Source organism: Phoca vitulina, unplaced genomic scaffold, assembly GCF_004348235.1.
Source record: "Phoca vitulina isolate PV1807 unplaced genomic scaffold, GSC_HSeal_1.0 scaffold19, whole genome shotgun sequence".
In the NCBI taxonomy this organism is placed as follows: Eukaryota; Metazoa; Chordata; class Mammalia; order Carnivora; family Phocidae; genus Phoca; species Phoca vitulina.
The window spans coordinates 15,295,495-15,398,696 of record NW_022589722.1 but is presented as its reverse complement, the minus strand read 5'-3'; the positions used below and the strand labels follow the sequence as shown (position 1 = coordinate 15,398,696).

At 40.2% G+C, this 103,202-nt stretch overlaps 1 protein-coding gene across 2 annotated transcripts; it reads left to right on the top strand.

The window, feature by feature from the left end:
- Positions 1–27,045: 27,045 nt before the first annotated feature.
- Positions 27,046–100,780, top strand: GNPTAB (N-acetylglucosamine-1-phosphate transferase subunits alpha and beta). Of its 2 annotated transcripts, XM_032416236.1 has the most exons (21): positions 27,046–27,321; positions 52,523–52,608; positions 60,248–60,367; positions 61,312–61,353; positions 63,436–63,641; positions 69,540–69,604; positions 69,969–70,103; positions 78,319–78,480; positions 78,875–79,054; positions 79,267–79,437; positions 80,908–81,031; positions 82,127–82,330; positions 82,974–84,079; positions 86,204–86,403; positions 86,638–86,857; positions 87,497–87,610; positions 88,784–88,869; positions 89,126–89,224; positions 93,746–93,913; positions 97,034–97,124; positions 99,356–100,780. In XM_032416236.1, exons 1-21 carry the CDS (start codon positions 27,205–27,207, stop codon positions 99,431–99,433), a joined length of 3,774 nt encoding a protein of 1,257 aa, XP_032272127.1. In that variant the 5' UTR covers positions 27,046–27,204; the 3' UTR covers positions 99,434–100,780. The 2 variants fall into 2 exon arrangements, with proteins under 2 accessions (XP_032272127.1, XP_032272128.1); XM_032416237.1 differs by lacking the exon at positions 27,046–27,321 and having other exon boundaries at positions 52,549–52,608; positions 60,222–60,367; positions 99,356–99,491.
- Positions 100,781–103,202: the final 2,422 nt, after the last annotated feature.

Below are 103,202 nucleotides of genomic sequence, written 5' to 3'. Positions count from 1 at the left end.
TGCTGGGAACCATGACGTTAAGATGAGTAACGGTAACCTCGTACGTTTCAAATGCTGCAAAAAGGATTTGTGTTCTGGGGGCTCTTGTGAGTATGGTGATTTTGAGGATGGGTTATAGATTCTGAGCCCAGGGTATGTGTTGGAAGTCACTGGGTCATCAGTGACCAAAGCTGGGTTCATTTCAGTCACATAAACATTTCTTGGGTGCAAACCCTGCTAGGGGACAGGATACAAAGATTAAGTAGTACCATGGGGCCAGAAGACTGACATACCAAAATTAAATAAAATTATATGGAATATTAGATAGAAATTAAAAAAGTAAAAGAGTTGCAGGCAGGGGCCAGTGCTCAGGAAAAGGATCAAGGAAGTTTTCCTGACAGATGGTATTAGAGTTTTTGAAAGTAAATGATTGCTAACCAGGCAAAGAAAGGGGAGACTAGCATTCAGGCCGAGGAAAAAGCAGGAGAAAATGCAGACTTTGGAGTTGATTTGGTTTCTGGAACAAGAAAAAGCACTCGAGTGTAAGGCAGAGAATAGAGAGGTGGGCAAAGAGGCCATCCCACAGGAGCCCTGGTAACTATTTTTATTTCACTTTATATTTTTGCTTTTTGGTAGTGAGGAAATTATAGGAATATGGACAGATATGTATTTCAAATAGATCACATTGTGACTGTGGGGGGAGTGACCACCATACTGAACACAACAGAGGCTTTTAAAGAAATCAGAAGAGCTGTCATCCATGGTGGATCCACCTTACATCTGTACCTTGATTTCTGTGTTGGGAAAACCACTCTCTTCCCTGGTCTTCCTTCCCTTGCCCTATGCCCTCCTTGTTTTTTTCCTACTCTACTACTGATTCATCTGACTTAAAAAACCCTCCGAGGCAGAGAAATTATAACATCAAATGGAGCTCACCTGATCACCTTATCATTTTGTTGCTTATGTAATTCCCTTAAGCAACCCAATTGGCTAATAACTGTTAACACAAACACAGTAAGAGTTGTCTGACTATAATGGTAATAGGTGTTCCATTGTTTAAAATAAGTTTGTACACATGTATATATTTAAAATAGGCATATAACTATAGCCAACCATACATACTGCATATGGGGCCAAGCAGCGCCGAGAAGCGTCATGCTGCTTTCCCTTCTAAAAGCTTTCCATACCATAGATCATGTAACACCCTCTCCTTGGAATAGTAAAGTTTATGATGGCAAGAAATGCAAAAGTCCTGGAAGACAACCTTACTGGTGAAGGAAATCAGAATATGTCACTTCAAAATATGCCTCTTGGACATAGAATTATGTTGTGCTTCTCCCCTTGAATTAATTCCTGATTTTCTCTCCATCAAAGCCACACCGACTCAAAGTAAGGGTCTGGTTGGACTGCCCTTTTGAAGATGAAGGCATTCTTCCTTGGTGACCACCATTTATTTAAAGGCAGTATGCTTCCTGATCTAAATAAAGTTCATGCCAGCGCTTAGGTATCTTCTCCATCTTATGGCTGGGGAAATAAGGCTCAATGTCATGCAGCTAATGAATGAAGATGCAGAATTTGAATCCAGGTCTATGTGGCTCAAAAGCCTATAACCTTAACCATTGTGAGGAACTGTCTCACTCTTCGAAATCCAGAACTCCAGAATTTCAGAAGAACACTCCTTAAAATATATGCAGTTATCTTTTATTTTTATATACATGTTTATGAATACATTAGGATTTGAAAAATTTCAAAAACTTACACAGTATAATCTAACAATAAAACAATAGAGAAGCATCTATAATTCTCTGCCAACAAGTCAACTTTCTCAATTTCCTAATTTCCATTTGCTTCTTACTCATAGAAATATTGAAAATCAAATTGTAATTACAAATTTGTAGCTTTATTATTTTTTTAAAGATTTTTAAAATATATTTAAGAAAGAGAGAGAGCATGGGCAGGGGGAGGAGCAGAGGGACAAGCAGAGCTTGGGGCCCAACTCAGAGCTCTACCCCAGGACCCCGAAATCATGACCTGCAACAAAATCAAGAGTGAGACGCTTAACCCACTGAGCCACCCAGGCACCCTGCTTTATTATTTTTATGTATTAAATGTCTACTCCATGTTGTTATACTCTTTGAGTTACTGTTTTTCATTACTCTACATTCGTCCATTGAATTAATGAACTATAATTTACTTCACTGCCCCCAGTGCTAAACAGTTATGTTAATCCAGGTACTTCCCTATTTTAAGCAACATTCTACTAACATCTCAGTTGTTTCTGTGTTTTCTTTTTCCTTTAGGTAAATTTCCATGAGTGGGATTACTGTGCCAAAGGACAATATGAACATTTTAAAATCTGTAAACATCCTAAATTATTTGAAAGTATTGTATCAATTTCATTGCTTCTAATAACCTGAGTGTTTCAGTTTCATTATATATCACCTCTGTATTTTTTAAGATTTTCATTTATTTATTTATTTTTAAGTAATCTCTAGGCCCAATGTGGGGCTTCAACTCATGACCCTAAGATCAAGAGTTGCATGCTTTACCAACTGAGCCAGCCAGTCGCCCCTCTATGTATTTTTTTTAATTTTATTTTATTGTGTTATGTTAATCATCATACATTACATCATTAGTTTTTGATGTAGTGTTCCATGATTCATTGTTTGCATATAACACCCAGTGCTCCATTCAATATGTGCCCTCTTTAATACCCATCACCAGGCTCTATGTATTTTTAATGTTCTATAATAGCTGTGAAATACTCCTTGAGATTTTAGCATACTTCCTTTTAAAGTTATCAATCCCTTATTTCATTGTTGGGATAGAGACCACTAGCTACCCAGTGCAGCATCCATTTTTTTCTTTCCTCCTTAGTAATAAACCCTCACTTTGAAATGGACACATTTCGCCTCACACAAAGGGATTTGATTTCTCAGCTTCCCTTGCAGCCAGGGGTGGCCATGTGACTTAGTTCTGTCCTATGGCATGTAATAAGTGTTATGTGATATAAGAAGGTTGCTTAAAGGAAGCTGACTTGCAACATAATGGGACGGCTGGACTCCAGCTGCCATCTTGGAGTATGCAGTCATACTGCCGAGAGAAGCCCTCAGTGAAAACAGTGGAGCCAAAGATGGGTGCCATAGTCCCTGCTGACATTATGGAGCTGCTGAGGTATGACCCTGGATTGTCTAGTTCTGGGCTTCTTTTATGTGAAAGAGAAATAAACTTCCATCTTACTTAAACACTATTATTTGGGGAATTTTCTCTTACATGTAGCCACAGCTAATACTTCCTATATTGGTTATCACATCCTTTTTATGATGTCTCTCAATCTCAGGTACCCAGTTGTTTGATGGGCCATATTCCTAGAAAACGGAGTATAAATTCATTTTCTACATACCACCTTTGAAATACTATAATGAATCCTCTTGGAAATTACCCCATAATGTATCCCTTTGTAAGCCTGGATTTGCATATGCTAAATTTGCTTAAGAGGCTTGTTTATTTCTTCTACCAGGTAATGATAATTTACAAACTCAAACTGCAGTCTTTCTGTTTCCCTCTTAAAGTGTGCTTTTATCTTAAGGCACTATATTATGTTATCCTGGTTGAATATTAGATATATTTTTTTGAAAAGTTATTTTTAAGAATAATTTTAGAAATATTTTTAGAAATAATTTTAGGTCTTGAATGCTACTGGCTTTCTCCAGTGAGCATTCTGTTTATTTCTTGCCCCCACCAGGGACACTTGCTATTCAGCATTATCTGAACTCCATTTTAGGGCTTGAGTTTCTGTCCACCCAGATACCTTGAAGCCAGACTTGCGGTGTGTGTGAGGGCTGGTTGTTTCTTATTCACCCTTCCTTCAGCCCCATAGCCCTGGCCTCCAATACTCATTGTCCTGACCATAACCTATAAGGTAGTTGAAAGCTCTGCTCTGTGGCCTCTCCTGACTAACGAAAGTCCCTAAGCAAACACAATCCCAGAGCTGGGCTCACTCCTCTGGATTTCTATTCTTTTGGGGGATCTTGGCCCAAAAACCCATAATTTGGTTAAATCTTTGATGTTTTTAGGAAGATGTTTTTATACTTCCCCACATTTTTCATTTGTCTGAATTTCCTAGTCCATCATTATTTGAGGCAGAAGCTGGGGCACCACATTAAGGCCATTTACTGGGGCACCTGGGTGGCTCAGTCATTAAGCATCTGCCTTCAGCTCAGGTCATGATCCCAGGATTCTGGGATCCAGCCCTGCATTCGGCTCCCTGCTCGGCGGGGAGTCTGCTTCTTCCTCTCCCACTCCCTCTGCTTGTGTTTCCTCTCTTGCTGTCTCTCTCTCTCTGTCGAATAAATAAAATCTTAAAAAAAAAAAAAGGCCATTTATTTTACTAGGAATACACCGTATTTCTTGTAAAAGCAACTTTAAAAAAATTCACAGTTCAGCAGTTTGGTCACCTGTCATTACTCAGTTCTTTAATACTAGATCAAAGAATATAAAAATTAGCATTGCTAATTCCATTTCTTTCATCATGTCCTTACTTATTGTATATGTTTTTATCCACAGGCAGTGAAAACTTGAATTATTTCTCCATTCTAAAAGTTGCAGAATCCCCTCTCTTTGAATGTGGACTGAACTTAGGGATGTGCTTTTGAAGCCTAGAGTATGGAAGGGAAATAAAGTATCTCTACAGAGGAGATATCTGGCAGACACCACCTTAATCAGATGATTGAGGTTAATATCACCCTAATAAATTGATACTCCATATATTCATAAAATAAGATACAATAATAGGATATAATGAGAATGTACATCACCTGTGTGGTATTTCCCCCAAAACCCATACCTGCACTGTGGTTTAATCATAAGAAAACAAATTGAAGGCCAATCTATAAAATATCTGATTAGTAACTTCAAAGTGTCAAGGTTATGAAAAACAGTAAAAGATTGAAAAACTGTTGACAGATTAGAGAGGACAAAGGTGACATGATGACAAAATGTAATATGTAAAATTACAAAATTGCAATCCAATCTCAAATTGGATCCTGGAACAGAAAACCTCCATGGAACCTTAGTGGAAAAACTGGTGATGTCTGGACAAAGCCTGTAGCTTCGCTGATGCTAATGCGAGATGTTACCATCAGGGGCAACTGGGTCATGTATCTCCATTTCCGTGACATCTTTGCAAGTTTTCTATAAATCAAATTATTCCAAAATAAGTTTGCTTTTAAAGGTTACAGTAATTTAGGAGTGCCTGGGTGGCTCAGTCCGTTAAGCGTCTGCCTTCAGCTCAGGTCATGATCCCAGGGTCCTGGACTCGAGTCCCACATTGGGCTCCTTGCTCAGTGGGGAGCCTGCTTCTCCCTCTGCCTGCAGCTTCCCCTGCTTGTGCTCACTCGCTCTCTCTCTCTCTCTGACAAATAAATACATAAAATCTTTAAAAAAAATAAATGATACTGTTGAAACTAAACATACATTGTAGCAGAAATGATTAGATATTCACCTAGAATGAAGGTTCCTGCTTCTTTTTCTTGCTAGGAAGGAATTTCTCAGACAGGGACTTCATTTCCTCCTGGTGGGATCATACTAGTTCTTGCCAGGGGAAGATGTGAGTCACTCGCCAGTCTAGGTGGTGAAAAAGCCAGTATGCCTTCTCTACTTTCTCTCTTCCCCCATCAGCTGGCTGGATGCCAGTGCTCATGATGACCTTGGAAGCCACATGTTATGAATGGAGACCGTCAACCTAGGTTCCTGAACAACTTTGTGAAGCAATGCACTCCACCCACCCCACCCCCCCACACCACCATTAAGAAACACTCCTTTGGGTCTATATATAGATGAGAAACTGAAACCTTTATGATTTCTGGGTCTTTCTGCTCCAGCAACTCACATTATCTTAACTAGTATGTACATCTACTTCACTTGAGTCTCCTGCCTTCCCTAACTATCTTAACTAGGTTGACCTTACACAGTATTTCTAGATTCACAGGGAGAGTCGGGCTGAGGTTAACAAACATTGTTATGAACAAGAAACACATACAGGAGAACTCAAGTGAATAAAGATTATTGCAATTCAATTCATTTAGAATTAAAATAGTATATTTTTCAATGAATGGCAGGGTCACAGGGATCTTTCCACCCAAGTTGCATGTCACCCTCCTTCTTCCAAGAGTCCTTTGAAAAAGTCAAGTAAATTTATCTGCGTGAATGTGTGTTACCATAGCTCTGAAAAAAAAGGGCACACATACTAATGTGTACCGTCTCTTTTAAAACCATTGTATGTAAGTTCTCTCCTTTTTATGACCAGGAAGAAATTTAAAATGTGCTCTTGGGGGAGGGGTTAAGTGGAATCCCTTCCCTGTATTCCTGCTTCTGGCAAAGGGACATTGTCACCATGAGGATGTCATGATACAGGGTATTGGTCATTGTGTGAATGGCCCACTCTGTCTGTGTGTGTGTGTCTTTATTACGGCAGGAACCCCTGAGCTGTGAATGGATTTTGTGCTCTGTTCCCAGGTGTGGAAAGCAGTTAGCTCTCTGTATACAAAAGCAGTAAATTTCAACATGTTCTCAACACATTTTGAATAGGAACGAGATTACAAAGTGAGCCAGATTTTTCTGGTGCCTAAACTATACTCACTTGTACGTAATTATCCTTTAAAGATATATTGTTCATTTTCGGGCGCCTGGGTGGCTCAGTTGGTTAAGCGACTGCCTTCGGCTCAGGTCATGATCCTGGAGTCCCGGGATCGAGTCCCGCATCGGGCTCCCTGCTCAGCAGGGAGTCTGCTTCTCCCTCTGACCCTCCTCCCTCTCATGCTCTCTGTCTCTCATTCTCTCTCTCTCAAATAAATAAATAAAATCTTTAAAAATAAAAAAAATAAAAAAGATATATTGTTCATTTTCTTTTTAGATTGCTCATCTGGCAAACTTCCTTCAGGGTATTCTCCTAAAATGTACATTCCACAAGGACAGGACTTTTCACTGATATATTCCCAGGCTTGGAGCAGTGCTCGACACAGGTAGCTTCATAAATACCTGATGTATGTATTCACCTCAGCAATGACCTGCTTCTGGAAGTCTTCTGTAATTTTCCCAAGATCTGACCTCTCTGTCACTCTTGCGCATCCCAAAGCATCCTGGGCTACTTCTATTATATATTCTACTACATGTTCACAATGTTAACTTATCAGCCTACCCACTAGGCTCTAAACTCTTTATGAGCAGGAAATAAATCTCCTATACTTGTATCTCCAATGCCAAGCACTGGCACAAAATAAATGGCTAATAAATGTTTACTGAAAAAAATATGTAGGTAAATGCTTTCTCCTAGTTTAATAGTATTACCTGGAGAACCTGTTCTTTATACAATGGTACAGACCATCAGCATATTCGCATCTCTTAAGAGGCACTAATAATCCCGTATCACTGAGTACAGAAATCAAAGATGCAGCAAAGGTTTAGAAATTTTGGTTACTCGATGGGAGAGAAACCAGAGCCCTTCATGAAAGTGATACTAGTTAGTGAAGATAAACTGATCACGACAAGTTACTACACATTTGGGCAACAGTACCAGGTACTTGTTCAGTTTCATAATATTTTCTGGCAGATGTTTTCATCTCTACCAGAGATAAAGAAGAAAGAACACATCTGAGAAATTCGGGAATTTCCATTTTGACAATGAGAGTGAGAATTTCTTGTAAATTTTAAGAGGTTTTTTTCCCCTTCCCCTTATGATACTTTCTAAATTAACTTGCAAATATAGGAACTCATATGATTTGGTTTTCTCAGTTTAACTAATCTTAAATCTCTATTTGTGGCAACAGTCCTACGTAGGGGTTTATTATGAGGAGCAGTTCATACTTTAGTGACAATTATCTATGGAAAAACTGAGGTCTGATGCTCATGTTTACAATGATTTTATGAATTCATTTCTCTACACAGTAAAGATATTACAGAAGAATGCGGAAGGTTTTGTCAGCTGTTCTTCTCTTGAGAGTCTGGCATAAATTAGACAAGATTTGAAAAAGGCTAGAATAATGACAGAAAGAGCAGGACACCAGGCAATTATTTGCCTCTCCATTTAAAAAAAAAAAAAAGTAATTTTCTTGAAGGAGGCATTTTTTTTATAATTATTTTACTTACTTACTTAATACTTAATGTCTTACTGAAGAACCAACCATCCAGGATTTGAGCTTAATTCATTCAACAAACATTGATTGAAGATGTATGATTGTCAGATGTTGTGCTTTGGGATGAAGGATGAAGAGAACACTGCATGCCTGGAGTCTGAGTCACAGAGTTCAAATGAACTTGGTTTGCTTAGGGGATGAAAAGAGGTCCACTGGGACTGGAACACATGAAGATACGGCTGGGGAGATTGTGGTGATGACATTGTGAAGGGCTTTCCATCGATATGCTGAGGAGTTTGGACACAACCTGGAAGCAACTTTTGAGGAGAAGGTGAAAGCTCGTAAGTAGGGTGCTATCGTTATCAGATTTGTTTCCTCTGGTGAAAACTCCAGCAGGCTTTGGGTACATGGACCAGAGATAGCACTGGGGATTAATGACAGGTGGGTCTTTCTAAGAAATGCAAAAAACGAATGTAAGGCAGTAGATTGTGCATGGAGAAAAGCGAGTTGATGGACAATTGGATGAATGGAATAAGAGAGAAAAACTGAAGATGAGATGGAGTTGGTTTCCTGCTGGAGAGGCTCAGGGCATATTAATCATTAATTGAGTCAGGGAACACAAGGAGTACAGAGGATTATGAGTTCAGTTTTAGATATACAACAGTTTAATGAATAAGATGCTTGTAGGAGACCTAGGTGAAGACAACTGATAGGTAGTTGGAAACTGAGTTGGGAGGCATCAGTGGACAGGGGGTGGTACACCCCCAAAATATGTGAGATCATCAAGGGAGTATATGCTGCAGTGAAATCCAGCACAAGAAGAGCAGAAATTGGTTTGGGCAGATAATGATTGACAATCTCTATAGAAAAAAATTCACCACAGTGGTATAAATAAAAGTTGGACTACATTGGACTAAGGAGTAAAAGCAGTAGGTTCAGACTTCCATTCCAAGATGATAGGTTGAGAATTACACAAATACAGAATGGGGAGATGCTCATATTTATGGGTTAGGACAGAATCCTATCCAAGGGAGAATTTGAAGACTTCCTAGTACATTCATGAATCACTTAATTAGGCCAATTAATCTTCAGATTTACTCAGGTGAATTTTGTTCTTTAACAAGGGGGAAACCATGGTTTGCAGTGAAGAGCTAAACCAAATGCAAAGGGGTCCTGGCTTCTTGTTTTGAAAGGAGAAAACACCACTCAACAGAGTGCCCTCAGGCCTACTCAGAGCGGCTGCAGGGATGTAACACTAGTTGGCTTGGATGGAGCCAAATCCCCACCCTCTCCTCCCCTCCCCCCACACTTTCAGGAAGAGTGGAAGGTAATTGAGTGGTAACCTGCCTTGGGGTCACGGTGAGGAAGGAGGTAGAGGAGTTAGAAGTGACTTGGCAGCTTTGGCCACTGGTCTGACAGAGGTGATGCCCGAGTTCTCTAAGTTGGGGCCAAGGGGCCAAGTCAGGATTTGTGGATCACTGGGCCCCAATCTAGCCAGGAGTGCAGGCCAATAGTCTTAATTCTGCACATTCCAGCAGCAAATGTCCCTAGGGTCCCCAGTGACAGACATTTCTGGGACATCAGTACTAACTTGAGGAGGGTCCCTGAGGCCCACAACAGTTTCAAAGCCTACAGAGAGATCCCCTTTTGGATATAAGGACTCCTTCTTCCCGCCAAGAGGGTCCATGCGTGGCTTCTCCCGTGGAACCCAGACACCTTGAAAAGTAAGAGGAGGGAGGAGGATGAAATGGCTTTGATGTGGAGTTACAGGTTAGATTATTGAATATTTACCCAACAAGAGACAGTATTAAGCAACACACACTAAAATACCTTTACTTGGCAAATTTGACTCTGACGGCATCCCATCTTACTGTCTCCCTTCTCCCTCCAACCAAGTGGGGTGGAGCTTAGTGAGAATGTTTAGATTGATTAAAAAGGACCTACTATTATGGGCTATGGTATTGAAATTTTTAACCTCATAATTCTATGACCTTGATGCAAATTATCTCATTTAATCCTCACAACAGCCTTATAATACAGATTATTATACCTATTTTATAGATGAGAAAACAAGGCTTAGAAGTAGTAAGAGGGGACCAGTTATCAAATCTACACTGATTCATTCTAGAGACTGTTCTCTTAAGCAGATTTCTGTTTTCTCCCTACAAGTCAAATAGAATACTTAATGAAAGTTAAAAGTTTCAGTAATCAATTGATTAGTTGAGGTTATGTATACCACCCTAAACCTTTATATCTAGGAAATTCCAACCATCATTCATTCATACACCAAATATTTTTTGAGGGCTTACTTTGTGTCAATCCCTGTGCTTAATGCTAGATGTATACTAGTCAAGAAACTGCATTTGATAAAATTGGGGTGGTCACCCAATAGGAATTCAGGATCTCTTGCCCAGTTCTTGAGCCTGAGTCAGTTTTCAGACCTCATACTGGTTGACTGAAGAGGTGGCCAGGTCACCAGGCAGAGGAACCCTGAAACCCCAACATAAGAGTTTTCTGTAATGATTCTCCCAGTCCTTCCTCAAGGGGACATATGGCCATCTACCATGGTGGCTGAGTACTGGAGAAAGAAGAATTCTGAAAGGTACTCGATGGCTCTCAAATACAGGGGTTGAGTGGATACTGATATTTGGACACCTGAAGCATCACCATAGGGTGTTTTTCTCTGCATTTTAGGCTTCAATTTAATAATAGGTATGGGGGCGCCTGGGTGGCTCAGTCAGTTAAGCATCTGCCTTCAGCTCAGGTCACGATCCCAGGGTCCTGAGATCGAGCCTTGCATCGGGCTCCCTGCTCAGTGGGGAAGTCTGCCTCTCCCTCTCCATCTACCTCTCCCCCTGCTCATTCTCTCTCTCTCTCAAATAAATGAAATCTTAAGAAAAAAAAAAAACCCAGTCCAAAAAAAATAGGTTATGGCACACATTTAACATATATGACTTGCAAATATTTTTTCTTAGAATCTAGATTTCTTTGATGTTATATAATGTATAGTATGTCAAAATAAGGTTTTTATTGGTTTTAGATTTCCTTGAGGAGACCAACTTGGTGGCAAGTTGAGCCCAAAAGAAGATAATACTTCATAAGCATTATCCTTCATAAAGGAATAGCTGACACAATAACAAGAGTGGTTTGGGTGGTAGATGTGTGTAAAATGTCAAGATAACTAATTTTTATTTTTTTAAAAGATTTTATTTATTTATTTGACAGAGAGCATGAACACAAGCAGGGGGAGTGGCAGGCAGTGGGAGAAGGAGGAGCAGACTCCCCACAGAGCAGGGAGCCTAACGTGGGGCTCGATCCCAAGACTCTGGGATCATGACCTGAGCCGAAGGCAGACACTTAACCAACTGAGACACCCAGGTGCCCCTAACTAATTCTTTAAAGAAGAGCAATGAATACGCAGAGGAACATGCCATGTTTTTGCATGGGAATACTAAATGCCTTAGAGATGTCACAGTCAGCTTTGGAACTGCAGAACACCGAAAAAGAAGGAAAGAACTTAAAAGCAGCCAGGGAGAAAAAACAGATCACCTATAATTAACTACTGATTTCTCAACAGCAACAATGGAAACTAGATGAGTGTGGAATGATAGATCCAGAGTCTTCACAGAAAACTATCTTTTGAGAATGACGGCAAACTGAAGATGTTTCAGATAAACAAAAACTGAGAATGTTTATCACCAAGAGACTTTCTCACCAAGGCAACATCTAAAGACTATATTTTGGGAAGAATAATTATTACAGAAGAAAGATCTGAGATTCAAAAAAGAATGGAGAAGATGGAAATTGTATAATACGTATATAACTCAAAACAAAAGAAGTCTGTATAACTGGAAAAAAACATCATGTGCAGGAATTGGAAGATTCACTAGTATCAAGGTATAATTCTTTCCAAAAGGACCTAAGGATTTAACGTAATCTCAACCAAAATCCCAATGACCTTTTTTTTTTTGGTAGAAATCGACAAGTTGATAAAATTTATGGAAAATCAAAAGATCTAAATAGTCAAAACATTTTTTAAAAGAAAAAAATTAGAAGACTCAAATTATCAAATTTCAAGATGTTGTATAAAGTTACGGTAATTAAGAGAGTGTAGTATCAGTGTGAGGAAAGACATGAAGTTTGATGGAATAGAAGAGAGAATCCAGAAATAGACCCATAAATAAAGGTCAGTTGATTTTTTAAAAGGTGTCAATTCAATGGACAAAGCAAAGTCTTTTCTGCAAAATGTGCTGTAATGATATACCACAAAAAAAAAAAAAAAAAGAAGAAGAAGAAGAAAAAACTACTTGGCTTCACACCATATACAAAAATTAACTCAGAATTATCATAGACTTAAATATAAGAGCTAAAACTAAAAAAATTTCTAGAAGTCTAGATGAAAAATATTTATGATTTTGGAAGGGACCAATGGCTCTTAATCAGGGGTGATTTTGGTGCCAGGGAACACTTGGCAATGTTTGGATATATTTTTGGTAATTACAACTTTGGATGGGGAGTTGCTACTAACATCTAATGAATAGAGGTCAGGAATGTTGGTAAACATTGTACAATGCACAAGGCACCCCTCATACACAACAGAATAATCCATCACAAAATGTTAAGAATGCTGAGGTTGAGAAACCCCAGGGTAGGCAAAGGTTTCTTAAGATAGACACAAAAATATGAACCTTTTGGAAAAAAAATTGATAAATTGGGCTTTACCAAAACCTTTTCCTTTTTGTAAGACACTGTTAAGAAATGAAAAGATAAGCCATACACTAGAAGGTAATATTTGTAAAACACATATATGTGAACTGAAATGTTCACAAACTGATGAATGGAGAAACAAATTGCAGTACAACCACAGTTAAAGCCACTCAGCAATAAACATGGCATAACTACTGAGAGATGAAACAACATGAATGTACCTGAAAAGCACAAAAAGACAAAAAAGCTATTTACCATATGAGTCCATTTATATGACATCCTAGAAAAGGTAAAACTACAGGTACAAAAAAATAGATCAGTGATGTTCACAGGCTGGAGGTAAAAGCAGGAACTGACCTCAAAGGGCCATTGGAATATTCTCCACCATGATTGGGCTGACGCTTACACAAATGTATACTTTATCAAATTCATTGAACTTTTAAAAGAGTGAATTTCATTGTATGTAAATTATACTTCAATGGGCCTGACCAAAAAGAAAAAGAAAGAAAAGAAAGAAAAACACCCTTACCGTTGGCTTAATTCAAAAGCATAACATATCAAAGTCACAGGCTAACATTTAGTGATTGCAGGGAGTTTGGAAGTCTATGAAAGGCTACACTCATATATATTTTATGGTCTAGGTGTCAGAAGGGAGAGATTTGCTCCATCTCTACTGTTTTACAGAAGTACAAATTAAGGGGCGCCTGGGTGGCTCAGTCGTTAAGCATCTGCCTTCAGCTCAGGTCATGATTCCAGGGTCCTGAGATCGAGCCCCACATCGGGCTCCCTGCTCAGCGGGAAGCCTGCTTCTCCCTCTCCCACTCCCCCTGCTTGTGTTCCCTCTCTCACTGTGTCTCTGTCAAATAAATAAATAAAAATCTTAAAAAAAAAAAAAGAAGTACAAATTAAAACACCAATGAGGTTCCCACCTCAAGGCTTTCGCACCTGCTGCCTAAAATGGCCTTTCCCTAGATTTTCACGGGGCTGCCCCTCACTTTGTTCATATGTGTGCTTAAAAGTCACCTCCCCGCTGACCCTTCTTGATGATGCTAGCCCCCTAATGCCACCATTCTCTAGTTCCTTATTATGCTTTGTTTTTCTTCATCACATTTATCACCACCTAACATTATATCGTATATTAACCTGCCTATTTCTTTATTGCTTGCCTGCCCTTAGTGATTACATGCCCACAAGGGAAAGAATTAGGCCTTGATTGCTCCTGGATTGTCCTTGTGGCCTAGCATGGTGATTGGAACATTACAGGTTCTCAATGAGTATTTGTTAAATAAATAAATGAACAAATGAGAAATGATTTTATATAGTTTTCTTTGCATCAGATGTATAAAACTTCAAAAAAAGAGTGTTGTGAGAGGTGTAAGAAATCTGATACCTTCATATTCTGTTGGAGGAGTACTGATTGGTGTAGCATTTTTTGAGGGCAGTTAGCCAATATCTATTAAAATGTGCATACCTTTTGACACAGCAAGTCTACTTCTAGAAAGTTTTTGGCAGAAATATTTATACAGATGCACAAAAATTTAAGAACAAGGATATTCGCAGCATCATTGGATATAACAGTGAAAAATTATTTTGAAAGTAAGGGATTCATGAAATACATTTCATTAAATTAATTCTGTGGAATATTATGCACCTGTAAAAAAGAATAGGGTCGATCATATACTATCAACATGGTGATAACACAGAAGAGAGGTGGTGGTATTATGGTGTAGCCTGTGGACTCTGGGCTTATCCCCCAGATCGGCCGTTTCCTGGCTTTGTGATCCTGGGCAAGATACTTAATTTCTCTGTGTCTCATCTTACCATCTGCAAAGTGAAGATTATAATTGTTCTCACTTTACAGGGTTCAACTAGTTAATATATTTAAAATACTTAGAGCAATGTCAAGAATATAGTAGATACAACAGGGCGCCTGGGTGGCTCAGTTGGTTAAGCGACTGCCTTCGGCTCAGGTCATGATCCTGGAGTCCCTGGATCGAGTCCCGCAACGGGCTCCCTGCTCGGCAGGGAGTCTGCTTCTCCCTCTGACCCTCCCCCCTCTCATGTGCTCTCTCTGTCTCATTCTCTCTCTCTCAAATAAATAAATAAAATCTTTAAAAAAAAAAAAAAAGAATATAGTAGATACAACAAATACTAGATTTTATTGTTACAATAATAATTATTTTGTTGTTATAAAGTTGTCATATGTTGTTGTTATAGTATTGTTATACCACTTATTATTATTATGACTACGACTGTAGAAAGAGTTTCAAAATCTCTATTAGAGTAAGCTCCATGATTCAGGGACTGCATTTGTCCTGCTCATCACTGTAACCCCAGGACCTAGGAAAGTATATGGTACATAGTAAACCCTCAATGAAAAATGGTGACTTGTTGAGTGAAAGATGATAGATTTATAAAGCAAGCTGTAGATCAACATGTATAAGAGGTTTTTAAAAGACAATTTACTAATGTAACATAGTGTGTCAACCAAACTTCAATAAAAAAGATAAAAGGCAATTTAATGGTGAAGTGTTTAGGGATGATGTGTACTGATCTCTGCAACTTATTTTGAAGTACATTTAAAAAAAAGATGGATAGTTGAATGGTAACTGGCATAGATATTGGCCCATATTTGAATAGATATGTGGAAAAACAATGAAGGAAACATGTTAATAGGTGGTAGGTACATGAGTGTTTTACTGTACAATTCTTTCATCTTTTATGTTGAATGATAAAAGGCTGTGTGTGTGTTTATATTCAGTATGGAAGAGATCTTTAGGGTTTCTTTTTTAAAAAATTTTTTTATTGTTATGTTAATCACCATACATTACATCATTAGTTTTTGATGTAGTGTTCCATGATTCATTGTTTGTGCATAACACCCAGTGCTCCATGCAGAACGTGCCCTCTTTAATATCCATCACCAGGCTCACCCATCCCCCCACCCCCCTCCCCTCTAGAACCCTCAGTTTGTTTTTCGGAATCCATAGTCTCTCATGGTTCGTCTCCCCCTCTGATTTCCCCCCCTTCATTCTTCCCCTCCTGCTATCTTCTTCCTTTTTTTTTTTTTTCCTTAACATATATTGCATTATTTGTTTCAGAGGTACGAGATCTTTAGGGTTTCTAAGCAGGAATGCTACTGACATTCCAAGTGGAAAAATGTTTTATCTTGTGGGACCCTCCTAGGCATTCCAGAGTTGTTAACATCTGAGCACTCTGCCCCCAAGGGCCACAGAGCTTCCTAATCACTATGACAACCACAAACGTTTCACATATTTCCAAATGCCTAAATGTTGACAACCAGAATCCATATCATGATTATTTCTTTGCAGTTTCATTTAAGAGGGGGATGGAGTGAGAGGGACAAGCTAGGAAATATTATTTGTATTATAATTTTAATAAAATATGCTAAAACTTAAAAAAATCAATTAAATCTGCAAAAAATAATTGTCTGGAAGAATATGCATCACTTTGTTAACAGTGATTACCCCTTGGGAGTAGCAGCAGCACCTGGAAGGGAATGAAGTCTAACTTTTCACTATAAACACTTTTATTATTTTTACTTTTATAAGCATGAATTATTCTGGAACAATAAAATGTAAAGGTCAATTTGAAATAAGAAGAAAGCTAGTTGAAACATTTACTGAGAAAAACAACAGGAAGGGCTGTAAGAGATTTTGTCTTCTTTGGCCTATTCTATACTAAGAATATAACACTTTCATAAGAAAAATGAACTTTAGTTAAAACAAAAAGAATGTTAAAATTCATAGAAAAATGCATGAACATAAATATTTGTGAAGCAGACAGACACTCTTGGCTCTTAACCATATTTGTTAGAAATTATCTGTACAGGGCGCCTGGGTGGCTCAGCCGGTTAAGCCTCTGCCTTCAGCTCAGGCCAAGACCCTGGGATCAAGTCCCACATCAGGCTCCTTGCTCAGGGGGGAGCCTGCTTCTCCCTCTGCCTGCCCCTCCCCCTGCTTATGCTCTCTCTCTCTCTCTCTCTCTCTGACAAATAAATAAATAAAATCTTTAAAAAAAATAAAATTACTTCTTTAAAAAAAAGAAATTGTCTGTACGGACATTAAGTCATTGGTAATTTTTCACCAGAAAGATTATAGTTTGACTAATAGGTTATGTTCTTATCATACTCTTGTTATGATCATTGAAATCTCAGTGATGTGCTTGCTGGAATCGGGCCATTTTGGAAATTATCATTGTGGATGCTGCCACTTAGTGGTGAAATGTGTTGACTATTTGTTGTCAAAATCTGTAATTTGGACAAGGGATTTAGAAGTTTTAAGACCATGTCTGAACCATTCATTTATTCATTTTACAAACATCTGCTGAGTCAATAGAACACTGATAAGCACGGAGAGGATCTGAAGAAGTATCAAGAACAGATTCTGCCCTAAAAATGCTTATCATCTGTTCAAGACACAAATACATACTTGAGAATTTCAATAAAATCATGATGCAATATTGAGTGCCATAAAACCATAGAGTCTCACATTTATAGAGGATCTTAACAGTCATCTTGTTCAACCCAATGAGATGATTAATGCCAAATACGGGATAGAGAATTTATGAGCAGAAGAGATCATTGACTGAGGTTGTAGTGTTTTCTGAGGTTCCAGCCTGAGAGACCAGGAGAGTAATGGTACCCCTGACAGAGGCATAGAGGTTAAAGCAGGGAGATGATTTGGGAACTAAGACGATGACACCTGTTTCAGACTCTGAATGGGAAGGTACAATAAGACGCTATGTTGCCTAGTCTCCTTTTGCTCCCAGATTCATTCCCATACCCTTTGCTGACCCCACAGATAGCTTTACCCAGCCTCTCCTAACCTCTGGCTTCAACCAATGGGAGGCACCAGTATGAGACTGAACGGTGGAAACAGATTAAGTTTGGGGTATTTCTTTTCTGCCGCCTCACTGCCTGGCTGCATCCTGTCTCACAGTGGCTGCATTTCTGATCAGTCTACTACTACATCTCCTGTCAGACAGCCCCCCTTCCACAGCTCCAGCTCTCACAGATTCTGGTAACTCCATTTCCTTAAAGAATTGTTAAATATCTCATTTCTTTTTAGACATTTCCTTAAAGGTATAATTTGCCGTTGAATAAAATGTAAAAGGAGAAGAGAAGAGGGCGTAGTTCTAGTCTATGGACTAGACCATTTAGAGAGGGCAGGAGGAGGACTATTACCCAAAAAAGAGAGTTATCAAAGAAGAATCAGGAAAGTGTCTGGTCCTGAACACCAAAGTAAGACAACATTTCAAGAAGGGATTAATGGGGGCGCCTGGGTGGCTCAGTTGGTTAAGCATCTGACTCTTGGTTTCAGCTCAGGTCATGATCTCATGGGTCGTGGGATGGAGTCCTGCATCAGGCTCCGTGCTCAGTAGGGAGTCTGCTTGTAAGATTTTTTCACCCCTGCTCCTGCCCTCCCCCCCAATAAATAAATCTTAAAAAAAGAGAGAAGGGTTTAATGAAGATACTATCAAATACTGCAGTAGGGTCAAGGAGAAGACAAATTTAAAAACACTACTGGATCTGTAAGGACTTATTATCTCAGTGGTATTATATTATTTCAGAGGGCAGTTTTAATAAGAGTAAGAATAGAAACCAGGTTGTCAAAGGTTAAAGAGGGAACCCAATTTAAAAACAGGCAAAGGGAGGACATCTGACTGGCTCAGTCAGTAGAGCATGTGACTCTTGATCTGAGGTTCATGAGTTCAAACCCCACATTGGGCAGGAGAACTTACTTTAAAAAAATAAATAAAATAAAATAAAAATGGGCAAAGGGCTTAAATAGAAATTTTACCAAAGAGGGGTGCCTGGTTGGCTCAGTTGGCAGTGTGTGCAACTCTTGATCTTGGGGTCATGAGTTCGAGCCCCACAAGTTGGGCATGGAGCCTATGTAAAAAATAAAATTCGCCAAAGATGATATACAAATGGCTAATTAACAATGGGAAAAGATGCTAACATCATTGGTCATCAGGGAAATGCAAAGAAATGCGAATCAAAACTATACTGAGTGATTATAATTAAAATGACAAGACAGTGCCAAGTGTTGGAAAGGATGAGAAGAAACTGGAACGTTCCTGCTTTGCTGGTGGGAATATAAAATGGTACAGCCACTTTGGAAAATGGCTTGGCAGTTTCTTAAAAAGTTAACTACACTGACCATATGACGCAGTAATTTCATTCCTCCATATTACCCAAGAGAAATGAAAACATAGGTCCACTCAAAGACATGTATGTGATTGATTGTTCATAGCAGTATTACACATGATAGCCCCGAACTGAAAACCATTTACACGTCCATCAACCAGTGAATGGATAAACAAAATGTGGTAGGCATACAATGGACTACTACTACTCAGCAGTGAAAATGAATGAACCACTGATACATGCTACAACATGGATGAACCTCTAAACATCACGCTCAGTGATGGAAGTTAGACACAAAGACTAGATATCACAGATACTGTACGATTCCATTTCATTTTCTAGGAATGCCTAGAAAAGACAAATTCAGAGAGATAAAAAGCAGACTGGTGGCTGCCTAGGGCTGAAGGTGGGAATGAGAATTAACTGCAAACGGGTACTAGAAATGGAAATATTCTAAATTCCTTTTTTTTTTTAAAGATCTTATTTATTTATTTGACAGAGAGAGTGAGAGATCACAAGTAGGGGGGAGCAGCAGAGGGAGAGGAAGAAGCAGGCTCCCCGCTGAGCAGGGAGCCCGATTCAGGACTCAATCCAGGACCCTGGGATCATGACCTGAGCTGAAAGCGGATGCTTAACCCCCTGAGCCACCCAAGTGTCCCGGAAATATTCTAAATTCTAATTCTGCATTATGGTGTTGGTTGAATCACCCTACAAACTTACTAAAATCATTGTTGGACCTAAAATAGGTCAATTTTATGGTATGTAAATTATACATTGATCAATTTGGTTTCTTTAACAAGTTAAATAAGGAAGACGCAAGGAAATTGAGGAAAAAGAATTAAGGCAGTGAATGGAAAAAGAAACAAAAATATTATTCCATGATTTCTCAACAGACACGGAGGCTTTGACCATGACTTTTTGTTTGAGATAAATTTGCATGTTTCTAGCTTAACTAGAGGAAAATTCTCAAAATTAAGTAGCAGTGAATCTGCATAATGTGTAGTGAAAAGAAAGCTACAAGGATGATTTTACCTGTAGAATCTAGATCAATATAAAGTGAGATGGGAAACATGAGCAAAACTGTCCTACCTTATCTGGATTGCAATTGTAGTCCCATTGCTTTAAACATTTTATGTATTTATTTATTTTCAAGTAGGCTCCCCACCCAACATGGGGCTCCAAGTCATGACCCCAAGATCAAGAGTCGCATGTGCTACCAACTGAGCCAGCTAGGCATCCCTCATGCCATTGCTTTAAATTAAGAACTCAGGGGCACCTGGGTGGCTCAGTCAGTTAAGTGTCTGCCTTCGGCTCAGGTCATGATCCCAGAGTCCTGGGATCGAGTCCTGCATCAGGCTCACGTCCCCATTAGCTCATTAGCAAAAATAGGTACCCTTTGCTCTGCCTCTCTTCCCCCTGTCCCTCCCCAGAGTAAAACCTTCTGTGAATTCATCTGATCAGGATGATCTAAATCACATCTGGAACCCTGCTTTCAGGGATGTGCCAGGTATCAATTGTTGCTTCTCAGTTCTAAATTCACCCCTTATCACCAAACTCTGATGGACTCAGGCTTTCACCTTTTAAGTAATGAGGATGTCAGCCTTGGCCAGCAGAGGGCGTTAGAGAGATTTTTGCAGGAAGAAGAGGGCTCTTGCTTTTTCCTCCACCTGCGGCATGGTGGGTTAGCCTATGAATATGTGAGGACATCAGTGATGCTCTGCCCAGCACTGCACGCCCAGAGAGCACAGATACTGCCTAGGCCAAGGCTGGAGCCACGTTATCGTGGTTTTTCTGATATGGACACTGTGTCCAGGCCCGCACCCACAAAGGAGCCCCAACTCCCAATGTGCACCTGCATTCCATGCCAACATTTAATGTGATGCAATAAAATTAGTACTTAAAGGGAAGTTTATAGTTTTGAAACATTAATAAAAAACAAAGACTGAAAAAAATTGAGCTAAGTATTAAAGTTGAGAAACTATTTCAAGAGCAACAGAGCAAATTCAGAGAACAAGAGGAAAGGAAATTATAAAGATAAAGGCATAAATCAATAAAATAGAAAACCACAGAAGAATAGAGAGGATGAGCCAAAGAGTAAGTGAAAAAAATTAGGAAAAAATTGAGAAAATTCGAAGAAGTAATACATAAGATGAAACAAACAGAAAGTAAATCACGGTAAACACTAACAGATTTTAAAACCTAGATGATTTGAGTACGTTTCTGGAAATCTCCCATACCAAAATTATCCAGGTCCAAATAGTTTTCAAAGTGAGTTCTATCTCAAAATTTAGGTTTGTTCTCCCTAACATTCTAGTTTCCTTCGATTCAGTTCATCAAAACTTTAAGTTCTATGAGGGGCTTAAATTCACCACCCTGGCATCAAGAGTCATATGCTCTACTGACTGAGCCAGCCAGGCACACCCAATTCACCAAAACTTTAAGAGTTGCCAACTCTATGCTTGGTACTTTTATCAGTGCAAAATATATTGACTCACTTGATAAATTTTTATCACTTGGCTACTGTCAGCAAGGCACAATGCCATGGGTAGGGATATAGTTATAAACAAGGCAGGAAAGTCTCTTGTCTTTATGATGTCTATATTCCATGGATGAAACATACCAAAAAAAACCCACAAGTAAATATCAAATAAATAGAATAAAGCATGGTCACACATGTGAAAATTATATTTGTTTATATAAAGATGATGCATTTGAATTCAAAAAAATAAACAGTGGGCCATGTTATGTTTTGGCTCTTGAAATTCTATCAGAAACAATTAAATTTCTTAATAATTTTATTTTATTTTCTATTTTTCAAAAAATTAAAAACTGTCCTGGATTTCTCTTTTAGAATAAAGAAAGAAAGGGATGAGGTCACTTAAAACAGGTCTATGTTTTATGAACACACACCATATATCCTGAAAGGAGGAAGGGGACAAAAATCAAAATATGTTTCCTGGCAAGAAGCAAGTTTTTCAAGTCTGACGCTTAAAAGTAAAAGCATTTCACAATGTGAACATTTTATCTTTTTTACTTTGAATAAGGCAAGGACTTAGCTAAATACAGATTTATCAGGAGTTATTTTAACTTGGCTTAATCTGCTAGTTAAAGCTCTTTGTTTAGGTTCAATATTCTTATCAGCTCAAGGTAAGGCCTTCCAAGTACACATCTTTACATACAACCTGTATGTTTTGTAGGCCCAGGGTAAGAGGTTCCTCTCTGTGAATGACCATTTACTTTTACTGTTCATTTTTCATCAAGGCCAAGCCAAAGGAGACTCAAGCAAGGATAGTTGATCTTTTAGGGCTCAATATGTAAAAGCATTCTCCTTGTCTCTTGAATTTTGAACCAAATGAGAAAGCTGTGCAAGAATCAGACAGCTAGAAGGGCACCTGGGTGGCTCGGTCCGTCAGCTCAGGTCCTGATCCCAGCGTCCTGGGATTGAGCCCCACATTGGGCTCCCCGCTCAGTGGGGAGTCTGCTTCTTCCTCTCCCCCCCCGCCCCTCCCCTACTTGTGCGCACACAGGCACGCTCTCTCTCTCTCTCTTGCTCTCTCTCTTTCTTGCTCTCTCTCAAATAAATAAATTTTTTTTTTAAGATTTTATTTATTCATTTGCTAGAGAGAGAGAGCATGGGCGAGAGAGAGTGAGTGAGAGTACAAGCAGGGGGAGCTGCAGGCAGAGGGAGAAGCAGGCTTCCAGGCAAGCAGGGAGCCCGATGCGGAACTCGATCCCAGGACCCTGGGATCATGACCTGAGCTGAAGGCAGCCGCTTAACCGACTGAGCCACCCAGGAGTCCCAATAAATAAATTTTTAAAAAAGAATCAGACAGCTAGAGATCAAAGTGTTAGCTTTAGTACTTGATAAAGTTAATTGGACAATGTTGTTTTACCTCTGTGGACAAGTGGGCAGCCCATATTTCATCCCTGAATGAGACAGAGTTTCTAGGTCCTTCCTCAGGCCCTGGCACAGACACTCCCATGCCTGGCAGATAGTGGATCAGAACTCTTGTCTCTGGCAGATCAGTTCAATTCCGTTCAACCTCACCAGTCAGGTGCATTCCTCCTCTCCTGGGGTGAGGAGAAGGAAGGGAGACCAGGAGTATTAATAAAATGTTGGGGGGGGGGGAATGGTGTCTTGAAATGAAAGACAGTTATTGCAAACGTCTTGAGACATAAGCTCTCTGGTTTTATTCTATCAAATGGTACTGTTCAATCCCCCTTTTCTAAAAAAGGCGCTGAAGACACACCACAGTTTAATCTTTGTCTCAATTGAACAATTAGCATTTCTGACGATCTCTTGTAGCATTCTAACTGATTTTGATAAGATTCTGCGCATCCCAGGATTTATCCCTTAGAAGCAAGGCACTTACAAGAACACAGAGATGGGGGAGGAGAGAATAAATCTTGAGTAACCGATCTTGCCTTGGTTTTAATCTTAACAAAATCTAAACTATTAGTCAACAGTCTGACTGCTTAATTTGGGCATCTCATACTCAAGTACCAGGCAGGTAGTATCATTGAAGCAGCTAATATAACTAGGTAACTCAGGCTAATATCTTTATTTCTACACACACAAGACCTCCTCTCCCTTTTATTTTAATCATGTGGCTCTACCTTCTGTTTACCACGTTTGATAAAGATGTGTGTGCAAAGAAATCTTTCTCACCTGTAAAATAAATTATAGTGCAAGTGCTACAGTAAATGTCACGGACTCTGAGCCTCAGGGCTGGGGAAATGAAAGGGAGCCATGGACTGTGGTGAGCACATGCCCAAACAAAGGGGGCAGGCAGTCCCTACTTAGCCACAGCTGATCGCTGTCATGCAAAAATGTGGCCACAGCATGGCCAGATCTTCTCATTTATTCAAAATAAACTAGACATTAGGATTAGGATTTGTCTGTGAAATCTCACAACTTTAAAATATTTTTAAAAACTTGCTTGTGAAATAAAACTTATCCACACGCCATAGGTTGATCATGTGTGATGTGCTTAAATTACTCTTTCTTATGCCCTAGCAAAAGATTAGCTAGTTTTGTTTTTTTTTTTAATTCAGAGAGGGTTTTATGATGTTTGAAGTTTTCATCTTAATGTTCAAAAAAACTATTGGGTAAAGAACATATTGAAAAGAAAAAAGAGGGGCACCTGCTGGCTCAGTTTGTTAAGCCCTGACTCTTTGTTTCGGCTCTGGTCACCATCTCAGGGTCGTGAGATTGAGCCTCCTGTTGGCTACTAGCTCAGGGCAGAGTCTGCAGGAGAGTCTCTCCTTTTCCCTCCCCCACTCTGCTCTTGCCCACCACGTGTGGGTGCTCTCTTTCTCTAATAAATAAATACATAAAATCTTTGGGGGAAAAAAAAGGAAAAATACTTTTCTTGATTTTGTGATGGATCTTGTCATTAGAAAATTGGGAAAGTGCACCAGTGAAAAGAACACAGTGATGATTTATCTAGTATTTTTGGAATAAAGTGATCCATTTCTGTAAACTTCATAGTTTACAGAATTAAAATATTAAACCCCCAATTTTTTCCTATTATCAGTAATTGTTCCATTTTGGAAATATATTTAAAATATGTATTGCATGCCCACTATTCCTCTGGTGTTCCCAATCTGGAGAACCAGCAGTCAGCGGTCCCTACCACATCCAATCGATCCAACAATGTTACAGGACTTTTTCTCCATCAGTGCCCATGGTTCTTGGTGATGCCACTTCAAAGAATGAAGAGGTAGACCAAACAGAATAGTGGGCAGCAAAGTAAGGTTTATTGAGAGATAGTAAAGCGATACTACAAAGCTCCCGAGGAGGGAGGGGACCCGAGAGGGTTGCCACAGGAGTTTCGAAGTCTAGGGGTTTTTATGGGCTTGTTGGCGGGCTGTTTTCATCTGATTAACCCTCCCTGCGCCTGTCATCCAGTCAGGTTTTTGTCACTTATCTATCACATGGGAAAGGGTGGAGGGCTCCTTCCAGGGTGGTGTAAAATCCTTTTAAAGGTGGTTTCCTCTGAGGGCAGAGGGACCTCTTATCCCTGCCTGCCTGCTTTCCAAATACCCTTCATCACCAAGTCCTGGCAGTTTCATTTACTAAATATACCTGGGATTCTTTCCCTTGTCTTTGTTCTGACCCTCCTCCAAGCCACCAGTGCCCCTTGCCTGGACTCTCTGGTAGTTTCTGACCTAGGGTTGCCAGACTTGACAAATAAAAATACAGGATGCCCAGTTAATTTGAATTTCAGATAAACAACAAATAATTTTTTTAGTATAAGTCAATCCCAGATATTGGATGAGATATACTTACAGTTAAAAAATTATTCATTGTTAATCTGAAATCAAAGTTAACTAGGGGTTCTGTATTTTATCTGACAACTATACTGCCACTGGTCTCACTTCAACTCCGTGGGTCACCTCCAATACATTTTCCACACCATGGTTATGATTCTTAAAATTCTCACCTGATCATGTCACTTTTTGGTTTTTATTAAAATTTCTTGTTATCTTTAAGATTTAGTCTTTGTTTTTTTATTTTTAAATTTATTTTATTTTTTAAGATTTTATTTATTTATTTGCCAAAAAGAGAGAGAGAGAGCACACGCAAGCAGGGGGAGCTGCAGGCAGAGGGAGAAGCAGGCTCCCTGCTGAGGAAGGAGCCCGATGCAGGACTCGATCCCAGGACCCTAGGATCATTACCTGAGCTGAAGGCAGAGGCTTAACTGACTGAGCCATCCCAAGTCTTTGTTTTTTTAAATGATTTTATTTTTAAGTAATCTCTACACCCAACGTGGGGCTCAAACTCACAACCCTGAGATCAAGCATCGCATACTTTTCTGACAGCCAGCTGGGTGCCCCAAGTCCTTTGTTCTTAATATAGCCCTCAAGTCCCTGCCAACCTCTCCCGACCCCATCTCATTGCACCTCCACCCTCTCCACCTTTAGATTAGAGCCTTCAACATGCCAGTCCAGCCTGGAGTACACTTCCCTTCCCACCCTCCCATCTTTAGTCCTCAAGCCTTGGTGTCAGCACCTCCTCCAGGAAGCCTTCCTTGATCTTCTAGGCTAAGTTAACTCCCCTCACAATACTAACTTAATACCTGTTTGTTCTTCTAGAGTGTAAATCCCAGGAGTCTCTACTAGGTACCCTTAGGGCCTGGTAAAATGTCTAGCACAGAGTATTCATTGATAAATGATGAATAAACACTAAACATTTCTTGAACTTTTCTCAAAGATTGGGTTCACCACTATATCACCCATTATCCTACTGTACTGGGAGCTACTGGTGCCTCCATTACATGTCTCTGTTCTTGCCTCTACTTACATTATTGGCCCCAAAATGGTCATATTTTTTTAAGCAGTTTGACTTCTTTTTTAAAAAAATATTTTTTCTCTCTCATTTTTCTGTAATATTATCTGTTAAAGTCACTTCTTCCTTGGGAGAAGAACAGGAAATGGAACTCTTAATTTTTTCTTTCCCTGATCTGTCAGGGACTGAGAACTGAGACAACAAATTTTCTCAGAATTGTATTTATTAGATTTTGAGAGGACCGAGGGGTTTGCTTAAAAGCAAAACTCATGGATTTCAGTGGGTTCCTGGCAGTCTTTTTCCTTTCTTGTTTTTTTTTTTCTGGCTTTTTTAGGTTGCCAGATAAAAGATTTTGAGATAAATGAGATGCCACTGTGTATTTTTTTCCACTGTTCAGAAGCTGATAGTTTAAAATCATTTCATGGGACACCTGGGTGGCTCAGTTAGGCGTCATAACGCCGTCTGGGGCACAGCGACCTTGCATGGTCGGGTCCACTCTCCGTGCGTGCCCAACTCTGCGGATCCCAGAGTACCCGAGAGGCCCCCGCGCACGCGCGGATGGGAAGGGCGCTCGCCTACCCTCCGCTCCTCCCCCCCCCTCCGGCCGCCAGGTGGCGCTGGCTGCCCTGCAGCCACCGTCGCCGCCGACTCTCGCCGGGCCAGATCGGGGCGGCGCCGGCCGCCTCGCGGGCCGCGGGTCCGCCTCCGCCGCGCCGAGGGCGTGGGCTCCCGGCTCCCGGAAGCGGCGGCCGCGGCGCGGAGCCGAGCGGGCGTCGATCCCCCGGAGCAGCAATGCGTGGCGGCCGCCTCTTGTGACCTGAGCGCGGCGGCCGGGCAGGGGCCGCTGAACAGCGGCGCGCTGAGGCGGCGGCGGCCGTGGCTGCTCGGGGCGTGGCGTGGCGTGGCGCGGCGGCGGCGGCCTGATGCTGCTTAAGCTCTTACAGAGACAGACCTATACCTGCCTGTCCCACAGGTATGGGCTCTACGTCTGTTTCGTGGGCGTCGTGGTCACCATCGTCTCTGCCTTCCAATTCGGAGAGGTGAGTAGCGGCGCGGGTGCCCCGGCCCGGGCGCCTAGGACCGGCACGACCCCGCGGCGCCCCGAGCCCCTGCCCTCGCCGAGCCCCGCGGCGCTCCGAGCCCAGGCGTGCTTGCCTCTCGCCTCCCCATCCTCGCTGCAGGTCCGGGGACACGTCCCAGAGCCTGCCTTTCCCCCCGGAGGCTCCTAGAATTCAGATCTCCCCGAGCTCTGGTCTCACATCTGGAATCCAGATCGCGTCCTCCCGACGGTTTGAGGGTAGGCGCTGGTTCTGCGGGTTCCCTTTGCCTCCAGGTGCTTTCTTCGGGCTCCCCAAGTCATTTGATTTTCTCCCTCAGGCCTGTTTTCCTCCACGAAGCCCCCTCGCGGGACCCAGAGTCGGTGTCTTTTCCCATTCCTAAATTCTCCAAAATTCTCGTTCATTGCTCCTCCTATAGGTTTCCTCCTGTTGTCACCCTTCTAATCTTTTCGCTTTTGACAAAGGCACTTTGTCATCATAATCTCGTTTCTTTCCGGATGTCAAAACTTTCTCCAAGGGGTGTGTGTTTCTTTGTACGTGAATTTGCAGTGAGGACAAGGTACTGGCCCCAAATTTAAAGACTTACTTGTGAAAGGGATTTTTTTTTTTTTTTTGCACTTTTGCTCTGTTATTGGGGACAACACCAGTTATCCTGTAGAGGCTCTACTGGGAGATGTGCACACACGAATGTGAGAGATCTGTTGGCAGCTCCAGACATTCTTCCCTATCTCGAGATCAGCTGAGGCTAGGGCCCCTTCATCTGACCAGGAAGCCTTGTCTTGGACTCCAGCACCCAACCTCTTGGGAGCCGGTACAAGCCCTTGCGTCATGGGCTATGCTAATAATTTAGACTCTGGATCACACAAGTCCGGCTTTTCTTGATCTGCTCTTAGTTAATGTGCAATAAAGTAGTTTGGTTAGACTCTGTAAACTCTTTAGAGGGTCCACACCACAGGTTTGGGGAGGTGGAGACACCCAGGTTTAATAGATTTTTTGCCTCTCTGGGTAGTAGATTAAACATTTTCTTGAATGAAACAACCCTTTGGTTTAGGTTGGATAGTTATTATATTATTGACAGTCTAATATGGTATTCTTTATCATAAACAGGCTTGCAGAGACTGGGTAGGTCAGAACTGGAAGAGTACATGTATATGATTTTAGAGAACACATTTAAAAATAAGTATAGCAACTTGGAGAAAAGTTGTGTTTTCAAATTGTTAGACATCTGTTTCCTTGTTTTAATATTTCCCTTTTTTTTTTTTTTTTGGTAGGAGGTTGCAGAAGGTTTTAAAATTAAGAGAATGGTTTTTAGAAATGCCACAGTATACATTTGCTTAAAGTCTGTACCCATGCTGGATTGTAAGCTTCATAAGAGAGGGTGCTGTCTGTTTAACTACTGTAATCCTGACCCAAGCACTGTGCCAGATATTGCCAGCATAGGCCGTCTAAATATTTGTTTAATGAGTGAATGAATTATGTGGCTTGCTTTCCACTTTTAATAGTTCTTGTTTTAGAGGCAGATGAAAATAAGTCTTATACGTCAGGGTGAGAAAGTGCCCCAGACAAGTAAGTGTGGAATATGTACCTAATATTATACCGCTGCTATTCTTTGTTTCATGTACTGCAGTTTAATACAGTGAATAGATCTATGCACAGTTAAGTGTCTTGATAGAAGATTTTTTTGGCCCTGAGTAAATTTAAGTTAGCTGTGTCCTGACACCTCGGCAGTGTGAAGGTGACTGAAAGGTATCAGTTGCTAGAATTTTTCATTTTATATATTCCCATGCCTGGTTATTTATTTACCAAAAGAAAGACATTTGTTAGCTTTGAAATGGGCCACAAATCTTAGAGTTTGGAACAGACAAAAGAAATAATAGATGAAGAATGTCAACACATGGCATGGGAGGTGGAGACAGCTGGCTCAGTGCCACTAATATATTGCCTGTAGTACAATTTCTTTCTTTCTTTTTTCTTTTTCTTTTAAATAGGCTCCACTCCCAACATGGGGCTTGAACTGATGACCTGGAGATCTGAGAGTCGCACAGTCTGCTGACTGAGGCAGCCAGGCACCCCCGTAGTACAATTTCTGCAGCACAGTGGAAAAGAGGAGCCATGGGATTAGGCAGATCAGGGTTTGAATGCTGGTGCCAGTATTAATGATAATAGCTAATATATAGGGCTAACCAGATACTAGGCACTCTCTTAACTGCTTTACATATGTTAACTCTTTTATTTCATTTATTTTTTAATTTTTATTTAAAGATTTTTATTTATTTATTTGTCAGAGAGAGAGCGTGCACAAGCTGGGGGAGCTGCAGGCAGAGGGAGAAGCAGGCTCCCCACTGAGCGGGGAGCCCAACGCGGGACTTGATCCCAGGACGCTGGGATCATGACCTGAGCCGAAGGCAGACGCTTAACCAACTGAGCCACCCAGGCGTCCTATATTAACTCATTTAATCTTCATGACAGCACCCCTGCGAGATGGGCACTGTTATTATACCAGTTTTATATGTGATGAAACTGAAGCATTTGCACAGATCAATCCAGCTAGCTCATAGCAGAGCTGGGCTTTCAACCAGCACTGTGTGGTTCCAGAGCTGTACTACTCTTAAGCACATCTCTTCACGGTCTCTCAACACAGTCTGGTCTGTCCTTTGTATGATTTTGGAAAAGATACTTAATTTTTGAACTCCAGCTTCCTTATCTTTGAAATGGAGGTAAGAACAACTTCGTTGCAGGGTTGATAGGATTAAGTAAGACCTCTTCTACAAGGCACCATTCGAGGCTCCTGTCACATAACAGACTTTCATTAAATGGTAGTAGGTACTGCTACTGTATTATCATCAACTATTTTATGCCCTTAGTCCTTATTTTGAAATAAACCCTTCAAGTAGAATACTCCCATCATACAGTTAATGTTACCAACTTGTTAATAACTTCACTAATTGCAGTACATAAAAAGACTAAGAAGGTCCTTGTTAACTGTGAATTCATTAATAATTTTTCCCCCTCTCAGTATAAGTGGTATTGGCTGCTGCCTTTTCATAAGCCCTTTGTACACTCATCCAAATTTTGAGGAAGAAAAATATAATTGAGGGAGGGAAGTATTAACACATAGTATTTTTAAAAATTTCCCTTAAAGTTGAGCCAGGTAGTTTCTGGAGAACTCTTGGGAACTCTGATTGAACAAAAGCAGAGCTGGATCCAAACCACAGGGAGAGCCCTCAGGATGGGTACTAATAGCCACCCAAGTATACCGCGTTGGGGTGAGAGAAGCAGGTAGGAGCTTATCTAATGTAAACTAGTTGATTGGATAAATCCTGTGGCCTCTGGGAGCCTAAGTCCCCACATCTGCAAATCAGGGCACTAGATCACTATGCTCCTAAGATCATTTTTAGCTCAGAAACTTCTGACTTTAAATATTTGTCCTCTGTTGGTTGATATTTTGTAGACTTTAAAACATGTGTTTTTGGAGTAAAATTTTATTACTTCAGGGCTATCATTATTTAGTTGAGCATTTATATACAAATACACCATCCCTTATCTGAAAATTCTACTGAATTAACCTTATAATTAAACATCAGTATCTTTTACAGTGAAACATAGGAGTATTTTTATTCAGGAAAATAAATACTATAAATAGTTTCCAGTCAGTTGTAGGCCAAGTTTTGCCACCAAATGAGTTCAGGTGGTCAGGTTTTGTTGCCAAATAAGGTACAAAAAGGTCTTCAGTGTTGAGAACTTTCTGGATTTCAGGATTACGAATAGAGGATTGTAAATCACAGCTGGGTGTATATGAGTGTATCTGCATGTATGGAAACAAATAAGTACGCCAAAATTAACTTCCACAAGGAAGCAGATTTAGGTAGAATCTACTCATACTGGGTAGTAACTTTCCCCTGGCCTCCCTACTCCCTTTTGCTTGCCTGCCTTCTGCCATTTTGGATTAATTAGATGTTACTGTTCTGTGAAAAAGAAGGTTGAAAACTGGATCCAAAGTCATGCTCAGCCTTGGTGACCAGTTTCTCATCCTGGCTCAATTTGAAGAAAGAAATACATGGTAACTACCGTGTTTGTATTTGATTAGTTCACTCATTAAACATATATTTTGAGTGTGTTCTTTGTCGAAGGCAACAAATAGGAGGAGTCCAAGGGATCTGGCCTGAGAACTGGGAGACAGCCTCTGGCCTGGTTCTAGTTCCAGCGTAAACTGTGACCTTCCGTGCTTTCCATGCTGTGTTAGTATTCCCAGCTGCCTCCTGGTTTGGGGCAGCCACCCTTATCTGTTATCTTATCTCGTGTAGATTTCTTTCAGGGGTGAGGAAGGCTTTCATTAATTAAAAATAATGTTTTAAAAAGTCAAGATTTCTAAGACCTTCATTTTAGCTTTAATGTTCTGTGAATATACATTTATTGAGTGCTTCATATGAGAAAGCATGAACTATAATGTAATGTCATTTGCACTAGAGAGAAAATGCCAGTGGCCACACAGAGCCTTTTTAAATGGTCTCTTTCTTTTGTGGGGTTTGGGAAAGATACACAGCCCTACTAACTGTCAAAGCAGGGACCTTGTCTTAGTACCTGCTGTATTCTTAGCACCTAGGAAGTGCTTGGTACCCAGTTGGTGCCAAATAAATGCTTGATATGGATGGGTGAATGCATTAGTTAATTGGGTGATCTTAATAAACATCCCTTCAAGTTCATTTCCAAAAAAAAGTTAAAGATTTCTACCCTGAAGCAGACCCATCTCTAGCTACCTTTGATTTCTCAGACACCATTGGTCTGATTGTACTTTGTATGGTGAAAAAGGTGTTAGCAGATATACAAAGAATTACAGCTCATCTTTGGCCGTGTTTGTCTAGTTGAGGTGAGGCCATGCTCTAGATATGAGTAACAATACAAGGAAGTAAGTAATTGAATGGGTACACAGTAATTGCTTAGAAAGTCAGAGGAAAGGAAGAAAATTATGGGTTGAAACATCCTAGAGGAAGTTGAGATTTTTACAAGGAGGCAGGAACTTTTTGCTTTTGAACTGTTAGCGGTTTGAACTGATACCATCAGCACTTTGTTGATGTGACAGTGACAGAGTGTGACAGAACCCAACTCAGACCTGCCTTAAGAAAAAGGTAGTTTTTTGACTCATATTGTTGAAAAACAGGGTGAAGCTTCTCCCAGGGTTGGATAGGGTGCTCAAATGATGACATCAGGAATCTCTTTTTGTCCCTAGTCTCCAGCTCTGTTGGTTTAGTACCCAGGCAGGTGCTGCCCATGTGGGAGGAGATTGCAGCCAGCCGCTGCAGCTTCTAGTCTGTCAGTTGAGTTTCTTTCTCCTTAGTGCCAGCTAGACCGAGGGTGGCCTGCCCAGCCACGGAACGAGTGCCCTTGCTGTGCCCTCGTTAACTGCCTGGACCGTCCCCAGAGCTAGGGTTGTGGGTGGTGCTGTCAGTCTCAACCACAGGGACTGAAGGGGGTTCCCAGAGGGCAATCACGAGGCTGTTATCAAGAGAAGGGCCAGAGCGGCACATGGTCTACACAGTGCCTCGAGCCAAAACCCATTTCCTTTCCTGGGCCTTACTGTTGGCATTGTGACTGTGATAGCTGTTAGCCCTTTACCTTCTTCTAAAGGATGTAAAAGTTATTTCCAATATGGATGTCTTATTAATTATTCTGTGAAACCTGTATTCTTAGTTGGGTGTATTTTTTGTTGTCGTTGTTGTTGGCCGTGTTAATATGCAGTTCATGTGCCCTTATATCTTTCAGCAGCGATTCATTATGTACCTTTAATATGGTGATTTGATAGTTACAGTTTTAGCAATGAGGTCTAAATATTGTTCATTTTGTTAATGCAATTTAGCGTGTTGTGAGAGAAAAAAACTTAACCTTCTTGCAGCACCTGGCACACCTGGTTTGGATATTCTCACTCCCTCATTCTTCACGGAGACTACCCTCCCTGTTCTCCTTGCCCACCCACTGTTCTCTCTCAGTCTTGAATGTTGAGATTCCCCAGGCTTTGCTCCTTGGCCATCTCCTCTTATGGGGGATGTCACGTTTCAGACCCCCATCCAGACGTTTGTGACTCCGCCGTCTCCAGCTGCTTTAATGACAAGATCTAATTCCACACTTCCTTCTACCTGCCTACAGTGCACACCTTACCACTCTGCCTCCCTTTGACAGACAGCAGCACTCATTCATCGTGGTGCTTTTTCTTCACTGCACCCAAACATAGCTTCAGAATAATTCTTTAACAGGGTGGGATTCCTCTAGCTCCTGAGAGCTCTCCCAGAAAATGGAGGAAGAACTTGACCCAAGACCTCAGCAAACCTTTCCTGGAATTGGATCATAGAGGCATTCCTAAAAACACCCCTTGGAAGGAGGAAGAGGTTGCTTTTGGACCAGTCTGATTCATTCCTGAACTTAGGGCCTGTCTCCTGAACATTTGTGTTATGTGGGTATGGAGTTCTATTAGGAAAGAGTAGGTAAGTGGTGCTGGGTAGATCATGGCTGTAAGTGTCATGTTCAGTAAGCACAATTGGCGGGATGTGCAGCAGTTCTCATGTTGAATAAGCACAACTGGTGTGTAGCAAGTGTCTTTATCTCCCACTGGCCCTTTGTATCAACTTGTAGGGTTAGTTCTACCTCTGCCTTTGGGTGAAAATTAAGGTGGGCTTAAGCCTTCTCTTGTCACTCCTAGGTAATAAAAAGTCTTTTTTTTTTAAGATTTTATTTATTTATTTGTCAGAGAGAGAGAGCACAAACAGGGGGGAGTGGCAGGCAGAGGGAGAAGCAGGCTCCCTACTGAGCAAGGAGCCCGATGTGGGACTTGATCCCAGGACCCTGGGATCATGACCCGAGCTGGAGGCAGATGCTTAAGCGACTGAGGCACCCAGGCGTCCTGGTAATAGAGAGTCTTGTGGTCACTTCAAATTATGAAACATAATGTCATTTCAGCAACTTCAAGCCTGTTGAATTTGAAGCCTCTTAGGTAAGGCCTGCTCAGGCCTGCCCTAGGCAGAAAGCCTGCAGTTGAGGAAGGAAGGTTGAGCACAGTGGGCTACTTTTCTCTTGCTTCATCTGATGCTTCTCCTTCACCTCCATAGCCTGTTTCTGGCCCTTTCTAGGGGCCAGCACCCTAGGAGGTTGGAGCACCTAGAAGAGGGAAAGGAAGTGAGGGCAGGAAAGTCCTTCCAAAACAGGTGTGGAGCTTTCTGGAATTTGCAGGTCTCAAAGCTTGTTCTGTCTTGAGTGCTTTCAAAGGGCCTCCTTCAGAGACCACAACCTGAGAGCCATGACTTGCTTTAACTCTGGTGAGAGCAAATGCCTCTTCGTTTAGGCTGGTTGCTTGCTCCTTCCTTGGTCCCTAGGAATCTGATAGTACTGTGAGCCTCTCATCTCAGTCTCATTGCTTTTCTTTTGGGGGGCCCTGGACCTGATCTAAGACGACCCTCTGCAGGTATTCTCTTGGGCGTGGCACCCGTCTGGTGCGTGGGAGACTGACGTGCTTTGCTTTGTAAGAGAGGAAGTTTATCTTTTTCTTCTACTCTTCTAAGTTCTTGGATAAGGCCCCTTTAACAAAAGACAGATTGATAAGAGAAAAGCATACGTATTTATTTAATACAAGTTTTACATGATGTGGGAGCCTACATAAGGAAATAAAGACCCAGAAAAGTAGTTAAACCTGAGTATTTTTATTGAAGGTATAATGAAGAGTGGAGAGTTTGGGAAAATTGTGATAGGATAAAAAAGAGAATGAGCTAAGTGTAGTAAGCTGGGGAAACAAGGCCTGTTCATTCAGATTCCTTTGGCAATACTTGTTCTTTGGAGATAAGGATGCTCCTTTCCTCCTGGTGTAGGGAGGGCACCTCTCACAGAGAGTCTGATTACCTGCTTCAGGGGAAGGTCAGAAAATTCTTCCTGCACCTGCTGTTTCTCAGATTTCTTCAGCTTGAAATATTCAATAAGCCAAGGTGCTGTTATTTTGGGGTAGTGTATCCTGAACCCTGTCAGCTCAAAGTGGGGTAGCGTGGGCTGATTCCAGCGTAGCAGCAACCTCTCCTTTGTCCTCAGAGCAGTTAGCCAGCCTGCCCGTCTGTTTCTTGGGTTGAGACAGATGTGGCATCCACCCACCTGCACTGACCTGTAGTGGGCTGTCTTGGTGGTCCCACTGAGCCCTTTCCCTGGCTTGAGGAGAATGGAAAAAGATCTCCACCTTCCCCCTTTCGATGAGATCAAGTGGATTTGCAGAATGCCAGCAGCTTCCTAAACCCTCCCCTGGACCTTTCTACCATGATTTGGATGAGTTTTCAACTATCTCCTGAGGAAACTTTGCCTCTTGTTTCAACTCTTCACTTTGGAATGTGACATCTGGTTTTTTGGTGCCTCAGGAGAAGCATTTCTACATGCACGTTTTCTTGGTGCAGTTAATGAGTTTGCCCAGGAGACGAAACCTATGTGCCATTTCTGTACTCGGCATCTTGAGCACAAAGACGTTGCCTTCCTTATCTTGGGGTCCCTGCGCCCAGCAGAACACCAGAATCATTCTTCTGACAGCACATCCTTGGTTTGAGCACGGTGCTAGGCCCCCGAGCAGAGAGCAGAGAGCAGAGAGCAAAGCAGGCTGCTCCTGCAGGCGAGGAGTTTATGTTCTGGTTGTACAGTCAGACATGAAATGCTTCTTAATGACAGTTGCGAGAAATGCTACAAAGAAGGAGAGGGTGTTGTGGGAGAGACCAGCAGTGTCCAGCGGGTGCCTGGGTCGGGAGAGGCTTTCTTGATGTAAGTGGAGCTCAACTTTGAAGGGTCAGAATTGCTGAGGCAGAGAGCAGAGCAGGGCAAGTGTGCTCTCTAGGCCGTTGGTTCTCAACCAGGGGCGATTTTGCCCCCAGAGGCATTTGGCAATGTCTGGAGATATTTTAGGTTGTCATACCTGGGGCACGGGGTGGGGTTGGTGCTACTGGCCTTTAGTGGGTGGAGGCCAGAGATTCTGCTAAACATATGCACAGGACAGGCCCCACAGCAAAGATTATCCAGCCCCAAATAGCAGTAGTGCTCAGACTCTGGAACCAGCATGAAGGTCTTGAAGTTGGGGTACATTTGAGAAGGTGAACACAGGCCCATGTGGCTGGAGGCTGGAGAGCAAGAGAAAGTGAGGATCTAGGGGAGACTAGTGCAATTGGTGGTACCCACTTCCCAGCACTTGGTAGATTAGGTGTTCAGGATTTGGGTGTTCTGAGAACAATGGGATGCCATTCAAGGTTACTATGTACTGTCTTTTAGTGAGTGGAGGCCAGGGATGCTGATGAACTTTCTGTAGTGCACAGGACAGCCCCCACAACGTGTTTTCAGGTATTAAAGGTCAGTAGTGCCAAAGTGGAAAAACCTGAATTAGAGGGAGAGCAAGAATGGCTGCAGGCACTTAATCAGGAGCCTTGGACTAGGCTGGTAGAAGGGTATGTTAGGAGAAGTGGATAGATTTGAGAGATTTAGGAGGCAAAATCATCTGGTCTTTATGTTCCATTATGTGCCAGACACTCTGCTGACATCTTGGGATATAAAAGTGAGCAAGATGGGCAAGTTCATTTGCTCTGCCAGATGCTAACTATAGGTGTTAAGTGAATGAATAAGTGCTTTGTTGAATGAATACATACAAAAAATTATTTTTATACATTGATTGTGATTGAGCCTTAGTGAGGAAAGATGGTTTAAATGACATGTCTAATGTATGCAAGGCACCTTGCATACTGCCTGGTGCAAGGTGTTCAGTAAATGCTAAATAAATGCCACGTGTCCCGTCCCAAGACTGTTCTTCCCTTGGCCAGGATGCTCAGTGAAGAGAGCAGCCGGAGAAGACCAACCTTCTGGTCTGGTGCCCAAGGTCACATTGAAAAGTACATTAATCTTTCCTTAAAGACAGAGCTGAAAGGTTCACAATGATTTCTTTACCTGAGTGTGCTTTATTTATTATGTTGATAGGAAAACAGAGGCAGTAAGTGCATTAATTTAATACAGGCTGTGCTTTATTTATTATGGTTGATAGGAAAGCAGAGGCAGTAAGTGCATTAATTTAATACAGGCTGTGCTTTACAATAATGTATGTTATTCTAGCTCCTTCTAAAATGTAACAAGTGTAGCTGTAATAAGTTCTGCGTGTTCACAGTATATCTTGTAGTATCTCTTACTGTCCTTTAGATTGATCGTTCCAGTCTTGTGATCCACATGCAGTGTCTTTAGCAGATGATTAGTCAGCCTGCATGTGATTCATACTTGCACTAAATTAAGCAGGGGAGAAAAGTGATCTTTGAAAAATGTTACAGACTAAGTCACATTTGTGCAGGGAGAGCCTATTGCATTCTAGCGTCAGACTAAAAACCATATTGCCCACTTTAAAATTGCTTCCTAAAATTGTTTCTTCTTTTAGGTTCTAGTTTATCTCCCCACCCCCAATATGCCTTTTATTCCCCCTTCACTACCTCATGCCATTAACTTCATTTCTTTCTTTTTTTTTTTTAAGATTTTATTTATTTGAGAGAGAGAGAGAGCAAGCACAGAGGGAGATTGAGAGGGAGAAGCAGACTCCCTGCTGAGCAGAGAGCCCTATGTGGGGCTTGATCCCAGGACCCTGAGATCATGACCTGAGCTGAAGGCAGATGCTCAACCAACTGAGCCACACAGGCACCCCCATTAGCTTCATTTCTATCTCTGATTAATTCCAAATTGGATAAAACTTCCTTACCAAATTTTCAGAAGTTGTTTATTCAACAGAGATTTACGGAGGTACCTACTTTGGGCCAGGTACTCTGCTGCCTACTAGAGACACAAAGATGATTCAGTTTCTTTCTGCTCTTGAGGAGCTCGCTCTAGACAGGGAGATGGGCAGGCACATAGACAAAATGCATCGTGATAAATTAAGTTGAAGGACGAGGCACGGGTGTTTCTCAGACATAAGTGACATTTGAACTTGATCTTGAAGGAGATAGGATAGATGGCTCAAGGGAAGGAAGCCCCCCCCCCCCGCTACACACACACCCCTTTTCTTTTTTTTATTATGTTAATCACCATACATTACATCATTAGTTTTTGATGTAGTGTTCCATGATTCATTGTTTGCGTATAACACCCAGTGCTCCATGCAGAATGTGCCCTCTTTAATACCCATCACCAGGCTAACCCATCCTCCCACCCCCCTCCCCTCTAGAACCCTCAGTTTGTTTTTCAGAGTCCATAGTCTCTCATGGTTCGTCTCCCCCTCTGATTTCCCCTCCCTTCATTCTTCCCCTCCTGCTATGTTCTTCCTTTTTTTTTTTTTAACATATAATGTATTATTTGCTTCAGAGGTACAGATCTGTGATTCAACGGTCTTACGCAATTCACAGTGCTCACCATAGCACATACCCTCCCCAATGTCTGTCACCCAGCCCCCCATCCCTCCCACCCCCCACCACTCCAGCAACCCTCAGTTTGTTTCCTGAGGTTAAGAATTCCTCATATCAGTGAGGTCATATGATACATGTCTTTCTCTGATTGACTTATTTCGCTCAGCATAATACCCTCCAGTTCCATCCACATCGTTGCAAATGGCAAGATTTCATTCTTTTTGATGGCTGCATAATATTCCATTGTATATATATACCACCTCTTCTTTATCCATTCATCTCTCGGTGGACATCTTGGCTCTTTCCACAGTTTGGCTATTGTGGACATTGCTGCTATAAAGACACCCCTTTCTAATAGGGAAGGATTCCACAGGTGTAAAGGCATGGGTTTGAGAGGCATTATCACCTTTCAGGAACAAAAGTAGTTCTGAAGGGCTGCAGCACACTGGGGATTGAAGCTGGAGAGGCATGTAGTAGCCAGTTTAGGACTTGGCTGTTGAATGATATGAAAGAATTTGGATTCATCCTGAAGAAAATAGAGACCATTCAGATGATTACTATTTTGGGGCCTTTATAGAAAAAAAATTTGCCAATCCCATGGCTTAAAATTACATTTATTCTGGGCGCCTGGGTGGCTCAGTCAGTTAAGTGTCTTCCTTCAGCTCGGGTCATGATCCCAGGGTCCTGGGATTGAGCCTTGTGTCCGATTAGCTTCTCCCTCTCTCTCTGCCCCTCCCCTTGCTTGTGCTCTCTCTCTCTCTCTTTTTCAAATAAATAAAATCTTTTTTTAAATGACATTTATTCCCTTGATGTGCTGGACACTTGGGAGTTGGATCATCTGGGTGGGATTTGGTTGGCTCTGCTACACTTGTCTTTCATCCTCCTGGGACCAGTGGGCCAGCCTATACATGTTCTCAAGACAGTGGTAAAGGCGTAAAAAATCAGGCAGATACTTGTAAACCTACCTGAGGTTTAGACTTAGAACTGGTGTATTCACTGTCTTTTTATTCCCTGAACCATCAAATTTGTTCCTGCCTTAGGAGCTTTGCATTATCAGTCCCATCAGCCTAGAGACCACTGCCTCCAGACCATCATATGTTGGGCTCCTTCTTGTCTTATAGGTCTTAGCTCAGTAACACCTTTTCACCCAACCTAAAGTAGCCTCTTTCAGCAGGCCATTCCTTATTATAGTCCCCTTTTTCTTCTTTTTTTAATAGTACTTAGTCTGAAAATGTGTGTCTGTGTATATATTTAATGTCTTCTCTTGCTCCACCAAAAAGTAAGCTCTGGGAACAGATTTTCTGTCTTATCCAGTCTTTCTGTCTTATTCACTGCTGTATCCTCAGCCCCTAGAATAGAACTTGGCACCAAGAAGTTGAGTGCAGACATACTTTGTCCTAGTATCTAAATATAGAAAGGTCACCTACAGTGATCAGTTTGTTTCTAAATTTAACCTTAATAGAAAGTAGATAGGTTTAGTTGATATACATATATAATTATATTAGGGTTCTTCAAAGAAACAGAACCAATAGGATGTGTATCAATGTGTGTATGGAAATAGATTTATTACATAGAATTGGCTCACATGATTATGGAGGCTGACAGATCTCCAAGATCTGCAAGGCTAGAGACCTAGGAGAGCCAATGGTGTAGTTCTTTTTTAAAAATTATTATTATTTTAGGATTTTATTTATTTATTTGAGAGAGAGAGCACATGGAGAGGGAGAGGGAGAAGCAGACTTCCCACTGAGCAGGGCGCCTGGCATGGGGCTCAATCCCAGGACCTTGGGATCATGACCAGAGCCAAAGGCAGACACTTAACCAACTGAGCCACCCAGGCACCCCAACCAGTGGTGTAGTTCTAATCTGAGTCTAAGGGCCTGAAACACAGAAGAGCTTAGTATAGTCCCTGTCTTAAAATTGGCAGACTCGAGAGCCAGGAAGAGCTGATGTTTTATTTCGAATCCAAAGGGAGGAAAGACTGATGTTCTAGCTCAAGGCAGTCAGGTCAGAAGCAGTTCTCTCTTACTCAGCCTTTTTGTTTTATTTAGGCCTTCAACTGATGCAATGAGGTCCATCCACAATAGGAGGACAAACGCTTTACTCAGTCTATTCCTTCAAATGTTAATTTATCCAGAAACACCCTCGATGACACAACCAAAATAATGTTTGATCAAATATCTGGACACCCCCCTGGCTTAGTCAAATTGACACATAAAATTAACTATCATAGAAATTTAGTAGGTTTTATTTTAGAGCAGCTTTAAGTTTATGGAAAAAACTGCATGGAAAGTACAGAGATTTCTCATATACCTCCCCTCTCCCAGCATATTTTCCCTTATTTTTAACATTTTGCATCAGTGTGTGGTACATTTTTATAATTGATGAACCAATATTGATACATTTTTATTAACCAAGAATATATTGAACATTAGGATTCATTCTTTGTACTGTATAGTTCTATGAATTTTGACAAATGCATACTGTTAGATCATGTATCTGCCATTACAGTATCACACAAAATAGTTTCATTACCCTGATAATACCCTTGCCCTCCACTACACCTAGTCCTTGCTTCCCTCCCCACTGGCAGTCAATGATTTGGGGTATTTTATTTTATTTTTTTATTAAGTAGGTTCCATGCCCAGTGTGGAGCCCAATGCGGGGCTTGAACTCATGACCCTGAGATCAAGACCTTAGCTAAGAGTCAGACATTTAACCAACTGAGCCACCCAGTTGATTTTTTTTTTTTAAACTCTGTATATAGTTACGCCTTTTCCAAAATGTCATATAGTTCATTGCTGGTGTATAAGAAAGCAGTTGGCTTTTGTATATTACTTTTGTGTGCTGCAACCTTGTATCCTGCAACTAACTGTTTATTAGTTTCAGGAGTTTTGTTTTGGTCGATTCTGTGGAATTTTCTACATAGTCATGTCATCTGTCAACAAAGATAGTTTTACATCTTCCTTCCCAATCTATATACTTTTTATTTCCTTTTTTTGTTATTACATTTTTTTTTGAAGATTTTATTTATTTGACAGACACAGAGAGAGAGGGAACACAGGCAGGGGGAGTGGGAGAGGGAGAAGCAGGCTTCCCGTGGAGCAGGGAGTCCGATGGGGGCTCGATCCTAGGACCCTGGGATCATGACCTGAGCCAAAGGCAGACGCTTAATGACTGAGCCACCCAGGTGCCCCATGCCCCATGTGTTATTACATTAATTAGGACTTCAATATGTTGTTGAAAAGCAGTAGTGAGAGATGATATCCTTGCCTTGTTCCTGAGCTTAGTGGGAAAGCTTTGAGTTTCTCACCATCAAGTATAATGTTAACTGTAGGTTTTTCGTAAATATTATTTTTGTTTTAAAAGATTTTATTTATTTACTTGACACAGAGGGAGAGAGAGAAAGAGAGGGAGAGAGCAAGCACAAGCAGGGGGAGCAGCAGAGAGAGAGGGAGAAGCAGGCTCTCCACTGAGCAGGGAGCCCGACATGGGGCTCGATCCCAGGATCCTAGGATCATGACCTGAGCTGAAAGCAGCCACTTAAACAACTGAGCCACCCAGGCACCCCTGTAAATAATATTTTTAAGTTAAGAGGAAGTTTCCTTCTATTCCTAGGTTGCTGACAGTTTTTTTTTTAAATCAAAAATGGGTTTTGGATTTTTGTCAAATGCTTTTTTATGCACCTATTATAATCATATGTTGTTTTTTTTTGCCCTGTTGATGTGATGGGTTACATTAACTGATTTTGGAATGTTGAACCAGGATTCAGAAATTCGTATTTAGAATATATCCCACTTGTTTATGGTATATGATTCTTTCTGTACATTGTTAGATTTGATTTGATAACATTTTATTGAGGATTTTTACATCTATGTTCATGAGAAATATTGTTTGTAATACTTTTCTTCATAGAATGAATTAGGAAGTCTGTTTTCTGGAAGAGATCATAGAGAATTGGTATTATTTCTTCTTTAAATGTTTGGTAGAAATCATTAGTGAACCCATCTGGGGCTGGTGCTTTCTGTTTGGAAAGTAATTAATTATTGAGTCAAATTCTTTAATAGGTATGTGCCTATTCAGGTTATCTGTTTCTCGTTTGAGCTTTGGTAGATTGTGTCTCTCAAGGAATTGGTCCATTTCATTGAAGCTGTCAGATCTGTAGTCTTAGAGTTGTTCATAATGTTCCTTTATTACTCTTTTGGGAGGACTACTCCTCATTTGAGTTATTGTTGTAAAACACAAATAACATAAAATTTACCATTTTAACAATTTTTAAGTGTACAACTCAGTGGCATTAATTACATTTTCATTGTTGTGCAACCATTACCACTATCTATTTCCAAAACTTTTTTCATCACCCTAAGCAGAAACTCTGTAACCATTAAGCAATAACTCCATTCACCTCTTGGGACCTGGTAACCTCTAATTTCTGTCTGTACGGATTTGCCCATTCTTAATATTTTATAACATGGACATTTCATATATTTCTTTACTTGTCCTGGCACTTTCTGCTTGTTTTTCAGTGTTTCTGGGGTGGGTGGGGGGATGAGAGATTGGAGTTGCTAGCTCTGCCATTTTGCTGACATCTTGCTTCAGACTGATAAGTTTTGATTATTGCTTTTTTCACTTAATATTTTATCAAACACTTTGACTATTCTGTATGCTCCACAAAGGAAGATACTTTGTTTTGGCCATTGCTATGTCCTCAGAGTCTAGAATGGTACCACATAATATTTATTGAGTGACTGAATTAAGTTATTAATTTTTAATAATTATTTGAAAATAAGATTTATTTTCAAATTATATATTATATATTATATAGAATATATATTATATAGATTATAATAGGTGCATAAAAAAGCATTTGACAAGCAGGGGGAGTGGCAGGCAGAGGGAGAGGGAGGGGGAGAAGCAGGCTCCCTGCTGAGCAAGGAGCCAGATGTGGGGCTTAATCCCAGGACCCTGGGATCATGACCTGAGCTGAAGAAAGACGCTTAACTGACTGAGCTACCCAGGCGCCCGAAAATAAGATTTTTTTTTAATAGCTTCGTAATATTTGTTTGTACTTTATTTTCCTGATCACCTGTTGTTTAATTATTAGATACTTTTTTCAGATTTTATTTTGTAAGTAATAATGGCCATTATCATATTTATGCATATTATGCAGGTCTTTGGGTACATCTGTGATGATTTCCTTGGCGTGTACGTATCTAGAAGTAGAGTTAGCCAGAACAAAGACATTTTGTTTGGTTCTATGATACATAATGCTAATTGCCTTTCAGGAAAGGGGGCGATTTTTTAAAATGGCCTTGCAGCTATTTAAAAATCTATAACATACTTTTCAACTAATTTATGATTTTTATGCACTTGCAACTCATAAAAAGAGATCTCTTCTTGGTGTATTTAAAAAATGTTTTTAACCAGCAAATAGTATGAGATAAAATTCGTTTGTTGATGGAGTGAGCGCAGTATCACAAGCAGATATTTTGTAAAACTTTATCTCGTTTCACTAAACTTTTTTATTTAAATTAAATTTTTATTTAAATTTTGCCAAAATAAAGTAAAAAAAGAAACCTTAATTCGACTAGTTTTGGTTCCTGGCTTAATAGTTACAATGGAAATATTTAGCAGGTTCAACTACACTTCCATTCATATTTTGGCTATATTTTTCACATGATATATTGTAATTATTTGTCTCATATTTGTCTCCCCAGCAGACTGTGAGCCCCTTGAGGGGCTAAATAAGTTCAGTGTGTTTTCATAGTCTTAATATCTTATATTTTCTATTGTACTTTGTAGTTGTCAGAATATATGGATATATATTTGCTCACTTGTTTTTTTATAACAATCCCTTGTAGGATAAGGTATTACTTAAATTTTACATTTGGCACTTAGGTTTAAGTGACTTGTCTAAAATCACAAAACTGGGGCTTCCTTGTGTGACTCTTGCTTAACTTTAAGGATTGAATAACCGTAACACTGTCCAGTGGAAGTTTGTGCAGTGATGGAAGTATTCTGTAATTCTGAGCTGTCCCATACAGTAGCCACTAATCCTATGAGTGCTTGAAATGTGGCTGGTGTGACTAAGGTACTGAGCTTTTTATTTAATTTTATTTAGTCTTAATTTAGATAACCATTTGTGGCTAGTGTATACCATTTTGGACAGTGCAGGTGTAAACTCATAGGTAGAATAACTGTTTGCCAGGACCTTATAGCAGAGACTCAGACATTGGCTTGCAGAGTTGAGCCCTGGATTTAAAGTCCATTCTATACAATTCTGTGATTCTATAACCTCTGACCAGTAAAACAAGTAAATCTACGTATACCCAGAAAGTCCGTTTGAATATATTTTGAAAAAATCTTTGGTAGGTTTTTTTTTTTTTTTACTTTTACTTTTATTTAAGTGTGGTTGCAGGAGGTTTTGTTTTTTTGTTTTTTTTCCCCTTTAGATATTTTTTTACAATGAACTGTCAAAGGTTTAACGTTTTTAATTCTTTTTTTTTTTTAAGATTTTATTTATTTATTTGAGAGAGAGAGAATGAGAAAGAGAGCACATGAGAGGGGGGAGGGTCTGAGGGAGAAGCAGACTCCCTGCCGAGCAGGGAGCCCGATGCGGGACTCGATTCCGGGACTCCAGGATCATGACCTGAGCCGAAGGCAGTCACTTAACCAACTGAGCCACCCAGGCGCCCTTAATTCTACTTTTTAATATGATTTCCTTTACTATTTTGCTCCTATCCCATCCCTGTGGCAAACAATCCTCTCCCTCTCTCTGCTCCTTTATTTCCTTAAAAATCTCAGTTTTCTGTCCTGGGAAAAGGAGAGAGATTTTGTTAAGCTGTCATGATTAACCCTATCCTTGACTATTATTTTTCCTGTCAGTCATCTGTTTCAAGCTGTACTCATTTAAAAGCTGAACAGTAAATATTCCTTAATCATTTTATGCTAGTAAGTAGTCCTTAACAGGGGTGTCAGCTCCTTGAGGACCGAGGCCTGATTTCCATTTTGTGCTCCTTAAAATGTTCAACAAATACATGATGTGTGTCTAATTCTGTAAAGGAGGTAGAAATGGTCTAGAAAAGTGTTTTTGAGTTTAATTAATGTTTGAGTAAATAGTGGTCACGCATCTTGGGTTTAGATCATTTCCTTTATATGAAATGGGGGAAATCACCCAGTTTTAATAACCATTCAACTCCTAATAAGAAATGGGTTAATCTCTTATTCTAGTCACTTTGCATTGGGAAATGCTATAGACTGAATGGTTGTGTCCTCTCAAAATTTATTTGTTGAAACCTTATCTCCAATGTAATAGTGTTAGTAGGTGGGGCCTTTGGGAGGGAATTAGGTCACGAGGGTGGAAATTGATACACTTAGAAAGAGACCCCAGAGAGCTTCCTCACCCCTCCTACCATGCAAGGTGACTACAAGGAGAAGGCAGTCTGAACCAAAATAGGCTCTCGGCAGACACCCAGTCTGCTGGTGCCTTGATCTTCGTCTTCCCAGTCTCCAGGATTGTGAGAAATACATTTCTGTTGTTTCCAAGCTACCCAGTCTGTGATATTTTGTCATAGCAGCCCGCATGATGATGAGCAGATTGACTTCCTGATTGGTATCAAGGAAGAGGAGAGTTAGTAGATCATTTATATTCAGTTCCAACAAGAAAAGATAAAGCTTAGAATATCTTTAAGATATCTTGGTCTCTCTTGTAATGCCTCTTAATGAAAAATAAATTTTCAGAGACTGTGAAGAACATGTTGTAATTTAGGAATATTTTAAACTTTTTTGGGGGGAATATTATAAACTTCGAATATCATTCTTAGTGTGTGAAAAGCTGTCATTGCTACTTAGGGTACTTACTCCTTGAGGTTGGAAAGTCCGAACATCTTAAGTTTTACAGTACCCTGTAAAACAGTACAGGGTACCCATGTCACATTTCTTTTTCTTTTTTTTAATCTGATTTTTTTTTTTTACATAGGCTCCACGCCTAGCATGGAGCCCACCGCGGCGGCTTGAACTCACAGCCTTGAGATCAAGTGTCAGATTGAAACTCACGTCTTCTGATTATAAATCTTAAGATCATTGCAGTGTATACCAGTTCTCTTCTGGACAGTTACCTTCCTCTTTTCCTTAACTGGGGAATTCTTCTGATACAAAGGATTATGAAGCTTGTGTCTCAGTAACTATTATTCTTCTACAGGCATGCATTTGAACTTTTTCTAGGATTATCAAAATCTTCAACCAAAGCACATACCAGTTTTATAACTTTAAAAAGTTTATCATCCAAAGATTTTAGTATTTGTGTGCACAAGCCAGTTAAAGGACTGTTAGACATTCTAAAAATACTGGTAGCAAAACAAATTTATTATGGACTGTGGTCATTTATAAACATGCCAGGGAAACAGATCTGGGTCGTTGAATTAAGGATGATAAACGTAACCAGTTTCAGAATTGTCTGAATGACCACATTTATAAATGTATGTTTGACAAAGCGAGCTCTGTGTAAGTAAGCATCAGAGGAGGGAGCTTGCTGAGGCTGAGAGAGCCTGGGCGAAGCTAAACAGGAACATGGGCTCTGAAGTTAGGCTGATTCACATCTCAGCCCCATTACACACGGCTGTGTGGCCTGGGGCTTCTCTTTGGGCAATGACCCATGAAGTGCCTGTCTCACAGCTAGTACCTTGTAGCAGGGCTTCAGTGGGGAGGAGAGGAGCACCGGGCATGATGGTGCTTGGTGAATGTGGGAACGTGCCCCTTCTCCTCTGTTATCAACACATTAAGACTGGCTGGCTGCAATTTGTAAAAAATGACCAACAGTTGATCCTGAATACCTTGAATGCCATGATTATTAAAATGGAGTCTTAAAAGTGATAAATATTTTAAACTAGTAGAATAAATTACCTTTAGATGAGTTTTACTTATTTCTCAGAGAGAGCGAGCGCAAGCAGAGGGAGAAGCAGGCTTCCTGCCGAGCAAGGAGCCTGACGCAGGACTCGATCCCAGGACCCTGGGATCATGACCTGAGCCAAAGGCAGACGCTTAACAGACTGAGCCACCCAGGCATCCCTAGATGATTTTTACAGTTCTTTATTAATAATACATTGCTTATGTGGTATTTTAGAGCTCATATAGTATTTTAATACTATTTTAGTTCATTGTGTCTTAAGTTTTACCAACAAACTACTTTTGATGGCAGAAAAAAGTAAATACTCTGAAGAGAATAGTGTAGAGAGGTGTGTGTGTGGAGGGGGTGGGGGGATAGAGCAAAATGGCAAGTAGGAAATTTTAAAGGCCAGCATTGTGTCTATAAAAATCACATCAGTTTTCTGTTTTTCTCCATAAAAATTTTGCATTACTATCAGTATAATATTTTAAATATTTTGCCATTACAAATGATGGTTCAGGAAGATATGCTTTGTTTACCCATGTCTTCTAACATGCCTGGTACCTTCCTCAGACCTTCTGTTTATGCATGTCAAGTGAGAATCACTGTCCTACTGCAGCAACACAACAAACTGATGAAATACATTTGTACTTAGTTCATAGTTGAGGAAATTGAGTACCCACAGTTACACAGTTACTAAATAGAAGAACTGGGAGGTTCTCCCCCTGGAGGTGTCCCATGTCCCAAGTCCCCAAACCCAGTCTTTTTTTTTTAAGATTTTATTTATTTATTTGGAGGAGAGCGAGAAAGTGCATGCATGAGCAGGGGGAGGGGCAGAAGAAGAGGAAGAAGCAGATTCCCAGCTGACCAAGGGAGCCCAGAGGATGCCGGCTCAATCCCAGCACCCAAAGGCAGATGCTTAACCAACTGAGCCACCCAGGCGCTCCACCCCCCCAAATCCAGTCTTACATTACTCCTGCCGTAACCAGATAATATTTATATTTATGAACAAGAAGATGGTATATAATGAATCATGCTGGGCATGAGTTGACAATAAGTAGATTGTAAGTAGTTCTGTACCCTCAAGCAGTTTATAACTTAATTGGTCTGACAAGATGTTTCCATGAGGGGGAAGGTAAATAATGATAAAAAAAGCTAAGGGATGCAAGGCAAGAAATATTAGAGGGCCGTGAGTAACTGATTTCCAAATAAGCAGTAGAGATGAAAGTTAAGTGTTCAGGTTGGCTGAAGAATATGGAAAGGCTTTGTGGTTGAAAAGGGACTTGATTTTATAGTAGTTAGTGTTTCTCTAACCTTTTCCTCTGGTCTTTTGTTTATTGCTAATAATGGCTGAAAACAAGATCTAATTGCAAGCTTAGGTCTATTTTGGCTTGTTTGTTGTTTGAAAGGTGTTTATATTTGTATAGTTTATCCCAGAATAATTTCATAATTGCCCATTCAGATTTCCACTCTTTTCTACACTATCCTTGATAGTGTAAGAAAATGATTTGACACTAGTGCTCAGATGATTTTTTATTTGATTTACAAGGTTCCTTTTCGATCCCCGGTATAGCACATTACTCATTTACTTAAAGAGTTTGGCAAGATTTCCATGATAGGGTGTAGTTCACAGTTGGGATTAAGCAGAAAAGGGAGGGCGCCTGGGTGGCTCAGATGGTTAAGCGTCTGCCTTCACCTCAGGTCATGATCCTAGGGTCCTGGGATCGAGTCCCGCATCGGGCTCCCTGCTAGGCGGGGAGCCTGCTTCTCCCTCTGCCTCTGCCTCTCTCTCTCTGACTCTCATGAATAAATAAGTAAAACATTTAAAAAAAAAAATAAGCAGAAAAGGGAAATGGTTATGACGGAAGAGGATCATGTTTCAATGCTGATGGGTTAGGACAAGGGATAAGAGACCCAGAGGAGGCTGAAGACAGGAAGAGAAGAGACATGGTGTCCCAATGGCGTTGACACGTGGGTGCAGGGAAGAAACCATGCCGGACATGGTGCCAGCCGCACAGCCCTGCACCTCCTTCTGTCATATACTCTTAGGACTGGAAGGGATTTCAAGGACAGTTGGTCAGACCCCCTTCATAAAATGTAAAACAGAGGAAGAAACAGCCTAAACAGACCAGAGAACTTGCATAAGGTCTCATAAAAGTGACAGAGCTGGGATGAAACCCCGTGTCCCCTGAATCATAACCCAGCATTCCTGCTACCTTCCCTGAAGTGTGCAGAACTCTCGCTGATAGGAGAGGAGAACATTCCTAAATGTGATAGATAAGGACCCTTTGCTGCTGTGTTCTTTCTAATACACCAAAGTGGTTTGGAGATGATGAGATTAATTTATCTGATGAAGGAAGGCACGTTGTGTCAACATACAGCACATCAGCATTTCTCAGTCATTTGTGAAGTATGCCCTCTCTGATACTATCTTCTCATCTTCTGGGTAGCACTACGAGCCAAGAACAGTGATACTGAGCTTTATTTTTTGTGGTTTGTTTTATACAAGTAATGTACTAGTTGTCCTTTTGCAGCTACATAGGGATATTGATGGAGAATCACTTCTATTTGAGCTCAGTAAGTTGATCCAAATCAATACAATTATGTTACTAAAAATAGATATATATTCTATGTTTAGCAAAGATGGTATTTTATAGCTATATGCCTGCCATTGGGTTTGGTGTGATGTGTGATACTACCATAAAGCTCATTCCCCCTCTTGGAATTTCCAGTCCAGTTGGAGCAGCCAGTTGTATGCATATACCGCTTCAAATCTACCGTGACTAAAATGGGACTCCCACCAGCGTGCGTCCCCACTACACCTGTTCCTCCTATGTCATTAAGTGGCCCCACTGTTTCTTCAGTCACTCCTACTAGAAATACTGGAAACCTAGCAGTCACCTTGCTTCTCTTCCCCTTCTTCACTCCCTCATCCAGTCTGGTAGCAGATCCCTCTAACACACCCTTTGTACCCCAGCTTTAGTACCAACAGACCTGTTCATCCTTTAAGTCTGCTAACATTGCTTCTTCAGTCAAGTCTTTGTCTTCCTAGAAAGAGGTGCTCCTTCTTCAGTGCAGTTGTAGCCAGCAATAAATTTCTCTATTAATCATTGGCTATAGTTCCTTCAAGTCAGGGAACTTACCTTATTTCTCTTTGTAAATGCAGTACAAGGTACATTAGACCCTCAGTTTTTAAATCAGTACATTGAGTGATGGGCGGATTATTATTTAATTTGTAGTGTTTATGAAGCACCCCAGTGAAGTAAGATTGTGAAGATAGGCAGAGGTCAGATATTGAAAACCTGAATGCTGTGCAAAGAAGTAAGATTGTCAAGATAGGCAGAGGTCAGATACTGAAAACCTGAATGCCATGCAAAGAAATGAGCAGTTATAGCTGGGCACATGGGTCCACACGGCCTCCCCTGTAGCCACATGTCATCACGTGACTGTGTTCTGGCCAGCGAAAACAGAAGTGGTAGGTGCCCCGTCCAAGAAGTTTCCTTAATGGAGGGACATATCATTCCCTATCTCTCCTTTCTGCTGACTGGAATGAAAGCTAAGTGATGGGGGCTCCCGTGGTCACCTGAATGTAGCAGGGCCACACATCCTAGCGTTTGCACAGTAGGAAGCTAAAAGAAGCCTTGGCAGGAAGGGAGAGCATTTCAGGAAGAGGAATTGAATGAAAGGACACATTTGAAGGTCAGATAGAAGATGACCTGGCAAACGAGACTGAAAAGGAGTCACCGGAGTGATGGGAGGAAAGCTAGGGAAGTGGTTCAGTAAGGAGGAACTGGGTAGCTGCTACCAGTTGAGTACGATAGAGATGGGGAAAATGTCACTGGATTCTACAACATGGAGCCCTTGGTAAGACCACTGACGTGGTAAGGGCAGAAGTGGTATTGGAGTGGCTGAAGGGTAAATAGAGCATAGAAAAGGACTGTCTAAAGATATTTGCCCTTGAAAGAGAGAATTTGGAATAGAGGGACCAACTGCCAGAGGGTGTGGAGTGAAGGGAAGGTTTTCCTGAGATTACTGGAATAGGCTGATGGAAATAATCCTATTGAGAGGAAAAGAGAGAACAGACAACAGTCTTGAGACAAGTTGATGAGATCCAGAGCAAATGGACAGAGATGGGGTGCTTGCAAGGAGGAGGGACACTTCCTCTATGGTGAAGGGAGTGAAGAAGAAAATGGGGCACATGTGTGGGTGGGCTTATAGATTTGGGGTGCAGACATGAGGGAGCTCCTATCTGAACTTTCCATTGTCTCCTGAATTATTTAGCAAGGTCATCAGCTGAAACTCCATAGACAGTAAGGCCATCACCCCCATATCTTGTCAGTCTCTCCTATTATAGCTTTGTTCTGTGCTGTGAGAGTCTCCCGAGGTTTGGATGGATCACGGAGCTGCCTGAAAATCCTTTAGTGCCTCTGCTTCCCATGGTACCCAGGGCACAACAGTCAGCACCCAGCTTCCCTTCCCAGCCCCGTTCTCTGCACTTACCAGCTGTGCTCCCACCAAAGCCAGCTGCACTGTTGCCCTGAAACCACTCACCCTTGCTGCTTCTCAGCCTTCGAGCATGTCCTTGCAGACTGTCCCTTTCTCCCTACCTTGTGAACTTACTCTCTAAGACCTAATTCTCATACTGCATCCTTTTAAATCCTCTTTGATTCCCCTCCTTCCACAGGCCAGTAACTGTAGCTTTTATGTATAACTGTCCTTCTATTGTAGTTTTTTTATCTGGACTGAGCACAGTGTTTGGTATAATATATATATGGGAGGCACTGGGTGAATGGATGAATTTTGATTTCTTTTCCTGTTCCTTTAATGATTCTTAATGAAATTAAAATGAAATGAAATGAAAGTTCTATACTCTTAGTATTGATGCAGGGCAAACATTTTTTCCTTTTTTTTTTTTTCCTTTTTTTCCTAGGTGGTTCTGGAATGGAGCCGGGATCAATACCACGTTTTGTTTGATTCCTACAGAGACAATATTGCTGGAAAGTCCTTTCAGAATCGGTAAGAAGAGATCAGTTTCGGAGAGTAGCTTATTTGGACTTAAATGATGAGTCATGAGATCACCCTTGCTTTAAATACAACAGTTGAAGTTGAAGGGATTTTTCCAAGTGTAGATATGGTTTAACCTATTCAAGACCACTCCTATTTGAAGGAATCTGTAGTCCCTCCTCACATTTTATGATTGAAAAATCTGATTAAAATCTGATTCCCAAAGAGTAATCCTGCCTTGCAGAGTTACATGATCTCATTTTATCATTGCCCCAGTTCTGTGAGGTAAAGGTAATTCCATCCCCCTGTAGGATGAGGAACCTGGGTGGCTACCCTGGCCAGTATTATTCTTTTCCAAGCCCTGGCCCATATTCTTCTGTTGACATCACTCTGTTAACCAGGGCCAGTCCCGTTGAAGCCACCAGACTGACCCCCCACTCACCCCTGTGGTCACCACATCTTGCTGCCTCACTGTGAGGAGGAGCAAACAACCCCACAGGTTGGGTCTTTTTGTCTTTAAGGCCAAGAAGCTTCTAGGTGCAGCCACTCTTGGATGCTACCTTCAACTTTTCTTTTCCTTGGAGATATTTTTCCTCCCTCATAAGACAGGCCTCAGAGTGGAATCAACCTTTTCCCACATCCTCCTTTTCTTCCTGCAGCTAAAATGAACTGCAGTCTCTTTTTTATTTTAATTATTACTTATATTGTTTTATATCATAAAACAGTTTATGTCTGTGGTTGAAAACAGTTCAAATAATACAGAAAAATAAAAAGTAATGCGTCTCTCTGTTCCATTTTGAATTTCCCCGCATCTAGAGGAAGCATTATTAATGAATTTTTGTTTTGGATTCTTCTGGTAATCATCATTCTAACTAACTTTAAAAAATAAATGGAGTTTTCTCCCTTTTATTCATTTTATGCAGCATTTATTGACTCTTTTCCATTGTAAGGGTGCACAGCGAATCATTACAGGGCAAGGAGCAGTAGGTGACCAGAACAAATGTGGGGCAGCTAACAAGCGTAGTTAACCCCACAGAAGTCTAAATGTCAGAGGCCATAACCCAAATCCTCCCTTGATCCTGACTGTCCGTTTCCCCCTGAGGATAGTTCCCACTGAACCAGAAAACCTAACGAACCTACAAGTAACTACAGTTGGTGTTAGCACACCTTGACAGTTTCCTGAGACTTGCAGACTACATCACCAAGTGCTCTGGAGCCCTTGCTCCCCGCTTAGAAGCACTTCCTTGTCCCTCTGTTCACTTTTTATGAGTGCCTATGTGGTTTCTATCAAGTAAGCAGTTTTTTAAATTACTATGCTGATTGGATGTATGCATCTTATAGTCATGAACATCTTAGGGAGGAAGGGCTAAGGGATTCTTTGATTGACGTAAAGCTTTACTCTTTGCTTTCGTGCCTTATGTGTGAATGACATCCCTGACTTTACTCCTTTAACAAAGAATGAATCTTTGAGTCTTCCTTTGTTTTAGACACTGAGATATAATTTTGCGGTAAAGAATTGTGTAGTCTAGTAGGGAGAATAGCATGTAAGCAAATAATTCGTGAAGTAGGGAAACTCTAAGCTTTTCTCTTAGGATCTCTCTCTCTCTCTTTTTTTAAGATTGTATTTATTCACTTGAGAGAGAGAGAGCATGAGCGGGGTGGGGGTGGGGGGTAGGGTAGAGGCAGAGGGACAAGGAGAAGCAGACCCCCACTGAGTAGGGAGTCTGACACAGGGCTTGATCCCAGGACCCAGAGATCATGACCTGAGCCAAAGGCAGACACTTAACCATTTTTAAGAGATCCCTCTTAGGGTCTCTTAAAAACAGTTTTCAAAGACCCTAGCGATCTGCGAAATTAGAACTATTTTTTATGACAATACTAAGGTGTTATTTGTCTTTTTTACTGTGTTGACATTTGCACTGATGGTGTAAAAGCATTGCTGGTAAAACTGCCACATCTTAGCATGAGTCACTGTATTCTTCACTACCCCATATTTGCAGGGGTAAGATAAAAGCTAGTTTCACTTAAAAATGTTCATGATGAAGCAGTAAAAGTTATTAATTTGATCATATCTTGACACTTTGACCACACATCTTTTTAATGTTCTGTGCGCTGAAATGCACGTGACTCTGTGGTGAGTGTCTTGAGGAAAAGCCCTGTGTGATTGAGTTGCAACCTAGACTAGCCCTTCTGTTTCATGGAACACCATTGTCATAACTTGAAAGGACAGATGACAGTATTATTACTCAGACTTGGTCATTTGGCAGATGTTTCTTGACAGTGAACAAAGCAATTCCATGTCTTGAAGGAAAAAAAAGTAATAGTATTTGTTGCCAGTGATAAAATTTGAGCTTTCAGGTGAAAATAAGAATTTGGGAAACCTTGTTTCTATCACTGTGGGCTTAACAGCTTCAGAGTATCATAAAGACTTCTCTGTTTAGATCTGTGGCATTGTCCAAAAAATCACATTCGTTAAAACTGTATAAGAAAATGAAAGAAATAGGGCACCATTTGGCAGATCTACATTTACTCAGTAAGCTATTATTTTCCAGATAACCAGTACATTGTTACAGGATCACTGTTACAGATGTTACAGAATCTTGCATGGGTAAAAAAGGCATTCAAAGTGCAAGAAGGACCAGTGGATTTCAGTGGAAAAGCACAGAAAGTTCATTAATGTGGCTTCATATTCCACACTGCAACTAATTTTTAAGCAACTACCAGTTACTTTGGTGTAGGATCAGAGAGGAAAACCCACTATTACCTGAAAAGGCTATTATTATTTTTTTAAAGATTTTATTTATTTGAGAAAGAGAGAACACGAGCAAGGGGAAGGGGCAGAGGGAGAGGGAGAAGCAGGCTCCCCCTAAGCAGGGAGTCCCACGCAGGGCTTGATCCCAGGACCGTGGGATCGTGACCTGAGCCAAAGGCAGACACTTAACAAACTGAGCCACCCAAGGGGCCCCCTGAAAAGGCTAATAAAATACAACTCTCCTTTCCAGCTAAGTATCTGTATGAGCCTGGGTTTTCGTTATATAGTTCAACCAAAACAACACATGGGAATAGATTGAACACGGAAGATCTGAGGTGCTTGCTCTCTCCTACTAAGTCATTAAAGAGACTGGCAGAAATGTAAATCAATGCCTCTCTTCTCACTAGATTTTTTTGTTATTTTGGAAAATATTGTTATTTTCATTTAAAAAGTTATTCATGTTAACGTGTGAAGAGGTTTTTTGTTTTAAAATGAGTATTATAATATTTTTAACGTTTTATTTTCAAATATGGCAAATATGAATAGTTATAACCTATAAACAGAAGCTTTTTGGGGTCCTTAATAATTATTAAGTGTGAAGTGAATAATTATTAAATGTTCTTTGACATAGCAGTTCTCAAAACCTTAGTGTGCAGCAGAATCCCATGGAAGGCTTGAGAAAATGCATTTTCCTCCCACCCCCAGAGTTTCTGAGTCTGGAGGTCTCAGAGGGGCTCACAGAATTTTCATTTCTAACAAGTTCACTGGTGACACTGAAGCTGCTGGTCTGGTGACTACACTTTGAGAACAATTCATTTACAGATTCTTAATGAAATAAAATTTTCCTACTTTGTTTTCATTATAGCCAGTTATCTTAAGAAAAGCTCAAAATGGATTGTCTTTTTTTAATCAATATTTATTAAGCACCTACTCAACCTGCTGTGCCTTATGCTGTGCTTATGCTGATGGTGCACACTTGCAGAAATCCCTGCCCTGAAGGAGCTTCAAAACTTTAGAAGGAAAAGTAGCTTTAGAAAATCCAGATACAGAGGTCAGCAGTTCTTGTTCTCTTTCTGAAAAATTTTGTGTATGTGTGTTAAATATTTCTCCTCCTAATTTTATTTTTTATTTTTTTATTTTTTTATTTTTTTAAGATTTTGTTTATTTATTTGACAGAGAGAGACACAGTGAGAGCAGGAACACAAGCAGGGGGAGTGGGAGAGGGAGAAGCAGGCTTCCCGCAGAGCAGGGAGCCCAATGCGGGACTCGATCCCAGGCCCCCGGGATCATGACCTGAGCTGAAGGCAGACGTTTAACGACTGAGCCACCCAGGCGCCCCCTCTCCTCTTAATTTTAGATTGCATTAAAATATAGTTTGATTTTTATATAGGGATATTTCAAAATTGCCTAATTTTGATGATGACAAGTAAATGGATCATATATAACATCACATGTTCTGATATATATTTTTTAAAGATTTTATTTATTTATTTGACAGAGAGAGACACAGCGAGAGAGGGAACACAAGCAGGGTGAGTGGGAGAGGGAGAAGCAGGCTTCCCGCCGAGCAGGGAGCCCGATGCGGGGCTCGATCCCAGGACCCTGGGATCGTGACCTGAGCCGAAGGCAGACGCTTAACGACTGAGCCACCCAGGCACCCCTGTTCTGATATATTTTAAAATACCATAATATTTGTAGGAAGTTTTCATTATTTTGCTAGTTTCTCTGCAAGTCTTTTTAATGTTATTTGAAATGTTGTTTAAAACAAAGTTCTATATGTCATTAAGAAGTGAATATGTAAATTATCTACTGCTACTAATTGTGAGGCATTAAGTCAGTCTGGGGACTAGTCATCTCTAAAATGTAGGTATTAGATTAATTAAGTATAAAATCTCTTCCAACTCTTTGGATCTAAGATACCATTTAAGTTTTCTTACCTATTTTATAGAATGTAGAAACAAGGGACTACATTCACAGTGTCCTTTATATGTCATAGTGCCTGTATATTTACTTAAACTAAACTGATTAAAATAAAAGCTGTATTACTGTCACATGGCTTTGGTTCTGAGTCATAGGTAACTTATTTAGTCTTCAGCTCTAAGATAAAGGCTTTCTTCTCATCTGGAAACTAAGATATAGTGGTCTCGTGGTTAGAAAGAAAGACTCAGACTCACTGTGGCCATGTCTAATAGTAGAAAAACAACTGACTCACTGACCTGGGGCAGATCACACGATCTCCTTAGTTTGTTAGTTTAACACCAGAGAATTAAATTGATCATATAATACAACCTTATTAGAAGAGCCAGTACATAAATCCATTATATACTTAATGTTTTCCCCAATTGAACATGTATGGGTATCTCCTCACTCTGTTAAAAATTTTCTAATAGCAGGTAATAACTTGTACAGAATAGCTTTGGAATGTGCAATTCTTTTTTTTTTTAATCTTAAAAAAAATAACTTAAAAAATATGTCACCAAAGCAGTTTTTTCAAATTAATTTTTGGTCTGAACTATTGGGAATGAGATGACCTTGGATAATTTAGGTGTGGGCAGCGCAAGACATTTCTTTTTAATGGAAAAGACTAATATATATGTTGAGGGAATGAACTTAGAGTTAATTTAGCCAACAAGTATATGTTAAACCCCACTCATGTACCAGGCCCTATTCCTAGGCATCTCGTGATGACCAAGAGGAACTCATTGACCTCATAGAGAATTGGCATTTTAGCGGGGGGAAGCTATTTTTTTTTTTTTTTTTTTAAAGATTTTATTTATTTATTTGACAGAGAGAGAGAGACACAGTGAGAGAGGAAACACAAGCAGGGGGAGTGGGGAAGGGAGAAGCAGGCTTCCCGCGGAGCGGAGAGCCCGATGCGGGGCTTGATCCCAGGACCCTGGGACCATGACCTGAGCCGAAGGCAGACGCTTAACGACTGAGCCACCCAGGCGCCCCAGGGGGGAAGCTATTTTTTAAATTTTTTTTTAACTTAAGTATGTGAACTACAACCTGTATAAAATCATTAGTTCTTAGTGTGGATTTCTGGACCAGCAGCATTGCCATACCTGGGAACTTGTTAGAAATGCAAGTTCTGGGGCCCCACTCCAGACCTAGTGAATCAGAAACTCTGGGGATAGAGCCCAGCAATCTGTTTTACAAGACCTAAGGTGATTCTGATGCATGCTAATGTTTGAGAACCATTGGTATAATAAATGCATAAAGGACCTAACTGAGGAAGCTTTCGCATACTGTTTTGGTGAGGAGAGAACCTGAAGATGTAGGAAAGAGGGGAAGTCATTAATGCGCCAGGGCACAGAATGTATGGTACCACATCTGCCCTAGCTAGTCCATCTAGTGGAAGACAGACATGCATAAAAACTAGTATAACATAGTGTGCTAAGGATTCCTTAGAGTACAGAGTACAATAGAAGCTGCATGGTAAGCAGTGCATTCTCTTTGTGGGAGGTGAGGGGAGAGGGCGATTGGGGAAGGAGGAAGTGGTTCAACAAAGCATGTAAAAAAGGATATTTTAGGCAGAGGGAGAGGCATGTTCAAAGGCACAAAAGCTTGCAAGTCTTACTCCGTTGGGGTAAGCGACTAGAGTGTCTAGAGCACAACGTGCAGATTATGACACGGTTTAGATGTTATTCTGCAGACAATAGTGAACATCGTCAGGAGGGTTGGTAGATGTTCAGCTTTCACATATGTCCTGAGTATTAGGTGATTCCTCATTTTTCCCATGAAGCTCTGGGTCCCTGGTTCCTCTCTGACCTTCATCTTCCCTTATGCTCTTCCCTTTTCTCCCCTTGTCTCTCCCACACTGGCCTTTAGCTCCGTGACCATTGCCAGTTAGGTGTCTGCTTCAGAGCATTTGCACGTGGTATTCCCATTCTCTGAACCGTTCTTCCCCCAGTTACCCACATTGCTTGCTTCCTCAATTCCTTCACATCTTTGCTGAAATGCCACTTGCCTGTGAGTCATGATGAACTCCTGTATCATAGGTCCGAAGTAGACCTGAAAGATGGGGGGGATTTTGGTTAAGCTGGTAAAAGAAAGGGGAAGAGAGCTTTCAGCAGGGGTAAAACCTGAACAAAACACTCACACGAGACTTAGGTGAGATACGAATTAGATGCCTGCCTGACTTTTTTGAGGAAAAGATAATAAGGAAAAAATCAAGCAGTTTCAGGAAGGTCTGTGCTAGTGTTTCATATATATCATTGACTCATTTAACAAATACTGAGCTTCTGTGCGCTGGGCACTATTCTAATTGGTTGGATACCTTAGGGAACAAAACAGGAAAGCTTCCTGCCTTCTTGGAGCTTACATTCTGGGGGAGGGACACATCCAGTTACCAATGTAGGTAACATGTTAATTATTTAATATGTTAGAAGGTGGTAAGTGCTATGAAGACAAGAAAAAGCAGGGCAGGGGAAGGAGGGTTGGGAGGGGCTGGACTTGGGGCAGCAGGGAATAAGGAAGGCTGCAGCATTAAATAGGGCTGGGTCTTCATTAGGAACTGTTGGATAACTCCTTTTTGGTAATTTTGCTTAGCTTCTAATTTCTTTTCTATGTTTGGCTACATTTGCATCACAGCACCCTTGTTTGCTAAACTGAGCATGTAGGAGTGTAAACTGAGCTTCCGAGACCTCCTGACAATTTTAAAGTGGAGTGATGCAGAACTGCCTAAAGATCTGCATGCATCTTGCAGAGAAAGTTCTCAACAAATAGTCTTCCAGCACCAGTTTGAAAACATGCAATTCTGTGATATGGTTGGCTGGTTGGATTACCTTTTCATTGATTTTTTTTTCATAACCTTTGAATTTAAGCCCTGTTATACTCTTATTCCCAAATGTATTGGAAAAATTCATGTAAGCTGGAAGACCTGTGGGTTTGCCCTAGGCTCTGTCTGCCCATGCCGATTGACGTGGTTTATACCTGGGTGAATGGCACAGATCTTGAACTACTGAAGGAACTACAGCAAGTCAGAGAACAGATGGAGGAGGAGCAGAAAGCAATGAGGTAAAACTGATTCTTTAAAAACAAAACACAAACAGTTCTATGAGTACAAGTAACAGTGCATTTCAGAAGGGAATTTTAGTGACCACTTTAGTGACTCTTGGCCTTACTTCATAAGATGGCCATTTTATGACTGTGCCACTCTAGTGATGCCTTGCTCTCTGAGCGCCCTAAACGGAAAGGAGCCTCCCAAGAAAGCCCTAGACTTCCTGCTTACTCAGGCTGAGTCCCAGATGTGATATCTTCATGAAATAAGATGTTTGTTTTTCAATGTAGCTTCATGGTAAGACCCGTTATTCCCTTGAAAAACAAAACAGGCCTACAGAATTAACTTTTTTCCATTTGATAAAGTCAAAGTATATTCCTTTTATCCTTTTTAATATCAAATCATACAATATGGAATTAGAAACTTTGCTAATTTTTTATATATGGAATTTTGATCATTTTATTTCTTTTATCTGAGAAAGGTACAGTGCCCTTGAATGGAGAGCCTTTAGAGCTATGATTCCTTAGCAGTTTTTGTTGAGAATTTCTCCATTCATTTCTTTGTAAATGTTAATGGGTGCTCCCCAGTTGCAGGTCATTGACCAAGTTATACTGCAACAAATTGTCTCTTTCTCTTTGTGTTAGAGAATATTATACCTTCCCAGTGCATGAAAATGACTTTGGCAGCCTGGTACCATGTTTTACTAGTAAAATGTAAACGCTTAAATTTTAAGCTTTTTTGATTACTGTGGGAGGTATGTGATGATAATAACTTGAGCATATTTCATTGAAACTTAAAATTTATTATGCACCTTAAATGTTGTAAGCATTGTATTTCCTAACCTACTGGTTAGTTCCAGGGGGAGTAACCAAGAAAATCAATGTTGTCAGTTACCTCTTGTTCACATTTAGGGCTAGTACTAGCCCATGCATATGTAATGAAATATATTTGCTTTCATTAGAGAAATCCTTGGGAAGAACACAACAGAACCAACTAAGAAGAGGTAAGTGTTTTGATTCTCCTCTCAGGAATAGAAGTTGAAGTATTGAAGTGAAACTTCCAGGTTCTCACTTGTTTTTGTTGGATACACAGTATTTTGTATTTATTGTTCCTCTTCAGTCCCTCATCTGCTAGTTTTTGACCCCCAAATTAAGTGCCTCCATTAGATGGAAGATCTTGCAGTGCCAAAGGCATAGTTGATTGAGAACTCTTATTCAGGTTGTACCTAACCAAAGCTTTATCGTTTCCGGATGGGTTAGGTTTCTGGATGGTAAGGTTTTCTTCTCTGTTGTTTTCATTAATCTGTCTTAGTGTTCTGTTCTCTTGGTCCACTTAAAGTATGACTTATACCCAGTGTTTTCATTTCTAGAATTTATATCCATCATTCAATTGTGTATTCATAATATATTTCCTTTAAAAAGCTGTCCTAGTTCTGTCTTATATTTAAGGACTTGGGAAGAGGATTTAGCCCAATGCCAAGAATCAGATGTGCCTATCATGATTTAAATCATAACTGACTCTGATAGGCCCTTAAAACAAGACTGCCTCACTGTCCAGCGGAAGTCTCTGTGAACTGCACTCCCCCACTTAACCTTTTAGACTTAAGAGTTATTTTATAGAAATGATCCTGAGGAATTTTGAGGTCTAGAAGTGCCCTCTGAATCATTTCTTTGTTATATATATTTATTTATAAATATACTACTGTAATACTACTGTTAATACTTTTCAATACTAATATATACTACTGTTAATAACACTGTTAATATTTTTAATTTTTTAAATACTGTTATTTTTAAGTAACAAATTTTTTAATTAGTCAAAGTAATACTGCCACGTTACAGAAAGGTTGAAAGGACCTTGAAAAGAACAGGCTCACATAATTCTATGGTCCTCATTCAACAACTGTGATCATTTTATTATTCCCTTTTCATACATGTATTTATAGTTGTAATTTATAATCTTTTTTGTAATTTATAATCTATGTACAATTTTGTCTCCTTTTCAAATTTTATATGATCTGTACATCTATGTTGATAAATTATCTTCATGCTTCTTCTCAGTTTTCATAGTTGTATAATATTCCATAAAGTAACTGTACTATAATTTACTAAATGTTGGGCACTTCTGTATTTTCACTGTTGTAAATATTTTGTGATCTTATATTTGGGTTTGTCGCATTTTCTGTTTGTGGGTTTGTTTTTCCTGTTTTGTTTCTCTTCTCCTACTTGGATTAGATTCCTGGAAGTAAACTACCGAGGAAGAAGCATATGTATAAGTTTTTAGGGGTCTAAATAAGGACACATGCATTTGCTATAAAATTGCTTCTCCAGAGAGGAAATGGGGAATACCCACCTGCAGTGTTCAAGAGGAATAGGTGTACTGTGCTTGCACTAACATTGAGTCCATTTTTTGAGGGATGCTAATTTAGTAAACAAAATGTGATACCTCATTTTCTCTTGCATTTCTTTAAATATTAGTAAGGTTGGACAATTTTATATATTAACTAGTTGTAGTTCCCACTTTGTGAATTCTCCAGCCGTGTTTTGTCCATTGTTTATTTAGGTAATTTGTTTATTCTAGGTATTCCTTATGTTTAGATAGAAATATCTCATACATTCATCTTAGAACATTGTCACATTTGCTTTTATTTACATTGGTGTAGTGTCTCTCCAGTGTATTTAATTGTGAATTGGTAAATTGTATCTGGTAGGCTGACTAAATTCTGTAAACAGAATTTATCTACTTCCTAATCTGCCTAATGATAGACTTCACTGGAATTATGAAAAAATCTTTAAAATGGTAGTAATGAAATGCTTAATTTCTTGTGCACCTTTGAGTTAGTAAATTTTGGTGGCAATCATATTAATAGGAGTTTGAAAGCGCTTTCTTTAGAAGCTGTACTTGTTTAAAATAGTTTTATATCATACTTGCTATCTTTTTATATTCTTGAGGTAAGATTCCTTTATTAAATATGATTTTTATAGGATATAGAAAAATACCTAGAAAGTTTAGTAGTACCAACGAGCTTTTCAATGTTGATTAATTTTCCAAGAATGTTTTTGAGCATGTTGGTGTGTGTTTCCAGTGAGAAGCAGCTGGAGTGTTTGCTGACACATTGCATCAAGGTGCCAATGCTCATCCTGGACCCAGCCCTGCCAGCCAACATCACACTGAAGGACCTGCCATCTCTTTATCCATCTTTTCATTCTGCCAGTGACATATTCAATGTTGCAAAACCAAAAAACCCTTCCACTAATGTCTCAGTTGTTGTTTTCGACAATGCTAAGAATGGTAAGATCTCCTTATGGGTATTTTAAAATCATGTCATCATTGGCTTTTTGAGTAACAAAATTCTGAATGGAACAGACATGATTCCGTTTTAAAGAAGTACCTGATAAACTAAAAACATAAAAACAGAAGCAAAAGAGCTGCCACTGTATTTCACCCCTAACTTCAGAAAGGGATTGCATATATCTTACTCCGTGTAATACACTCACCTTTCTGTGCTGTGGTTAGGACCTTAAATTTGATACTTCCATTTACCTTATTCTCTTGGCTCTGAGTTATTGTGGAGGCTTATTACTATTATTATTTTTTACCATATAACTCTTCAGCAAGGTTATTTTCTACAGTTTGAACAGAACATACCTGGAACATTCTTACTTTCCATTCTGAATTATCTGATTATACAGTTGATTTGGTCAGATAATAGAATTGAAATTGTAATTTCTGGCATAGAATAATGCGCACATCTAGAGATCCCATCCTCCCACTTGGCCACTGAGCTGGTGAGCCCCATGCCTGTGTCTCTTCTGGCCTGTTGTCTCTCATGCTTCCTCTGCACTGAGCCTCTCTCCTTGGAGGCTACATGTGTTTCACTTGTGTAAAATGAAAACTGTCATGTTCCCTTTACAGCATTGAGTCCTGTTCTCAAGTTCCCATTCTTTTAGTGTCATACCTCCCAGCTTAAATCTTTGGAAATATCTTTGATGTGTTCTTACTTTTTACATCCATCACTAATAGATTAACCTCACCCTATTACTTGCTTTTGTTTTTCGCAAATGATTCTCCCCTTTCTTACTCATCTCACTTCCTCTGCACCAGACTGAATTCCTTCACACAGGCTCCGGTGGTAGCTGCCTAGCTCCTCTGTCTACCTGTAAAGTTCCTCTCCAATCTGTCCGGCACACAATCTGAATAAATCAGAAAGTTCTGATTTTATTTGCTTGCTTCCTTTTTGAAGACAATAATACAGTAGTATGTATTTGTTATATACATCTTTGTTACAAATTCCCCTTCCTGGTGTTCAGGACCCAGCCCTGATTCTGCCCTTTGTTTCCCCTGCCCTCCTGCCCTCCTCGAGGCTGCCAGTTTCTTCACACATGTGGTGCTGCTGTCCTGGTCCTCTTCCTCTCCCAGCCTGCCTCCCGTTCTTTTCAGTCCCACCTCTGTCTCCATGAAGATCCTGGACAGTACATTCACAGTGATTCTAATTCTTTTTACTTTTCTGTATCCCTGTAGTACTTGTAACCTCACTCACAACTTAGTTTTTTTGTTTTTTGTTTTGTTTTGTTTTTAAAGATTTATTTATTTTTTAGAGGGGGCGGGCAGAGAGAGAGAGGGAATCCAAGCAGACTTCATGCTGAGTGCAGAGCCCAGTGTGGGGCTTGATCTCATGAGCCTGAGATCATGACCTGAGCCAAAACCAAGAGTCAGATGCTTAACTGACTACACCAGCCAGGCGCCCCAGAACTTAGTTTTTGATTACATAGTAGTTTATGGTGTCCTCATCTAATTTCTTAATCTAGCAGAGACCTTATCACTCACCAGTTTGTGTCTTTCACAGTGTCTAACATCGTGCTGTCTTCTTGGCACTTAATAAGTTATTTGTAATTTGAAAGAAAATTGTAACCTAAGTATAGATATCGCTGCCTTTACACTATAGATTTGTTTCTGAATTATTTTGTATAAATAACATTTTTGTATTTAAGTTATACTTTATACAGTAAAATATAATCTTTGACAAATTATAACAAATTATCTTGGTTTCTTGTTTCGCTAAATCTAGCTTTTTTTTTAAACTGTCAATAAAGTGTATTTTTTTTTTAAAGTGAATATTATTTATTTGAAATAACTTAAATACAGACATTATCTTGAGATCTTTGGTCTTTACAATGTGTAGTTTGTATACTGAGCATCTGGTTTTGTGGAAAGATGTATTCTTCCTCTCCAATTTGCAGACTTGTATGTGAGCGTTGAGCACTTACGGTAATGGCTCTGTTCCCTCATGGTGTGTCAGTACTAAGCATTTCACCTCTTTCATGTGATGCCTGTCCTCTTAAGGATTATTGTAAAATTGTGTTCTTGTGAGGTGTCATTTCCCATTATATTCTTTTATTGGATGGTAATTATTACATAGAATGCCATCTTTTTTGTTTTGTAGAATCTATTTTTCTTTTTTTTTTTTGACTAAGTATGTACTATACAGTGGCTAACGGAACATAATAACAAAAAAAAAGAAAAAAAAGAAAAAACTATCCTTTATCAGATGGGTGGTTTGCAAGTATTTTGTCCCGTTCTGTAAGTTGCCTTTTCACCCTGTCGATGATTCCTTGGCCAAGTAGCTTTGTTTTTTAAATTAGTTTTAAGGTACTCTGATGATGTTTTCCCCGGAGAGAAAAAGGAATGACATTAAGAATTATAACTCGGTTACAACATCTATGGAGAGAATCTTGAATTTTTCCTCTGCTAATTTTATAACATAGTAAAGACTTAAGAAGTTGTAAGTTTTGATATGAATAAAATTTGTATTAAACTATAGTCTTCTAAACACTGTTTTTGAATTCCCACTTGGGTTTCTATTTGCACTACTTATTCATTTGTTCAGTAAGATTTGTGGAGCCACTGCTCTGTGTTGGATGTTGTTCCAGGTAACAGGGAAACAGCAGAGAACAAAAAAGACACATCCCTGCCTTCACAGAGCTTACATTTCTAGTGGGGCACAGACTCACTCTTTATTCTCCTCAATTATCTAGATCAGGGATTGCCAGATTCTTTCTTAAATGACCAGATAATAAATATTTTAGGCTTTGTGGGCCAATAGGCAACATGGAGGATATTATGTAGGTATTTTATATAAGTATTTAATATTTAGCCGTTTTAAAATGTCAAAATTGTTCTTAGCTTGGGGCCATACTAAAACAGGCAGTGGCTAAATTCTGGCCATAGAATGCCAACCCCTGATCTAGATAAAAAATTTGTATCCACATTTTATGTTCCATTTATCTCATTTAACTTCTTTCAAGTTCATCATCAAGAACTGTTGACTTTTTTCTCCTTGTGAGATGTGTCGTTTCTCCCCCTCCAGTGCTCCGCCACCGCACTTGTCATCTAGGTTCTCTTGAGTAGACGGGACTTCAGCAGTCGCGCAGTCCAGCCCTGCAGCCTGGGCCTGGATTTCTCAGCAAGGTGGTTTTTCCAGTCAAGCTTATCCCCTTTGATCTATAGGAAATGAATTTTCTCCTGTGATAATTCATTTTATCTCTGGACTACACTGACCTTTACAAGGAATTATGAAGTGCTTCCTTACAGCTTTCTCACACTGGTTAAATTTGTACCCATTGGGATCTTCCAGAACTAATGTAATATAATCTCTTTCCCATGTGACATTTCTTTTCATTCCTGTTCTTTTAGCTGTCTCTTAGGGGCTTGTCTGTGTCCTAGATTGTTCTTCTCAGAATGAGCTTTGGTTTCTGTTGCTTTTATTTATTTTTTACTTTTAAAGATTTATTTTAGAGAAAGAGAGTGAGCACGGGGGAGGGGCAGAGGGGGGGAGAGAGAGAGTCTCAAGCAGATCCCTCACCCAGCAAGGAGCCTGATGCGGGGCTCCATGTCATGACCCTGAGATCACAACCTGAACCGAAACCAAGAGTCAGACGCTCAACCGACTGCACCACCCAGGCACCCCATGGTTTCTGTTACTTTTAAAGTGTGTCAGCTAGAGTAGAATATTTTTTTCAGGTGGTTCATTTGCAAAGAGAATGGGACTATTCATTATTTGTTGAGTGTATACTATGTGCCAGGTACTGTTCTCAGTGCTGAAGCTGCAGCAGTGAAGAGATGGACAAAAATCTTTGCCCTCATAGAGTTTACATCTTGGCAGAGGGAGACAGACAATAAATACAGCATACACGTAAATTATATAGTTTGTAGAAGACAAGTGGTGTAGAGAAAAATTGAGCAGGGGAAATTGGGTGATAAAGGCAGACTCACCAAGAAGGTGACTTCTGAGTGAAAATTTCAAGGTGAGAGGGCCAACAACATGAATATATGGGCAAGGAGTGATTCAGTTAAGTGGACTAGCCAGTGCAAAGACCCTGAGGCAGGAGTGTGTCTGGCATATTTGAAGAAGAGCAGGGAGGCCAGTGTGGCTGGAATAGAGTGAACAAGGGAGAGGGGCAAGAGATGAGCCTAGAGAAGTAATGGGGTAACGGATGGGGTTGGCCCTGGCAGCCATGACAAGGACTTTGGCTTTAACTCAGAATGCGATGAGCAGGGGCACCTGGGTGGCTCAGTCGGTTAAGCGTCTGCCTTTGGCTCGGGTCATGATCCCAGGGTCCTGGGATTGAGCCCCACGTTGGGCTCCCTGCTCAGCAGAGAGTCTGCTTCTCTCTCCCCCTTGGCTGCTCCCCCTGCTTGTGTACCCTGGACTAAAACTCCTAAGTCTTTTTAAAGAAACTTAATATAGGGATGTCTGGTTGGCTCAGTTGGTAGAGCGTTCAAGTCTTGATCTGAAGTCGTGAGTTCAAGCCCCACGATGGGCAAGGAGACCTACTTAAAGAAAAAAAAAAAGAATACATGCTAATACTCAAATACTTCTTAATTTATGCTTGCATAGTTGGTTTTTGGTGCCAAGTTAAAGGTCTTTGTAGGAGATTTCATTTTGCTAGGTTTGACTTGTTGCTCCAAATAGTAAGAACTTTGGGGAACCCCTAGTATGTTTTATTCAGGATAATCACTTCTCTGTCTGCTTCGTGTAAATCCACACGTTCTGCAAGCATGCCTTCTGTGTCTTCCAAAACCTTGATGGATTATTGAACAAGACCGAAACTACAGCAAACCTCTAAAACCTCTCTTTAGGTTGATGGTAGCTTTATAATTTCATTCTTTAGTCAGTATTGGTTATAGTCCACCAAACTTGAGATCTAGGCTAAGTCTCTGTTATATCCATAAAGATGACATGAGATGTCATTAGTTACCTTTGCTAAGATTATGTACAAATAGCTACACCACATCTGTTAGAATTCTCTGATCTACCAGTGTAGAACCTCCCATGTCAAAGGGGAGAGAGAGAGAGGTGCATATCTGATAAATTTATTCATAATGAACTCCTACTCTTGCTCAGTGCTTCCTTTAAAGATTAACAATATACCGCAAAGGCTTTCATTTTTTCATTGCTCACCAATTCTGTTTTTATGGCCATCTGAGACTCTTGCCCAGAACCAACAGCTATCTTGGCCAAGCTGGACCTTGCTTTCTATGCCCATTTTGCAGATTACAGTCTTCTGACCTCTCTCCTGTTTTCCAAGATCCTGGGATCCCCAAATGTCAGGATCAAGTTGCTGATTTCATTTGTTCCCCTCACTTTAGAACTCTCTCCCAGTTGGGTTGTGTCATCCCCCCTCTCCATCTCTAACTTAATCTGCTCTATTCAGCCTTACCTGATGAATTTTAGGAATTCACTGTGACCCTTGGGGAACCCTAGGATCTACAGTGGCTCCCTGCTGTTAATCTAGATGCCATTGGCCTAGCTGTCAAGGGCCCCCTTCTGGTTACCCTTCTTGTACCTACCACTCCCAAATGTTTTACTCTAGCCAAACAGTTTTTTTTTTTTTAGTATGTTGATGTTTGCTCCAACATCTGTGATTCTGTCAGTCTGTCATTTTTATGTTTCTGCTGCCTGTATGAATCTCTCCTTCAGTACTGCAAAATTTAACATGTAATTGTACACTGGAATTACATCATTCCCCTTTTGTTGGATGGGTTAAATTTGTCTCCCCCAACTACCTGTTTTTGAGACCATGTATTATACTGCTATAACAGCTCTCAAAATGCTTTGTAGTGTTTTGGCAGATATCATAGGTAAGTATTCATTAAAAACATGCTTTTTTATTGTATTCTTTATTGTAGTTGAAGATGCCCAGAGTGGAATGTTTAAAGGAAACAGCAAACAGACAGTTTGGAGGGGCTATTTGGTATGTTATTTTAAATTAATTATATCTATGCAGTAGACTAGAATAAAAAGCTGTTTTACCTTGAGAGGCTTTTTTTTTTAATTTTATTATGTTATGTTAGTCACCATACATCATTAGTTTTTGATGTGGTGATTCATGATTCATTGTTTTTGTGTAACACCCAATGCTCCATGCAGTACGTGCCCTCCTTAATACCCATCACCGGTTGAGAGGCTTTTTAATGTATACTTTTTCACTAAGCCTAGCTTACAGGTATTAATGAATGCTGATTTAAGTAATCTTAACATTCTGATTTTGAAGCTGGAAGTTTTCACCAGCCTTATGATGTGGAAAGTGAGTTGTGTTTTTCCCTCTCTTATTTTAGACCACAGATAAAGAAGTCCCTGGGTTAGTGCTAATGCAAGATCTGGCTTTCCTGAGTGGATTTCCACTGACATTCAAGGAAACAAATCAACTAAAAACAAAATTGCCAGAAAATCTTTCTTCTAAAATAAAACTGGTAAGAGCATAGGAAACAGAGCAATGAGTATAGCACATTTTCATTTAATGCATGACTCTTCTCTTGTGATCCATTTCATTATAGTAGAGCTGACAGTCATAAGCAAGAGGGTCTCTCTTCTGCCACAGTATTGTCATGAAGATGGCTCTTTCTTTACAGAAGATTCTTACTCTTTACTTTTTTTTTTTTTTTTAAAGATTTTATTTATTTATTTGACAGAGAGACACAGCGAGAGAGGGAACACAAGCAGGGGGAGTGGGAGAGGGAGAAGCAGGCTTCCCGCGGAGCGGGGAGCCCGATCGGGGCTCGATCCCAGGACCCTGGGATCATGATCTGAGCCGAAGGCAGACGCTTAATGACTGAGCCACCCAGGCGCCCCTTACTCTTTACTTTTTATTTGGGCAAAAATTTAAGAGTCTTATTTGGTTTGCTGGTTTCCCAGACAGAAACATGATTCATTTGTTTAACAAATGAGCTCCTACTGTGTGTCAGGTGCTGTTATACCTGCTGAGAATATAGCAGTGGACAAAACAGACAAAAGCCCTGAATGGAACTTACAGTGGAAGGAAACGGAAGCACAGGAGGGAGTGGGGGAAGTCATACATAAGTAAACACTTGGACTGCAACCTGCCTATTTATTAAGAGGCTTCACTCATAAAGGGAGTATGCTTCAGATATTTGCAATGGTTGATAATGTGAAACCTTTATTCATAAATAGCTAATTGAACCACTAATGTATTTGGGGATTTATACCTATTAACTCTTCACGCTTTGATGCCATTTGTTAGAGTTGACTTTGGAGGCTGCCCTGAGACATGCCTTTTCCTTAACATTTATTGTTTTCAGACCCACTTGCCCTATTGTATGGGTGTTCTTTCCTTTTGAGCTTATGTCAAGATACCTTTGGTTCTGTCAAACATTCCAGGTTGTAAAACGTGAATACTTTTCTCTTAGAACAGAAGGCATAAAGTTCTGGGCTCAGAATTTTTTAGGGTCTGGTTTTCTTGATTTTACAAGGAAATGTTCTTTAAATTCTGCCACAGTGTTCAGGTTCCTGACTCTTACTTCCTTCTATTCGTGTCATTTAACAATTTGGAGGTGAGAGGATGGAGATGGGTAGGCAGTGATGGGGAAGAGCAGTGTTTGTGGAGTTCTTATTTAGTTGCTCTCTTGAACATGTTTTTTAATACCCTGCCCCACCCCCAACATTCCCTTTAACTTGTTTCTTTCCATAAATATTTCACTGTTTTAAGATACACTATGTGACCATTGTAAGTGTGATGGTAATATGAATGACATTTTTTTCATATTTTCCTTAAGTTTTTTTTATGGTACTTGTAAATCTAGTAGTTTACAGCTAGATTGGGGTTGAATTATTTCTTATCTTCAGTTATTTAAAAATAGATACTGTATTCCTCCTTCCTCTAAGGAAGAGGAATTGAAAAAATTTGACATATAACACTGTAAATTTAAGGTGTACAACATGCTACTTTAAATACATTTATGTATTGTAATATGATTGCCATTGTAGCGGTATTTATCACATTACAAAATTATAGTACAGTATTATCTATATTCATTATACTGTGCATTAGATCCCTCTGGCTTACTTAGTACTCATTGCAAAGTTTGTGTTTTTAAAACGTCAGTCTTACTCCCCAAACCCTATCCCCATGGTAAATACCATTTTACTTTATGTTTTTTATGATTTTGACTTTTTTGGATTCCACTTGTGATATACAGTATTTGTCTTTCTGTGTCTGACTTTTCTCACTTAGTGTGATGTGCTAAGCCTAAGATCCATCTGTGTTGTAGCAAATGATAGGATGTCCTTTCTCATGGCTGAATAATATTCCATTGTGTATATATACTACATCTTTTTTATCTGTTTATCTGTTGATGGGCATTTAGGTTGTTACCATATCTTGGCTATTGGGAATAATGCTGTAGTAAACATGGGAGTGCAGATATTGCTTCGAAATCCTGTTTTCATTTCCTTTTGGTATATACCCAGAAGTGGAGTTGCTGGATTGTATGATAGATTTATGTGTAATTTTTTGAGGAGCCTCTATATTGTTTCCTATAGTGGTTGGACCAATTTATATCCCCACCAGTATTGTACAGGGGTTCCATTTTCTCCACAGCCAATGTTTATTTAGCTTCTTGGCTTCCAAGCTGTTGGTTCTAGAATTATGGACATGTGTGTCTGTACTTTGTTACCTGAAATTCCTTATGCAGAAAATTTTTTTTTTAAGATTTTTGTTTATTTGTCAGAGAGCACACACACAAGCAGGGGGAGCAGCAGAGGGAGAAGGAGAAGCAGACTCCCCGCTGAGCAGGGAGCCTAATGCAGGACTCGATCCCAGGACCTGGGGATCATGACCCGAGCCGAAGGCAGCCGCTTAAGCGACTGAGCCACCCAGGCGTCCCAAGAATGACATTCTTGAATGTATTTATATGATTCCAACTATAATATGTTTTTAAAGGAAAGAAGGTTCATGACACATCTCCATTCTCCAGTCAGGTTTGACTGCTCTTTGTCTGCTGCAGCTGCTCACCGGTGCTGATTGCTTTTGGTGTGTCTGTTGGTGGATGGCTGTGTGCTGCCAAAGAATGCCAATCCAAGTAGTGATTGACCCTTCAGCAAACTATTTTTGGGTGGTACAGAGTGTGGTGTACGCAGGTAGAGGTAGGGTGGGGTAATAACTTGATTTGGTCAAGCAGTACCCACAGGCTCTGTGCACGATGATACCCCCTTCTACCGTTATTCACCCGGCTGGAGATTTATTTGGATTCCCAGGCTTGTTTTTGTGGAGGCTAGCACCTCCTCAGAGGGTCAAGCTAATTATCCATAACTTTCATTGCACGTCATTTTCATGATGCCAACACCTACAATCAACTTCAGGGATTAGAACTTCTGGTTTTTGGAGGTTAGAGAGAAAATGAGAAAGGGGAAGAGAAGGGAAGTGTATCAGCATTTGAAGCTAATTCTTCAAGTGACTTTCTGTAGGTTCCTCTTCCTGGTTTTATTATGAATACCTTGAGAATAAAGTTTCCTGTCACTGGATTCCCAGTCCATTTAGAGTGTGAGCTTTTAGTAAATGTCTGTTGTGTGCCAGGGACTGTGCTAAGGATCACTGAGTGAATAAAGCATTTAAATAATTTTGGGGCATGATCACTTCCAAGTAAGTGTTTATACAAAGTGGGCTTTAGGTGTACTGGCACAAGGAAGGCTTTGCAGAATAGAAGGCATTTTAGCTGGGCCCTGAACACAGCAGCCATTCTCCCAGCAGAGAAGGGAGTGGGAAAGACCATTCCAACAAGAGGGAACAGCCTGAGCAAAGGGCTGGAGGCTTGCAAGTCAGTGGTTTCCAGAAAACCAAGGCAGCTGTTCCTGGAAGACAGCAACCAGGCAGGGATTTTGCTGGTGCTGAGACTGGGAAAAGAGATTGAGGCCAGATTGAGAAAGATCTGGTAAGGAGCCTGGACTTTATCCTGGAGGCAGGAGGCATCCTTAGGAGGAGCACTTGATCTGTTTCTAAGGAACATAGTAGCTGAAGGTATGGTGGTAGAGATTAAAAGATGAGGCTGGGCAGAAAACCAGTTCAGCCACTGCAGCCATAGCCCAGCAAGATGTTCAGGTTCAACAACTGTCTTGGCAGCGGTGCCAGTAATGAGAATGGTTCCAGAAACATCCATGAGAAATACTCAGCATGACCCTGTGACTTATTAGCTGTTGGGGAGAGGGAAGGAAAAATGAAAGGGGAAGTGGATGTTACTAGTGAAGATGGAAGTGATGGCTTAAACCACATTTGGAGCCTCAGTAGGAGAAGCAAGTTTTTTGGGAAGGAAACTCAGAGCTCAGTTTGGGGTGTGTTGTTGGAAGTGCTTTGTGGCATGTGGGAGGAAAGGGTTATTAGACACTGGACTTCAGGACCTCAACGGGCTGGACTTTTTTGCCCTCCCAGGGTCTTCCAGGAGGCCTTGGCCTAGGCCTGTGGCCTCCGAGCCAGCCAGTGCTCAGGTCTGCCCTGGAGACCCTGCCCGGGTATGAGCAACCCAGGACAGATATTGCCTGTTCACCTGTGTACCCCTAGTGATTACCGCAGGCTTGGTACTTAGGGGGCCACTCAAGAAATGCTATGGAAGGCATGAGCAAGAAGAAAGGCTGTGACTGAACACACCGCCATGTACCATGTCGTGGAATATAAAGGCAGTGTTTGAGCAGTGTGATTATTCCAAGGAAGTCATTTTGGTTTTTGGTATCATGGTCATATATATACTACAACTTTGCATTTATCATTCTGTTTAGAGCAAAACTAGAATCCCCTCACCCCCAGGAAGGGAAGTGGGGGTTGAAAATATTTTCATTTGCAAAATGATAGATTTGAATTCATAAAAACTTTTCTGTGGAGTATAGTCTTACAAATCAGTCTTCTATTGAAAGCTTTCTAGTTTGATCTGATTAATAACCCTTTAATTTATCTGTAGAATTGTGTGTGATGGACACAGAATTCACCTTTTGGGAAATCACATTATCCATTGGTCTTTATTTTAAGCTCATTCTAAATCATTCTGTATTTTCATTGATAGTGGGGTTTTCATACGGTTTTTGATTTTTGTTTTTGTTTACTTATTTAATATATGTTAGAGCACGTGGAAAAATCTTCCCAAAGCTCTCAGGTACGTTCTCACATTTAGTTTAATTCAATACTACTGGTTGCTAAGTGGGTGTGCAAAAGAGAAGACACGGGCTTGTCCTCAAGCTACCTAGAATTACGTTTTGGAGGCAGTATGTGTGCATATGAAGTATTCAAGTAGCAAAATAAGATAGTATGAGCTATCAAGGAGAGTAGTACAGACCTCCAAGTTGGCATTTAGAGGCAGGAAAGGTCTGTGTGGATCAGAGACATGGGGGAAGTTTCCAAAGAGGCTGCACAGATCCTTGAAGGCTGACCAGGGTGTTTGCTCCAGCAGGAAGGACAGTGCTGGTGGGATGGGAACAGCATATTGTCCTACCTGAACTTTGTCACCTCAAACCTCTGTTCAGGGCAAATTCAAGGTAACAATAAATTGTAGTAATAACTGTATTAATAATGCCCCTTTTAGTGGCTTCCCTGAAACTATCTGATGCATCTCCTCTTTTAAAGTATGGTACCCTTTGTTTTGGTTTTATTTCTAAAATAGACACTTCTGTAGATTAAAGCAACTCTGGAATTGATTTAAGTTTTATAAAATTCTTTTTTGAGTTGTCAAATTACTGGAATGATTTTTTCAGTTGTATTAGTGGGCATGTTTTTTCCCTAACCTTATGCTACCATGTATAGGTGTATCAATCCATTATACTAGATAATGCTATAGTAACAAATACCCCGAAATCTCTGGCTTAAAAGTAGCAGACCTTTATTTCTCAGTCATGTTACCTGTCTGTTGTGGGCCTGCAGTGGGTGGGTGTAGAAGCTGTTCTCTCTTTGAGAAACTTATAATTTAAAGAATTTAGATAAACTGAACAGCTGCCCTCATCAGCTCCAACTCCCTCTCCGAGCCCTTGTTGAACATCTCAGACCCACTCTCCTCTTCGCGCCCTGATTCCCCATCCTCCCCATCTCCGCCATCCACCCAAGAGGCCTCTCCCGCTGGTGATGTGGCTGCAGGATCCCCCTTGATGCCAGAGTTGGGCTCCCCACAAGAACCTGGGAAGTCCCTGCCACCTCCAGCCCCACTGGGCCTGCCTCCGCCCCAGGAATTTGGCCAGGGGAACCCATTTATGCTCTTTTTCTGCCTTGCCATCCTGCTGGAGCACCGTGACCACATCATGTGCAACCGGCTAGATTACAACGAGCTGGCCATGCACTTTGACCACTTTGTGCGAAAACACCACCTGGGGCCCGTCCTTCCCTGGGCCAAGGCTCTCTTCGCTGATTACCTGCAGTCAGAGCTGTGGGTCTCAGAGGAGCGGGCCAAGGCCACAACCCCATCTTGATCAGACTCCTTCCAGCCCACCAGATCTCTGGTTCTTTACCATGAGGGACTGACGTGAGACCCCAGCTCCCTGCCTGCCAGCCCTAGATCTGCTGGAGTGCAGGGTCCTTTCTCCCCAGGTCTGAGAGTATGGGGCTCTGCCTTGGCACTGCCCCATGGAGGCCATGGCCTCCTTTGTCAGTTTATGTTGTGTTATTTTTAACAACTGTACTTTGCACACATGAAGGTCACTGTGGTCTGTGTAAAAAAATAGAAAAAAAAATTTAGATAAACTTAAAATTTCATGTAAGAAGCTATATATGGAAGCAGCTGCCCAAGCTAATCCAGCCTTCAGCACTTACTGCACCCACTTTTCCTTACCACCTCCTGTCTCTCTTCTGCTGAAGTAAGGTGTCCAGGATTAGGGTGCCACCTAGTGGCTAGCAGAAGATACTTCTCCCCACCCTTTTCACCACTCACAACTTGGTTAATTATGGTGGCAGAAAAGCTTTTTCAACATATAAATATTCCCTTAAGCTCTTTACTTTTCATCTCTCTAGTCAGGAAAATGTCCGTGAAATTTCAAAATAGGTTTCCAGACGAAAATCAGTTTGTATAGAAGAGATTAAGATAAGGGTATTTGCCCAATAAAATTTAAAGTATTGAAGTACTACATTTATAAAAATTTAGTGATTTTTATATTTCAGGGAGCCCTCAGAGGTGCTGTGGGAGCCACTATGGGAGGGAGGGATGGAGCGGGGGAGGCTGGGGCGGGCAGTGAGACTCAGTAAATAGCCAGATAGAAGAATATCCGCCCTGTCTCCCACCTGTCCCCCAACATACTGAGGCAGGGTGACAGCAGCAGTGAGAGCTGACCTTCGGTGAGTGCTCAGTATATGCCAGGCGCTGTCAGGATGAAAGAAAGTAATCAGTCAGGAAGACAGTACACACCTGTGCCTGTGTGCACCCATACACTCACATGCACTTTGTGATAAGAAGGGGAAAAACGTAAATGAAATTCTAACTTGAATCTCTAGTTTTTGGCATGGGTAAACTCAGGAAAACTTTGAAAGATGAGGTAAATATAGTCAGGTAGCATATACAAGAGCTCAGAATGAGCCCATAATAATTTGCATTTGCTCTGCTTTATAAATTAAGAAACTGGCCCTGTTAGGAGAGTCAGTTCAGCAGAAGGGGTTCACTGTCCTAGATTAGTAGTTTTCAGTCCTCTCCCCCACCTTTTTAAGCTATGAAAGCCTCTTTTCATAGGAAATTGAATGATACAGAGTTAGAGCATGAAACAGATATGGTAGTGTGGTGGGAAAGCCTGTTTGTAAAACATGCTGATGTTTGTGATCATCTTAGACGGATGATTTCTTTGAAAGCTTTGCCCCAAAAGGTGCTTTTCCTAATGGGAACTGTTCAAGCAGCCCTGTCAAAGACACTCCTCTTAGGTGTGGGGCACAAAAGCTGTTTGGAGACCCTGCTAGCAGGCTTGCTCTCTACCAATCCCACAATGTTACATTGCAGGGTTTCCCCCAGTATAAGGAGATTGGTAATATTCTAGAAAAAAGGTCACAATTGGTTACCAGTTATGTTTTGTTTGAAAGCAGGACAATCGAAAACATTTGAGCCAGCACTGAAAATGGGGAGATTTCATAGAACACTTGGGGATTCTGGCCTCTTAGGAGATCTTGCTGCACTTGTCGATATTGAGTAGTGGCTGTGGCTTTTGGATGGGGCCTGAAATGTCCCATTTACCACAACTCCACCACTCCCTCTGTTTTACATACCTGGGTTCTTCCATTCATTTGGGAAGTGTGTCTGGCCTGTTTACATCTCCTTTTGGTGATCATAGGCTTACTAGTTGATAATCTACATAGAGAGCTAGAATTAATCCATAAACATACATAATATAGATTTTTTTATTATGTTAATCACCATACATTACATCAATTTTTGATGTAGTGTTCCATGATTCATTGTTTGCATATAACACCCAGTGCTCCATGCAGAACGTGCCCTCCTTAATACCCATCACCAGGCCAACCCATCCTCCCACCCCTCTCCCCTCTAGAACCCTCAGTTTGTTTTTCAGAGTCCATCATCTCTCATGGTTCACATACATAATATAGACTTAAGTATGTACTATACATTATATACATTTAAAGGTTAAAGATCAAACTGGGAATTTAGAGATGTCTCTTCTCGGAGGCTCAGTTTTTCTACATGTAACCCTTTTGTTATTTTACAGTTACAGTTATATTCAGAGGCCAGTGTAGCACTTCTAAAACTGAATAACCCCAAAGATTTCCAAGAACTGAACAAGCAGACAAAGAAGAACATGACCATTGATGGAAAAGAACTGACTATAAGTCCTGCATATTTATTATGGGACCTGAGTGCCATTAGCCAGGTAAGGGATGCAGAGATTCTTTCTAAACCCTGATCAAGGGTTTAGATTGTTAAGGATTTATTTATAAGTCATTATATTAGAAGAAGGAAGAAGACTTACAGAGAGATGAGTTGATCGGAACTTTTCTAATTTTCCAGTCATTGCCACTGGTTAATATTAACTGAAGTGACCTAGAATCAGATCCAAGAACCTCTCTTTTAAAAAGTGCAAAAGAAATGTTGGGTATTTATGTTGTTTTAAATATGCTGAGTGTTTTGCGTTTTTTGTAATGTTCAAATGTAGGACTCAGTCTGCCAGAGCACCCTGAAAGAAGATTGGGCAGAGGGGACAGCCAGGAGGAAAGGTGTGACTTAAGTGGTATTTTACATTTTCATGTGTGAAATGTTCTTCTCAGTCTAAGCAGGACGAAGATGTTTCTGCCAGCCGTTTTGAAGATAATGAAGAACTGAGATATTCACTGCGATCCATTGAGAGGCATGCTCCGTGGGTTCGGAATATTTTCATTGTCACCAATGGGCAGATTCCATCTTGGCTGAACCTTGATAACCCTCGAGTGACAATAGTCACACACCAGGTCCATGACTTTCCATATATCACAAGGCTTTGGTTTCCTTTTCTGTCCTTCACCTATCCCTCATTTCATTCCCCTTTACATCACCCTCCCCACCTCCATCCCCTTCGATTCTTCTACTCATCTCCCTTCCTTCCTTCCAAAACCGAAAACAAAATGAAATAATTCTCATCCACCCTCTTTCTCTCTTGCCTTTGTTATTGTTTTCTTAAAAGGATGTTTTTCGAAATTTGAGCCACTTGCCTACCTTTAGTTCACCTGCTATTGAAAGTCACATTCATCGCATCGAAGGGCTGTCCCAGAAGTTTATTTATCTGAACGACGATGTCATGTTTGGGAAGGATGTCTGGCCAGATGATTTTTATAGTCACTCCAAAGGTCAGAAGGTGAGTGCCTAAGAGGAAGGGATGCCTAGCTTAGAAGTCACTTAGGAGTTATAAACAGATCAGGAAAACAGTATACATACTACTATATATACAGTTTGGGTCAAATAAGCATTTTTTGAGTGCTGAGCTCAGAAGAGTTAACAATTTGGGAGGAAAAAAACTGCTCCTTAGTAGTTATTTGCTTCCCTACATTGTCAGACGTCTACCCAGAACCCACCTTCTATATTTTCTACTATGACAATAGCAGAGAAAGCAAAACCACTATGAAATACAAAATCATGGTTAGAACATCAGCACAATGGCCAAGATAAAAAGTGAGCTCAATTTTCTGCTTACAGACATGGATGAAATTTTATGTAAGGCAGCATTCTCATCGTGGCTTTGAGAGGCATGATGGAGAGTGGTTATGAGCACAGACCTAGGAGCCAACAGTTGAGGATGGTCCTGGGCAATGATTTGATGTGTGTTCCCTGTCTGCATAGTGGGGAAACTAGGAGTACTCCTGTGGCCCTGTTAGAAGGGTTCAGTGAAAAGTTGGAGAATTACCACCATAAACTTCTAAGTTACAGAAGCCTGCGACTGGAAATGCAAATTGTACAAAGCTACTTTTCCTTTTGCTGTTTATGCCATCCCAGTGTGCTCGTTCTCTCCTTCCCCTGTTCAGTTGCCTCCTTTGTGTTTGTAGGGCTGCCAAGGTGAGCTGTGGCTTGGCAGGGGAGACACACAAAATCAGTAACTAGGGATAGTGATTTCTGTGCCAGCAGGTGTGCCCTCGGTGGGAAGGCATGGGGGCCCAGGAGGTTGAAATCAGACCGGGCTAGAGAAGAATTCCCATCTGAATTGAAGTGAACTTTGAAGAACAAGTAAGAGTTAACTAGATAAAGAAAGACATTCCACATAGATGGAGCATGCAGAGGCATGGAGTGTATTTTTTTTAATTAAAAAGTTATGATGTACCAGGTCACTCATTTTGAAAAGCAGGCGAGTTCACAACTTAGAACACTGCTAATAATTTATCACAGGACCTTATGCACAGAGATAAGGATACTGAGGCTGCTTTTCTCAGCCATGAGACAAGATTATAGGTAAATACATCCAGGAATTAATGACAGTTGTCACAGAAAAGCAGTGAATATGTGGTATACTTTCTACCTGCTTTGGCATGCTTTTGTACTTAAGTCTGACGTGTTGCTGTTTTATTTCAAAATAGATTATAAACTAATCCATGAGTTGAGTTCTTGTCTGCTTTCCTTGAGTAATGAAAAAGAGTAAATGTGCTCCGTAAGAATCATCAACAGAGCAGGACTCTAAACTACTGTAGCAGACAATGTAAAATAGGCCACGTGGATGCAGTCAGCCAGCCCAGGGAGAATCGTAACCTTTACTGGAGGCTCAGTTTCTTTTTTTTTTAAAGGAATCCTAATTTGAGATTAAAAAGCGTCTTTTATTTTCTTTCTGGCTCTGTCATAGGTTTACTTGACATGGCCTGTGCCAAATTGTGCTGAGGGCTGCCCAGGTTCCTGGATTAAAGATGGCTACTGTGACAAAGCTTGTAATAATTCAGCCTGTGATTGGGATGGCGGTGACTGCTCTGGTAAGGATGTGCTCGCATGTAATTTATTTATGTTTATGGACTTTTTTTCCATTCTTAATCATCACTGAATAAGTACAGTAACTTAAACATTCCTCATGTATGAAAACAATACATACAGTAATCCAGAGATTCTGGAGGCAATGACTAGTGTCCCCATGTGGCTCAGTTTTTTCATATTCTTCCTTGTTGAGGGCATATTCCCAGGCTGACCCTGCACTTGAAAATACCTTTTATTATTTAAAATATGAAAATCAGGAATATCTTTAATTATGTAAACTCAAGAGCAAGAATCACTCTAACTGGTTCTTCTAGGAGCTCACGGCTGGTGGCTTTCAGCAGCAGCTTGCTGTCAGTGAGTAAAGAGAAATAAAGATCTTACCTCTTCAGCATCTCCGCTCTCTTTCTTACATCTCTTACCTGCATTTGTTGATAATAGCACGTTTTTACATTTATTGATTGCCTTTCAGTTTATAAAGCATTTAAATTTATAAAGCATTATCCATTAGCCACTTGAATTTCTTAGTGACCTAAGGAGGAGAGAGTATGTGTACAGATATTATCATTCCCATATTCCATATGCAGAAGCAGATTTGAAAAAGTGCTGAGTATTAGAAGAAACAAAAGTTATGTTCTGTCTGATGTACTTTTGAAAAATGTAAGCAGCCGCAGTGAGAGAACACAGACATGCCAAGATCCGTGCAGTCCAGAGACCTGTCCAGAGACATCAGCCCCTAATAGAACATTAGCATTTGATGATGAGGTCGGCACCCCATATTAGAACATGTTTTGGCAGTTCTGACAGGCTGCTCCACACACACCTCTACATGCCCCTGTGGGCAAGTTTATAGTTCAGGGTTGCACAGCTAGTAAGTGCCAAGGCCTGGTCATCCCATGCCCAGTCCTCTGTCAAGTGATGCTCCCTTTTTAGTTTGTTTTCTTCTTAAGGTACATGAAATTTTCTGGTAAACAATGGGGTGAACCTTTTCTGACCAAAATGCTGGCATCAATCTAGATAGCACTACTGAAAAAGAAGGAACTGTCCTTTTTCCAAGATGATAAGCACAGCAAGATTCTGTCTTCCTCCTCCCTCTACAGGTAACAGTGGTGGGAGTCGCTATGCTGCGGGAGGCGGAGGTACCGGCAGTATTGGAATTGGACAGCCCTGGCAGTTTGGCGGAGGACTAAATAGTGTCTCTTACTGTAATCAAGGGTGTGCGAATTCCTGGCTTGCTGATAAGTTCTGTGACCAAGCTTGCAATGTCTTGTCCTGTGGGTTTGATGCTGGTGACTGTGGACAAGGTATATTTAACACGTAAAAAGATATTTAGAATAAGGGGATCAAAGTCCTTGATAAGTAGAGGTAGGTTTGTATTGTTGTTACTTAAAGTAATTATTCTCTATGAATCCCTTGCCCATCCTTGCATCTAAACTAGCTGTAAGTGAAAAGAGAGGACACAGATCTTTAAAAAACAGTAGACACTAGAGCTGCATCTTTTCATGTTATTGCTCCAGTCTGACTTACTTTGTACTAGGCAGATATACTTTCGTTGAAAATATATGGCAAAGGTTTAATTTAGAAACAATAAAAAGAGACCAGTAATACACTAAGAATGGTTTAAATGCTGGATCTTGTTGATCACTTATCCCTGGAGGTCATTTTGGCAGATGGTTGTATTTTTTCAAATGGACACAAAGTTGAGAGTTGATCAGTGGAATTTGCCATATCTCTGTAGTGAGTTAGAGTCAGCATTCCACGTTGATAACAGTGATTGCTTCAGATAATAAAATGAGCCCCATACCAGCAGCTCTTATATTAGAATGTTTTATTCCTAAGTCAATTTAAAGTCATTCTTAGAAAGTGAAAACTCAAACCCTAAGAATTAAAGGAAAAGGAGGGGAAAATGCCTCATTTTTAAAGTCATGTTTGTGTTTTTTCCTCTAGATCATTTTCATGAATTGTATAAAGTAACTCTTCTCCCAAACCAGACTCACTATGTTATTCCAAAAGGTGAATGCCTGCCTTATTTCAGCTTTGCAGAAGTAGCCAAAAGAGGAATCGAAGGCGCCTATAGTGACAATCCAATAATTCGACATGCCTCTATTGCCAATAAGTGGAAAACCATCCACCTCATAATGCACAGTGGAATGAATGCAACCACAATACATTTTAATCTCACATTTCAAAATACAAACGACGAAGAGTTCAAAATCCAGATAACAGTAGAGGTTGACACAAGAGAGGAACCCAAAGTGAATTCTACGACCCAGAAGTCTTACCAAAATTTGGTTAGCCCCACAACACTTCTTCCAGAGGCGGAAATACTGTTTGAGGATATTCCTGAAGAAAAACGCTTTCCAAAATTCAAGAGACATGTTGTTAACACAACAGGAAGATTCCAAGTGGAGGTGAAAATTCCCCTGGTAAATATTTCACTCCTTCCCAAAGAGGCCCAGTTGAGTCTCAGTAACTTGGATTTGCAACTAGAACGTGGAGACATCACTGTGAAAGGATACAACCTGTCCAAGTCAGCCTTGCTGAGATCATTTCTGAGTAACTTACCAGATACTGAAGTAAAAATAAATCAAGCTGTAATAAGAGATGAAAGAAATGACAGTGTAGAGGCCCCACTGGAAAAACAGGTTCACAAAAGCATCTTGCCGAATAGCTTGGGAACATCTGAAAGATTACAGAGGTCGACTTTTCCAGCAGTGACAATGAAAGTGAATGGTCACTACCAGAGTCAGAATCCACCCCCGGACTTAGAAATCGAAGAAAAATTTAAATCTGAAATTCTGACCCAAAAAGTAAGAGGCGGAAGCATGTCAACAGAAAAACTCTCATCTTGGATTGTTCCACTGGAAAAGCAGATTACAAAAGAAAAGAAAATCACAGGGAAAGAACAAGAGAAAAACAGAATGGAGGAAAATGCAAAAAACTACATAGATAATAATGAAGTACTACCTGGAAGAAAACTGCAGCATTATACAGACAGTTACCTGGGCTTTTTGCCATGGGAGAAAAAGAAGTATTTCCAAGATCTTCTTGATGTAAGTTACATCCAGCTTTATTCTTTCCCATGCTCTGGGAAAATAAATAACCTTATAAGTAAGTGATAATTATATAATAATAGGTACCATTTATTCAGGACTTTCTGTGTCAGTCATTAAACTAAATGCTTTTTCTTACATGGTTTATTGCCCTAATACCCCTAACAAAAATACCTTATAAGGTTATCTACTATCATGATCCCCATGTCACAGTTTAGGAAACAGCCTTAGTGTGAATGAGTAAGGGAGTTAGACCGGGGCATGCCCTGAGTAAGTAATAGAACAGGAGTGGTATCTTATCTTCACTTGGCATGTTGTGATTTCAAAAAATGCTTTTGCATATGCTGTGTGAGTCAGATCTGATTATTTTTCCAACTTTACTGATGAAAAAAACCCCAGGGTGCAAATAACTTAATTAGCTTCCAGTGTGAGCCAAGCCTCAGGGTTCAGGTGCTCAGTGACGCTCCTGTACCACGGTCTCCCTGGCGCCGTGGTGTCATCTGTACGTGTGCCAGGGGCTATCACTGTGTTCACTGCAGGGAGCACTATTAGAACATAGCTTTTGGAAACTCAAAGGGCAAGCTGGGAGGACAGATTTGTGGGTAAATAATTGTAGCAACGTGATAGGTGTCTCCTGAGGTATGAGCAGAGTCCAAAAGGAAAATTTCTTAACTTTGCCTAGGGGTACTGGGGAAGGCATCCATGAAGAAGTATCCTGTGAGCTGACCTTTGAAGGGTTTGTAGGAGTTGACAGACCAAGAAAAACCCTGTGGTTGAGGCTGGATCATGAACAGAGTGCAGCCATGAGTAGGTGTCAGGCTGGGAAAAAAGAGGTTGATGAGGGGAACTTACTTATTGCATTGTCTTTGGAAAGTATCTTATCCCTGATACAGTAGTCATTTACTAAGTGTTGAGTGAGGGATTGCAGAGTTCTTGCCTGTGATGATTTCCTCTCTTCCCCCTTTCATTACTTACTTTAAATTACAAAAGTATTATAGACTAGTGGCAAAAATTGCAAGCAATCCAGAAAATATACAATAAAAAAGGAAAAGATCTCCCTCCTTCCTTCCTTCATCTTCCTACTTGAAATAATCACTATGAATATAGTTTGGTGGGTATTTTTCCAGTATTTTTATATAGTTATGCAAACATACAAACTATATAAATATGTGTTTTGCAACAGGTAAACTGCACTATACATATTGCTCTGTGGTTGCCTCTTGATCTGGTAGTATGTAAGCAAACCCATGCTAGTGTTACTGTGTTTTTTAAGAGCTTGTTTGTTTTGCAATTACAAATAGTGTTGCAATAAATATTCCTGTACATATAGCTTACTCTTGAGAAGTTTTTACTTCTGTAGGTAGAATTGCTAGGTTAAAGTTAAATTTAACTGTGTCCTTCTAGAATGCCATACCACTTCATACTTACACAGTGTGTAAGAGTGCTTGTTTCTCCACAGGCTAATCAACAATAGTATCAATCTATATTTTTTCACCAGATTGAGAAGCAAAAATATTTCATCTTTGTAAAGTGTGTTCATATATTCTGCTAATATTCTTTGCCCATTCACTCAGTTTTGCCTCTTACTGGTTTTGACAGGGTTCTTTACATTTTATAATATTAACACTATTTTTTGGTCCTTGTTCAGAACTCAAGTGCTTACTGCTTTGATGTCACCAGTAGAAATAACTTGAAATTGAAAGTGCTATCAAATTAATTAATTTATTTTTATTTTTAAAGTAAGCTCCGATGCGGGGCCTGAACTTAACAACCCTGAGATCAAGATCAAGAGTCTGCTGTTCAACCAGTTGAACCACCCAGGCGCCCCTCTATCAAACTTTTTAATTTTCTAAATATTGCATTGAATTGGCTATGAAATTTCATGCTCGGTGACTAGTGTTTGAAGAATACCCTATAAATAGACCTCCATTACACAACTGTTGTTCACAAGCCTGTGTTGGTGATCCTTTCACTGAAGTCCAGTTTAGTCCTGCTCTTAGGATTCTTAAAGTGACCCGTTAGTGCTCATTTCATTTGCCACAGTTAGTGGCTAGTTATATAAACTAGTACTTATTTCTTGTTAACCAAGTACACTTGTGCACTAAACATAATGCCGTGTTACAGGAAGAAGAGTCACTTAAGACACAACTGGCATACTACACTGATAGCAAACACACCGGAAGGCAACTGAAAGATACATTTGCAGATTCCCTGCGATACGTAAATAAAATTCTAAACAGCAAGTTTGGATTCACATCTCGGAAAGTCCCTGCACACATGCCTCACATGATTGACCGAATCGTTATGCAAGAACTTCAAGATATGTAAGTCTTGCTTATTGTTTGAGTTGCTTGCACGTGCTCGGAGCTGTCTGCTTAAAATGGCCATCTTTGCTGTGCTTGATGTAAGGCTCTAACACTTGGCAACTGGTATGTTGAAGGTATCAGCTAAGTAAGTGGGAAAGAAAAAGATTCTAACTCCACAAATGTTGGAATACATTTGAATGTAGATTAATGTCTGTATTTTAAATATCCGGAGCTCACTATATGTTTGGACAGGTTCCCTGAAGAATTTGACAAGACGTCATTTCACAAAGTGCGCCATTCTGAGGATATGCAGTTTGCCTTTTCGTATTTTTATTATCTCATGAGTGCCGTTCAGCCACTGAATATATCTCAAGTTTTTGATGAAGTTGATACAGACCAATCTGGTGTCTTGTCTGACAGAGAAATCCGAACACTGGCTACCAGAATTCATGACCTGCCTTTAAGTTTGCAGGTGTTGTATTTTTTTTCTCCTAAACCTTCTCTTTCACATATTTCATTGTAATGCAAGTAAAAGTAATTCTTAATATTTAATGGAGGTATTCACAACTAGTCCATTTTTAGTGCCAGAATTAAAACCACATTTGAGGTTCATATTTTATGAGATTACATTTAAGTAGGCATTGCTATTGTATTATCTGGAGAAGAGCCAGACCATCCCTGCATATAAGATTCTCATGACAGGTTCATTCAGGAGCTTCAGGTGGCCCACTGGAGCTGTGTCTCAGCCAGGCCTGGGTTGTTGCACAACCTTGGTCACAGCATCCTGTAGTCCCAGGAGTAGACTAATTAATGGAGAGTGCCAAGATAAATCTAACTGCAGGACCTCCCATCTGGGGATCCCCCTGACCATCTTGTGTAATAGTGCCTCATAGTCCAATATGTTCTACTTCGAGATGAAGATGAAATATTTGTGTTTGTATTATCTCATTCGGTTCTTTTTGGGGTGTTTTTATTTTAAGAATCATATAGTCAAACTCCCTTTGAAGATAGCATTTAAAGAAATTTTGGAGACTTTTACATAATTTTTATTTTTAAAACCACAGTTACTACTTACACATATAAGGTTTATCCTTTTATTTTGCTTTGTTAGGATTTAACAGGTTTGGAACACATGCTAATAAATTGCTCAAAAATGCTCCCTGCTAATATCACTCGGCTGAACAGTGTTCCACCAACTCAGGAAGCATACTATGATCCCAATCTGGTAAGTGGCATGAGTTCCTTTGTGTAAAAAGGAAGTATATCCTTATCAGGTATTATTTATACCGGTTTTGTACAGCATTTCAAACAGTAGAAGCAGGTTCTATATTTATATCTTTGGTAGACAGCAGAAGTCCAGATAATCCAGAATCATTTTTATCTTTTCTTTTCTCCTGTCTAGTGAATGTTAAGCTAATATTGAGATTAGTTGCTAATATTCTATAACCAGACATCTGTTCACTGAGGATAGCAGAGGACAGCCAATGAGAATACTTCAGAGAGTTCTGCTGGTGGCACGGCCTATGTACCCTCTTACTCCAGACTTCTCTTTCCCCCCATCTGTACTTCCGTATCTGTCCTTCACTGTCTTTTCTCTTCTCCTTTTGTATCTTTCTTATAAACTTTGGTTCCTAGTAAGACTTTACAGTTACCAAGCCCCTGCATTTACGTAGAACTGCAGTGTGTTCTTTCCTAAGGAAGGTGATTTACACATAGAAAACAGTTATTCTTCTTGCCGTTATAGGCATGATGAAAGATTATTGAGATTTTAGTTTTCTTTTGAAATGCATACATTTTCCTTCATTAGCAAAATATTTTAGTATTTGCCAGATGTCTGGCATGAGATTTAGAATCAGCAAATATCCTTTGTTAAGAATTAAGTAAAGGCTTCTTGCTAATGGTAGTAAGTTAGTTTTGAGGCTCATACAAATAAACTACTTGGAGCATGAGTACTAGTTATACTAACAACATTAGTTAACATGACTCGAGTGAACTCTTAGCAAGGTGTTGGCTTCATTACTGTAATTAACTATGATTATACCTACAATAAAGTATTTCCTAATTAGATTAAGAATGACAAGTTAGCTTATGAGTATGACATAGACTAGTTCATTACAATTTGTGTTAGAAATTTATTTTCTTTCTGAAAAAAATTCTACCAGTAACTTTTGAGACTATTTTGACAGTGTAATGTGTGATTAAAATAAAAATTTATTTACAAAAACAGGCAATTAGCCTGCAGGCCATACCATGCCAATTTGATTTTTTCAAATACTGCATTAAAGTATTTGTCTTGATCACGGATTCTTTGGTCCCCCCTTAAATTTTGCACAGAGGTCAGTGCTTCACCTTTCCTACCCTGGTCTTGGCCTGATGCAATGTTTGTATTTTCTCATAGCCACCAGTCACTAAGAGTCTAGTAACCAACTGTAAACCAGTAACTGATAAAATCCACAAAGCATATAAGGACAAAAACAAATATAGGTAAGTAGTACATACATTTTCTCTGTTTAGTTTAAGAATAATTGTAGGAGTCTGGCATTTTCATAATTTTACAATAGTTTATCTCTTAAGCCTTCTTTTAAAATTTATGTGAGATTGTTTTCTTTAGTAATACCAAAAGAGTAAGTCATTCTCAGGATATTGACTGTTAAAGTTTTATAAAATACTTTTCTTATTGAAATTCTGTTTTTATTTCCACATAAATATTTACACTCCTTAAATATGTTTTGATAATTAGGTTTGAAATCATGGGAGAAGAAGAAATTGCTTTTAAAATGATTCGTACCAACGTTTCTCATGTGGTTGGCCAGTTGGATGATATAAGAAAAAACCCCAGGTACTTTTTTCTTAACCAATAAACTACTTTTTTGAGTACTTTTAGGTTCACAGCAAAAATGAACAGAAAATAGAATTCCCATAACTTTAAAAAATGATTTTTTTTTTTTAAGATTTTATTTATTTGAGAGAGCGCGCGAGCGCACCAGCCAGTGGGGGAGGGGGAGAGGCAGAGGGAGAAGCAGACTCCCCGCTGAGTAGGGAGCCCGATGTAGGGCTCGATCCCAGGGTCCCGGGATCATGACCTGAGCTGAAGGCTGACACTTAACTGACTGAGCCACCCAGGCACCCCAAAAAATGATCTTTAATCATGCAAATAAACATGAAAAAAGGCAGTGAGACTCAAAAGAAGGAAGTGGCTTATTTTGTTTGGAGCAGGTGGAATGCCTAGTGGTGAGGTAGTGTTTGAGCTAGAGATAGGAGTTGTGAGTTTAGATAGGGTTCCCCTATGCACAGGGACTAGCACAGACTTCTAAGAATCTGGTGACATGAGCTGTTCAGTGAGGCCAAGTGGTGGACTCCATCACAGGGAGTGGGGCCAGATAGCTGGGATTCTCATAGCATTTCTAAGAAGATGCTTCCAGAAAAGTTGTTTTGGTGGTTAGACTTTGCAATTCAAAGTTCAGATTAGCTTCTCAGGAAAAAAAAATGCTCTCACAAATGTGAAAAGTGATCCCAGCCTTGGGACTGAATAAATGTTCAGGTTTATGTAAGTCTTGAAAACTTCCAGCCTAGTCCCCTAACAGTTGCCTTGGATAGTTTGATAAAATTAGTCAAAATCTGCATTTTTGAGTTTTGAACTTTAGTGGGAAAATGATATTTCATCAGTTTCCTGGAAAAAAAGACCTTGGCATGTAAAAATTGAATGTTTTTCATCTGAGTCTTTTAAAGATTTTTAAAAATTTTATTTATTTGAGAGAGAGAGAAAGCAAGACAGAGAGCACGAGCAGGGTGAGGGGCAGAGGTAGAAGCAGACTCCCTGCTGAGTAGGGAGCCCCATGCGGAGCTCGATCCTGGGACTCTGGGATAGGGACCTGAACCAAAGACAGATGCTTAACCGACTGAGCCACTCAGGCACCCCTCATCTGAGTCTTTAAATGCTTTTGTAAGTCTTCAGTTTCACCTCATTTAAATTATGATTTTAATTATAAATGAGCAGAGATGTAAAATTTCTAGACAGGTAGAGCCATGGTATTTTTTTCTAAAAATATCATTCCTGTTGTGGCGGTGGGGGGGGGGCAGAAATTGGAAATTTAAGATAAATGGAAACATCTTTAATGCTTATTTAGTGTATTCAGTAAAATACTTTATTTCCTATAAAATAACAACTATTTCCCACAAGCCAAGTAAACAGTAAGCCATTATGATTAACCTTTTTTTTTTTAAGATTTTATTTATTTGTCAGAGAGAGCGCACAAGAAGAGGGAGTGGCAGGCAGAGGGAGAAGCAGGCTTCCTGCCAAGCAGGGAGCCCGATGTGGGACTCGATCCCAGGACCCTGGGATCATGACCTGAGCTGAAGGCAGACGCTTAACCAACTGAGCCACCCAGGCGTCCCAGGCATTATGATTAATAATCACTCAGGTTGTAGGTCTTTGTATACCTGCTGTTCCCTATGACTGGAATGCCCTGCCCTAATTTTTTAAAATAACTTTAAAACCAATTTCAGGACTTGCTTTTTGCTTCCCCATTTTGTTGATGTGCCCTCCCAGTCATTTTGTTATATGTAGGAATAGCATGTGAGAATTTATAGTTTTCAGTTGTGCCTTATACCTTTATGTCTTTGTGCCAGTTTGAAAGTTGTGGGGTGAGAGAATTCATAGACCTTCATGGTACTTAAATGGACAGGGACTTACTAAAAGGACACATGGTAAGCCAGGCTTAGTATCTGCCAGGCCCAGATATCTCCTGTGACCTCAAACAGATCTTAATTTTTAACTCTTGTTTTACTTTTATGGGTGCTCATTTTAAGTCAGGAGTGGAAAACCAATGTTGTGACTAAAGCTTTAAGGACAGGTCTGCCCCCATTAACAAGGAGTCTGGACTAGGCAGAATCCAGACTTTGCTTTTCCCTCAGGCCTATTCCTCTCTGCTGCCCTCCTGCTTTTGTTGGCTTCTTCTTCAGGCTGGAGATAGTTCTAGATGTCCCTGCAGATGGAGCTATGCTCTGAGACAAAGGGATTGCCCCTTTGTATGTACGGTGTGCTGTCCCCCGATTCTTTCTTTTTCTTTTTTTTTTTTTTTTTAAGATTTTATTTATTTGAGACAGAAGAGAGCTCGTAGGAGGGGTGGGGGGTGCAGAGGGACAAGTATACTCCCCACTGAGCACGGACCCCCAACCCCACGAGGGGCTCCATCCCATGACCCTGAGATCATGACCTGACCAGAAATCAAGAGTCGGACACTTAACCAACTGAGCCACCCAGGTGCTCCTGTCCCCCCATTCTTACATCAGTTACTGTGAAGAGGATTCACATACACAGTCAGAAGCTGTCTCTGGGGTGGAGTGGGCTTGCCTCCCATTGAGTCAGCTCTTGGGGAGAGAAATACTGAGCAAAATGCGAATTCTCTCTGGAAGAAACGGGGTGAAACCCTGCTAGGCACCCAGCAGGGTCTAATTTAGCTATTGTCCACACACACCCTTTGTCTCATGCATCTACTTTCTTCTCTAATTTTTCCCAACGTTATGAAAAATTTTGAAGATACAGAAAAATTGAAAAAAATAGTACAATAAATCCCATAAAACCCCAGATTTTAAAATGTCAGTGTTTGATCATATTTGCTTGATTTACTTACACACACACACACACACACACACACGGGTTTTGTTTTCATTATTTTGTTGTTGTTGTTTGCCGAACCATTTGAAAATTAGTTCCAGACATCCATACATTTTACCCCTAATTATTCTAGTACATATCTTCTAAAACAAAATCATCCTCCTTTATACTGAAGACAGTTAACACATACCTGAGAACCTTAACATTGATTAATACCATCTAACAGATAATCTATATTCAAATTTCCCTAGTTGCCTCCAAATGCCCTTTGTAGCTTTTTTTTTTTTTTTTAAATGCAGGATACAGTCAAGGCTCATGCATTCTATTTGGTTGCTATATCTCTTTAGTATCCTTTAATTTAAAGCAGTCCCCAAGTTTAGAGAGTAGAGAGGATAATGAATTTTCACCCATCACTCATCTTCAATAAGAAGTGATTTAAAATGGTTGTTCTTTCATCTAAACACATCCACTCCTTTACTACCACTTCCTGTTTATTTTTATGTAAACCTTGGACATTGTATCATTTTTATCTCCAGATTTTTAAAATATATTTCTCTAAATTATAACAACTCTTTTAAAATAACCACCATATCATTATTTATTCCTTAACATGATAAACCATCTGGTCAATGTACACGTTTCCCCAGTTGTCTTTTCTAAACATTTATGTTTTTTAAGTTGATTGGTTTGAAGTGGTATCAAGTAAATTCACTGCAGTTACGTCTATCTATAGGTTTTCCCTCAACCTCCCTTTAACCATATAATTTTGTTATGTGTATGAAGAAATTAAATTATATATTCTGTATATTCCCTATACTTTGGACTACTTTGATTGTGTCTCAGTTGTTTAACATGTTCCCATGTCTATTTCCTATAAATTGGTAGTTGGATCTGAGGGCTTTATTAGATTTAAGTTTGTTGAGTTTTTGTCTGTCTGTTTTAAATTTTAGCCATGGGGCGCCTGGGTGGCTCAGATGGTTAAGCGTCTGCCTTCGGCTCAGGTCATGATCCCAGGGTCCTGGGATCAAGTCCCGCATCGGGCTCCCTGCTCCTTGGGAGCCTGCTTCTCCCTCTGTTTCTCTCTCTCTCTATCATGAATAAATAAAATCTTTAAAAAAATAAAAAAATAAAAAAAATAAATTTTAGCCATGTACTTCAAAAGTGGTGTTAGCCCTGCCTACTGTTTTAATGGGCCCTCAGTTCAGTGACTTTGCCTTGAAGGGAACTTGAAACAGTAGGGAAGCATGACTGTCATCTGCTTTTTGCCAGAACTCTAGCACCTTGGTTGGAGACATATTAAAGAAAAGTCATCAAACTCATAGAATTTATAGCTGTAAGGCACCATCTTTATCTCACTTATCTACATCACTATTCTTAGTAATATAATAGAACTTGGTTTTAGGTGTTTATCAATTTCTCCCCTGGCTGCCAGCAAAATACTCTAGTCAGTGAACTGCATTTATTAAACTCTTAACTGGGGACATGCTAAACAGAAATCATTAGTTTATTCCAACAGCTAGAAGGCACTTTTAAGATTATCTTCCCTAGTTCTCTTTGCTTTACAGGTGAGAAAAATCCAAAGAAAAATTTTACAGAACATTCTTTCCCCAGAGAATCATATCAGCAAATATAACAACTTGGAACATGAGCCCATTTAAAATATATTTGGAATCTACATTTCTTGTTTATTGGGTCAAGATCATTTTCATGATAACCAATAACCCTGGATCTCTATTTTTCTAGGAAGTTTGTTTGCCTGAATGACAACATAGACCACAATCATAAAGATGCCCAGACAGTGAAAGCTGTTCTCAGGGACTTCTATGAATCCATGTTCCCCATACCATCCCAGTTTGAGCTGCCAAGAGAATATCGAAACCGTTTCCTTCACATGCATGAGCTGCAGGAGTGGTAAGGTCTCATGTTCACGTGTGTGTGTGTTTAAAAGTGATGAAATTCCTTTAATGTGTTATTTAATAATTACTTTGTAAAAATACACTTAGAAGTTTTTATTGCGCTTATTGGCCAAGCACATCCATTGAGTCTCATTCACTGCCATCAGAATAGCTACCTTGTTTCTTGAGTACCTGTTATATATATGGCCGGAGAACATGGTAACAGAAGCTGCATGATTTGCTCAAGTGGTAAATCCAGCCTGATTTCCAGCCTTCCCTATGTTCCACTGTAATCCAAAGCTGCTTTATAGTGTTTCCTTCATGTCTTATTTTACTACTATTTACCCCATGCCAGGTGCTGGGAATATACAGATGAAAGGAGTATGGTACCCGGCTCTGAGGCACTCAAGTCTCTTCAGAGAAACAGGCTGCAGGCAAACAGTTATGATATCAAGTGCTCTGGCAGGGTTTACTGCTACTGGAGTATGAATGAGGGAGCAGCTAATTCTATTAGGGGAAGGCAACATTTGGACTTGGTTTTGAATTATGAAAAGGGCTTTTCCAGGTAGGAAAGAGCATTCCTGGTAGAAGAAATGGCATGTACAAGGCACAGGGGTGTAAAAGAGAGTGTGTGGAGAAAGGAGAGATTGTGAAGGGCTGTATCTGAATTAGACTTTTTTCTTTAGAGAATGGGGTTCCCCAAGAGAAATTTTTTTTTAGATGTTTGTAGTGATCAGACTTCATGATTTGGAAAGATAACTAACAGTATGGAATTGGACTGGTGAGACAGTGATGTCTGGTAACTGGAGGCAAGGGAGACAAGTACTAAGCATTTCAGTAGCTCTGAAACGGTGTGAGCCAAGGACACAGATCAGGGAATAAAGAGAAAGCAGTAGACAGAACTGGGAGAGACTGTAGAGAGGAAATTAACAACCTTGGCAACTAGAACTCTTTGGTGTCTTGGAGTTGGGTAAATGAGCCAATTAACATTTATATTGCTAATAGCTATGTATTTTTATTTTCAGAAGGAGTTATTACTAAATTGTGGGTGTTATCTTCTAGAAATGGTTTCTCATCATTTTCACTTTCCTTTAGCTCAGAGGAAAAAGATCTTTGGGTGGTTTCAAGTGTTAACTCCCCAATTCCAGTTTGTGACTAAATTTATCTTCAAGGGCCCGACTGAATAAGAAAGGAGTGGGCTTAAGAGTAGTTTGAGAGGACTTTGATTTCTGTGTTATACAAATAAGATAAATCAGGTGTAACTCCCTGACTGGGGTGGGGGGGGGGCTTCATTTTCTTCATCCTGCTCAGCTTCTGTGCCCTCTCTCACTGCTGGGCCACCACCACCACCCTATCTTCCAGAAATTTTACTTTTTCTCTTTCCTTTCATGACACTGTGCTTGAGTCCCCTGTCACCTTTCTCTGGTTTCCTAATAGGCTTTCTTCCTGTTTCCCTTCCTTGGGTATAACACTTTCTACACTGCACAGCAGTCTGTCTGGTGTGCTGGTCTCTCCTGATAAGACTGTAAGCCCTCTTCAGGGGCAGAGATGGTGTCTTACTCTTCTCTGAGTCCACAGTGCCTTTCTAGCACATAGTAGGTGCTCAGTGGATGAAGGGCTGAGGGAACCTCCAACTATTAAAAGTTTCTCTGGTTGCTGGGACAGCTTAGCTGTATTACAGCCTGTGGCTTCTTAGCTCTTTAAATTACACATCGATTCTGAATGACACCATAGACATTAGAACTAACTATGCTGGTTGTGATCCTATTAAGAGACATAGGAAATTCAGGAGGAAAATAGAGGTACCATTATCAATATGGGACTTGAAGTAGAGACATCCACTACAGGACAAGCTGTAAATGAGAATCTGGAATTCAGCACAGAGGCCTGAATTGACAGTTATTAGAATATCTTCCAAGCCTTATGTTAAGCATATATTTAGTCTTCATAATAAATTATTTTCACATTACAGATGAGGAAACTGCTCTACTGCCTCTAACCCCAATATCCTATCTTCAAGTCCAGTTGATTCTACTCTTAGGTTATCTCTTCTGTTGCTTGTTTTCTTTCATTCTCATTGGCCTTCATTATGTTTTCATACCCAGACTAACACGACTGCCTGCCTGGTCACCTGACATGCATCCTTCAGATGGCCACCATTTTTACCCCATTTGTCACACACACACCCACACCTGCCATTTCATATACTTTCCCACTAGAGTATTATGTCCAAACCCTATTGCATATTTTTCCAGAATACCTGCAGTTCATGCCCACCTGCCTTGCCATGGCTTTAGCTCTCTCCCTGATGCTCCTAGGCCAGACTTCAGTTCTGCAGGACTCAGCTTGCTCCTCTGACTCTTTGCTGATGCTCACTGCCTTACTCAGCTAAATGCTTTCATTTAAGGTCCCCCATCCCGCTTCAAGGCTTAAATGAAATGTTACCAAATCTGACGTGCTTTCCTCATTTCTCTGTTTTTCCACAAGACTTTGCTTTTGATAGTACATTTTTTGGTCCATCTTGTGTGATGGCTAGTCATCTGCATGTCATTAACTTCCCAGGCTTATACACACTTTAGAGCAAGAACTTTTTTTTAAAGATTTTTATTTATTTATTTGACAGAGAGAGACACAGTGAGAGAGGGAACACAAGCAGGGGGAGCGGCAGGGGGAGAAGCAGGCTTCCGGCTGAGCAGGGAGCCCGATACGGGGCTTGATCCCAGGACCCTGGGATCACGACCTGAGCCGAAGGCAGACGCTTAATGACTGAGCCACCCAGGCACCCCTAGAGCAAGAACTTCTTGTTCATTGTCTGTATCCACAGGAAGTGTTGATTAAGTGACTGTGAAGAAATGGATATGAATGAAAGTGTACTTTTGTTTAAATGCTAAAAGTAATTTTCTTTTGAAGTCCTCTCTGCCTGGGTAACTTTTACAATTCAAATATAATATTTACTATGACATAATGAAAAATCTGATCTCATGTTGGAAATGTACATTGTATGAACATTTTCAAATTGCCTCCAGACAGTGTTTTTGTGTTTCACGACTTTTTGCTAAACTAGTATATAAATAATTCTAATATAGTAGAACTATGCACAGAATTTACATATTTGCTTTCTTCTTTCTCTGAACAGGAGAGCATATCGAGACAAATTGAAGTTTTGGACTCACTGTGTACTGGCAACATTGATTATGTTTACTATATTCTCATTTTTTGCTGAACAGGTAAGTCTTAAATATTTTATGTGGGGATCAAACATTATTTTTTAGTATAAGAGTATCTGATTCTTTAGAAAGTGATATAAATTCACAAGAAAATTTTAATTTCTTCTTTTGACTTCTAACTCAGGTGTCGATATGTCAAACATATTTCATAATGTTCAGGCAGCAAACATAATAGTCTTTTATTCATTAATCTTCTAGATGCACTACCAGTATTCTTTTTACCTGGAACTCAGTAGGTTAACTTGTAGATGTCAAGCTAAAACTGAAAATCTCTTTGGAAGTATTTCCAACCAAAAACCCACCTAGAATCCTCATCTGATACTGATTTTGTATGGGTTTTCAATTTTTCTTTTCTTGTAACATTTCTAAAAGTGACTGCAGTGGCTTTATCTTCAGACCTCCTACTCTTCTGTGGACAGTGCCCATTGTGCTCACATTTCTCCCAATTACATTTCCTTTGAGTTGCTGGAATTTCTCTCCATGCAGGCACATAAACACAACCTCCTTCAGATAAAGTCCCAGAAGTAGAAGGGAGGTTTGTGAGGTAAAAAGAAAAGAATCAGAGAATCCTTATTTGGTGTAGGCATGAAATGGTCTGAAGAGAAAGGGAACGGTGTCTGGGCTGACCTGACTTAGTGGGGCAAGCAAACCTCACCTCAGCCTCCATTTGAGGTGACTGTTGAGTGGAGCCTTTTTAGCTGTCAGTTATGGGAAACTTGCACTGAGTTTACTTAAACTGAGAAGGAGGAAGAGGCTGAAGTATTGAGAACTTTAGAATAAACAGTGCCTGGGCTTCCTGCCATAATGGAAGGAAATAAGAAAATGGGAGATTGGGCAGGCAGGCAGGACTGCAATTTAATCTTCATCCACTTCCCAGGGAATATCAGTCTTCTTCTTATTGCCATTATTCCTGGCTGGTAAAACTGCCCCTGCTCTAGAACAGAGGTCCACTGAGGAACTAGGAGTCAGCAGTGTGCTGGCCTGCAACGGGGAGAAAAGGCACTCTGGCTGAAGGGAGCAGCAGGTGGCAGTGGGAAGGAACAGGAGGGCCAGTCTTTTATCTGTGTCATTTATACCAGTAGAGAACAGGGAACCAGAGAGGCAAGGAAGGAGAAAAGAAGGGAAGAATAAATCCTCTCTTCTCTCTGTCCCGTTGCTCTTTACCTACTTGAATCAAATTCCTTAACCTCTACCATGCTTGCAACAAACCAGCCAACACTGCCTCTTCCTCTGCCCCAGAGTCCCAGCTCATCACTGAAACCACGGTGGCCTGTACTTGGGCAAAGCCCTGCTTCCACCCTGAGATGGAGTAGACAGTATGATCCCAAACTGAAACCATAAAGAACATATTTGTTTTTCTCACTGATGCTTTATTATAATGGCAGGCAGGTTTCCTATTTCAGATGTTTCATGGATAAACCGTTTCTTTGAGAAAGAAGTGTTTGTCCAAGTTCTAAGCTAGTAATTATAAAGTAACTTTTTGCATGACAACCCATTTCATAAATTAGGTATTACCTGTATTTTCAAATGATTATTGCTATGTTTAAAGATAGGGTAGAAGTGGTGATAGGATGTTAATACGGGTTTTTGTTTGGGGCGCCTGGGTGGCTCAGATGGTTAAGCATCTGCCTTCGGCTCAGGTCATGATCCTAGGGTCCTGGGATCGAGTCCCGCATCGGGCTCCCTGCTAGGCGGGGAGCCTGCTTCTCCCTCTGCCTCTGCCTCTCTCCCTCTCTCTCTCTGACTCTCATGAATAAATAAATACATTTAAAAAAAAAAAAAAAAAAAATACGGGTTTTTGTTTTTAAAGTTCTGTCTTACATATGTAGTCATTTTCAAATTGAGGGCAGTGTTTTAATAGCTAAATAGAGCCAGTTTCCTTCAAAAGAAAGACTTGACAAATAGGTATCTTGAAAATAAATATGCTTGGTAATCACTGTGTAAAAATCTGTAGTTATAGGTCTTTAAAAAAGTGAAGCATAGGTCAAAATCATTTTAATCCTTGTGGGTTTAATATTTTGTGGGCACATATCTAGGCATATTGACCCTATAACAAAAGTAGGTTTTATTCTGGGGAGGAATGATGGAGACTTGTTTGTTCTGTTTTTTTGCTTTTTTTTTTTTTTTTTTTTAATGTAGAAGACTATGGAAATGATTAAGGTCATTGGACTCAAAGTTTAAGTTTGTTAACATGGAGAATTAAAATTTATTTTCTGTCTTTCATTATCTAGTTAATTGCACTTAAGCGGAAGATATTTCCCAGGAGGAGGATACAGAAAGAAGCTAGTCCCGATCGAATCAGGGTATAGAAGATCTTCATTTGAAAATCATCTACCTCAGCATTCACTGAGCATTTTGAAACTCAGCATCATAGAGATGTCTTCATGATGTGATGCTTAGCCAGCCTGGCCTGAAGAAGGAAAAGCATCCAGTACAATACTTGTTTTGTGGTATGAATATAGCCTACTGACCAGGAATTGTTTAACCAAGACACAGAAAACTTGTGTGTTGAGTAGCTCTGACCTGGTTTTACTTTTAAAGCATTTGCTCATGGACCCATCATTCTTTTAATGAAAAATCTGACAAGAGAGAGCTACCAAGTTCCCATAGCAACCATTGCCAACTTTCACATGAGAAGCCTAGGCCAGCTTGGGAGCCATTGCTAAGAGACCCCAGTCTTTGCATTCCAAAGCCTTCTGCTGCGGTTTTACATTTTTGTTTTTGTTTTTTCCATTTCCCATTTTTAAAATAAGTAGCTACTAAGTTATCTAGTTATCCTTACTTCTGAAAATAATGAGTTGGGATATCTAAACACGTTTTTATAGATGTTATTTAAATAATGCAACAATATCACCTCCTATTGGCAATACCTAAATTATGGATTTTATTAACATTTAAGACCATAAGTGGTCAAACTACTGATGAGATCAGTGACTGACATCTGAAGTACTTTGTGCTTGTTTACTTTAGCCCCTAAGAATGTGATTTCATGCAGAGGCCTAATTACAAAGGGCTAGAGTTAAGTAGCAGAGCTACCTTCCAGATGTAATTATGTTTTGGAAATGTACATATTCAAACAGAAGTGCCTCATTTTAGAAATGAGTAGTTCTGATGGTACTGGCACATTACAGTGGTGTCTTTTTTAATACTCAGTATATTCTAGTAGCTAGCTCTTTCAACTGGTTTCATGTAATGCAGGGGTCAGCAAACTTTCTGTAAAAAGCCACATAGTAAATATTTGCAGGCCACATGTGTCTCTGTTGCATATTCCTTATTGTTTAGTTTTAGTGTTTATTTTTTTTTTTAACCTTTAAAACTGTCAAAAACCATGTTTAGCTTGCAGCTGTACAAAAACAGGCCACCACCTGGATTTGGCCCACAGGCCATTGTTTGCTGACCACTGGGATAGAGAATTCGTATTTTTATGTATGAGTAAGCCCTGATGTTCAGCTATGTTTTATTTATATCATTATATGGTGGATTTCTGGAGATTATATTCCATAAGTCCTTTTTGAACTCTAACAGGTATTTTAAGATCATGATCTCAACAGTATTCTTTCAATACGTATTTTGTAAAAAGAACTTGTAATGTAAATACTGTGTGCTATAAGTGTTATGTATTTCAAAATGTGAAGTCTCATAAAAACTTAGAGTTTGTCTGATGCTTTGATTTTTAAATCTTTGAGGAATGAGTTTATTGTTATCCAGATTCCACAATCACTTGAGGGTTTGTACAGTGTAGCAGCGTCTGTGCTGAACACAACTGAACATAAATGGAAAGTAATGTAAGGAGAGAGTAGTACTGTAACATACTGGCGAATGTCATGTTATAGGGGGAAAATAAGTTCTAAATGGGATTTATCATATGGTAAAAGTTGAGGTTTCTGGGTATCATTCTAAATGTGAAGAATTTATTATAGAAAAGTTATAGAGAAATTAACATTTGGGTGTGCTGGACATTCCTATGGTTAGATGAATATAGTCCATATCTAATTTAGAGCTTAATAGGCAATAGGATAGAAAATAGAATCATAGAATATTCATAGAATCATTCCTCTAAATGATTCTGTAGTGACTCTGTAGAATCACTGGAACAGAAGAATCTCAGAAGTTGATGAGTAGTCAGATGGTTTCAAAAATTTTAAAGCCTCAGAACCATTAGTTCAAATGAAATCCTATCAAAGGCCAGTATGTAACACAGAAGAAGAAAAGCTCCTTGTCCTGCTTGACCCCAGGTGATGCCTCTAAATCCCAGGCCTGACAGGCAGAGTTTCAAAATAACTCCCTGGACTACACCCTGCATTTTATCAAGGACACCAGGGCCAGGAAGATTACGTGATTTGCCCAAGGTCTCACAACCAGTTAGAGGCAGAGGTAGGTTGGAGCCCTGATGATGTCTCTCTTCCCATCCCCACCAGGCCGTGCTGCCTCTCCATGACATACAGGCACAAGCAGGCGAAGAGCATACTCTCTGAAGTCAGACTTCTGGGGTTTGAGTCCAAGATCCTGCACATTGTTTGCTACAATTTGGCTTTCTCCTAAAACGTGGGAGGCAATAACTGGTGTCTACCTAATAGGCTTATGGTGATGATTAAAGGAAAGGACGTATGTAATACATCTAGCACAGTGCCTGGGAAATTACTCCTGCCTGGTAATGTCAGTGGTGATGATGGTAGTGATAAAAGTTTGTATGTAAAGGATTGCTATCCAGACCAGGGGTGAGGTTTTTAGTGTAGTCATTAGGATGAAATGATTACATTGCCCTTAGCTAAGAAAGTTACACATATTCTCATTTTTTTTTTAAAGTGGTTTTTTGCCTACTTTACTTCTTTGAAGTATTTTTAAAATTATTTCTACATATACAAAAAAGTATACAAAGTCTAATGAATAACAGCTCAAGGATTTAAAAGGAAAGTGTAATTATAACTGAGGTCAAATTACTTAAGGAAGAAACAGCACCAATCCCACAAAAATTCCTCCAGAGAGTAGAAAACAAAGGAACACACCATCTAACTCATCCATTGAGGTGAACACAGCCCCACACCAAAGGCTGGCACAATTACCATAAGAGAGGAAAACGACAGGCCATCTATCTCAGGAATCCCATATGAAAACTAACAAGCCAGATTCCGATATCCTTCAAAGAAACAACTCTTCCTTGATCAAACTGAGTCTACTCCAGGAATGCAAGATTGACCCAATATTTGAAAACCAATGCAGTTTATATCAGCAGGACTGAAAAGAGAAACTCCATGATAATCTCAATGAACCTTTCTTCAAAAAAGATTATAAAAAATTTAAAAGTAGAGTCTAGCACAATGACTTCCATCTGTTCAACAGTTATCAAGATTTTGGCACATTTGTTTGCTCTATTCTTTCTCTTTGTTGATGTATTTTAAAGTAAATCTCAATTTCATGGAGATAGGAGTACAAAGTTTCAGTTGTTAAGGGGAGGTAAACGGGCTTCTTGTCAGTCTAACTGTGGTGCTCCTTCTTCCACTTGCCCTAATAACAGCTACATCTTAGTGAACACATTGTGTGTGCTAAATGACTTATGCTATAATCCCATTTCATCCTCACCATATTCCCATTTTACCACTGGGGCCTAACTAGTTTTAGCGGCTTGCCCAAGGTCTATAACTATTAAGTGGCAATGTCAGCTTTTGTGTGTCTTCAAAATTAACTCTTAGCCCCTAAGACACACTTGGATTGCAAGGGACAAAAAGAAAAACAATAAAGGGTGGAAGAGACAGATATCCTGCCAAGACTGTTGCTCAACACAGCCCATCCCTGCCTCCATATGTCAGCTTTTCTCCCCAGTGGGGTTGTGGCAGTTCCTGACTCACATCTCTCAGAGAGGCAGGAAGCTTCTTCTCTGGCTCCAATATAGAAAACCCTGGTGGAGATGAGTTAATATGATTTGTGCCCACTTCTATAGCCACGGAGATGGAGACTTTTACCAAATGGAGGAGGTGAGGGGTGCTGGCCTGACAAAAACACTAGCTTCACAGAATAAAGTTTGGGTTAATGTGAAAGACCAAGTTCCTGGGTTAAATACTTAAGTTGAAGGCAAGCTGC

Excerpts from the sequence above, each read along its gene's own strand:
- GNPTAB (XM_032416236.1), top strand. The coding sequence starts at position 27,205 with ATGCTGCTTAAGCTCTTACAGAGACAGACCTATACCTGCCTGTCCCAC. Across the intron at positions 79,055-79,266 it reads TGACAATAGTCACACACCAG|GATGTTTTTCGAAATTTGAG; the intron begins GTCCATGACTTT and ends TTTTCTTAAAAG. Across the intron at positions 88,870-89,125 it reads AAGGACAAAAACAAATATAG|GTTTGAAATCATGGGAGAAG; the intron begins GTAAGTAGTACA and ends TTTGATAATTAG.